Source organism: Amblyomma americanum, chromosome 1, assembly GCF_052857255.1.
Source record: "Amblyomma americanum isolate KBUSLIRL-KWMA chromosome 1, ASM5285725v1, whole genome shotgun sequence".
NCBI lineage: Eukaryota > Metazoa > Arthropoda > Arachnida > Ixodida > Ixodidae > Amblyomma > Amblyomma americanum.
In genome coordinates, this window is record NC_135497.1 from 268,336,931 (window position 1) to 268,479,739 (window position 142,809).

Consider the following 142,809-nt stretch of genomic DNA (forward strand, 5'->3'; position numbering starts at 1 on the left):
GCGCGATGTCAGTACACGTTAAAGAACCCCAGGTGGTCGAAGTCATCCGGAGCCCTTCACTACGGCGTCCCTCATATCCTTAGTCGCTTTGGGACGTTAAACCCCCATGAAACATAAACAAACCATAAACTTTTGCTAATACCGTTTAGATCTGATCAGCGTCGCGGTATGGCTACATGGGCGGTTCATTAAAAGGTTAATGCTAGATGACGAGTGAACGTGCGTAAATGTAATATGCTTCGAGTTTTGGGGGAAAAAAACTGCATTATCAGCAATCTCTTTCGATACTAAAGATTTGGCAGTGAATCGTAATTTTTCCAGATGGTACGTGCTGAGCAGTTTTGCCAAAGCTAAACTTAAAACCAGCTTAGTGTCATCATCATCAGCCTGACTACACCCACTGCAAGGCAAAGGCCTCGCCCATGTCTCTCCAATTAACCCTGTCCTTTGTCAGCTGCGCCCATCCTATGCCTGCAAACCTCCTAATCTCATCCGCCCACCTAACCTTCTGCCGCCCCTGCTACGCTTGCCTTTTCTTGGAATCCACTCCGTTACCCTTAAAAACCATGCGGCGGTAATCTTGCCTTCGCAGTACATGCCCTGCCCAAGCCCACTTCTTCCTCTTGATTTCGACTAGGATGTCATTAACACGCGTTTGTTCCCTCACCTACTCTGCCCGCTTGCGGTCTCTTAACGTTAAACATCAATTTCCTTTCCATGGCTCGCTGTGTTGTCCTTAACTTAAGCTGAACCCTTTTCGTTAGCCTCCACGTGTCTGCCCCGTAGCCGTAGGTGAGTATCGGTAAGATACAGATGTCGTAGACTTTTCTCTTGAGGGATATTGGCAACCTGCCATTCATGATCTGAGAGAATCTGCCATATACGCTCCACCCTATTCTTATCCTTCTAGTTATCTCCCTCTCATGATCCGGATCAGCTGTCACTACCTGACCAGCTTAGTGTGAGGAAGCTTATTTCGAGGGAAGCCACGACGCAGATTCCGAAGTGCCATCTCAAGCCAACATTCAAATTTATGCGCACAGTTCGAACCCAGTTTTAATGCTGGCGCTAAAAACAAAATGCATTTTATGCTCAAAACTGAAATGAATAGTAGTGATGTTTGTCCTTACGTTCGTTTCATGAGCTACGTCTGCGTATCTGTAGTGGCTGCGCTACCCTGGAGGTCCGGCTCCGTTGGCTTCATACGTTGGCGAATCGAAGCTCTATATAGGGTGCTTGCTTTCAAGTAACTGTTGCTTCGCGGGATGTGCACTGCGTGAAAAACATGCAGAGAGAGAGAGAGAGGAAATAACTTTATTGATAGCGCAATAATTGCGCTTGTATCCGTCTTCACCCAGCCAGCAGTCCTGGTGAGACCGTTGAAACAGGCGTCCAGCATTTACAACTGAATTCGTGTGAGCACGTTTCTCATCATCAACAGCATAACTACGTCCACTGCACTGAAATCACTGTACATTGAAATCACTGTGTACAGTGTTAGATCTTTGCCTGTTGAGAAAAGCGGTGTTGTGCCTTCTGATCTCTGTGTTGATGGGACTATTCTATGTTTGGGAGAGCTGTATAATGGACTGAGCCCCCCCTATCGATGACTGCGTGCCGAAAGCAGTGCGTTTTGGTGCGGACAGTACATGCTGTGCTGGAAGATCCTCTTAGTTGGCTACCCTATCTAGGTGAATGTGTGTGCCTCCCATAATTTTTATGTTTGTGATGGTGGTGAATTGGGGGGGTATAACGGGCTCGTATTATGCAGCCCGGCGATTTTAGGCGCAAGTATATTCGGGTTTTTCCTGTTTTGGCAGTTTTCCCATGCAATAAAAAGAAACAGTAGCGATGGTCGAACAACAATAACGAAAAAAAGCGGCGATGGCCGAATAGTCTGAAGCAGCGGCAAACGAAGCTGATCTGTTCGCTCCGCCGCGGGTTCGAATCCCGCTGGAGGCCGAAGGTATGGGAAGTTTTCATTCTGCTCCACGCTCTGCTAGACATGCGTCGGGCGCCGGTTTCTCGTTCACATAACTGTTCTGATCCCAACGCATCAAAATTTTACTCACATAACCTGCGCACGATCACGGCGTAGTTAGCGCTTCGCTTTTTGCGCTAGTTTCCAAATGGACTGTTTTCACCTTCAGCGGTGAAATTTTCTCATCAGATTGTCACACCTACTGTTCAAAGACGAGCAGGAAAGCGGCGGCTGTTCTTCAGATGACTGCTGGCTAGGGTAAAAAAGAAAAAAAGTACATCTGCTTGCGCCATGCTGAGTACGGAGAGGTGACCGACGGAATATCATCAATTTAACGCTACTGGCCACTACGACCCCTTTTAGAACACTATTAGAACTTTTTTTTCAGTTCATTGTTTGCATGTGTGCAGTGACTCAATTTCCCTTTGTTATTGCTGTCGGGTAACTGCTGGCGGCTACAGATCAGTTTCACCACGGGGGTTGTCTGCTGAAATCGAACTGGCTTCCGCAAGCGTGCATTTAGCGATGTGGTTACCCATCCTTAAATGTGCCTTAAAGTGGTTAGTTTATGGTGGTGGGTGAGTTATATAGCAAAAAAATTATGCTACTCAAAACAGTAAGACAGCAGCTGCTAACTGATTATTGCAGAACACGTAGAGAAATGAAGCCAGCCGTCTGGCCTTTGACTCTCCTGAAAGCCAGATAGCTCTAGCCTGTGCGCGTTGGCGCCAGCTCTAGACAAGGCGGAACTTCGTCTTTATTTTTTAACATCTTCCCACGCCCGCAAGATACTGGTCGCCCTGACAACATTCACCCGAGCCCGCAAGATGCTAGTCAATCACTGGTGTTGAATGGCGTCTGCCTAGAGGATGTTGCTGGCGCCCTTGGTCTCATGCCTGCCTTGGTCGCTTGTCCACTAGGGCCAGTCGTAGATGAAAGCCCACACTGCGGGTTGGCAGAGGGCTGGCGGCAGCCCCAATTCGTAGGGGCCAACATGGCAGAATCCTCGGAGGCCCTGCTCAGTTTTTTTCCCCCCCGTTTTGACTGCTCTCTGCATCGACATCGAAAGCTGGGAGCCGACAGCTTCATGATTTCTTGGTACTCTTCGTTTCTGATTTTGCAACATTTAATCGACGTCCTGTTCGAGGCAAGGCGGAATTTCTTGAACTCTGTAGTTGGTGTTGTGAGCTCTGTCCATGTGCCCCATACCTCACGGTCTGGCGCCCTTCGCTCGGGTGTTCTGGTATGTTCGCGGGAGCAGAGGTGTGCGAACTTCTTTGTGTTCATGGAGTCGGTGGTGGTGCTGAGAACTTCAGAGCTGTGGCAAGAGGCCAGTGAGAAGTGGCATCCGTTATTCGCGATTATGAACGCACAATATTACTAAAAGACGTTTCCACTTTTGACACAAGAGTTTCAGGAGGTAAAGTCGTCGTGTTCGGTCAACGTGTTCGTAGTCCTTGTCCTGTCCTGCGGCAGTTTTTTGGCGGCCGATGTGTCGTCGAAGTTGCCAACTGTCGTACACGTTTCTTCTGGCACCAACTTGAGTGTACTTTATTGCATGACTCCTGAGAGGGAACGTGCAGGGGTCCTTGGTTCAGTCGAGTAAGACGCGCCATGCCTTGCTAGTATTTGACGGAGTGGCGTATCACTGTCGATGCTGGCATCGTCTGGAATGCACGCCAGTCTAGTACTCCTAGCGACAGCTCTCTCTAGATTTGCTGTGTCGTCGGGTCCTGAGCCGTCTTAATGCTTCTGAACTGTGGTTATGTCCTCTGCGAAGTTAAGAGGTATCTCAGCGTTCGCCAGTGATGTGTTCTCTGGCACTCCTAAGTCATCGGTCACGTTCGTATTGGTATCCAACATGTCACAAAAACCGCGAGCTTTTGACATGAACGAGGAACATACAGATAAAGAAGCTGACAGTATCAGCGATTTAGAGCTGGTGACCCTTGAAGTAACGTCCGATCAAGTAGTCGACAAATGCTGAGGTCCTGGATGCTACCTTGATGTCTTTTACATGTGGCGAAGCTGGCTTGCTCTGACTGCTTTTCTTGGGAGATATGTGCAACGTGTCCAGATGACCCACTGGAAATTCAGGCTTCAAGTTCTTTACAGACATGCAGGTTGATCTGCAGCAGCCATCTTCTCGTGATGAAGACGTTGAAGCGCCGTAGAAATGAACAGCTTGTTCGTGTACACGTCAGAGTTTATTTTTTGTCGAATCTTGTGTCGGGGAAGTTTTCTTGTTGAGTCAAGATGAAGTTTGAGCCGATTTTTTCGCCCTTGTCGACTGCCAAGCGGTCCAGGCGAACGACGTGATTCTGTTGAGTGGTCAACTTCTGGGACGCTGACAGGACAAACTCATTAAGGCTTTCGGCAGCACGTTTGTCTAGCTTGCCGGTTTTGTTGCAGTCCTTGAGTACTCGAGTAAAACGCTTTGCTGGGCTAGTTGGCACTTCATTATCTTGGGTAAAACATAGCCAAACATAAAGACGTTCAGGAGTGAGAAAAACAGGACAACGCGTGAGTACCGTCGAACTGTAGATGTGTAGGGCTATTTATGAATGGCGGTGCCCGCGTGCCTGTGTGTTGTACACAGCGCTGCTGTCGAGGCGATACGTCTGCGACTTGCTGAAATCCGTGGTAAAGCGCGGCTGCTTGTCAAAAAGAACTCCTTGCCCATTTCTGAGGTCTAAAACGAACGCTGATATCGGTGGTCTCGGTGGCCCGGCAAACTGAAGGCTTTGTGGAACTCTAGGGCTGCCCAGGGGCTGTATTTTTAAGCTCACCGAGTTCTGCGGCCAGCCCTCACCGGTAGTCGGGGATGCGGTGGCAAGGACGGCTTGTGAGACAAACTGCGTGACAAGACGAACGGGGGTCATCACAAAGTTGAGCCTGCAGTAGTGTTCAAACGCGGAGGCCATCTAGACATCGAACTCGTGGTCGTGGAAGCTCTCGAAGATGCGTTCATTTAAATTCCGTCAGGTTGCGGTGCGTCTCCAAAGCAAGGTCCAGGTACATCTGGTGGTAGGCCCGAGGCGTGGCCGTATCCTCCAGGATCGCTTCTAGAGAGGCCACCTCCTACGTGATGAGGGAACGCAGGGACCCTCAATGACGACACCTGGTTAGTCTTTGAGTGTGGATAGGAAGAGGGAGAGGGGGATACACTGAGTCCCGGGTTTCAGCACCAGTACTGTACATATATCAGAACACGGAGAGCAACGAAACCAACCGCCTGGCCTTTGCCACTCCCGTCGAACAAGCCGCCGCGGTGGCTGAGTGGTTACGGCGCTCGGCTGCCAGCCCGAAAGACGCGGGTTCGATCTCGGCCGCGGAAGTCGAATTTCGATGGAGGCGAAATTCTAGAGGCCCGTGTACTGTGCGATGTCAGTGCACGTTAAAGAACCCCAGGTGGTCGAAATTCCCGGAGCCCTTCACTACGGCGTCCCTCATAGCCTGAGTCGATTTGGGACGTTAAACCCCCATAAACCATAAACCAAACTCCCGTCCAACTGGCTCGGGTTCGAGCTAGTTGGCTTCCATAAGTCGCACCGACAATACGGCAGGTTCAGTCTCTCTACTTGCTCTGCAATACTGGTGTTTCAAATTGTCTACGGCCCTTCTTTTTCTGCCCGGTGGTGACAAAAAGGAGACTGCGTAATACAAAATTATCATACTAAAGAGCATTTTGTGATTGATACGCTGAAAACGCAGGTGATTTAAGCTTTTGTCACTTGATCCGCCGTGAACGGACATTAGCGAAAACGTACTGTAGCTAAAGTTTCTCCGAGAGTAGCATGCGAAACATTTGTTCTAAATATGCGAGAAGCGTTGCGTAGGTACACCAGTTTACTGGACGCTAATCAGGCGTTGCTATGCACTTGCAGACATTTGGAACTGTTGAGCTGTGCACCGCTAGCAATAAATCCCCCTTTTTCTGTCGGCTGTCAAAACTGTCACTGCGTTTTCAAACCACAGTCGCACGCGTACGTGTGAGTTTAACCTACCGCAATCGTCCATGCTGTTGTAGAAGAATCTTCTTCAGAGATAGTTGGTGCTAAGCATTGAAACCGACAGTCAAAAAGGAAACAACACCAATAAACGAAGGGACACACGAAACGATGTTGAATAGCAAGTGCATTTTATTTCGGTGGGCAAGAACATGTATATATAGGTATATGTTAGGGGGCGGGGGGAGAAGACTTTATCGCCACCTGTTTTAATACTGCAATGACCCAAGAGAACTAATAACATGACCGTAACATTTCCTTTAAGAACTGCCTTTAACTACGCGAAATAATAAACAACGGTCCCGGTTTACAGAGGGGCCTAGAATACGGGAAGGAGAGCGCTGAAGGCTTGTGAAAGCAGTAAGCCTCGGCGACTCCACATAGGGAAGACGACTCTTCCAGGCCATTGCCGGCCGCAGATAGGGCAGTGAAAAGAGAAGCGGGTGCATTCAAGGAAGCAAGATATTTTCTCGACAGATCTTTTCCAGGTAAATTTAAAAACACAAGCACAGAGTGAATTCATAAAAAAAAGAAAAGTAAAAATAAGCCAACAGCGAATGGTAAATATCCAGAGTACGTGGGAATGTCGGCGTTGGAGGTAAACTGCACACCACTGATGACGTGAATCACGCAGGTTTGAAGGACGCTCCGTACGCCTGTGGACGGCCGCGGATAATGTGCCGCACGCAGTCAGACCATGTTCCTCACGCGCTCCGCGGCTCGGGTTGTAGTAGTCCTTGTAATTAATTCCTCCCAAGGCGCCTTTGTGTCAGCACTCGTGCGCTTCTACCCTGTGATAATTGCTCATTCTTTTTATATTGCGCAAAAAGTTATGATTTTAGGTGCGATTGAGCCGTCCGCACCTTCAATTAAACTTTCTTTGTTGTCCGCTTTGATTTCTTTTTTTTTTTTCGTCTTCAGCGTCAATAGCGAGCGCCTTGTTCAGGGAGCTCGCAGGAGCCGTTGACTCATCAAAGGCTAGACGTGAATTACGAAGCTCACACACCGTGGCACAAAACCTTGCCCTCAAAACAAGGTGCGAGTTGGACGGGCACCCAACGGAACTTTCTTGTGCTTGCTGTATTCACGTAATACAGGTCAAGGACGTTGGATACAAGTCAGCAGTAGAGGTAATGAGGCGTTCAACCGTTCTGCATTTATTTAAAAGAGTTCACTCTCTCAACGCGAGCGCAGGCCTCACACGAAGCACAGATGCACAAGTTCGGTGTGTTCGGTGACCTGATAACCAAAAGGGCCCAGAAAAACGACACTTATTCCTGACGAAAAATGAAACGCTCGTAGCGCAAGGACTAACGAATAGAACATCACACATGTGCGGTGTCCTCTTCGTTTGGTCCTTGTGCTACGGGCGCTATACATTTGTTGTCACGAGCAACCAACTCGCCCAGAAAGTGACACTTATTCAACTACATCTGAGTTACGAACATTAACTCTAAGCCATCCTTAGGATAATTTTCTGAAACCTCAGCGTAATCGAAGGAAGCTGAACGAGCTAAGCAAGGCTTTCAAGTGCGGTTATTTTGCTAGAGAACCTTGAGGGTATTGGTGAGCGCTATCAAAATACAGAAAGGGACAAACACAAAGCACGAAGCGCCGCTTTTCGTACTTCGCTAGCGCTCACCAATACCCTCAAGGATGTATTTCCAACTAGCCTCAGTAGCAGCTCTTTGTCTTTTGATAGAGAAAAGTAAACCCCCACCCAACCCCATATCGAATTTGTGGTGCTTTCGTAGCGACTGAGTGACTAAGTTGGTAATACGTACGACTGCTAATTTAATTTTTGCCATTACACACTATCTTTTAGGTGTAATTTCGGTGATACGTCAATGTGCATTTGTGATGAAATTCTAACAATCACAGCAGTAAGCGCAGTAAATGACGTTTTGGTTCGCTTTTCTGGTGCAAATGGGAAAGAAGAACATGCGCTACCTAAACGCTGCTCGAAGCTGAAACGAAGCAGTCATTTCCTTCCTGTCCTATAGTTTCGTTCGCGGTGTTCCAGTCAGCTTCTAAATAGTCAACTCCTAACGGGGTACCTCCATACGCTCATCTAATCTTACCAAGCAGCCTGCTATGCACAGAAGTGTGTAGCAGACTGCCTAAAAACAACAGCAACTCGTGCCTGCCTTAAGGGTGGGAGAGATGCGCCACCACAGTTAGGCGAACGCCATCATTTGTAGCCAGCGCTTTCCGCGAATGTTCTGGCGAGAGATAATACCAACGAGCATGCTGTCTTCGGAATACGTCAGCTTCCTACACCCATCCCGACCTCTGGTTCCTCCATACGCTGATTATATACCCATCCCCATCACATATAGTTTTCTCGCGTCCCATTTATGGCGGTACGCCCGCTGGCTGGTGGCATGCAGCAGTAACTTTCAGCGGGAACCGTAAAATATTTTTCCGGAGTTGCTCTCCTCAGTTTCCCCGCTCTTATTTTTGCTTTATACGCAATAAAACGCTAATGAAGCCAGGTCGATGTTTAGGCATTACTTTTATTGCCTCACTGCTAGCTCGCGGGTCGCCTGCAGATCGCTAAGCCCGAAATATTCCGCGTAACTATTTGATGTTACGTCCTTCGAAGCTTCCCGTGAGGTACTGAATGCGTCTTAGGAGACCTGTGAGACTTAATTCAAGTAGCCGTGGCTTCGCGTCACAAAAGGCCGTGAGTGTATGGTAATACGACCGCTGAAGAGAGGGAGAGAGCGAAAGGTTTAAAGAGGGTGCCTGGAGATCTGCGCGCTCAAGAGACAAATCGCGGGAAAGCGGCAATTTCTACAAGAAAATTGCGCAACGCGCCGTGCCCATCGAGCTTTCACGCGTGAGGAATGGAACGGCCCCAAAGAGCTTTCTCTCATTCCCTCTTCTTTCTCTTCCCTTTAAGCACGCGAGAAGACGGGTGGGCTGTCAGCTCGAGCGTCAAAACAAAAGGTCCCGTCCGCAATGGTTCGCTGGCTTTAAACGCGGCGCCAAAGGGGCCCCATTCGCGCGCGCAGCGCCTACAAAACTTCACTGCCTCTATTATAGCGTGTATAATCGGCCTTCCCGATCTTAACGTCCTTGTCAAGCCCCACTGAATGTCATTATCCTTGGTGTCTGGTAGCACGTGGCTGGGCTCCGCAGTAATGAGGGCAATTACTCAAAAAAATCCGTAACCTGTTTTCTTTTTAGTTTCCTTTTCTCCGCAAAAGCCCCCTTCCCTCTCGGAAACAATGACAGGGTGGCTTCAGCCCGCGTTTTGTGTACTGCGCGGGGAAAACACTCCGCTCACTATAAAGAGGAACGCGGGGCGTCAGTTTTGGCAAAATGCACTAGGAAAAACATGTGCCAGCACTCAGCAGGAAAAAAAAAAGAGTGGTCACATGTCCGGATTACTTACGTTCGCTGCTGTCGCCGTTCTCGTTATTCTCTTTCCAACGAAGCTCTCAGGCAGGCGCGGTTGTGGACACGTGGAGGCATTTCGTCCCGCATTACGTTGGTCGCAGTTCGCCCTGAATACGCTTTTTTTTTCTGGGAAGCAAATAGAGAAATAAGAAGATAAGATAAGAACTTTATTCAGACGAGCAAAGGGAGTTTACAGTGTAGAGGGAGTTGGCGAAAAGGCAATGAAATGCTTGGCAAAGCGCCATCGCCTTTTCCGACCCAAAATCTTACATTTTCTCAGTGCACGCGTGCAGGAAATCACACTTGAAATGCTCGACAAGACAGAAACAACGCATTTATAGCATAGAGAGCCCAATTCGACAAGAACTTACAACACGACAACATGTCATTTCAAACAAAACATGATGCACTCTTAATTATGAGCAACGTAATGCGCACGATGAAAATGTGATCATTAATATAATATGGTAGTCCTTGGCTTTGAATCAAACATCAAGAGTTTTCTTGTAAAAAGCGGTGGTGAGAGGGGGGTGGGGGGTGAAGGATATTTTCTTCTACTAATGCCTACTAAATAGGGCAAATGCAAACCGTGGAATAATGTTACTGCCAGGTTATTTTTGCAGGCGTCGGCTCGTTGGGCTTTATTTTTTTTTTTCAGTTTATTACGCGCCACGTGAAATTCGGCAAATTCGCGAGAAAGGCAGTTTCGCCGAAACTCGGGCTATCCTCTTATCCTGTTCGATCTTCTCACCGCTATTGCCATAGTCACTTATCTGTGACTTGTTTGTAACATCAGCTGGAGACATCTGTGCAGAAGTAATACAAAACCCCTTTTAATTATTGAGAAAATCAAGAGAAAAAAACTTGAGGGGACACTTAAGCTCTGCCTTAAGGGAATGACGCGACAGCGTTAATGGGTCTCTTCAGCGGCCTGGGGTCCTCTTTGTGTATCACTTCGCAGACGCGGACACTTCTTTCTTTCACCATAACGTGACTCTTAACCTAACTACAATGCGATAGCATTAGAGATCCCCTCCGCGCAAATACTCCTTCTCTGTCACCTAGGTTCTGCCTACATGCCCTTGTATACGGAATTGGTCGTTCTCTTTTACATTCGTATACATAGATGGCGGGGACTCCTCATACCAGTACCGGCGCAGTGGCGCAGCGGTTAAGCGATGCGCCACAGTCTCGGCAGGTGGCTGTTTGAAACAGAGCCATCGGCTGGACTTGTGAGGTACAGGTTGCTCTTCCCGAGCGACCAATCATTAATTTAGCTGACAGGTGCCTCGGTGCGCAGTTTGCTCACAGTCCGGCAGGCAGGTTCCTGGTCCCGTTCAGCGGTAAGGTGGGCAGATGGTGACGATGTCACAAGGGCACGTGACCTAGGTGTCAGGTGGGCACCGCCGCCGACGTCGGGGTTGCCGTTGAAAGGCAGCCCTAAAACTGTCGCGTTAAAAAGTTGTCAACGTGATGAGAAAGCTAGCTCACACGCAAGACGACGATCTCTCATTCACACGAAACGTCAGAAAAGGGAGTCGGTTTATGCTATCCTCCACTCAAACAAGCAAGATTACAGCAGTCCGAAATAAACAATGGCCGAGTAGCTGCATTATGCGAGCCACAATCAACCGAGCCATATTTTCCTACATGTGGACAATAAAAGCAAGAAAACAATTGCGCCTAAATCTCAAGCAGGTTACTTCGTAGACAGCATGCCACTTAAGAGAGCAGGAACAATTCTGTCTACACCATGCATGGAGCTGCTCCACGCAAACGATTCCTTAAAAAAGAAAATGACGGAGCAAGCTAAGGAGGCTCGGCAGATTACTTCGCAGCTGGCGCTAGACGATAGCAGTGCGTTGCACCCACGAAGCCAGGAAACCGGTTTCAGGTTAACGAACACGCGCACGGGCAAAAATGAATGAGCCGCTACCGCAGCGTACACAAATTGCCGACGGACAGTGACGAAATGCGCTGTCTGTGGACAGCCTGCCATCGAAAGCAGCGCATCATCGGCTTCGAGGCAGTGCGCTGCCGGTTATCCTCGTAGGCAGTGGCAAAGAGGAAAATAATGGCGCAGGAAAAGAATCGTCAAGAAACATAACCCGTGGAGAGAAGAAGGGCGTACCTTAGGTACTACACTTCATTCTTTTCCTAATGTAGAACTGTACAAGGACGTTTTGACAGAAAGATGCGGTAGACCGAAGCGCACGGAGCCTGAATATATTAGTATAATGAGAACTCAACCAGAGTACCCGGGTTCGACCCTGGCCGCGGCGGTCGCGTTTCGTTGGAGGCGAAACGCAAGGCGCCCGTGCACTGTGCGATGTGATCATCATCAGCCACAGCCTGACTACACCCACTGCGGGGCAAAGGCGTCTCCCACGTCTCTCCAATTAACCCTGTCCTGTGCCAATTGCGGCCTCCCTAACCCCGCAAACTTCTTAATATCATCCGCCCACCTAACTTTCTGCCGCACCCTGCTACGCTTGCCTTTTCTTGGAATCCACTCCGTTACCCTTAAAGACCAGCGGTTATCTTGCCTTCGCAGTGCATGCGCTTCCCAAGCCCTTTTCTGCATCTTGATTTCGACTAGAATGTCATAAATCCGCGTTTGTTCCCTGACCCAATTTGCCCTCTTCCTGTCTCTTAACGTTACACCTGTCATTTTCCTTTCCATAGCTCGCTGCGTAGTCCTTAACCTAAGTTAAACCCTTTTCGTTAGCATCCACGTTTATGCTGCATAGGTGAGTACAGGTAAAATACAGCTGTTGTACTCTTTTCTCTCGAAGCATATTGGTAAACGGCCCTTCATGGTCTGATAGAACCTGCCAAATGCGCCCCACCCCATTCTTATCCTTCTAGTTACTTCACTCTCGTGATCCGGATCTATCACTACCTGCCCTACGTAGACGTATTGTCTTACCACTTCCAGCACCTCGCTACCAATTGTAAACTGCTGTCTTTGGAGGCTGTTGAACAGTACTATGGTTTCCTGCATATTATTTTTTAAACCAATTTGCTTTGCAATTCATCCACTGAATGACATAACAAGGCAAGGTCATCAGCGAATCGCAGATTACTAAAGTATTCTCCATTAATTCTTATCCCCACCTGTTCCTAATCCAGGCCTCTGAATACCTCCTGTGAACAGGCGGTGAATAAAATTGGCGAGATCGTGTCTCCCTGCTTGACACCCTTCCGTATTCGAATTTTATTGTTGACGATATATACGAAGGACTATGGCGGCTGTGCTGACGTTATAGATATCATCCAGTATTTTTACGTAAAGGTCTTCTACACCCTGATTCCGCAATGCCTGTATGACTGCTGAGGTTTCGACTGAGTCAAACGATTTCTCGTATTCAATTACAGTTATACGTATGTAGGGGTTGGTTATATTCTGCGCTTTTCTCTGTCACCTGATTGGCAATGTGAATATGGTCTATTGTCGGGTAGCCTTTACGAAGCCTGCCTCATTTGCGTTATTGAAATATAAGTTTGTCCTGACTCTATTAGCTACTACCTCTGTAAATACCTTAAAGGCAACGGGTAGTAAGCTGATCGGACTGTAATTTTCCAAGTCATTGACGTCTCCTTTCTCATGGATTAAGATGGTGTTCGCATTATTCCAAGCTTGCTGGTACGCTTGAGGTCATAAAACATTCCTTATACAGGGTGGCTAGTTTTCCAAGTACAATGCGATGTCAGTGCAGGTTAAAGATCCCCAGGTGGTCGAAATTATTCCGGAGTCCTCCATTATGGCCCTTATTTTTCTCTTCCTTCTTTCACTCCCTCCTTTATCCCTTCCCTTACGGCGCGGTTCAGGTGTCCGCCGATATGTGAGACAGTTATTGCACCTTTCATTTCCTCAAAACCAATCAATTATAGTGTAATGAGACGATTGTGCATACCGTAACGGTTGACTATTCGTTTTCTCGAGACACTATTACAGTACTTGATCTTCTTCGCGTTTGTTCTATTTTCGCTGGGATTATACGAGTCTCGTAATCTCAAATATCTCGCTGAGATCGTATCTCCTTTCCTGAATCTGCGCTGCTCCTTCAGACTCGCCGGAAACAAGTGTATTTGCTTGCACAATTACGTCTCGTGTGGACTGCATTACGTGAACTAGGCGTAACTGGGTCGTAGTGAAATCCGAAAAATCCGCGTGGTAGGCCTGGAACAAAGTGCGCGAGAGGAGAAATTAATACAGAATTTAAATAACGGAGCTTCTTCACTTTTTCAATATGGAATGATTACGTCGACAACAGCCTTTACGGAAAACTGCGGTAAATCGAAGTGTGCCACCTCCACGAATCTCGGCTCTATCTAAGGATGTTATCTGCCCTAGCGCTTTTCCACTCATTTTCTGGACACGCCAATGCAACACACGATATGGTTTCCGTGTGTTCCATCCGCGATGGGGGAATACCGGTCGCGTAATCAAAAAACACCTTGCGGAGGTCGTGTGCTCTATGCGTCCTCTCGCTCTTTCGTCACGTAGGCAGCAGCTTTATTTGTGTATGACACCACACCTCGCGTGAAGAGCGGCTTTTGCTGGAGTTTGGGAAAGCCGCGCGTCCTTTCTTTGGCCGTCACCGCGTCCCGTCCGTGCCAAGTGCGCCCGAGGGTTCCTTTTCTTCGTTGTGCCCCCGTCTCTGACGCGCTTATCGAGAAGCGCGCTGCCGGCTTGTCGTGGGCGGTTTACACTTCTCGAAACCGTTTACCCGTTCGTGCTTTCCCTGTTGTTTTCTTTGTAAAAAGGCCGGGCTTTCGCGTGCGAAGACCCGTGTCCAATTTTACGCTGCCCATTAAAGTGGTCCATTCTTTGGCCAGAAATGAAATCAGAGAAGTGTTTAAACACGGCCTTCGGTGGTCTACCAGTAGCAGGTCCTCCCTCCCTCTCTTCTTCCCTCGCAACCTCCTCTTTCACTCCTCTCCTCTCTCCATCGTCTGGCCTCGCACTAGCAAAAGTGAGGGGAAAGGGGGAGGTCTAGTGGCAAGAACAAATGGTGCGCTCAATGCAGTTGTGTGAGGGCTGCATTTCGATCGACGTCTGCTAAGCGCCCAACGAGGAAGGCGAGGGAACCGGCGAGGGTAGTCCTTGTGACCGCGATGTTGGGCCCTTTACACGACAAGATCACAGGAGGCACGCTCGCTGGGCCCCTTCGGAGGGGACGTCCATTTGTTTGTGTGAAGCCAGTTGCCAACGACGCCGCGGTTACTGCTGCCGCACATCGCCAGCGTGCTCCAGTGTGGCGCGGAAGCGGGCTTTTCGCTGAGAACATGCAGTGATGCTGTTAAGCGCCTGTGCACTGGCTAGGCCAGGAACACATTTTTCTAATTCCTCACTCGTTTCCTTGGCAAAGCGAGACTTTCGGAGAAAGCAACAGGACCGATCGCATTGAGACCCCAAGCTGTGAGTGGCATTGTAACTCCAGTGCAACTCAGGCCACAAGCGTTGAGGCATTTTCAACGCCGCCCACACTTCTAAAAATGTTTGCACATCTTCCACATGGCTTGGCATAAAGCATAAGTTTCGCTTTTTCTTCCCAAATCGGCAAGTGTTTGTGCTAGGAATGCCAGCCTTTAGTGGATGAGTATTCTTGTCACTGGGCAGCAAAAAGAAAAAAATATAACTTCGGCCAGATTAGGAGTGACATTATTCATATAAGACGCACAGAACCGTGGAAAAGCCGCGGCTCACACCTGCACGACAAGAAAATCTCACTAGACGGCATAACATCATGCATTGCAGTAAATGACAGGCCTTCGAGCCTTCTCACCCTTGTCGTACCATCTTGTATTATGTTTTGGATGAGTAGTCTTGAAAGCACGAGGAGTGAAAAGCCTGAAAAAAACAATAACACGAAGTGAAAGGAGTCAACAGCATTTCACGGGGGCATAACCTTTTAAACTATACCCACAACTAACATATCATTCACAACTTTTCGCCGCGACAACTGATCGAGCTTGACCGTATCAGCGCAGAAAAAGCGCTCTTCGAAGCATTTTTGCGCGCAGCCAGTTCCTATGGGGTGAAAGCGGGTTTGCGTCCGCTCCGCGTAGCGGATACTGCCTGGCGCCCGCTATGCTCGGAATAAACTCTCTCGACAGCCGGACGCTGTAAAACAGACTCTCCGCTAAGTCGTGAGGCCAACTAGAGCCAATTAAGCCGAGGGCGCACGCGTGCGAAAGCGGACACTTTGGAAAGGGAGGGTACACGGGAACGTGTTACCTATCCGCTCCCTGACATCCGCGTAAAGGCCAGGCCGAAAGTCATGCTCCTGTCGCGGTAATCCGCACGCGTTTGCGAGTCGACGCGTGCCGGTGGCACATCAGTCCGTGAGAGACGGCGTTCCTGGGTGGTCCACGAGAGCCCAGTTCATAGTGCACTGTCCAGTATTATCTTAGAATAGTTTCCATTTCTGCCGCAGACGCGAATGTCTTGTCCGCCTCAGGTGTAAACATGTCTTCACTGACGAAAAGGAGCACTTTTGCGGCGCTGCTGTGCACCGCTCTGGTGCTCGGAGCCGCCGCTGAGGAAAGTGCCACGAGGAGCTATGAGGCTGACCTCCGAGATATCGCTCAGGTTGTGATCAAAAAGTTTTTCCCCATCGTCTCGGAGCTAGTGACAAGCCCTGAGCTCTCCGTGGACTGTTCTACGAGCCTCCTCAAGACATTCTCGGCACTCCGGCAGCAAAAGGGATGGGCGTACAGAAGTGAGTAACGCCGACTCCCTTCTTTGGTAGTTGACTCTGCTAGGGCATGCAACTAAGATTAAGGCTGCTAGCCTGCCCCATACAGCCCACCCGCTACTTTCTCGTAAAAGGCGTGGCTCTTGAGTTTCCATGTACTTACTTGTGCTTTTTGTTTATCATGTATGTGGACCCAGAATTGTCCGCATCTTGTTGAGAAGCCTGTGGATGAAGAGGCGAAAATTCAGAGCGCGTAGGAGTAAGAACGGGCAGCCAAAGGTGTCCTTTCTCGCTCCGTGCGTCTCCTTACTTCGCACCGACACAGCAGAACTTGTCGTTGATCGATGCGTTCTGTCGAGCCAACCTATTCCGTCGAAGTTAACAAATGGCATTCGCGGACTGACCAAACCTAACAGACGCATTAGTTTGCATTGTTCTAGAGCCTACTTCCAGGCTCTTATCTTAATTGGGCTAGTTGGTTGCTATAATTGGGCATAGTGGCTAGCGCACAAGGTATACGTACACAAAAAGAATTCAGACAGGACAAACGTCTACCTTGTGCGCTAGCCACTATGTCGAACTAGAGCCTACTATGCCCGTGGCTAGTTAATGCGCGCTAATGCTGAACGTTGAGAGAACGGTACGCGCCTTTTGTGCGTAAGTTGGCATGGATAGGAGTTCAATGTCCCGAAGCTGAACATGGGCTGTAAGGGACGCCACAATAAAATGATCCGCATTAATTTCGACCACGTTGGGTTCTTTGACACGCACTCATATCGCACAGCCGAGCGGCGCTTTTGTAATTTACTGCTACCAAAATGCGGTCGCCGCTGCCAGGATTCGATCCCGCGACCTTCGGATCAGCAGCAGAACGCGGCAACCACTGAATCACCGCGGTAGGTCTTCGTACGTAAGTATTTGGACGAAGCAAGTGGCCGGGGCTCAGATGGAAACTCGCACGTTTTCTTAATTGTACACGGGTGACCACAAAGGGAAAGAAGTACTATTACTATAGCTATCGCATGTTCAGCATTGCTACTTGAAGCGGCGCGGGCGGCTGAAGTTTTACCCGTCTAAACCCTGCCGAGCAATTCCAGTTTCACGTGAACAGACCAAAACGGGCTCATTTTGCGCGCTTGAGCGTGTCCGAAAGAGGCAGTGAGAACTGCGGCTGAAGTACCGCGTGGTATACCACGCGTGACGGGTTGCGAAAGGAGCGTACAGAAAATGATGATTATGGATTTTATGGCGCAAGAGCAGCTATGGCGAAAGAGCGCCATGTCACAAGGTATTTTTTTTTTCTCAAGGTGGGGTCAGAGACCCATTTCCCAAGCATTTCACCCTAAATAAGCCGAGCACCAGACCAGGGGAAAGCTTGTACCCATTGTATCACCGGTGGGTACCCGGCGGCACTGGGGATCGAACCCCGCACCTCCCGCATACGAGGCGGATGCTCAACCACTTGGCCACCGCTGCGGTCGGAGCGTACAGAAAAGAGAGTGCTGCCCGTACGTGGCTAGCATGAAATATTTGAAGCTAAACGCCTTCATAATTATAACCTTACGTCAACAGCCTAGGTTTTCCCTTTACCACAACTATGAGCGGGGTGTGTGGATGCCTTGGGACATGGTTTTGTTCTTAGATGCCTCAAGCTGAAAAAAAAAGGGGGAGAATCCCGTAAACTGTTCAGTTTTAATTGCCAATTGCGGTGCAATAATTTTCTTTATTTTAGCTGTTTATTTATACATATTACAGGCCCTATATGAGGCTATAGCTGTAGTAGGGCAAACTAATCATCAATAAACTTAATGCATAAACAACAAACAATAAAAATGAAACCGATATGAAATACGGCAGAGCACAAGAAATGAAAATAAAATGGTAACGCAGAATATGTCAAAGTTTCAGTAGCATGAAATAAAATGATGCAATACACTGTAAACACAACAAAAACACAATAAAATCATGCGGCATTAATTTCTGACCGGAATGCATGAGCTTAATGGGAGACACCTTATTATTCCAAGGATTAAGATATATTGTTCAATTGTGCGCGAGAAATAAACTGTATTAGAAATTATCAGAACGAGCTAAGTATGGCTTAATGTTAAGGCTACGGTAAATCCGGCTTGATCGGGAGTATTTGGAAAAATATAGGGGCTATGTAAAACACGCTAAGAATTGGGCTCCCACTCAGTTAGCATTGAGCTGCACTTTGTGCAGCCGGATAAACAACGCCTGAATGTTCAGCATTGGCGGCGTGGGAGCATAGCTGCGTCAGGAGCTTTCCGTGGCCGAAAAAAATAAAGGCAGTCCACCTAGACAGCGAAAACATCTTTGAAAAGTGGAGGCTTATTCGAATGATGGCGCTGCTTTGCACAGTGCTGCAATTGTTAAATTAACGCCATGTCGGACACTTCACAGGGTTCATTAATCGGCGTCGCTTATGTCAGCGTCAGTAGAGCCATTACACCTATAGTACAGTATATATGAGTGTAGAGATTATAGCGTTTCTTTAGTCAATGCCATTTATCATGCAGATGATGGCTTAGGGCTTGCTTTATGGGGTTTAAAGTCCCAAAGCTATGCAAGCTCCGGAGGGCTCCGGATAATTTAGACCACCTGGGGTTCTTTAATGCGCACTGACATCGCACAGAACACTGGCCTCTAGCATTTCGCCTTCATTTAAATGCGACCGCAGCGGCCGGGATCGCACCCGCGTCTTTCGGGTCAGCAGCCGAGCGCCGTAACCACTGAGACACCACGGCGGCTATCATGGAGGTGAATTCATAAGGATAAATGAATTCTTGAATTAGCGTTACAACACCGGTGTTCGGTGCACTGCGACATTTCTTTTGTTTCTCTAATTGAAATTTTTAACGCGATAGCGTTAGGGGTCCAGTTCAGTGGAGAAAGCGCCGAAGCCCCTGTTGGCATGTCGAGAAAATCGGGATTGATCGAGAGCGCCATGGCGTCACAACCACACGACGTCGCGCGGGTAATTCAAACACCCCATTACGATCACACAGTACAAAAGTGATGACGTCACTACACAATTCCGCATTGGTCTACAGGGTCGTGTGGTCATTCCACCACCATTACATAGCGCGCCTGTCGAGAAATAAAAATCAATTACGCTGAAAAGAAAAAAACTGTCGATACGGGACTCGAGGCGCAGTCCCCGGGGTCGTGAGCCGGGCGAGCTAGCCCTCGAGCACCGAGGAACGTTCGTTCCACATGGTCAAAGCGAGAGCTTGTGCGCATTGTTGTAAACAATAAGATATAAAAATAAATAAACGGGAAAGGATATTTAAGCTCCGCCTTAAGGGTATGGCGTGGTAGCGTAATCGGTTAATGCCCATATATGCAGAATTGGTCATTTTCTACCTTACATTCATACATTCCTGGGAGTCCTCAATGCCCCTCCTGGCGCAGTGGGGCAGCAGTTAAGCGATGCGCCACTGCACTGCGATGGCAGGTACTCCCAGCGGTGGGCGTTGTGCGACCTAGGTTGGTCTCCCCGAGCAACCCCTCTCAACCAATCATCAATTTAACTGCCACCTGCCACGGTGGTCAGTTTGCCCGCAAGCCGGAGGGAAGGTTGTGGTGACGTCACAAGGTCACGTGACGTCACCAGGGATGTTTCTCTCACAGCACCGACGCCGACGACGCCGCAATTTTTGCAGAACGGGAGCCTTCACGATGTCGCGTTAATAAAATATGAAAAAATAACATAAAATAAGGAATAGCGTCCGTGTCTGCGCAGTGATATGCAAAGAGGGCCCTAGGCCGCTGAAGGGACCCTTAAGGTGCATTCAGCGCCTTCAGGGTACGACGCAAAAAACGCCTTAAGGGTATGACGCTGAAAAGCCATACCCTTAAGCCGGTTTTTGAGTGCCCCCAAATTCTTTTTCCTTGCTTTTCAGGTGTTTTGTTTTGCCGCTACGTTACGCTGCTCCGGTCCTGGAGTAATTAGTTGCCGCGTTCATTACTGTATCGTATTGTTTGCAAACGCGCTCAGGTTTGACATGCGGAACTTTCTATTCGTACTGTGCACACGGTAGTAGGAAGAAATACGGGCGCTACAAAACTTTAAAATGATTATCTTCAAAGACCTATTGAAAGCTCGTTATGAAAACAAGAATAGAGCTGTCCATAACAGTATTTTGGCTGAATAGAAAGGCTGCATGGGAGTCATTACTTTCTTTTGGACATAAATACATGCGATACCGCTGCAGAGAGAGCAGTGCAGCATGCATCTGTATGCCATTTCGCTTTTGCACCCGAAAGTTCTAGAAGTAATTATTAGGCCAGATCGCTCACACCGCCTTCACTTCCGGCTCTACAGAATCGGTTGCGATGCTAGCAGGCACTTCGAGCGCAGTTCATAGGATCGGTTACTCGTATATCCGGAATTTTGCCCGTTCGTAAATAATTGCTCGCACTAACTTATATTATTTGTAGCGATAGCTGCAGTACGGTAGTATTACGGTCGCTGTCACGTGGTTGGTCACGTGGGGCGGAGCAGCTGCCGGCGGCGCGGCGCCGTGGCTGATCACGTGGTTCGTCACGTGGTTGGTCACGTGACCAAGTTCCACTCGGCCAGCTGCAGCTATCGCGTCACTCCAGGTTTAACCAGAGCTAAACCACCGCCAATTTTTTTTTTAAATGCTCTCTTGCCTTGAACAGAGAAAGCCAAGGCGTATTTTCTGTTGTTGTTCAAGGGATGCCCTTAAATATCCTGAGGCGTTAGACCCCACGCTCTGCACATGCGCATGTAATTTCACAACTAAGATATTATGCTGCATTAATGCATACCTCGCAAAAGTTGATAAATTGCGTTTCTTGATATACTTACCGTCTTGAAGTGTGGTCTAACGCCGAAGATGATTCACGCATGCCGCAGCGCCAGTCCTTTGCCCTTAGGGAAATGACACTTGCTTTTCTCTAACAATGGACGGCAGAGTGGACGCGGAAGAGAGATCTCAGCCCCAGTTCACGACGCTGGAGAGGGATTCCGCGCTCTTACGAGATTACAGAAAAGAAACCTCGCATTACAAGCATCCAAGCGTGCTTCAGGCACGTAGTCATTAGCACTGCACACCGAGCACAAAAGCTCAACTTGAATTAATTACGCGCCATTAATGGCGTGCGTCTCTCGGGCGCACATACATTGCAGGGCATTAACCATTAAAGTTAGTTTGAAGAAGCCCTCGTCACATTTCAGCGCCTTATAACCACGTCGTTATTTGACAAGGCTCTAGTTATACAACATGCATTAATTTGCTGTTTTGTTTATTGCGTCTTTATTTGCGTGTTCACTCGCTGCCTTTCTGTGTTAGGTCGTCTTTACTCCACAGCGAGCCAAAAATGGTTCTGGGTGCTGAGCTAAGCTATGTATCTACTTTGTTTACCAGCGTAAGGCTGGGGGCCAAGTAATTACGCCCATCTTTGCGTGATTCGTTCATTCATTTTTGCAGTCGGCGGTTATTCGAAGAACCAACCGCTAAACTGATAGCAAATGGTTTACAGCAACCAGGGCCTGGAACTGATGCCACGACGTGTCTGCTAGTGTTGGCGTTATCGAGTTTTCCTCGAGAATGCCACAGTTCGTCGTCAACTTTCAACAACGAATATCGCCAACGGAGCGAATGTGCCCTCCAACCAGGCAGCCAAAATTAGGTTCAGGGAAGAAGACATCATTACCGTCGATAACCAATTTCAGGTTCATTAATCCAGCAGCGATTTCAACTAGTATGATGTGGCTCTTTGCCGTGAGGCCCATGAGCTTGAAGTAGCAACGTGGCGGCCTCTTAGAGCATATATCCGGTTCCCCAATGTGTTATGAGTGTGTCAAGGGGATAACTTTCCTTCACACGACGCCTACTGCAAACAAAAAGCTCCGGGTTTCCAACGAGCAAAGCGCCCTTTTAGAATAAACTACGCCATTTAAGTAGCCGCTTTTTTTTTTTCGGATCTTAATCTGTACAGCAACGTAGCGACGCAAGCCTTAGATTCTTGGCATCTAAAACTACTCACAAAGATGGGAACAAAATGAAGACAACTATAAAGACGGCACCACCGAGGTACCGTTTCTTCGTGTCTCTTTTCTGTCCCGTCTTACTACGCAGTTTTACCTTCCTCATGACATGAACCAACTAGCCTACAAGCGCGTTTTACTTATATCACTTTTTTTTTTACTGTGTGGAAAGCCGGTGCGCAAGGGCTGGACAGAACGTACATAGAAAACCATGAAAAGGACTCATGAGGATTGAGCACCTAGCGGATCGAGCCACAATGTGGTTTATGGTTTATGGAGGTTTAACGTCCCAAAGCGACTCAGGCTATGAGAGACGCCGTAGTGAAGGGCTCCGGAAATTTCGACCACCTGGGGTTCTTTAACGTGCGCTGACATCGCACAGTACACGGGCCTTTAGAATTTCGCCTACATCGAAATTCTACCGCCGCGGCGGGAATCAAACCCGCGTCTTTCGGGCCGGCAGCCGAGCGCCGTAACCACTCAGCCACCGCGGCGGCTCCGAGCCACATTAGAGAAACTTTGTTCCACTGAGTCGAGAAAGAGTGAATAAATATAAATTCGAAAGACGGCACGTGGCCAGAACAAACAGTTCTCTGTGGTCATAATCGTTGTGTTTTCTGCCAGCCACAGTTTGCGCTCTGTAAGGCGATTCACGGTCTAAAACCGGTTTCATGGAAATTTTTCGGATGCCTGCGTATATACTTTACACGAGTACGGCTACATGCCGAACGGCGCGCCAGAAATTGGAAGACAACTTTTTACGTTCGAGGGATCACCCTACGAAGGTAATTATTTTGAACTCATCAAGTTGTTTTCATGAAGAAATTATTTCTCATAGATACATAGGTATGAACATCACCAGCGCAGGTCATTAGCGTTTCTGTTTGCATTCTATGGCAGCAAAAAGAGTAATAGCGTTTAATAATAACAGTAAGGCGACTTGCCTCAAAAACTTAAATTCTATTCTTTTCAACGGAATGTCTGCTTACCAGCTCCACGATCGCGTGTCCACGTGTATTCTTCGCCCTCCATTGTTATACTGTATGAATAGCTGTACCTAAAGTGGGCCCAAAAGTTGTTGCATTTTTAAAGGACCCGCCAATTAGAAGACGCGCAAAAGGCGATGGACGCGTGCCAAAACTGGAAACGACGTTCCTGGTTCGGCGCGCACACCCATCTGCCAGGGGGCGCATGACACAATCTCGAAAAGAGCGCTACGGCATAGGGTGAAAAACAAGTGGTGCGTCACGACATCCATTTGACTTAATATGCAGACTGCTTCATTAATGCGTTTGTACACCAAGAAGATGCCCGAACGATCGGACTTCGTTAGTAAGGATCGTTAAGGCGCAGCTGCGTTAGGAAAAGTGTTGTTCCAGGTGTGGCCGTGGAGAAAAGATATTGCATGACTGCGCGATAGCTAAATGTTTGTCTTCGCCACAAAACAACAAAGTAATGCCGCTTCGAGAGACAGAAACCAAATGGACTTCTCGAAGCGAAAATTTGCGTGTTAAGCAACGCCTGATAGGGAAGAAGGAAAACGCGGCGATGAATAATAGATTTAAAACCTTGCTTAAAACGTAGCCTTACTGGCAAAAACAGCGTCTAATTCCTGGTATAACAAAAAAAGCAGCATTTGACGAAAGAAAGGCGAGCAGATCGAGATCGAGCGATGCGAGTATTTATGACAGCCACTGATAAGGCATTAAATATAGATATTTACCTGGGGTCCCAGAATCCCGCCTGGCTCGTTTCGCTGCCATGAAGAACAGCCATAACAAAAAATGAAAGCGCGCTCGTGAGAAAAATAATGTGACCCTCCATCTGTTAAAGCAACCCAATTTGCGCCCCATCTAGTAAGAGTTCTGCTGTTGCAATTTGTTACTTATGGTAAAAAAAAACGTTAGGTACGCTTACATAAATAACAAAATAGCGATGCAGCGTTGTCATGTCGCGCACAAATTCAGCCTAAGATTGAGCAGTGGGAGGGGGCGCCATTATTTTTGGTCACCGCTGCGCATGTTTTCAAGCGTATTTCCATGACGCAAGGTTGCTATCATCGTTCATACACTGGCTGAAGTTGGTCAGTTGATGGCTTGGGTGGTCCCGGTGTCATAATTTTGAGGAAGACGTCGTTAGTTGTCCTTGTGGATTTTTGTGTTCATTTTTACAGCGATAAGAGGGCCCCTCAGTAGCTCATGAAAGGTGCATAAAATGGGTCGGCCGTGCGTGGTCTTTCAGTTGACTTGAACAAACAGCGCGAACAAAGACGAGCACAAAAGACAAGAAAGCGAACGACACAGCGCCGTGTCGTTCGCTTTCTTGTCTTTTGTGCTCGTCTTTGTTCGCGCTGTTTGTTCAAGATGCTTAACCAACTAGCCCGCCAAAACGTGTTTTCAGTTGACTTTTTATCTCAGTATACCTAATGTGTTGTTTGGTTTTTTCCTTGCAGAAAGGACAAAAAAACTATTAGCTTTTAAATAAATGTGACTGCCGAAACTACTGGCTCATCATGCCTACTCTTCCAAAAGACAAGACAACAAAATACATTACATTTCGAAAACGCGCTCACGCGCGTAAACTGAGAGATACTTCTGTAAAAACAACAGGTATTGTTGAGTTGAACCATACTCAAAGTGAGGAAATAATACTGCTGAGCAACAATCATAATGCATCTTGAACGCCGCTCACGAACACGTTTTCCTTTATGCCGTTTTTCTCAAACACATAAGTACCTGTATATACATCAACACTTTTCCCATTTTTCGACTCTAAAGTTTTGAACGCAAAATTTAAGAGAAAGAGAGATATCTGTATGAAAGAACAGGCAGAGAGGTTTGCCTGAAGTGAATCGCTATAGCCTGCTACTGTATGTGAAAAGCTGGGGAAGGAAGAAAGGAAGGTCATGTTGGGCGGCGATGAAGCGAGGCAGAAGGTGGGCACAGGTGGCGAGTATGTAGCAGGGGCTGAATGTTCGTGGGCCCTTTCGCAACTGACTCGACAAGTCATTCGCTGCGTCGTAAGCCCAGTAAAGACTGGGTGGCTCGGAGAGACAGACAGACAGACAGACAGACAGACAGACAGACAGACAGACAGACAGACAGACAGACAGACAGACAGACAGACAGACAGACAGACAGACAGACAGACAGACAGACAGACAGACAGACAGACAGACAGACAGACAGACAGACAGACAGACAGACAGACAGACAGACAGACAGACAGACAGACAGACAGACAGACAGACAGACAGACAGACAGACAGACAGACAGACAGACAGACAGACAGACAGACAGACAGACAGACAGACAGACAGACAGACAGACAGACAGACAGACAGACAGACAGACAGACAGACAGACAGACAGACAGACAGACAGACAGACAGACAGACAGACAGACAGACAGACAGACAGACAGACAGACAGACAGACAGACAGACAGACAGACAGACAGACAGACAGACAGACAGACAGACAGACAGACAGACAGACAGACAGACAGACAGACAGACAGACAGACAGACAGACAGACAGACAGACAGACAGACAGACAGACAGACAGACAGACAGACAGACAGACAGACAGACAGACAGACAGACAGACAGACCCAGCTGGGTCCCTGGGCCACTGCGCGGTCCCGCACTGCATCAAGTAGGTCATGCCGGGACATGACGTCGGCAGCCCGAGTCACCGCAGCAAGCTGCGATGTCGGGTCTGCAGACATGAGCAGGACCTCCCAGTCCTCCCAGCTCGAGATGGCGTGCTGTCCCCGCGGGGGAGGGTCAGCAGGGCAGCCGAAAAGGATATGGGAGAGTGTGGCGTGGGGGTCACCACATAGGGAGCATGCAGTGGATGTATGGCTCGGAAAGTATATTCAGAGTTCACTCTATGGCCCAGTGTGACGACCCAGTTCAGCAGTCGATCGCCCAGAAAGGACAGAGCAGTAGCAAGCATACCCTGTTTCGCGTTCGCATTGAACGCAAACTATATAATAGTCTACCGTTTCGGGGAGCTGGCTCAAATCGCAGTGCGGAGAGTGCGCACGTCGGAGGAGGCCACGTGACTCCAGAAATGTGCCACGCCCAGTCGTGATCTGTGTTTAATACTGCTATGGTGTCGCTGCAGTACAAGCGGCCGTCCAAACGACGTGTTGGGAGCAAGCCTGGAGAAGCGGCTATGCCAGTAGTTTGGTTCTGCCCACCATGGCGCAGCGTATAACTTCGCAAAGGCGTGAGTTAACATCTGGTATCGAGAATGGAATGAACACCTGTACAGGGTCATTCGGGCCAATTAGTCTTCTGCGTCGGCAAGATCATTTCCACTCAAGGACGCGACCCATTTTTTTTTTCTGGCTTCGTACAGTCGGTAGAACGAAGCCCTTCCGCGAAAAGAAAAAAAAATGCTTTATCAATGTCTATGATGCATATTTACATCCGGCCATGAAATGCCAACCCTCCCAAAGGATTTATACTGCAGACTAACTCTGCGCCTACGCATTTGAAAGTGCAAGCTTTACTTTCCAGTGCAGGCTTGGTAGCCACACAAATGGAAAGCTTTTTATAAACCTTGTCCGGTGTTAATTTGGTTTCCCACGATGCTTTACTGCCGTCTTTTCCGGTCTTCGCATTAAATAAACATCGTGGGAGCTAGATACCCTCTCACCTGTATCACAAGTCGAACGCTTGCAGCAGCTCATATTAGTTTTTAACCTTCTGCGAGAAGCCTGCTGTGGTCTTCTAAATCCTTTGTGGAGGACAGGAATCCGCACAGATATTTTTTTTTGCAGCCTCGAGAGCAGAATTTGAAGTGAATCAATGTTGCATTTGGCTTTATTAGCAAATCAACAATTTTTATTAGTTTCTGAAACTGCGAGTTTTTTCAGGCTGCTACAGGGAAGAATACATAGAGCCGTAAACAGAATTGAGGAAATTCTCGGGAATTAATCAAGAGGTGGAAAAGAATTGCAAGCGCTTAGGATTCATCTACCACCTTGAGGGTACAAGACGCAAAATATACAAATTTAGTCCCCATATACATCGCGAGCCCAGTGACTTAAGTTTTTTTCTGCGAATTACACGATGCCAACATGAATTTGACGCCAGAATTATTAGTGATTAAGCTCTTAACCGTTTAGTCTGCACTTTTCTGGGCGGCCTGGCAACATTTCAACACGAAACACCTTCCAAATTCGGTCCACGTCGGAAAAGGAGAGAACATGACGTACACAACCATTTATGCATACACACCCACGCAAACAAAGGCTAACTACAATTTTTCCTTCACTGCTTTCGGCTGCGAGTGATGTCCCTTACTTTAGCACGCAGAGCCTTCCTTCCCTTTGTTTTTCACAAAAGAGAAAAAGTTAACATCACGAAAGCTACACAAGAGTTTGTGACGTCGCAGGGATCTCAAGCATTCCCGCATGTATGCACGCTCTCTCATTAACGCCTAATCTAGAAGCTAGAGGTACATGTGGCATTCGGAGTTCCCATTTCAGGTTATGCTTTCCGACCGTTCATTCTTTATCCTTGACTTATGTAATGAATTCACACAGGCTAATGGTTATAATCTCCCGAGAAGGGCATCAGAAAAGCGATGGAAGGAAGGACTAAATTTACGGGCATCCTGTACGGCAACGTAAAAAGTATTCATTCAGAAGACCTGAGTCCGTTGCGCTGGCTTCGTTGTATCAGGAACGCTCGATATCGTTACAAGAAAGATTAAACGAAATTTGGTCGGCACATTGTCAGCGCAGAAGGCAGCAGAGGCTGACTTCTAATTCGTACGTCTTAAGTCCAATGCGACCACTGTGACAACGTAGCACAAGTTCCCCCGTGTGTCTGCGAATAGGGCTTTTCGTTTTTTTTTTTTCGGTAACTAATCATACTTATCCCTAACCTATCCAAATAATCTCCACATCTTTATTTTCATACGCTTTCATCGAAAGCATAAAGACTGCGTTACAAGCTGGGTAATCGCGCGGTGCTGCGTACGAAAAAAGACCCTTTGTGTGTGTCAGAATCCTGGCTGCGTGCGCGATACGTAACGGCTATACGACCCCGTCAATGTGCAATAGGGTAGACCGAGTGACGTGCATTCGTCCATCTAGTACTCGTGTCTGTCATTGCGCTTGTTGTCCGTAGTACTCTTAAAAAGTGCTCGGCGTAAGCTAAAATGCACGTCACTATTGAAGGCAACAGGTGAAAGCGATTTAGCTGCTTTTGCACAAAACATTTCAGACTTACCTGATACACTTTCGCATTGATGTGTCAATGTGAATGGCTAATTCTGAATTCTGTGGCTGTATGTACTCTCTGGAAGTAATATGTGGCTCTTATTTTTACACCGCCGCACCCTGTAATATAATTTAGATAACTTTCTCCTGCAAGCCCCGCATACATCTCTCTTCCCTTAGTGCCTACTTTGTCGCTCTACTAAACTACCACTCATTCTCCACTCATAAAACATCGTGACCAAGCTAGCTTCTTGCTTTCATTTTACTATACCGACATCAATTCGCGTTTGACGTCATTTTATATACGACTATTTCAATTTGCGTTACGATGTAAGGAAATTCGCGAATGAAAATGTAGACGCACTTGGCGCGGGATAAGATCAGGCTGGGAGCATCAGAAGAACAATACGAAAAGAAAGCTCCTGGAAATGGCCCGGTACCTAAATAGGTACTGGTTTCAACATAAATATGCTTGACATAAATGAGCCCCCTAGACTATAAGTGACGTCACCTTTAGTTGTCGCCGCCTCACCATATAATTATACACCACAAGGGGATCACAAAGCACGGGAAACTGCAGTTCGCGCATAATCTCCAAGAGACAACGAATGCTTCCGAGAGAAATAAAAATGGGCACTCACGTTAAGTGCAGCTTTAAGGAGTCTGCGAATGCGCGACGATCCTAATTCAAGATTAGGCTGACGTGGAATATACGGCAAACGCTAAGCTTCACGCTGAGGTGACGTTCGGCCTCAGCTTTTATTTGTCTCCTCTTTTTTTTCTCTCCTACGGGGGCAGTCGGTACAGACACTTCCAGCTAAAGATAATTGCAAAGGAAGCGACTTGAGCGTGCTCATTGTTTCAAGCTCTGCCATAATTCGTTCCACTGGAGGAAACAAAGCACGATGCGGAAATCTCGCGTTCCATCTGACGATGGCGGCCTTCGCGCGCTGGGAGAATGGCGCACGCAAATCGGAGAAGCCAATTCCGGCCTCAGCTTAGCCGCCTGCCTCAACGAGGCGCCGCGAGTGCCACGAAAGGCATCGCAGCTCGTTACGCCGTGAAGGGGCGTCATTTTTCACGGACCTCATTCGTGCCGCCGTGAGGGCGAACTAAGCTGTCCTCCAAGGGCGCCTGCGAGAGTGCTAGCAGCACGGAATCGCTGGCCTCATGACTTTTTACGTCTTCCTCGCTCTCTCCTCCAGGGTGAAGCAGCCGGGATGGGTTTAGACAACTCAAGGACGCGAGCGATGCGAATTTCAAGCGCTGAATGGTTTGAATTTTCTTGCAGCAAGCGCTGAATTCGCCGTTTTAAACAACGTGAAGGCGACTAACTTTTGGAAACGAAGTGAAATCACTGTCACCGCAAGTCAAGATGTTTGTGGACGTGAGTGGATTTGACGAAGCTCATACAGATCTGAAGAATGTTGTGAAAATATCTGCACCATGTTACAACATCAGAATAATAATTTGAACCGCAATTCCGCCTCGTCAATATCATCCGCTGTTCCTCCGTTATGAATTTTATTCTTTTTATTATGTTTTTGACGAAGTGAACAAACAGATAATGCTTTATTCACATGTTGTCAGAACAGCTTCTGTGATTTTTGAAGTTGCTAGATCGATTGAAGAATGCAGTGGCACTATTTCTGTTGACAAGAATGCTTTTGTTTTGTTTTTTTAGACAAGTGTAAGCTGGCAGGAAAACACGAATTAATGCAGGTCAATTTAAACCCCCACTGACCAGGCGAAGCTGTTCATAAGTTGTGTCCCACTGCAAATTTTCAACTCTGGGGTACATAATCTTATGTCGAAGTACAGAGCAGCGCTTTTAAACAGGCAGTGTCTTCCTCTTAGTTCACCCATAGCTGAACTCTATTCTTTTCGTGAACCAAGAGCAAGGTAAAAATCGCCGCCTACTAGTAGCAAGTTAATCTCGTTCTGTACCTTGCTCCGGGCCGCAAGGCAATTAAGTCATGATGACGCTCTTGCCAAATTCGTAGATCCATTTCCAAGGGACTTGGAGAAGCTGCCGGACTGGAAGTTCATCATTTCCCACAATAGATATCGCTAGCGAGCATTCGTTTTGATGTTCAAGCTTAGCCTACCTGTCCAAGAAGAGCTACAGCGCTTACTCGTCGCTACATGGCAGGTGATAAAGCTTGAATATTGCAGTATGCAAAGGTTCGCTTAACAAAATTGCGCAAGAGAGATTGTTATTAACATGCGATATGTTTTTCCGAAGATTGCAAGATTTTTCACACAAATTCTGCAAATTCTTTCGGTGAGTATGTAACTATACACTAAAATATAGTCTAGTCTAGCGGCGCAGACTCTACACGCCAGATCGATGTGGTGATACATAGAGTGATGAACTCATTTCAGACAACCACTTGTTTCTCCTTTTTTCTTTCAGCGTGAACAAAGTGCGAACCGACAAGGTTACACGCGCGGATGCAAACTCGTGTTGATACCGCTGCGTGCCTAATTCAGCCGCGTCTAGACAGGAAACGCTGAGTTTACAGCGTGAAAGTGAGACTTCCGTAGAAGTTTTTCCACTCTCTACAAAAAGACCGGCTTATTCTTTCAGGTCGTTTGGTTGCCGAAATTACCTCAGCTTGAACTTTCTCTGTTGTCATACGAGGCGGGGTAATCTCGCAAATAAATAGCTCATGTCACGTTGACAACAAAGGTAAGCGGCACATGAATGACCTCTAGCTGTTCTTTTATTCGTCGCAACAACGTACCATGAACTTTTGTAGGATCGCTTGCAAGATTTGTCGTGAACTTACTCCAAAGAACCCCAGAGACGCAACCAAAAGAAAAATAAAGCCAATCGCCGTGTGAACACCAGGATTGTTACAAAAGTAAAAGCTACAGAAATAATTTTGTTTCCGAAACCAAGGTTTCGCATTGCGGTTTTCTATAACATGTATTCGTAACAACTTGTAAAAGAGAACTGATTGCACGAAACAATTTTCTGGAGTTCCCAACAGAGTGTAGGAATTTTTTTCATAGTAGAACAACCACATGGGCATATTATTGATTAAATTTCGAATTTATCCTTATCGTCGTTTCTCGTTTTGCGATGCTATGGCAGCTTTTTGTTTGTTTTTTCAGACTGGCACTCAGCTTGGTGAGCCGTGTTCGAAAAAACAAGCATAAGCATCCTCCTGTGTACTAAAAGGAGAATTTATTTGCAAGCTGAGCGATGCCTTAAACCAAATAAATGTGCTTCGTGGTATCCAACACACGTGCGTATAAAATAAAATACGCATAAGTCATGCAGGCAGAAGCGCTGACCACCAACTTTGTTATGTTCGTGTTAGCGTGCCTGCTTTCACGACAAGTGTTCATGAGCATTTCAAGCACGTAACATGCGTTACAGGCTTGCAATGTTCACAGCCGGCTCACCTTACAGATTATTTCCACTGGCGCCCTTACAACTCCATCACTATAAATATTCGGATGTCTAATGATGGACTTGAGCAGACTATTCGCTTTAACATTGCTCAATCTCGAAAATGAAAGGGTTTTCTTGTATCAAGTATCGTTAAAACACACGCAAGCTTAATAATAAAATATTGGGATCAATCAAGATGCCTCTGAGCAGCTTTCTTCCCCCCCCCCCCCCCCCTAAGTTTTGTGCCCCTTGTTTGTGGAAATAAATAAATCAAATCAAACCAAATCACATAGAGGCAGCTGAACGGTAGAGCGAGCAGTCGAATGAATGGAATAGAAGTTCGCGGCACAAAAGGATCAACTACGCACGATCGACCCTATTCTGTACTAGCCGCTGGTTTCCTTTATGTCCTATCGTAGCAACACCAGCACAGAATCGCTGGGAGAGGATCAAATTAGCGGACGAGTTGGTCGACCGTCGTTCTGCCTTGACCGCCTATTGCGCGCTCAGTGACTATCAGAAACCGTGCTACGCGGAAGGCGGTGACGACAAATGGATTACGGTATGCATCGGTGATTTCTAGCACTACGCCCCCAGAGCTCACAGGGTGCGCAGCTTGAACCCACGGATCTATAATCTGCTTCTCAGGATCGTAAAAAGAAGGTAGAAATAATCAAGCGAAGAGAGACGTGATTTCCAACCTTGCCCTGAACGTCGTCAAAGTAATCGCTCTGGGCCCTAAACTAGCCTGCGCCTGCTCAATAGACTCTTTTAATCAGCGCCTCAAGCCAGTTATCACGAGTGCGTTCGGTCTTTAGCGGTCACGCTTCGATTCCCGCTGTCCTCCTTCGCTATACGGCCAGGTAGAGAGAGAGAGAACGACGTGTAGCTCACGCTACCAGCTGCTAGAAAGCGAACAAAACGTTGGCGGTGGCGCCCGCGGCGAGACCAATGCTGGCGAGGCACGGGACTGCGCGAACCGCTTATGGCTGGCCTGTTCTTTGCCGCCCGACAAGGTTCCGGGTGCTGCGACTTTATGATAGGGTACACGGAGCTGGTTGGTCTCCAAGGGCACGCAGCATATTTTCGTGGTTGCAATTTCCACATCGAAGACCGCTGCGGCAGCGCGCAGCATTCTGTGTCACGCAGCCGTTCCTCAGGGTCAGAGCAGACGTCAGTGGGATTACAACAAATAGGAAAAACATTGAGGCCTTCAAGTGTAAGACGAGTCCGCACGATCACGGAATAATCAATGCTCCAATGCTGCAAACAAGCTGCTCAACGCGACGCTACTTTGCATAAAATCAGCTCAGACGCGCGTCCGTCGGGGGGGGGGGGGGGGGGGGGGAACCCCCCGCGAGCGCTTTCCGCGGACGGGCGTTTGCCAAGTGGTTGATTGTAGAATGCAGGAGCGCACAAGACGCTGCCGTTGTGAGGCTAAGTTTCACAACCATGCACTGTGAACTAGTTCAAAAAAAGAACGCACTTTTTTTCTGCTGTGTTGATAAAATATCAACAGCAACAACCGCATTTTAACGAAAAATAAACCTATACGGCTTACGGAATGCGAGAAACAGACCGCATTTGCTTATTTTTACTTAAAATAAAACTGTGGAAGAACAACGAGAAGTGCCCAGTGTGTTCCAATGTGAGTTCCAAAAGACCCAATGTGATCCTGCCTTTGGATCGGCGATCTGTTCATTACATTCGTGTCTCTCCTTTAAATGGTCACAGAATTAATAGATGAGGGCGTGCGTGCTGCGTGCGTGCGTGCGTGCGTAAGCGCGCGCGCTGAAACCCAGTGATATGCTCGCAATCACCACCTGGTCGGTCTCTGAGTAAAAAGCTCTTTGAATTTATTTTGGTTTATGGTTTATGGGGGGTTTAACGTCCCAAAGTGACTCAGGCTATGAGAGACGCCGTAGTGAAGGGCTCCGGAAATTTCGACCACCTGGGGTTCTTTAACGTGCACTAACATCGCACAGTACACGGGCCTCTAGAATTTCGCCTCCATCGAAATTCGACCGCCGCGGCCGGAATCGAACCCGCGTTTTTCGGGTCAGCAGCCGAGCGCCGTAACCACTCGGCCACCGCGGCGGCTCTCTTTGAATTTAGTATTTTCGTTTACGGATCGCTGTCTGTCTTAGTGGTCCCAGCTTCCTCTGTGGAACATATTGAAGGTGTTCGCCGGTTTATATAGTTTTATTAAGCGTTTTATACAGCCATGATCTCATTCAAACGTGACCAGCTCATTGTCACGGCGCATCAGTGTGAATGACAGGCTCTCATTTTTTGGCGCAGTGGTCATGTCCAACGCCATGTTCTCCAGCAATGCCCTGGAAGGCACGTACGTGGCTATGGGTGGCTACGACCAGTGTCTTCGCGCGCGGGCATACCTGGCCGACGGCGAGCTGGACTTCAAAGGCCAATACTGCTCGCTGTTCTACAAGCTGCCGAAAGCCTACTTCGAGACCTTCATCAAACGCTTCCACGAGATTGGGGAGCTTACGGTGAGCACTAGGTGCATTCAAATGCCTCAACTACTTACGTACAGTCTTTGTCAGGACATTCGGATCCAGTGCAATAATTGTTGCGTATATTTGCGTTACTTTACATAGTTTTATACGAGTGATGCCTCATCACCAGAGAAGGCTGTAGGTCGCTAAATTAGACCATGACCTCAATGCCAGTGTTCACACACGTGGCCAAAGCAAGTAAAGTCGAAGACGTATGGATCCTCTAGTGTAAGGGTCGGATTCTAAGTGCACCATTTATTTGGCTTGCCCTCAGCGTTGCATTATGTACTATGCTTGACTTAATGGTTCGTGATAGAAGCCACAGGGGCACGTTCAGCGATCCAGGAGATGACATCGTGCCATGTACAAAATCGACTTTCACTAACTCTATATAGGGTGGGCAGCCAATTTAGAATAGCATCTCTGCCTATAAAACCGCGCAGGCCTCGTTAAGTGGGCTCATATATTGGCAAAGAAAATTGACTTCGCTTGACGGAAATGATTTTAAGGTTTCTTTGATTTGGAAACCGCTAGGCCGGCAACACACCTGCACCTAGATTCATTAAAAAACAATGTCCTCCCTCTAAATCATCGTAGTACGAATTTAGACACCCATTCACACATAATAACGGCTTGTTGACAACTTTAGCCTCATCCATTTCCTCCTTTCTGAAAGGCGGCGCAAATTGAGCGGGGAGCCGGTCAATCACAAACATTTACGTTCTAACCATTTTGTTAAACCGCAAGTGAGGGCCATGCAATTCTCAAATCAACGCTTTTCGTGCGGTTTCGTCAGCTGCAGGTCTGAAAGCGCCAATTTTACGTAAACTGAGGGCGTATGCGAAAGGAGGATACGACTTACCACCGTCTGTGCATGAAGCCTTATTATCATCGTAAGGCGGTGCTTGACATGTCATGGTCCTTAAACACTACGGGCTTCTTGCAGTCATTGGGTCCATAAATCACCTTCTTACAATCTATCGTGTGCAGCCAGCGAAAGTTACCAATTCTGAAACGTACGGAAAGGCACCATGCTTCAAGCAGCGATTTTAATTCCCTCTTTTTGCATCATCGCATCCAAGTTTTCAGAACATTTGCGCAATGTGGTAAAGGATGACGTCAGACGGGAAGAGCTTGCACGTATCGCTCGTTACTGTTTCGAATGAGGATCAGGCTTACTACAATTCAGCAATGAATTGGCCGACTTCATACAGCTGCAATATTAAACCGCTGAAAAATAACGAAGCGAATTAATCAGAAGAAATTAATACTGGCACACTACAAGCGATGCCGGCTCCTGGACAATGTTTATGCAGCAGCTCTTATCGCTTTCCCTAAAGATTCACAATACAAGAAAACTGTTTATAAAATGACAGATCGCGAAAGCGTCCTTGAATATTAGGATCCCGATTAGTCATCAAATGCTCAGGGATGTATACGACGAAACTTGAACGTGCCCGTGGATCAACTTCGTTCATTAACATACATAGTTTGCTACACATCTTCCACTTTTCCTCATATCATATGTAGGCACCGAAGAGCTTGGAGCAAGCAGGCTTTGGTGCTCACCCATACATTCGTTGTTAAGCAGATGTACACGGGCGCTTAGTTACGTGTTCTGCTTTGCAGCAGTGCGACACGCAATAACATGCAACGTCAAAACAGGTGCGAACGCTATGGGGAACCTGCGCTGCCAAGGTGGCTCTGCAATTGTTCCATTTGGTGACTCAAAACTGCTTTTGTCAGCCGCTTGGGCCGCTGCAAACGCGAGAACACATTCTGCGCGATGAGATACCCGCGTTTGGCCGACAACATTCATTGCCTAGCTTCTTTCGGCGTAGCCCAGATAGCTGACGCACGGCACGTGCGCCTTCGACAGAGCGCGGAGGCTCACGCCAATAAGCGCCTGAAGGTGGCGCGGAAAAGTACTAAGAGTACTACCCAAAACTGCTTGCTCTTCTCGCTGGGCAGTGTTATAGCGCTGCAATCGGCACCGCAAACTTCAGCGCAAGTTCCCCATACATAGCAAGGCGCACCCCGTCTCTCCGCCGCCAGGTGGGCATGCACTGCCATGCGAGTTGGGCTCTGTGCTTTTTCATACGCGCATCGTCTGCGTTGCAGGTCATACTGAGCACAACTGTACGCACGTACCTGCCCTCAGATATGTGTATGTGTAGATTCATTCCCGCGTGTGTCGTACTTTGCCCTTGATGCTGTGAAGGCGAGAAGAAACATAAAACTTACTCGGATTCTTAAGCCCTGGTCCGGCAGTCCAAAGTTACCGCGTTTTACTTGACATGCGCGGTACAGGTTTCTTTAATTTCTTATCGCCGAGGGCGAGGAATCTTCAGTGCGGGATTCGAGCGAAATATTTTGAAAGGTTGATCCCAAATTTGCATGGGCTGCACATGTGTCTCTTCAAGAAAATTTCAATGGCTCGGGCTACGTTCGCCGCTTGAACATGGCAGGTGCTTACGCCAGTACAACTCAAATGCGCTTAGCTACAAGGTCCTGCCTCCGTCATCCGCAATTCCCAAAAGTGCACTCCTTCGGCGTTGCATCTGAATACTAAACATCTTGATATTTAAGCATTCCATGCTTAAACAGCAGGTCACAAGAACTTGTTGCTCCGGCTAGTGTGAGAACAGCGTTCGCGCTTTGTGACGGTCTCGCTTCGTCGTTCGGGTTTTTACACAAGTAATCAACGGCGCAATCACAGCCCCTCCGTAGCTGTGATCTCAGCAAGCAACACGTGCTGTTTGCTCGCTCACCGCGCACATGCGATATTCTGGGAATGCCAAGACGGGGCGAAATGGCCGCTGGCATTCTTTTGTAGATCAGCATAAGTGGGAGCATTCACGTTGTTGACGAAGGGCGGCCACCGCTTGGCAAGGTAGGCCACTTACTACGCACCAAGGAAGTCGCCTCCCCTTCTGTCCAGGAGAATCCCCTCAAAGTTGTGTGTCCGTACTTGGCGGTATTTAATTCAGCTAAGGTCTACCTAAACAATGTCCCTGCTCCCGACTTAATTCCTTTGAGAGGACGCTACAGATCGAGGTAGAACTAGACCGTATGTTTTATATTCGGACGCTCTGAAATAACTAAACGCTAGTCTGCTACATTTCCTACACAAACTTTATACAGTATAGCAACAGTACCTCCTATTGGAAGCTGTACAGTTTTCAGTTACGCAGGCTAGGTCCATCGAATCGACTTTGTTTTACTTGAAACAAAACTCAGCAATTCACTCTGCTCTTCCAGTAATGACGTGGAGATTGTCCTCGAGTCTCAGTGCGGCAGTAGGTAGTATTGGCTGCCGTCAATAACCTCGTTGCGTCACAGACACAGCTTCAGTGACAAGAAATACTATTTCACCGTCCCCACCCGTCATTCAGTTACTACACAATCTTACGACACGCTGCGTACAGCCGCGAGTAAAAAATATTAGCACTAGTGACGTGCCACCGCAGCAGAAGATAGCAACGCCCGGCGCTGCGGTCACGAACACGCCGATCACAAGTGTGTAGGTGTGTTCGCAAAGCACGGCGCCGCGCCAGTCGTCATGCGGTGCGATTTTCGTCCCTCCAGTGACGTCATTGTGCGAATATTTTTTACTCGCGACTGTACCTTGCACAGTGATCACGTGAATAAAAAAAAATCATGCACGTTGAACATGAGAGCCATCCGTTTAGCACAAAAGCTTGGAGTAAAAAACTACTAGCTTGAACTGAGCTTCTTTTCAAATAATGAGAGCAGCAGGATTACTTTAATGGTGTCTTCGACTCGTCGCTCCCGCGATCCGGTTAAATTAGAATCTGGCAGAGTGGGAGCCGCTCTTGCTCTGAGCGCATAGCGAGACTAGTCAAGCCGAGTGGTCAGCGAGTTTTTAGAGCGGAAGCGCAGGAGGCAGAAGGGGGACGTAACTTATGGAACAACGGCGCGGCCCCGCTGCTGATGTCAACAGTAGCCGCACGTAAGGTCCCTTGATTACCTTTAGCCGCACGTGGTAGCACACAGTTTGCATCGCGGTCACCGCTTAGCCTGTATCGATCGCTACCCCGGCTTTCCATCCCACGGGACGCTCATTTTTCGAACATCGCCTTGTGGATAGCACTGTCGTCCTCGTCTGAGCTGCTGCTGGAATCGCTGTTGTCATGCGACAGCAACACAGACCGCTTTCCTAGCGCATGCTTATCCGGCGTTTCTTGAACATTTTGCCTCACACAGCGCGGCACCCGCAAAACACAACGCAGCAAGCGTGACTGCGTCAAAAGCCTACACTTGCTTCTGCCTACGCGTAGGGGAAGCCGAGGCCTCGCACCGCTTTTGCGAAATGGTGGAAGTGGCTCTGTCACGCGAACTATCTCGGAGCCGCTCCGACTTTTTTCTCAGAGCGCGTCAGAGCGCTCTGAGCTGGAGGCGAGTGCACAGAAAGAACCAGCCGAATGTAGCCAGAGCGGTCGCCTCTCAGAGCGCTCTAGAGAGATCTAAAGCGACCAGTCGAAGACACCGTAAGTTCCGTCACAAACGCGTAAAAAACCGGTATCCTTATGCAGCTGTTGTTTCTGGAAATTCATTCACCATGGTGTACACCACTGATGTGGTGCTATGAGACATGTCTAGAACGCACTACATACACGGGCAGTGTGCTCACGTATGTGGTCAGGTTCAAGTGAGATGTATATAGCTTTCTTGAACTTCAGTACATAGCTGTTTTGTTGCTGCGCTCAAACCAGTTGAGAGCTTCACACGCGATATCTGCCGCCAGTCATGTGTTAGTTTTGTTTCAATCTTTAGCCTTCTAACCAATCAGTTAAAATCAAAGAAATAATAGAAGTGACAGCTTTAACCTCCTCACTGTGCATGCCATTGATTTCCACTTCATTCCGACTGCCTCCTACACCAAACAAAAAAATAAAAAGGCTTAAAAAAGATTCTGTCTGCTCGGGAGCAAGCATGCTGTCAGCACTTTCTAATTAATCGCAATTGGACGCACGCATAGCCGTGAAAACTTCCTTACGTGGCTCTCGGTACTCCGTTTACAATATGTTCTAATCCACGGTTGACGCAGCAGCACGCTCAAGGTGGCGGTGCTATTCGCGACCATGTATGAGCACGTACGATAGACAAGGTCACTGAAATAATTTTTTTTTTCCGTACCCCACACCTAAGGGAAACGTAAACGCTCTCCGGCCAGCAAAGCTAACGAATCGTCTCCTCGCCAGTGCGCTCATAACACTCTGCTTACACCTGTCTCTCTCGTTGCCGTTCAAGGGCCGCAAGAATCCGCTGACAGCGACGTCATCCCATGAGTTCCAGAGCATCGATACGAGGGGCGCTCTGTGTACGCCCTCGTCATGCACGGCGGAAGACATGACCTTCATGATCCGCTCAAGTAAGGCGCTCACCGTGGCGAGTTCAGCGACCTGCGCTGCCGCTTCCGTGCGCAGTGTTCTGCGACGCTCCTACAGCTAAGACGTTTACACTGCGCAGACTTCCTCGTAAATAAGTTAGGCAAAATGCGAAACGTGTTTTTTTTTTTCAAATTGTCCGCAGTCTGGTGAAATATCTCGATTCAGCACGCAGTAACGCCGAGATTTTCCTTAGCCGGCAACCGCCTGGCAGAAACAGCGAACACGAATCGATAATTCTAATTACAGTTACCTGCTGCCGAAGTGAGAATTTATGACAAAACCACCGTGCCAATCGCATCAATAACTGCAGAGTTTAATACGAAAGGTTCCACGTCACCGCACCAATGTCTTCTGCTTCTACTAAGGAAGCGTCAGTTTGGTCCCTTTTGTGAAAGATGGTTTATTGTTTGTTTACGCAAACATATCCTTGCTAGCATCGCTCACCCATCCACTAATTAGATCGAAGGTGAAAACATCGACGACGCACTTTGAGTACGCAGTTTGTTTGTTTTTTTGTATGCGCTGGTTAGAAGAAAGTTATCAGGAATTCGGGACAGCACCGAGAGAGCGCAACTAAGCCTAGTGGCCAACGGCGTTTAAGTTTCGAGAAGTCATGTTTTTTTGCAATGACTAATCGTAGAGACAACGGTCTGGCTTTGCCGACATATTTTAGTTTCTAAGTAACTTTCCTCACACGTCAAAGTCAGTGGCGTCCTGATGCCTCTTCGAGAACTTGCTTCCAAAAGCATTCGAACATTTAACGTTGAAAGTCTATGAAAATGGCCAAAATTAAGAGCCATTTTTGCAGACAAAAACACGATTCCTGAAATATCTACGGACACAATTTCGTTTTTCCTGTGGCTACGAATAGAGCAGGGCCTCAGCTTTCCATTGGTCAAGGCCGCGTTTGCCGGGGAAAAAAAAGAAAAAAACTGTCTAAAATTGACCTCTTATGAACACTCTCATCTTGCACAGTAGGCATCTAAGCCAGTGCGCTACCACGCGCGTATACCTTGCGCCTTAGCTGAGTGGTCAAACGCTATAGCTATACTCGATCTGCACAGATGAAGAGGCTGAAACCTTCCCTGCCGTTGTGTTTTTATTTTCGAACCGAACTACTGCCCTAAGTTTGTTGTCAAGCGCCACGTGGCGGAAAAACAAGGGAACTAGGTCGCTGTACCGAATGCCTGTTAACGCATATTGGGAACGGGCATTCAACCAGTGCTGTGGTGAAACAGGGAGATGTCGAACTCCTATAGTCGGATACAGCTTAAGTCTGCACTGCCCGCAGACTGAACTCTTCTGTGAAGAAAAAAAAAAGTCTGTTGTAAATCTTTTCTTGTTACATAAACAACAAGCTAATCGCCATACAAAAGTATAAGTTCAAGAAATTTGATGCCTTCTTCTTGTTTGGTCTAGTCAAACATTAAAAAGATTTCGTTTGCTGCTGCAAACGGTCAGCGGAAAAATGCAGGACGCCGCGGACTGTAGTCCATCGTTACAAAGTGCTGTCTTTTTTTTTTAAGTTGCATCTTGCTGTAGCCAGGTGTACAGATTCAAACGCCAGGAGTGCGTGGTGGTGCATTAACGACCTGTTATTAAGCCGTGACTTGACACGCCTGAGAAACCTTAGTTATCAGATCATGTAGCGACGATGAAAACGGAGAAACACTGTCATTTCTCTTGAGCGGAGCCAAGTGTTTGTTTCATTGCTACCTCAGCGATGACTCAGATTTTACGTTCTAATTCTGCAACTCAAACGTTAATTTTTTTTTTTGTTTAAAAGATGAGGAGCGTCAGGAGGAAGCACAAAAATAGAGGCTTTGAAATAATGCCTTCCTCGTGACAGCGACCCGAAATGTAGAAGTGGGCAGCATCCATGTGCTGAGAGCAACTGCGCCTGCGCGCAATTGAGCACGCCATTGAGAAATCAGCACGACGTCTGCGCGTGACATCCATTCCAAAAGTCGCGGGTTATCAAGGTTTCTCATGACCTCTCCTGCTCCACTATGTGATTTCAGCAAATTTTGAATGGAACTAACATACGGTTACGAGTGCATTTCGGCGGCCTGTAAAAAAAATTTAGAGGGCACTGTTGACCTAAAGTGCAGTGAGGCGAAAGCCTTTAGTGCGGTTTTGCTGCTTGTGTCTCTGATGTGTGCTGATGTTGATTAAATTCCTAGCAGCATCTCGCTCTCTTTCACTGGCAAGGCGTTGCTCTCTCTGTTCAGGCGTTTCTTCAGCACGTCGTTGTCGTCTGTTCAGGTTGTAGAGTTTCATACTGCTCATCGAACGTGTAGATGCAGTCTCGTCGCCATTTAAAGCATCCCTAAGGCTTGCTGTCGAACGGTCAGGTGTCGCCAAAGTCGCGTCAGCATTGAGAGCATGCATGATACTTGTAGATGTACCCAGATCAAGGGATGTTGAACGCATTCGCCTGGCTGCACAATATGCACGCCGTTTAGCTAAACGTTGTTCCCGCTCTTCATCCGTTTTTTCCGCACGCCGCCGCTTCTTAGCTGCAGCACATCGTTGCAGCTTCACCTTATACACATCATCCGACATACCGTGGAGGATTCGCTGGGACGACTGCGACGAGCCGAGTTGGGGGGCCGCTTTTCCACAGCTGGCATGACGTCACGTAGAGCGAGCGCCTCCCCCACGGCAGCGGCGCGTGGAGGATTCGCTGGGACGATCGCGACGAGCCGAGTTGGGGGGCCGCTTTTCCACAGCTGGCATGACGTCACGTAGAGCGAGCGCCTCCCCCACGGCAGCGGCACGCAGCTGCAGCATGGAGGATTCGCTGGGACCATCGCGACGAGCCGAGTTGGGGCCCCGCTTTTCTACAGGTGGTATGACGTCACAAATAGGTCACGCTAAAGGTCAATGGTGGATTCTCCGGGACGACGGCCAAGAGTAGAAATCGCGAGCAGTATTGCTTTCGCAACAAAAAAGCCCCGATCGTAACTATCGTACGGAGGAGGTAAAACAGCGAGAAACTGAACCTGCCGGCGGTGACTGCTTAGCGGAGTGTAGATCTACCAGCCCTCACACTAAGCTCTCATCACTCCTTCTTACTAATCATGCAAGTTTTAAGCAAGCGCTCTGGTTACTTTTTGAGCTTTCCCCTACTGTGGGGTGCCTCCCGGCAAGGATTGATACCCTTGAGAACTTCTAGCAGGGTAGCTTCCTCAACAAGCCGTGCTAGCACAAGGTTGGCAAGCGAGACCCACTTATTACTACGAAAGCACTACTGGCTATGTCGACAAGGTCGTGTCTGCAAAATGTGTCCGCAAAACGTGTCCGCGGCAGTTGTGAGAAACTTAGAAGAGGTAGCGCCAAACGAATTGTTGTAATCGAAAGTGGATGATGTGAGGTTGATGTCGAAAAAAATTATGCTGACAAGTTGATTACTTAATTAATTAGATCCAAAAATGTTCAAACAGTGGGTGAAGCCAGGTCAACTTGTGACGCATTCGAAAACGAAGTGTGGCGCCAAGTTTGAATACTCAGAATGGGCAATTGATGGAACTTGATTAAGTAAGACAATTAATTGTGGTAATTGGGAAATAAGATGGATTTACATCGGTGGTTATGTGAATAGAAGGGACAAGTAAAGCAAAGAGTGGTGACGAGTGAAGCAAAGAGAGGGCAAAGAGAAACGAGGAAGCGTCAATGCTTTCCTCCAATGCGGGTTACCGCAGTGACCTCAAAGTTTTTTCAAGTAGGGACCAAATGTTTCCCACGAACCAGGCCAATGAGCGACCATGGAATAAAAAAAAAACTCCGTCCGCGACAGGACTCGAACCTGCAATCTTCTGATCCGGAATCAGACGCCTTATCCATTAGGCCACGCGGACACAGCGCAGTAGCGTTAGCAAGGCGCTTATCAATGGCAAGAACATTTCTGTGCCTTGAGATTATGGCGGCGAAGCAAAGAGAGGGCAAAGAGAGAGAGTAAACTTTATTGCTCCAATTGAGAGGTTTGGTTGCGTGCCCGGAGACTGCCGATGTCTTCCAGGCTGAGAGTGGTTGGCGCCCCTAGTCCAAGGCACCACTGTCCCTGGCCATCCGGCATGCGTGGCTCACTAGGTCCCTTTGGACCTTAAGCTGGCTGCTGGTTAGCCGGTCCTCCCACTGCTCCGCATTTGGGTATTTATTATTTCGGAACGCTACATTGTGTGTACATTCCCATGTGATATGATATAACATGGGGGTTGCCCCGCACCACGGACATGTATCCCTATACTGCTCTGGATACATCTTATGCAGGACATGAAGGTTGTAGAAGGTCCCTGTTTGGAGTCTTCTCCAGCATGTCGCCTCGTATTGTGTTAGCTGAGGGTGTGGCTGGGGGTATTTGCGCCTTCTGCCTTTAATGAGGTTGAGGATAGCTGCGTACGTGAGCTCCACCGTCATCACTGGGCCGTCCGAGGCATTTGACGCACCAGCTCGGGTAGTGAGCTCGCGAGCTAGCTTGTCTGCCTTCAGATTGCCTTTGATTCCGGCGTGTCCTGGTACCCAGTAGATCCTATGTTGGATATTTTCATTGGTTCGCTTCGTTTTCAAGAGTATCTTTAGTGCTTTCTTATTGATTCTTCCTGCCATGTAGCGTCTGCACGCTTCCTGGGAGTCAGTTAAGATTGTGAGAGATTTGTTGTTGCGATAGCCCTCGGCTGCCGCTAGGGCTACGGCTATCTCCTCCGCCTCAGCTAGCGTTCCATCTCTCGTGGATGCACCGCTGATGAGGTCACCTTCCTTCGTTGTTACAACCGAAACTGTTTTCTTGATGCTTTGGCTGCGATTCCATGGATACAGTGTGGCGTCAGTGTACACTACTCGATCTTGTGTGGCTATCTTCGTTTCTACATATTTAGCCCTTGCCTGTCTTCTTGCTGCGTGGAGGTTTGGATCCATATTCCTGGGTATGGGACTAACATGGAAGGTTCGACGTATTTCATCTGGGATGTTTTCCGACCTGTCCTCGATGTCCAAGGCTTCTTTATAGTTCAGCCTTCTTAAGAGGGCCCTTCCTGTTGTCGAGTTCCTTAGCCTTTGTATTTGCGACATGAATTGTGCCTTACTAAGCTCATCAAAAGTGTTGTGCAGCCCCAGTTCTGCCAGCTTGTCGTTTGACGTGTTTCTTGGTAAGTTCAGAGCTGTTTTGTAGGCTGCTTTGATTAGAACCTCCGTCTGATTTTCCTCGCTTTTGAGCATGTTGTGGTATGGTAGTGAGTAGATTATTCTGCTGATGACTAGGCTGTTCACTAGTTTCAGCGTGTCGCACTCCTTCATGCCGTATCTTCTGGATGATACTCTGGTTATCATGCGGCAAACTTGTTCCGTTGATTTTTTAAGGAGGTTTATCGTGTGGTTGCATTTGCCGTTGCTCTGTAGCCACATGCCTAAAATTCGAATAGTCTCCTTTTCCGGGATGGTATTGTCCTCGAGCTTTATTTCTAGTCTTGCATCCGTTGGTTTCTTTCCTATCCTAAGGATTTCCGATTTTTCGGTTGAGCAGGTTAAACCCCTCGTTTTGGTGTATTGCTCGATGCAGGTTGCTGCCTCTTGCAGTTGCTGTTCCTTCTGCCCCAGTGATCCCTGGTTCGACCATATAGTTATATCGTCCGCATATATGGCGTGCCCTATGCCCGGGATGTTTTCAAGTTTCCTTGCCAGACCGATCATGCTTAGGTTAAAAAGGACTGGCGATATAACCGATCCCTGCGGTGTGCCTCTATTTGGTGTCTCTATGGTACCGCTTCTTATATCTCCTAATCCTACTGTGGCCGTTCTTTCTGTCAGGAAAGATCTTACATAGTCGTGCATTCTCCTTCCGCAGTTGGTATTGTTGATGCCTTCCATTATAGCCGCGTGGCTAACGTTGTCGAAGGCCCCTTTGATGTCAATTGCCATAATTATGTTTTCTCCTTGCTGCGGGGAATTGGCAATTACCTCATGTTTGAGTTGTAGCAGGATGTCTTGCGTTGACAGGTTTGCCCTGAACCCAAACATGCTATGGGGATACAACTCATTGTCCTCTAGGTAGTTTTGAATTCTTTTGGTTACAATTCTTTCATAGAGCTTGCCGAGGCAAGATGTGAGTGAAATGGGCCTCAGGTTTTCTATGTGTAGTTTCTTTCCGGGTTTGGGGATCATTACAACCATAGAGTGCTTCCATTCCTTGGGCACCAGTCCTGCCTCCCATTGTTTGTTTAGGTAGGTAGTGAGCTGTTCGACAGCCTCGTCACCCAGGTTGCGGATTAGGGAATTCCTAATTTTGTCTTCTCCAGCTGCTGTGTTTCTTTTGATGGACCTAGTTGCAGCGTAGACCTCATCTCTGAAGATCGGTTTGTCTTGCTCCGGGTTTTCTCTGCCTTTGTAGTTTTCTTGATAGGCCGTGGGTTTGTCCTGGCCGTAGCATTTGATGCTGACTGCTTTAAGTAGCTCCTCATCGGTTCCTTCATGCTGGTGGACAAGGCGGTGGATGGTCTTGTTGCATTCCGTCTTTGTTTTGGTAGGATCCATTAGACTCTAAAATCCTCCATGTTTTAGTCGTGCTCAGCGGGCCGTTAAGTGAGTTGCTGAACTGTTCCCAGTTTTGCCTTGCTAACTGCATCGCGTATTCCTCCGCCGTTGCCGTAATTTCGGCGATTCTTTTCTTTAACTTTTTGTTCCACTTTTGCTTTTTTCATCTTTTCACGAGGCCTCGTCTTGCCTCCTACATCCTGATTAGTCTCGAGTCTGTCTCTGGTGTAGTCTCAGTTCTATCTATTTCCTTTGTATACAGCTCTTGTGCTTGACTTAGCTGCTGGGTCCACTCCACGATTGAGGAGATATCCCCTTTTATCAGTTTACATTTCCTGCGGAAGTTATCCCAATCCGTAATTGTGGCCGCAACTATTTTTCTTTTGACGTATTTGGTCTCTATCGTGGTTCTGATTATGTAGTGGTCGCTTCCTAGGTTCTCTAATAGATTTGTCCACTCTGCCTGTGCTCCTTTTACGAAGGTTAGGTCTGGGCATGTATCTACGCTGACGCTATTGCCAATGCGGGTGGGTTGAAAAACGAGGAAGCGTCAATGCTTTCCTCCAATGCGGGTTACCGTAGTGACCTCAAAGTTTTTTCAAGTAGGGACCAAATGTTTTCCACGAACCAGGCCAATGAGCGACCATGGAATAAAAAAAAAATCCGTCCGCGACAGGACTCGAACCTGCAATCTTCTGATCCGGAATCAGACGCCTTATCCATTAGGCCACGCGGACACAGAGCAGTAGCGTTAGCAAGACGCTTATGAGTGGCAAGAACATTTCTGTGCCTTGAGATTATGGCGGCGAAGCAAAGAGAGGGCAAAGAAAAACGAGGTGGTGGTAGTGGTAAGCATCTATTATTTACAAAGAGGTGTTTGGGCCCAGGCCCTATGGCCCAGGTCCTCTCAAATCTAGGTGGAGATCCTATTTCGGAGCCCCAATGGCGTCTAGCGCCGCTCGTGCCCTGGCGACTAAGGTCCGTTGGGACTGCAGGTCATGGCAGTTGAGCACCGCCGCCTCCCAGGCCTCCCTAGAAGAGTGGGAGATGAGGGATTGGTAAGGGTGGAGATTGGAAGGGCAGGCCCAGACCATATGTAAAACGTCCGAAAACGTCGCTCCGCACAGCCTGCAGCCACCATCAAATTCTGAATTGAAGTGTTTCAATACTGCCGGGCAGAGCATTGTATTTGTAAAAATTTTGAGAAGAAGCCGTTCGTCTGCTCTCCGGAGACCCTTACAGGGTTCCGGAAAGCGACGATGACTGTCCTTATAATATGTAGTGATGTCTTTGTAATTAGATATTGGGTAGGCTCGTAGTAGGCTTCCTGAGCAAGTGTTAGTGCCCGGGGAGAGAGCGCGCGGGCCGCCTGATCGGCTAACTCATTGCCCTGGAGTCCCTGGTGGCCGGGAACGCAGATAAGGTTACAGTTTGGAGGGTCGCTGGACCGACAGCAATTTTGTAGGATGCGCCAGGCGAGAGGAGGTATCCAACCCAGCTCATATTTCCGACAGGCCCCCTTCGAGTCGGTAATAATGTGTTTCACTTGTGGAAGGGAGTGTGCGAGCGCAATCGCGATTTCCTCCGCGTGTGTTGCGCTGTAGGCGAGGAAAGATAGTCCTGCCACTGTGGTGTTGTCGTGGACCACTGCTGCGGTGAACCACCCCCCACGGTGGGGACCGGCAATGTCCACGTAATACACGTGTTGTTGCCGACCATAATGTCGCTCCAGTGCTTCCGCACGCGCCTGGCGACGGCCATTGTCGTCAAAGTGTGACATGTTGCGGGGAATGGGTCGGACCCTGAGGGCGCGTCTCCAGGGTTCTGGCGCTCGTACCCGTTCCTCAAAGGTGATGGTGTGTTGGATGTGGAGTCGGTCAAGAATGCGGCGACCGGATGGCGTTTGTGATAGGCGCGTATATTGGTTGACGAGATGGGCGTCTCGGAGTTCCCGATAGGTGTTGACCACCCCCAGGTCCAACAAACGCTGGTTGGATGTGGTAATGGGAAGGTCAAGAGCCCGTTTGATGACTTTGCGGTGCATGACCTCGAGTTGGTCCTCGTCGTGTTTGCGCATGTGAAGGTAGGGGGTTGAGTAGAGAATTCTACTCGTTACAAAGGCATGTGCCAGCCGCAAGGCATCTTTGCTTCGTAACCCCCCACGCTTGTTGGAGACTCGGCGTACCATACGGCCCACCTGATCGCCATACATGCGGAGTTTTGCGAGTGTTGTGTCCGGTCTGCGTTGTTGGTGAATAAAGAGACCGAGGATGCGGATCTCCTTGGCCTCTCTAATCGGACCCGAAGGGAGTGTGAGGTGAATTTAAGTGTCGTCCCCAGGAGAGGATCGAATATGGACAAATTCAGATTTGGTGGGACCACACTGGAGACCACAGTATGCAGCGTAAGTGTCCACTGCCTCCGCTGCCTCTTGTAGGCAGGTCTCCACGTGCCCGAGATTGCCTTCTGTTGCCCAGATAGAGATATCATCCGCATATAGGGCATATCGGATGCCAGGCATAGAGCTTAATTTTGCGGGAAGGTCTTTCATTGCGAGGTTGAAGAGGAGGGGAGATAAAACCGCACCCTGTGGTGTTCCCCGGGATCCGATGGTATAGGGTCCGTGTTCCTTCTCTTGAATTCGAATGTAGGCCTGTCGATTCGTGAGAAATTGCCAGATGTATCGGTATGTATTCTGACCACAGTTGGTATCTTGGAGGTGGCTAAGTATTACTTAATGTTTTACATTATCAAAGGCTCCTTTCAAATCCAAGGCTACGACTACTTTGTCATTGTGAGGGAGCTCTTTGGGCTCTAATATGTCATATTCCTGCAATGCGGGTTACCGCAGTGACCTCAAAGTTTTTTTCAAGTAGGGACCAAATGTTTACCACGAACCAGGCCAATGAGCGACCATGGAATAAAAAAAATAAACTCCGTCCGCGACAGGACTCGAACCTGCAATCTTCTGATCCGGAATCAGACGCCTTATCCATTAGGCCACGCGGACACAGCGCAGTAGCGTTAGCAAGACGCTTATCAATGGCGAGAACATTTCTGTGCCTTGAGATTATGGCGGCGAAGCAAAGAGGGGGCAAAGAAAAACGAGGAAGCGTCAATGCTTTCCGCATTCCTGCAATGCGGGTTACCGCAGTGACCTCAAAGTTTTGTTCATCATCATCACCATCATCATCATCAGCCTTACTACACCCACTGCAGGGCAAAGGCCTCTCCCATGTGTCTCCAATTAACCCTATCCTTTGCCAGTTGCATCCACCTTTTGCCTGCAAACTTCTTGATCTCATCTGCCCCCCTAACCTTCTGCCACCCCCTGCTATGCTTACTTTCTCTTGGAATCCACTCCGTTACCCTAAGGACCAGCGGTTATCTTGCCTTCGCATTACATGCCCTGCCCAAGTCCATTTCTTTCTCTTGATTTCGACTGGGATGTCAGTAACCCGTGTTTGTTCCCTCACCCACTCTGCCCGCTTCCGATCTCTTAACGTTACACCTATCATTTTTCTTTCCATGGCTCGCTGCGTTGTCCTTAACTTAAGCTGAACTCTTTTCGTTAGCCTCCACGTTTCTGCCCCGTAGGTGAGTACCGGTAAGATTATGCTGTCGTACACTTTCCTTTTGAGGGAAATTGGTAAACTGCCACTCATGATCTGCGAGAATTTGCCATATGCGCTCCACCCCATTCTTATTCTTCTAGTTATCTCCCTCTCATGATCCGGATCAGCTGTCACTACCTGCCCTAAGTAGACGTATTCCGTCACAATTTCTAGGCTCTCACTGCCAATTGTGAACTGTTGTTCCCTTGCTAGGCTGTTGAACATTACCTTGGTTTTCTGCATGTTAATTTTTAGACCCATCGATCTGCTCTGCCTGTCTAACTCATTGATCATGATTTGCAGTTCACCTCCTGAGTGACTCAGCAAGGCAATGTCATCAGCAAATCGCAGATTATTTAGGTATTCTCCATTTATTCTTATTCCCAACTGTTCCCAATTCAGGCTTCGAAATACCTCCTGTAAATATGCGGTGAACAGCATTGGCGAGATCGTGTCTCCTTGCCTGACGCCCTTCCTTATTGGAATTTTATTTCTGACTTTATGGAGGACTATAGTAGCTGTGCAGTTGCTATATATATCTTCCAGTATTTTGACATAAGGCTCTTCTACCCCCTGATTACACAATGCCTGTATGACTGCTGAGGTTTCCACTGAGTCGAATGCTTTCTCGTAATCAATGAAAGCTATATATAGAGGTTGGTTATATTCTGCGCATTTCTCTATCACCTGATTGATAGCGTGAATATGATCTGTTGTGGAATATCCTTTACGAAAGCCTGCCTGATCATTTGGTTGATTAAAGTCTAACGTTGCCCTGACTCTATTAGCGATTACCTTAGTAAATACTTTGTAGGCAACGGATAGTAAGCTGATCGGCCTGTAATTTTTCAAGTCCTTGGCGTCTCCCTTCTTATGAATTAAGATAATGTTTGCATTCTTCCAAGCTTCTGGTACAGTCGAGGTCATAAGGCATTGCGTATACAGCGTGGCTAGTTTTTCTAGCACGATGTCCCCTCCAACCTTCAACAGATCTGCTGTTACCTGATCCTCCCCAGCTGCTTTTCCCCTTTTCATTGCTTCTAAGGCTTTCTTTACTTCATCTTTCGTTACTCGCGGGATGACGCATTGCTGTGCACTGCTGTCTTCCTCATTAACGCTCTGATTACATTGGCTACTGTACAGGTCTGTGTAGAACTCTTCGGCTACGTTAACTATCTTATCCATATTGCTAATGACATTGCCCTGCTTGTCTCTTAATGCATACATCTGGTTTTTACCTATGCCTAGTTTCCTCTTCACTGTTTTTAGGCTACCTCTGTCCTTTATAGCATGCTCGATTCTCTCCATATTAAACTTCCTTATGTCGGCTACCTTGCGCTTATTTATTAACTTTGATAGCTCCGTTAGTTCTATTCTATCGGTAGGGTTAGATGCCCTCATGTTTTGGCGCTTCTTAATCAGATCTTTCGTCACCTGAGATAGGTTCCCGGTATCTTTTCGAACTGTCCTACCGCCTACTTCTACTGCGCACTCCGTAATTATTGATGTCAGATTATCGTGCATTGAATGAACATCAAGATCATCTTCTTCAGTTAAAGCCGAATATCTGTTTTGCAGCGCTATCCTAAACTTTTGTGCTTTCCCTCTTACGGCTAACTCGTTAACGGACAGGCCGCCATTGGAATCTGAACCTGGCAACGTTTAACGCTAGAACTTTAGCTAGTGAGGCTAGCCTAGCAGTGCTGTTTGAGGAACTAGCGGGAATTAAATGGGATGTGATAGGGCTTAGCGAAGTTAGGAGGACAGGTGAGGCGTATACAGTACTAAAGGACGGACACATACAGTGCTATCGCGGGTTAGAGGATAGACGAGAACTAGGTGTGTGATTCCTCATTAATAAGGATATAGCTGGCAACGTAGAGGAGTTCTACAGTATTAACGAGAGGGTAGCAGCTATAGTAATTAGGCTGAATAGGAGGTACAAGCTGAAAGTGGTGCAGGCCTACGCACCCACATCCAGCCATGATGACCAGACCGTTGAAAGTTTCTATGAGGACGTAGAATCGGCAATGAATAAAGTAAAATCGCAGTACACTGTACTGATGGGCGACTTCAATGCGAAGGTGGGCAAGAAGCAGGCTGACGACCACGCGGTAGGTGACTATGGGATAGGTTCTAGAAATAACAGGGGAGAATTATTAGTCGAATTCGCGGATAGAAATAATTTACGGATCATGAATACCTTCTTCCGCAAACGAGAAAACAGGAAGTGGACCTGTAAGAGCCCCAATGGTGAGATTAAAAATGAAATCAAATTCATACTATGCGCTAAACCTGGCATCATTCAGGATGTGGCCGTCCTCGGAAAGGTGCGTTGTAGCGACCACAGAATGGTAAGGTCTAGAATTAGCTTATACTTGAAGAGGGAACGGAAGAAGCTAGTGAAGTTTTTTTTCAAGTAGGGACCAAATGTTTACCACGAACCAGGCCAATGAGCGACCATGGAATAAAAAAAATAACTCCGTCCGCGACAGGACTCGAACCTGCAATCTTCTGATCCGGAATCAGACGCCTTATCCATTAGGCCACCGGACACAGCGCAGTAGCGTTAGCAAGACGCTTATCAATGGCGAGAACATTTCTGTGCCTTGAGATTATGGCGGCGAAGCAAAGAAGGGGGCAAATAAAAACGAGGAAGCGTCAATGCTTTCGCATTTCTGCAATGCGGGTTACCGCAGTGACCTCAAAGTTTTTTCAAGTAGGAACCAAATGTTTACCACGAACCAGGCCAATGAGCGACCATGGAATAAAAAAGAAATAAACTCCGTCCGCGACAGGACTCGAACCTGCAATCTTCTGATCCGGAATCAGACGCCTTATCCATTAGGCCACGCGGACACAGTGCAGTAGCGTTAGTAAGACGCTTATCAATAGCGAGAACATTTCTGTGCCTTGAGATTATGGCGGCGAAGCAAAGAGAGGGCAAAGAAAAACGAGGAAGCGTCAATGCTTTCGCATTTCTGCAATGCGGGTTACCGCAGTGACCTCAAAGTTTTTTTTCAAGTAGGGACCAAATGTTTACCACGAACCAGGCCAATGAGCGACCATGGAATAAAAAAGAAATAAACTCCGTCCGCGACAGGACTCGAACCTGCAATCTTCTGATCCGGAATCAGACGCCTTATCCATTAGGCCACGCGGACACAGTGCAGTAGCGTTAGTAAGACGCTTATCAATGGCGAGAACATTTCTGTGCCTTGAGATTATGGCGGCGAAGCAAAGAGGGGGCAAATAAAAACGAGGAAGCGTCAATGCTTTCGCATTTCTGCAATGCGGGTTACCGCAGTGACCTCAAAGTTTTTTTTCAAGTAGGGACCAAATGTTTACCACGAACCAGGCCAATGAGCGACCATGGAATAGAAAAGAAATAAACTCCGTCCGCGACAGGACTCGAACCTGCAAACTTCTGATCCGGAATCAGACGCCTTATCCATTAGGCCACGCGGACACACCGCAGTAGCGTTAGCAAGACGCTTATCAATGGCGAGAACATTTCTGTGCCTTGAGATTATGGCGGCGAAGCAAAGAGGGGGCAAATAAAAACGAGGAAGCGTCAATGCTTTCGCATTTCTGCAATGCTGGTTACCGCAGTGACCTCAAAGTTTTTTCAAGTAGGAACCAAATGTTTACCACGAACCAGGCCAATGAGCGACCATGGAATAAAAAAGAAATAAACTCCGTCCGCGACAGGACTCGAACCTGCAATCTTCTGATCCGGAATCAGACGCCTTATCCATTAGGCCACGCGGACACAGCGCATTAGCGTTAGCAAGACGCTTATCAATAGCGAGAACATTTTTGTGCCTTGAGATTATGGCGGCGAAGCAAAGAGAGGGCAAAGAAAAACGAGGTGGTGGTAGTGGTAAGCATTTATTATTTACAAAGAGGTGTTTGGGCCCAGGCCCTATGGCCCAGGTCCTCACAAATCTAGGTGGAGCCCCTATTCCGGAGCCCCAATGGCGTCTAGCGCCGCTCGTGCCCTGGCGACCAAGGTCCGTTGGGGCTGCAGGTCATGGCAGTTGAGCAGCGCCGCCTCCCAGGCCTCCCTAGAAGGGTGGGAGATGAAGGATTGGTAAGGCTGGAGATTGGAAGGGCAGGCCCAGACCATATGTAAAACGTCCGAAAACGTCGCTCCGCACAGCCTGCAGCCACCATCATATTCTGAATTGAAGTGTTTCAATACTGCCGGGCACAGCATTGTATTTGTAAAAATTTTGAGAAGAAGCCGTTCCTCTGCTCACCGGAGACCCTTACAGGGCTCCGGAAAGCGACGATGACTGTCCTTATAATATGTAGTGATGTCTTTGAATGTAATTAGATATTGGGTAGGCTCGTAATAGGCTTCCTGAGCAAGTGTGAGTGCCCGGGGAGAGAGCGCGCGGGCCGCCTGATCGGCTAACTCATTGCCCTGGAGTCCCTGGTGGCCGGGAGCCCAGATGAGGTTACAGTTTGAAGGGTCGCTGGACCGACAGCAATTTTGTAGGATGCGCCAGGCGAGAGGAGATATCCAACCCAGCTCATAGTTCCGACAGGCCCCCTTCGAGTCGGTAATGATGTGTTTCACTTGTGGGAGGGAGAGTGCGAGCGCAATCGCGATTTCCTCCGCGTGTGTTGCGCTGTAGGCGCGGAAAGTGAGTCCTGCCATGTGGTGTTGTCGTGGACCACTGCTGCGTTGAACCACCCCACACGGTGGGGACCGGCAATGTCCACGTAATACACGTGTTGTTGTCGACCATAATGTCGCTCCAGTGCTTCCGCACACGCCTGGCGACGGCCATTGTCGTCAGAGTGTGACATGTTGCGGGGAATGGGTCGGACCCTGAGGGCGCGTCTCCAGGGTTCTGGCGCTCGTACCCGTTCCTCAAAGGTGATGGTGTGTTGGATGTGGAGTCGGTCAAGAATGCGGCGACCGGATGGCGTTTGTGATAGGCGCTTATATTGGTTGACGAGATGGGCGTCTCGGAGTTCCCGATAGGTGTTGACCACCCCCAGGTCCAACAAACGCTGGTTGGATGTGGTAATGGGAAGGTCAAGAACCCGTTTGATGACTTTGCGGTGCATGACCTCGAGTTGGTCCTCGTCGTGTTTGCGCATGTGAAGGTAGGGGGTTGAGTAGAGAATTCTACTCGTTACAAAGGAGACCACAGTATGCAGCGTAAGTGTCCACTGCCTCCGCTGCCTGTTGTAGGCAGGTCTCCATGTGCCCGATATTGCCTTCTGTTGCCCAGATAGAGATATCATCCGCATATAGGGCATATCGGATGCCAGGCATAGAGCTTAATTTTGCGGGAAGGTCTTTCATTGCGAGGTTGAAGAGGAGAGGAGATAAAACCGCACCCTGTGGTGTTCCCCGGGATCCGATGGTATTGACCGTGTTCCTTGTCTTGAATTCGAATGTAGGACTGTCGATTCGTGAGAAATTGCCAGATGTATCGGTATGTATTCTGACCACAGTTGGTATCTTGGAGGTGTTTAAGTATTACTTCATGTTTTACATTATCAAAGGCTCCTTTCAAATCCAAGGCCAGGACTACTTTGTCATTGTGAGGGAGTTCTTTGGGCTCTAATATGTCATATTCCTGCAATGCGGGTTACCGCAGCGACCTCAAAGTTTTTTCAAGTAGGTACCAAATGTTTACCCCGAACCAGGCCAATGAGCGACCATGGAATAAAAAAAAATAAACTCCGTCCGCGACAGGACTCGAACCTGCAATCTTCTGATCCGGAATCAGACGCCTTATCCATTAGGCCACGCGGACACCGCGCAGTAGCGTTAGTAAGACGCTTATCAATGGCGAGAACATTTCTGTGCCTTGAGATTATGGCGGCGAAGCAATGAGGGGGCAAAGAAAAACGAGGAAGCATCAATGCTTTCGCATTTCTGCAATGCGGGTTACCGCAGTGACCTGAAAGTTTTTTCAAGTAGGAACAAAATGTTTACCAAGAACCAGGCCAATGAGCGACCATGGAATAAAAAAGAAATAAACTCCGTCCGCGACAGGACTCGAACCTGCAATCTTCTGATCCGGAATCAGACGCCTTATCCATTAGGCCACGCGGACACAGCGCATTAGCGTTAGCAAGACGCTTATCAATAGCGAGAACATTTCTGTGCCTTGAGATTATGGCGCCGAAGCAAAGAGAGGGCAAAAAAAAACGAGGTGGTGGTGGTGGTAAGCATTTATTATTTACAAAGAGGTGTTTGGGCCCAGGCCCTATGGCCCAGGTCCTCACAAATCTAGGTGGAGCCCCTATTCCGGAGCCCCAATGGCGTCTAGCGCCGCTCGTGCCCTGGCGACCAAGGTCCGTTGGGACTGCAGGTCATGGCAGTTGAGCAGCGCCGCCTCCCAGGCCTCCCTAGAAGGGTGGGAGATGAAGGATTGGTAAGGCTGGAGATTGGAAGGGCAGGCCCAGACCATATGTAAAACGTCCGAAAACGTCGCTCCGCACAGCCTGCAGCCACCATCATAATCTGAATTGAAGGGTTTCAATACTGCCGGGCACAGCATTGTATTTGCAAAAATTTTGAGAAGAAGCCGTTCCTCTGCTCACAGGAGACCCTTACAGGGCTCCGGAAAGCGACGATGACTGTCCTTATAATATGTAGTGATGTCTTTGAATGTAATTAGATATTGGGTAGGCTCGTAGTAGGCTTCCTGAGCAAGTGTGAGTGCCCGGGGAGAGAGCGCGCGGGCCGCCTGATCGGCTAACTCATTGCCCTGGAGTCCCTGGTGGCCGGGAGCCCAGATGAGGTTACAGTTTGGAGGGTCGCTGGACCGACAGCAATTTTGTAGGATGCGCCAGGCGAGAGGAGGTATCCAACCCAGCTCATAGTTCCGACAGGCCCCCTTCGAGTCGGTAATGATGTGTTTCACTTGTGGGAGGGAGAGTGCGAGCGCAATCGCGATTTCCTCCGCGTGTGTTGCGCTGTAGGCGCGGAAAGTGAGTCCTGCCACTGTGGTGTTGTCGTGGACCACTGCTGCGTTGAACCACCCCACACGGTGGGGACCGGCAATGTCCACGTAATACACGTGTTGTTGTCGACCATAATGTCGCTCCAGTGCTTCCGCACGCGCCTGGCGACGGCCATTGTCGTCAAAGTGTGACATGTTGCGGGGAATGGGTCGGACCCTGAGGGCGCGTCTCCAGGGTTCTGGCGCTCGTACCCGTTCCTCAAAGGTGATGGTGTGTTGGATGTGGAGTCGGTCAAGAATGCGGCGACCGGATGGCGTTTGTGATAGGCGCGTATATTGGTTGACGAGATGGGCGTCTCGGAGTTCCCGATAGGGGTTGACCACCCCCAGGTCCAACAAACGCTGGTTGGATGTGGTAATGGGAAGGTCAAGAGCCCGTTTGATGACTTTGCGGTGCATGACCTCGAGTTGGTCCTCGTCGTGTTTGCGCATGTGAAGGTAGGGGGTTGAGTAGAGAATTCTACTCGTTACAAAGGAGACCACACTGGAGACCACAGTATGCAGCGTAAGTGTCCACTGCCTCCGCTGCCTGTTGTAGGCAGGTCTCCATGTGCCCGATATTGCCTTCTGTTGCCCAGATAGAGATATCATCCGCATATAAGGCATATCGGATGCCAGGCATAGAGCTTAATTTTGCGGGAAGGTCTTTCATTGCGAGGTTGAAGAGGAGAGGAGATAAAGCCGCACCCTGTGGTGTTCCCCGGGATCCGATGGTATAGGGTCCGTGTTCCTTGTCTTGAATTCGAATGTAGGCCTGTCGATTCGTGAGAAATTGCCAGATGTATCGGTATGTATTCTGACCACAGTTGGTATCTTGGAGGTGGTTAAGTATTACTTCATGTTTTACATTATCAAAGGCTCCTTTCAAATCCAAGGCCAGGACTACTTTGTCATTGTGAGGGAGTTCTTTGGGCTCTAATATGTCATATTCCTGCAATGCGGGTTACCGCAGTGACCTCAAAGTTTTTTCAAGTAGGAACCAAATGTTTACCACGAACCAGGCCAATGAGCGACCATGGAATAAAAAAGAAATAAACTCCGTCCGCGACAGGACTCGAACCTGCAATCTTCTGATCCGGAATCAGACGCCTTATCCATTAGGCCACGCGGACACAGTGCGGTAGCGTTAGTAAGACGCTTATCAATGGCGAGAACATTTCTGTGCCTTGAGATTATGGCGGCGAAGCAAAGAGAGGGCAAAGAAAAACGAGGAAGCGTCAATACTTTCGCATTTCTGCAATGCTAGTTACCGCAGTGACCTCAAAGTTTTTTCAAATAGGAACCAAATGTTTACCACGAACCAGGCCCATGAGCGACCATGGAATAAAAAAGAAATAAACTCCGTCCGCGACAGGACTCGAACCTGCAATCTTCTGATCCGGAATCAGACGCCTTATCCATTAGGCCACGCGGACACAGCGCAGTCGCGTTAGTAAGACGCTTATCAATGGCGAGAACATTTCTGTGCCTTGAGATTATGGCGGCGAAGTAAAGAGAGGGCAAAGAAAATCGAGGAAGCGTCAATGCTTTCGCATTTCTGCAATGGTAGTTACCGCAGTGACCTCAAGGTTTTTTCAAGTAGGAACCAAATGTTTACCACGAACCAGGCCAATGAGCGACCATGGAATAGAAAAGAAATAAACTCCGTCCGCGACAGGACTCGAACCTGCAATCTTCTGATCCGGAATCAGACGCCTTATCCACTAGGCCACGCGGACACAGTGCGGTAGCGTTAGTAAGACGCTTATCAATGGCGAGAACATTTCTGTGCCTTGAGATTATGGCGGCGAAGCAAAGAGAGGGCAAAGAAAAACGAGGAAGCGTCAATACTTTCGCATTTCTGCAATGCTGGTTACCGCAGTGACCTCAAAGTTTTTTCAAATAGGAACCAAATGTTTACCACGAACCAGGCCCATGAGCGACCATGGAATAAAAAAGAAATAAACTCCGTCCGCGACAGGACTCGAACCTGCAATCTTCTGATCCGGAATCAGACGCCTTATCTATTAGGCCACGCGGACACAGCGCAGTCGCGTTAGTAAGACGCTTATCAATGGCGAGAACATTTCTGTGCCTTGAGATTATGGCGGCGAAGTAAAGAGAGGGCAAAGAAAATCGAGGAAGCGTCAATGCTTTCGCATTTCTGCAATGGTAGTTACCGCAGTGACCTCAAGGTTTTTTCAAGTAGGAACCAAATGTTTACCACGAACCAGGCCAATGAGCGACCATGGAATAGAAAAGAAATAAACTCCGTCCGCGACAGGACTCGAACCTGCAATCTTCTGATCCGGAATAAGACGCCTTATCCATTAGGCCACGCGGACACAGTGCAGTAGCGTTAGTAAGACGCTTATCAATGGCGAGAACATTTCTGTGCCTTGAGATTATGGTGGCGAAACAAAGAGAGGGCAAAGAAAAACGAGGAAGCGTCAATGCTTTCGCATTTCTGCAATGCGGGTTACCGCAGTGACCTCAAAGTTTTTTCAAATAGGAACCAAATGTTTACCACAAACCAGGCCAATGAGCGACCATGGAATAAAAAAGAAATAAACTCCGTCCGCGACAGGACTCGAACCTGCAATCTTCTGATCCGGAATCAGACGCCTAATCCATTAGGCCACGCGGACACAGTGCAGTAGCGTTAGTAAGACGCTTATCAATGGCGAGAACATTTCTGTGCCTTGAGATTATGGTGGCGAAACAAAGAGAGGGCAAAGAAAAACGAGGAAGCGTCAATGCTTTCGCATTTCTGCAATGCGGGTTACCGCAGTGACCTCAAAGTTTTTTCAAATAGGAACCAAATGTTTACCACGAACCAGGCCAATGAGCGACCATGGAATAAAAAAGAAATAAACTACGTCCGCGACAGGACTCGAGCCTGCAATCTTCTGATCCGGAATAAGACGCCTTATCCATTAGGCCACGCGGACACAGTGCAGTAGCGTTAGTAAGACGCTTATCAATGGCGAGAACATTTCTGTGCCTTGAGATTATGGCGGCGAAGCAAAGAGAGGGCAAAGAATAACGAGGAAGCGTCAATGCTTTCGCATTTCTGCAATGCGGGTTACCGCAGTGACCTCAAAGTTTTTTCAAATAGGAACCAAATGTTTACCACGAACCAGGCCAATGAGCGACCATGGAATAAAAAAGAAATAAACTCCATCCGCGACAGGACTCGAACCTGCAATCTTCTGATCCGGAATCAGACGCCTTATCCATTAGGCCACGCGGACTTTTTTTTTATCCATTAGGCCACGCGGACACAGTGCAGTAGCGTTAGTAAGACGCTTATCAATGGCGAGAACATTTCTGTGCCTTGAGATTATGGCGGCGAAGCAAAGAGAGGGCAAAGAAAAACGAGGAAGCGTCAATGCTTTCGCATTTCTGGTTACCAAAGTGACCTAAAGGTTTTTTCAAGTAGGAACCAAATGTTTACCACGAACCAGGCCAATGAGTGACCATGGAATAAAAATGAAATAAACTCCGTCCGCGACAGGACTCGAACCTGCAATCTTCTGATCCGGAATCAGACGCCTTATCCATTAGGCCACGCGGACACAGTGCAGTAGCGTTAGTAAGACGCTTATCAATCGCGAGAACATTTCTGTGCCTTGAGATTATGGTGGCGAAACAAAGAGAGGGCAAAGAAAACGAGGAAGCGTCAATGCTTTCGCATTTCTGCAATGCGGGTTACCGCAGTGACCTCAAAGTTTTTTCAAGTAGGGACCAAATGTTTACCACGAACCAGGCCAATGAGCGACCATGGAATAAAAAAAAATAAACTCCGTCCGCGAACCTGCAATCTTCTGCTCCCGAATCAGACGCCTTATCCATTAGGCCACGCGGACACAGAGCAATAGTGTTAGCAAGACGCTTATCAATCGCGAGAACATTTCTGTGCCTTGAGATTATGGTGGCGAAACAAAGAGAGGGCAAAGAAAACGAGGAAGCGTCAATGCTTTCGCATTTCTGCAATGCGGGTTACCGCAGTGACCTCAAAGTTTTTTCAAGTAGGGACCAAATGTTTACCACGAACCAGGCCAATGAGCGACCATGGAATAAAAAAAAATAAACTCCGTCCGCGAACCTGCAATCTTCTGCTCCCGAATCAGACGCCTTATCCATTAGGCCACGCGGACACAGAGCAATAGTGTTAGCAAGACGCTTATCAATGGCGAACACATTTCGGTTCCTTGAGATTATGGCGGCGCTGGAAAAGCTCAAGTGGCAATTCTGCTTTATTCGAGCAGAATTTGAGAGCTGCAGACACCTTCGACGCATGATTGAAAGGCGCACGCTGAGAAGGCTTCACCGCGAAAATCGCATGCCTTTGCAACGTGGACAGAAGATATTCAAAATTCCTCATGTGCGCTTTTGCTCATAGCAATGTTGCCCAAGACAAGGCGGCTGACCATGTGTTTCTAGCTGGAACACAGGAAGAAGGACTAGTTCATTGTTTTGTTCATCCAAAATACGTTTCTTACATTCTATCCACACCCTTAGCACCTGTCCTGTAGCCCCTGCAGTTTCTTTATAGAGAAGTCGGCCATCTTGCCTTTGGCAACACGGTTATGTGGAAAAACGCACTTGCGGAATTTTGAATATCCGCTATTGCCTCACCTATACTAGAAGCAAAAACACTCTGAATGTAACATCGGTATCAGAGACAGGCATAACTAGTGCACCAACCGAAGGCACCGGCTCATTTCCGCCCAAATTTCACCATGACATTGTCACGTACGGGCCGTCGGTTTGCGGGGCAACACACCACTTGCTCACGACAGCCATTTGAATCATCCGAAATAAATGAATGGCGTGTCCAAATTCGCAAGCTTTTCTTGTAAGAGAAATTTGATCGTCCCGATTGTCGCGGCTCCATCTGACGGTAGAGGATTAAAATGTGCAGCGTAGGCAAAGAGCTTAAGAGGGTAGACAATAGTCCGTACCCCAATAGGTAACGCCAATACAACTTCTTCAGAAGGTTTTACCGTGTGCTGTAAGACTCGCGGCAGATGGCACTGCATTTTTACTTATTGTAGGAAAACAACAAACGTGCAATCATCTACAGCGCAACGATGGCGCTTTTTTCCCAACCCACAGTGCAGGTGAATAAGACGACAGCTGGCCATGAACAGCACGAAGGTAAAACACAAGAAGTCCGTCAGAGTATCCAGCATCTGCCCAACAGCCTTTGACATGACGTATGTCCGTCTCATTGGTACGCCGTCAGTTCAGACAGCACGACACTAGCGGCCCTTCCATGCCATAGTATTGGATAAGTCGCGTCACTAAATGTCAACATGGTGGGAAATTTGAAGGGAAATGAATGAAAAGTTAGTGTATAACTTATTCTGAATAATTATATATGCCTGTGTCCGGAAGCGATGTCACGTTTGATGCAGATGTTGAAATCCAGGAACGGAGTATGCCACGCTGTAGAGGGTAATCTCACGGAATGTTTCCTAGAAGGAGGCACAACAACACGCTGCAATGAGCAGAAAATAACAATTATGTTTTCTTTTCTTCCTGCGGTTACTTCTGGGACACCCTGCAGATGCCTCTGAATGACCTCTCAGTGCACAACTAGCATTAAAAACAACTCAAGCTTTGAGGCCTCAGTTCGCTGCTACAACATAGTCACAGCGAGTCTATAAGATCCATTGTTGAGCGCTTTTGTTAACAGTTAAGCTCTTTATGTCTTCCTTCCCTTTTTTTCTTCAGTATTTAGCATGTACGGAGGAAACGCCACCGTGACTTCATGCAGGACAGACGATCCAAAGCCACTGACCAAAGTCCACGTTATTTGCTTGTAAGTATCGCCTTGCGTAGGACTTTTACTCCTACACTTCGCATTGAATACATACATGTAACAGACATCGGAATGGCTGTACTGACCGCACTGCCAGGGGGCATTATTTGTCATAAATATGCGGGTCATAGCGTTTGCTACTGGGCCACTCAGAGGGGCTCTTGCAGCAGCCCTGGCACACCATGGGTCAAGGTCAATTCCTCTCTCCCTCGATAAATTTGAAGCACCGTTGCCGCAAAAGGAGTCACACTGGATGTCCTGGGAGCAAAGCCACTTTCCTGTTTATTTATGATAATAAGGATACATTTAACGCGCTAAACGCAGGGTTGTCAGGCAAGATTTAAATCTGACCTGTCTTTACTGTTCTTTTTTTTTCAGCAAAAAGAAATTCATCTCAACTGATTTTTTCCCCGCTTTTCAGGGCCATCCTAGGCTCTCTGCTCTTGCTCGTATTAGTCGGCACAGCGACTGAATACGTGATTATGAAAAGATACCCCAAGAAGAAAGTTAACGCAAGTAAGTGCTGCCGTCCCTCTGTGCGATGGGCTTGTGGAGCTAGAGTGATACCAGTCTTGTTCTAGTTTGACTGACTGTTTTAAAACAGCATCACGTAACAAATATAAAAATGTATACAAATACCGCTCTTCTAAAGACATATTTTGTGTTCACAGAAAGCTGCTTTTATCTATGAGTAAAGGTGGTCCTCCAAATCTCAGAAGCAGCTTAAAGAGGGAGAACTGAGGCTGGCTAATAGGCAGGCTGGTTCATGACTTCGAATGTACACAAAAAGAAAGAGTGCTGAGCATAAAATCAATTTTTATTTTTAAAAGTCGCAATATATTTTGTAAATTTTTGTTTTTCACTTTCGCTGGAATAAATTACTCTCAGATGACAGAGACTGGGATAATCTGCCATTCATTTTTGTTTCCTCAGAGCGGCTATTTCCGAGTGAAGTGAAGCTCTGCTCTCTGCTTCTCTCTTTTTCTGGCTTTTATGTTCTTGTCCTTCCGATGCGATAGCATTAGGACGGCCATGAAGGTGAAAACTGTCCGGAGGCGTCTGCGTGAAGCCTCCACCTGCCACATGGCGTTTAGGGGGATTTGCCTCTCTGCACCTGCCACCGGTCAACCGTCCCCATCTCCCCCTCTCCTTCTCCATTTGTAGGGAAGAGGCGGGAGATGCCGGAAAAAGAATGACTCGGCAAAAATAAAAGTGACTAAGCAGAAAATTACTTGGACAACAGAAGGCCTACAGCCTCCCGAAGAACAAACTGTGCAAAAATGAGGCTTGCGGGAGCTATTCCTTCTCCAACTGCTCAGGAAGAGTAACCTGGGTCTCACAGGCCCCACTGGTAGCTGTGTTTGAAACAGCCACTTGCCACTGCAGTGGCGCGTCGCTTAACCATTGCGTCACTGCGCCGGTAGTGGTATGGAAACGCGCCGCGATCTAACAAAGTGACATATTTTGCGTAGTTGCGTAGTGAAAAGTGGGGTCAAATCAGAATTGGAATGAAATGGTGAATGAAAGATAGTGGCTCAGAACTGGAATAGATATGCGAGTGAAAAAAGAAGGCCAGCGCATTTACGCCGTATCAATCGAATTGATCGGCCACTATTTTTTTTCTTTTTTGTTTGTCCTGCACGCAGTGACTAAACAAGGTGTCTCAAGCCACATGCGCAAATGATCTGAAAGAAAGGCTGGTGCATCTCCCAAGAGTGAACATGAAGCAACGCTGTTAGCTGTCACCCAGTGCAAGCTGCTCTACACTGTAAACATAAATGAGCCGTTTTAGGAGTATAAATGGCTACCGTCCGCTTTTAAACTCCTTATCGAAAATAGCGTGACCGGCTCTAAGGGGAGGAAATTCCCCTTTTTTACTGCTGTCACGAAATCAAGGACTAAAATAAAGCATTCACATGATTTTACTACTTTTAAAAACAGGGGTACGTCGGCTTCAATACTCCTTCGGGCCTTTTAAACACTCCTTAGCGTCTGCCCGTCCCCTGGTGGCCGCTTCCTGTTCACTGCACTTGCAGGTGACGACGCCGGTTCGCTCGTCGCTGCTTGCTTGCTTCTCGCCTCTGCTCTTGCTGCTTCGTGCACGTTTGTCATGCTACTAGATACCGGATTGCCACCGCCCTGCGCAGCAATGTGCTGCACAGACTCTGCCTCTGAAGCCTCCAGCGTGTTTGCGGAATGCTTGGTGTTGCATCGCCAGCGACGGCAGTCCGCGAGAGGCTTAGCCAGCCTAGCTCAGTCCAGCCAACATGGCGGTGTGTGACGCGTCGACCTCCCCGCAGCCGCGAGCTTACCGCTCGCTCCTTTGCGCGCGCTTGCGTGACAAGAGACTGGACATCATCGACCATGGCAGCAAAATGCTGCATTAAACACCTCACTCAAGCCGGCAATACGCGCAGAAGCAACGACTGGTCGTTCCTTGTCCACGCAGCATACAAATGTTGGCGGCTGCCGTTTCGCCGCGTCGACATGGCTGTGTGTGTGTGAAGCATCAGTTTTCTCGACACCGACGGACCCTGGTTCGTTCGCTTTTACAGGGATACAAAAGACCCGATTAACATCGTCGTGTATAGGGGTAAGCAGTTTTGAACTCTCCTTTCATGCCACAGACGCGCATGCACTTAACGCCACTCCCTCTTCAGTGTGCGAAGACTTGCTGTGAACGCCGGGTTCACAGAGACGAAAGGCTTCATCATCGCCCCAAGGAGCCAACTCACACAGCGGTCACTAAGTAAGTATCTGAGAAATTTGTTGCATATGGGTGAAAAAGAAGTCTGGCTAAAAGTGAGTGTGGCAGTACAGTTGTGGCTCTTTACATTAATATGTACAAATTGAAGTATGATCAGTTTCCTTAGGGACCAAATTCTCTCCATGTATTTCCGCGCCCTGAGTATGGAAAAGCTGTACAGGCAATGAGCAGGGTGAAAATGCAGGGCCGTTGGGTTCCGTGAATTTTTGTCACGTTATTGCAGCAATGAGAACAAAACCTCGCATGCCCTGATCGGTCGCTTCGTTTTCTGTTTTAAGCGACGCCTATGATGGAAACAAATGAAGGAATTTTATTCTTCGTTATCATAGCACAGGTTATGGCGGTGCCCTATAGCACCCACGGAGATTGCCTAAATTGTTACGTTTTCCGCGTTGGTGGCGTCTTAACGTAGCAGCGATTTTCGGCAGTGGACATGGGGTCTTGAGACCTCCAGTTCGAAAATGTAGTATCGTAAGCTCTTCCAATTTGAAAAATGTGGAAAGAAACTTTCTCTTCGCATCCAGTTTCCAAACACCTTCCGTTTATGTGAAATTCGTGGAGGCAAGCGTTTTGGTTCAAACTGCCGATCCCGGTGAGGCAGCGAAAGAAAAATAATAAAGCATACACAAGTATACAAGATCCTGTGGTCGAGATGCTTCGCAACGTACAGCGGCGAAACCAAGCATATCGCCGAAGGAATGAGGCAGCATAAAGCGGGTGTCGAATAACAGAAGGGAGCGCGGGTTGACAGGACTGACCTCATTGAGCAGACGTATTGTGCTGGTCACTGAGCCGCGCCCGCTCAGAAGACCCTTACTTGAGTCATGGAATTTTCAGCAGACGCGGGGCAATGTTAACCATTCCCCAGAAACCCTCTCCCCCACCCCCACCCCTACCCCATATTCACGGTCTGTGTCCAGTGCCCGGGCGGATGAATAACCTACGGCTTAAAAAAAGGCTAGCTGCAACTCGCCCAAAGTTACACATGATGAAGGAACCGAGTAGTTTCCGCAACACTGTTTTTTTTTTTCATTTTTTTTAGTTGGCGTTCTTTCTGACTTAAATTCCTGTCCCAACCAGGCAGACTTGTGCCAAATGTTTACTTTTGAACTCTGGCCAGGATTGTGAGGGCAAGACAGGTTGGGGTGGAAAGGAGCTGTCTTACGGTAGGGTTCTATTCCTAACAGTGCCAAAGAAATTACAACAAAGTTTCGCTCTTTCTGCTGCATTAGTCACCCTTGCCATGCCTTTGACTTGTACACAGAATGACGACGCCCTCAAAATGCGCGGCTGCGGATTCTACCTGCAAGGAAATTGCATGCAAGCTTCCACTGCATGTGTGCAAAGCGGAACGCATGAGGAACCTTCTGTGAAGTGAATATATCACAATGCCCCTTCCAGAGCAGGAAAGCAGCCAAAGGCAATGGGAGTGCGCAAGTGCCTCAGTAAGAAATTTTATTTCTTTCAGGTGTATGATTTATAGTGAAAAGGTTCCCGATCGACGCTACTTTCCGTTCGCAGTATTGCCTTAACGGCTACGAATGCGGCTCTCTGCAACTCGTGATACCCTGGTCACCGCGTTCAGCCGCTGTCATCCGACAGGGTACAGATATGTACTAGCTACTAGATTGGCTACCATGTCCTACTAGCTGATCTTTGCCATGAAAAACGTTTAAACATCAACAATACCTAGCTTATTGAAAAGTGTACTGAATTGCTCGTGTGAGCTTGACTTAAACTACACTTGAAGCACCTCATACTTCAAGCTTAAAGGTGTACTTGCTTTCATGCGCTTATTTTTTCTTCTAATCTTTCAGAAGAAGCCTCCTTTGACATCGTGCATTTTGACCAGAGAAAGCATGACATTCCTGCATGTTGACAGCAAAGCATTTCAACGTGCTCTACTTGCTTGCAAGTGTGGCATCTCAATTTTCATTCGTTTTGGGTATTTCAAATTGAATACCCAAAGAGAGCGTGGGTCAAGACACTTCTCTTATTCTCTGCAGGGGCCATGGCGTTGGTTCTCTATAAACATCGAAAGCAAGCTCCGGGACATTTGGCTCGAATGTTTTGTACTAATAAAAATATTGTTTGAAATTAGTCACAGCAATTTCGTTGCCGAATTTATTGTGCAACACAAAGCTATAAAACAAGGCTTCCATAGGAGTACTCCATTTGAAATGGGCTTCCTCATCAAAAGAAATATACTCGTCTGAGCACCAAAGATACCCCTCTGTACGTGAGTGCAAAGCAGGTGCTAAAAGGAGCATTCATACTCCTTTATTATCAAAACATTTACTCCAAAACGAACCCCTGTCCTAAGCGGAGTAAAATTTGTACTCCTTTTGAACACCAAAGATACCTCTCTGTATGTGAGAGTAAAGCAGGTACTAAACGGAGCATTAATACTCCTTGATGGTCAGAACATTTACTCCAAAAAGAACCCCCATCCTGAAAGGAGTAAAGGTTTTACTCCTCAGGGAACACCAAAACTACTACTCCGTACGGGAGAGTATAGCAAATACTCCTGTCTTGAAATGAAATGAAACACCTTTTCGGGAGTGCGCTAGGCGGCGAGCCATTTACTCCTTTCTGGGTTTTTTTTTTCGTTTGCGGTGTACGCGGTGGTAACGCACGCGACTTTGGGCCTTAACGGTGAAATCGAAGTTGGAACACAAACGAAAGAAGACGACGACAACGCATTCTAATAATCCCCCTTCGTGGGTACGTGCCATGTCTGAAAAGACGAACAGCAACAACAACGTTCGACCTGTCACTACAACGACAACGAAGTACCGAACAATGGCTGGTGAGCGCAGTATGAAATATATTCTTCTGGAGCATCACAGCGGCAGCAGGAGTGCGCCTGACCCTTCTTCAAGGCCCGTAAAGGTGCACCGAGCGCAAGCAACAGCTCAAGACTCAGAGGACATAGTCCAGGCGAGCCAAATGCAGAGAAGGGTCTCAACCACTACCTGATATGCGGTCAAGAGCTCCAACGAAGCCTGGCCATTCTGCCTAGTGCCGCTCTGGCCTCACCAGGGATCGTCACCAGCCTCCGTGTTGCAAGATCTAGCAATCCTATGCACACAGTATGGCGCCGCCATTAACGCCCTGTATATCCGCGCAAGGAAATGCAATGCTAGCTCCAAGCTTTCCGGTCGCACAGAATACTTTCGCCGATCGAGCTTTAAAACGATAACACGTGCGACGCTAGTGTCCGCCCATGTGCGTTTTGTTGCGTATATTTTACAAAGTGCAACACTCGCCCAGTTGGCCACTGAGTTGTTCGGGTTGTAAGAAAATTAAAAACTATCAGTAGCTTCTTTCTCATACCCCCTTGCACGCGCAGAGCGTGCAAAGCACTGGACGCCTGCAGCTGGCTTTATTTTGTTATTACCACGGATAAGAGTAATTATTGAGGGCAGAAACCACTGGAGGTGCGTGCTAAGCTTCGATATAGAAAATGGCAGTCCAGTGGAAATAATGACGGAAACTGGCGCAGTTCCTGAAAGGACAGCAGAATTTGCCATCCACGTCTTTTCGACAATCCGACCGAAGCATGTTAAACTCGCTCACATATAGCGACTGCGGCAGGGAACGCTTTCGACTCGCAACGGTAATTATGTAAACCGTCAGGCGAAAGCCTGTTGGCGCTTTTGCCGTGAATTTTTTAGGCTTCCTGCGCAGCGGAGAAACTGTCGTATTATGGCGACGTGTCTTAAAACTGTGTCATTTGGAGCTTTATGCTAGTTTTCATGCCCTGAAGAGGGTGTTTGAGGTTGTCTATAATACGCTTGGATTATGTAAAGTACATGCCACCGAGCCTTCATGCCGTCTACAGGACCTCAAGACCGAACCGATCATTTACAATATATTTTTAAAAATTCGCGCCTCCACGCCTCGGGGTGACCTGCGGTGCCGGGCTTTCGCCCGAATCCGCGCGCAACGCGTCATGTAGCACTCGTTACGTCAGCAGCGAAGGGCTGTCATTGGTTCGCCGTGACGTCTCTTTCTGACGTCACGCAGCTGCCATGGCCGCGGCCGGAAGCTCCGCCTCATCCGGCGTACGTCCGAAGCCGGAGGAGGAGCGCCGAAATTTAAGCGTGTAAAGGGAAGATAGGAGAGAGAAAGGCGCGAAGATGCGTAAATTCAAATTTTGACTACAGATGACTCAGATTCCTCAAAACGCACTAAAAAAATTCTTGCTGGAAGATATTTGGCGTCCTTTAACATCCTAGGCATACCGCCACTTTATTCGGAGCGCCTTTCAGAACCCCTTTAATGGCTTTCTCGCTGAACAGTTCTGCGTACTTATAACAGCTGGAGTTAATAATTACTAACTGAATAGTAGGTAATTACTGAATAAAAAAATTACCTCTTTCGCGGCACAAGACAATCGACAACACTTATTGGGCATCATTCTGCCAATCTGTCCCAGGTTTTTTTTTTAAACTCTTGGTTCATTTTGCATGCAACACCCTTCATACTGCTGCCTTCAACAGTAAACATGTGGCTGATTGCGTTGTTTTCGACAGTTTATTGCAGTGTAAGGTGTGTTGCGATGAAGCTTCTACGACCTTCAAATGTCACTTAACATATTTCTTATATTTTCTTGAATGCTCCCAACAGGTGCGCCACTGCGGGCACTCCTGGCCTTCTCGGCTATCACAAACACATGGTATCTCCTGCGGACGAAAGTGAAGCCAGAGCGCAAGTCACTTCAATTCATGGCTGGCCTTAAAGTTATTATGGCATTTTGGGTTGTGTTCGGCCACTCCTACATACTTGTGGACACTGGATTCTTCCGTGAGTGAAACTTCAGTAGTATTTGTTTCAAATCTGGAAAAGAAATTTACTACCAATATACTCATCCTGTAATGCTACGCCTGTTTTCCAGCAGCCCATCGGTTGTGGCCATGGCGGTCCTTTTCGCACGTTTAGCACACTTCCATGAGAAAAGCAACAGCAGCTATACGAATACAGTTGTTGTCGCTACAATCTGGCTTCACAGAAAGAAATTCGCAGAAATAAGCGCAATAATTTTTTAAAACGCAGGAATTGTTTGCTCGATTGTTAGATGTAACTTTTGCTGCAAACTGAAGCACAACTGTGTTCTGGGACTAACTCATTCTCTGAAAACATATCAAGCAACTGCATGTTACGTATGTCGTCAGAAGTGGCGCTCAGTCTACCTAATTCATGCTCACTCCTGTTGAATTTGCAGATGCGGTTTACACCATGGAGTTTATGACGTGGAACGTCATGTTTCAGTTTATCCTCAACGCTTTCCTCAGCGTCACTACTTTCTTCTTCATTAGGTAAGAAATAGGGCTTTTCTTATTTGCAATATAGACAAAGCACTACCATATACGCAACAATTTACCTGTTTCTGTTTTCTGCACTTTCCTTTTCAGTGGCTTTCTTCTCTCGTATCTGGTGATAGAATCACGCTCAGCTGTCCTAAAGAACAACTTGCTGCTGGTGTATATTAGCAGAGGACTACGTCGTTACTTGAGGTAAAGTCGGCGTCTCCTCCCTATTGAAGCGAAAGCTTCACTACGCTAGGTAAAGCCCATTTCGCCGTGCGTTGCCGGTTCACCTTGAAGTGAGCCAGAGGTCAAGTGTGGCTATATGCTTTACCATATGTGGTCCACCATGGTGTCGCACCCCTTGACCTTTGACTCTTTCGATTCGCCGGTAGAGGGCGGTAGAATAGGCCGCAGCGTTCATTGGGTGGCCAACCTCTCGCAATGAGCCACTAATTTAACTGCCACCTGCCAGGGTGGCAGGGTGTGCGCGCTGCCTATCCAGTGTACGGAACGCACTCAACGTTACAGATGCCAAGCCGCGTCTACTTGTGCCCGATACACCGCAGCTTTACCAGATTCAGCAGTAGTTAAATCGCGGCTAATTTTTTATTGTTAAGGTGGATGTCATTTTTTATCTTGTAAGTGCTTCGTAATCTTTAATGCATGATTAATTAGCTTCAGGAAAGCTTTGTTTATACGCCGGGCTATGTAATTTCTTCGTTAAATAACTCTTGAAAGTGCTATTTTAGGATGAATTTGCTCGTTCTTGGTTTTTCTTCTGGCGCGTAACATAGAAACATTCAGTCGAGTTCTTGTTATAGCCAACTATTGCGAGTCTAGTGGAAGAAGGAAACGGCTAATCTGGTTCTAGAGATGAGGACGAACTGCAGTCATTCTGCGTCACAACCAAACACCCTCAAAACATCAAAGTACAACTTCAGACTCCGGTATTGTTCTTATTTCAGTTATCATGAACAACATATCGCCCACAAATGCATGGCTGTTTACGTTTTGCAAAACTGACGCACTGTTCCAGGAGACAGAGTTTTAATTTACCAGGAGCCGTTTTTTCTTAACCAGCTATTTCTTCTTGTTTCGCTTGAAAACGTTCTGGAGGCAAATTTCCCTAAACGCGATAAGTGTTATCATTTATGTGTATTGTGGTTTTCGTATATTTATCGATTTTCTCATACTGGCCATACAAGCAGCTCGAAAGCAACCTCCAAGCACATCTTGATAGTTTACTTGAACAGCATGCACACAACTCTCTGAAGAGGTGGAAGCGCCAGGCAGCCTTTCGAGTCAGGTGAAAAAGAAAACTCAAATTATGCACACGACTAGACGACTGCTAGATCACTGCCTGACTCCCTCCGCCTAATGCAAGCTGTCCGCGCATATGTGAGCCACATGCAAATGAACGAGGCTCCTTGCGTTCCAAATGAAGACAAAAGATGGAAGGGAGGGAAAAAAAGTTTTGGAAGACATGTTCCGAGGCGAGCAGTGCTGCTTCTAGCGGGCACAAGAATATCACGGCGAGAGGCGATACGGCAGAATGTGGTAAGGCAGAGAAGTCGGATGGGTGTGAAGCCACAGCATTTGGCCAGATATTACGAGCTAAAACTTTTATAGGTCGACCCATCCCTCCTTTGCAATTGTCATAGGGCTGCTCGATCTTCGTGTACTCACACAGTTCGGCCGTCCTCATGACGCATGGGCACTAAGCCGAACTTTTTGCCTGGCACCTTTGCTCCTAGAGTACGGCTGTGGGCCAACTCTGGCACTGTCCCCTCGCAGGTTGACAATCCCAACTCTGGTGGTGCTGGTAGCGGGGCTGCTGCTGCCCCTCATGGGATCTGGGCCCGCCGACGAAGACGCCTTCAACCAGCACATCAGAGGCTGCTACAGCGGGTGGTGGAAGACGATCGTCCTAGCAGAGAACTTTGTGAAAGAGGGAGAACTGGTATGCGGTGGCCGAGCTGGCCGTTACTGCCCTCTTTTTGCTGGGTGTTTGTCATCTGGTGGTGAGAAAAAAAAGAATCGCGTGTTTACTTCAGATAACAAAACAAGCTTGCGTAGGCCTTGAGATGCTCGACGTAATTATTGACTGCCCGAACGTACGTGTCGTTACCTTGAAGGCTTCAAGTCCGATTGAAACACTCGCTTGAATCCACTTCACAGTTACAGAATGAGCACTTACGAGCTCACCTGTAAAACAATACCGCTATGCACAAGATGTGCGAAACTATAGCAGTAGCAAATTTATGGGCAACTCTTGGAGGGATCAGCTGGGCGAAGGAATATACAAAGTATTTCTTGAACCACCTTCACTGAAAAAAAAAAATGGAGGCCAGTCTGGTTTTCCCATAGAAAATTTCTCGGTCCGTCCCCTACACTTTCTGAACTGCTAATACATTGTCACTAAAAGCTGAAAGTCAATAAGAAGACCATAAAAATCACTAACTAGTCAGTATGGGTTAGTTTTTGCTGAAATAGTGTCGTCTATGCCTCACTTATCTTCGAGCTGATTGTGGTGGTGGTGTATGCGTGTAAGCAGCGTTACACTTGCAGAGTGGCGTCGCTATTGCTCCGATTATACGTCTTGTTTAATCTTTGAGAGCCAGAGCGTCAAAAAAGCCGTAGTGCCATCAGGACCGCATCTTCTATAAACTGGAGTAGCAAGCACAACACATCTTCCCTCATAGGTTTTTAATCGCACGGAACAATTGTATGTTACACTTCCGCGCGGTATTGCCGCTGAAAGATAATTGATTACAGAGCAGAAGAAAAAACAACCACGGTCCACCAGCGGGATCCGAACTCACGACTTCCGAATTTTGCGTCCGGTGCTCTACCAACTAAGATACGGCGCCGGCTGTCCAATCTTCTGCTTTCGTGGTTATTTATGCTTGCGTGTAAGCCAACATTGAGAGTCTTCACCAGCGCAAAGCCTGTCTATAACGGTGAACGTAGCCTTGTCTGCGCTCAATAGATTAACAAGGGCTTTAGGTTTTTGCAGTTTTGAGGCCATAGGCCGCATAAGAGGGTTGCCACACAGCTTCCACCCTCCCCGTTCGATCACGTCCCGCGTGACGCTCGCGGTTATACGGGACGTACTGTTGTGAGGTTCGAAACTAACAGCTCAAACTGAGGCCTCCTTCTCGCGGCCTAACAGACCCTCACAGAGGTAGGTGGGGCAGCGCACTCAACCTGTCTCAGTTGTGCGGAAGGGTCCAGGTTTAATCCCATGCACTACCCTGTTTCCCAAAAGGCCTTGGGACGGGGGTGTCAAATTTGCCAGACAACAGAACTGTCTCGACCGTGTTCCCCGCGACGCGATGCGACCGCCACGTTGTTGAGCGGCATGACTGATTGCATTATTGGCGCGCCTCGAAGTTGACGTCACATGAATAGGGCCTATACACTTGAGTAACGCAGTTACTCTTCGCCTGTTGTTGGTGAGCGTTGAGATGAGCCTGAGAGGCTGTGGCATCAGTAGTTGGACGATTTGTCTTCTTGTTGTCTTGTCCACCTTTCTTGCGAATGTCTCGCATTTTGCGCTAACGTTTGTACATAGAACTATGCACCGACTAGCCCCAGCAACAAGTGTTACTTGAGTAGGCTTAGCCTCCCGCCCGCTTTCCTGGAGGAAAATTATTTGGACCCTTATGTGACGCACACAAAACAATCATATATCTGCGTTACCCTAATAGAATTAAACTTACTCGAGTTCGGTTATATTTTACAATAAAGCAATATTAAAGTGCGATTTCAGTGTTGACTCTCGTCACTGGTGTTGAATTGCGTTTTTTCTTCTTCTTTCAGTGCTTCCGGCATCTTTGGTATGTGAGCACCGACCTGCAGATATTCATGCTGATTGCTTTCCCGCTGACTCTGCTCCTCCTCAAGTGAGTGAAAACCCCTCGGCTACTTCGTTGATTTTTTTTCGATGCTGGCGTAAAACTGCACAGGAGCATGCAGCGCATAAACCGAACAAGTGCTTTTCAACACTTTTACAACACGGTATAAGCGAAAGAGTAACATAAAAAAGTTTTGCACACCTCTGCGCCTTTGAAAGAAGCCACATTCTCGTAGCCATTTCGGGTAACTGCATGTCGTAGGCCAAGTAGTGCAGTAAATCTTCCCCAATAAAGCATACAGGGGGTCAGTAGGCAGAAGAACTTCGCTGGAGTTAAGTTTCGAAACCACTAAGAACTGAGCTTTAAGTTCAGATTCTCCTGCCAGTTGTTAAGAGACTGTTACATTTCTGTTACAATGTTACGAGATCGTCACAATCGCCTTTCACGTGCATTTTAATTGTCTCTACAGGACCCAGGCTGTTTTCGCTTAAAGAATGAGTGTTTAAATAGTTCAACAGAGCATAAAACTAGACATCAACAAAAATGTAATCCTTGAGCACCCACGTCCTGGCGTGTATTTTTCTTTATCATCCGTATCCTCAAAATGAATTAATCTTGTTCAAGCAGAAAAAAAAGAGCGCCTATGGACCATTGATCCCATAATATGCGGAAATTATCTCTGTGCAAAATGTACAGGTTGTGTACAGAGTTCCTAGGCCATATGGTCTGTTTTTCAACAGTACATACTGGCACTGAAGGCGCCTATAAGACTACCAAGATTTTCAGAGGTAATAACGATAATTCTCCTGCCCCCTACAGAGATTTTTGAGGTTCGGGGGCGAAGTAAATGCCCCACTAAACGGCTCAGAAGCAGACCCTGTGGCATGGGAACTTTTGACGCACCCTGTACGTTAGCGCTACCAGTGTTTGGCCAGCTGACATTGACCCGACAGCTGACATTGTCAGTACCCAGCAAACACAAGAAACTCGCCACCGTGGAGCGTAACCTGCATCCGTTCTCAAACCAAATTCTGACATATTGGTTTGGTTTATGGGTGTTTAACGTCGCAAAGCGACTCAGGCTATGAGGGACGCCGTAGTGAAGGGCTCCGGAGATTTCCACCACCTGGGGTTCTTTAACGTGCACTGACATCGCACAGCACACGGGCCTCTAGCATTTCGCCTCCATCGAAATTCGACCGCCACGGCCGGGATCGAACCAGCGTCATTCGGGTCAGCAGCCACCGCGGCCGAAAATTCTAATATATTTCTGCCGAGTTGTGATAATGGTGGGGCCCGAACGAAAAGAAAGACCGACAAGTGGTAAGATTGCAACGCAAAGTAAATACCTGTAACCACTGTGTGATATCCCTACCATAGCTGCACAGCGCACGACACCTAATAAGCAGAGCAGTAAAAACGAAAACGAAACGAAGACGCGTCAGTGGCGCGTTGTAAGCCACATAAAAGTTTTCCGCCATCGATGGATAGATGGCGTGGTTGATGCTGAGTTGCTGGGTGCTATCGCGATATAGTCTGCGCATCGACTGGGCACTCCTGATGTCTCGTCGCATAGTCACGTATTGAACCTTCCGCGGATTACCACATGCCGTAATCAATACGTTTCGTTTTACTCAGGCGACACAACTACATCGAACACTTGTACACACTAAAGAGAAAGGAGTAAAAAGGGAATAAGCTCGCCTCTAGCGCACTCTCTTTTATAAAAGGGAGTGCATGCGGTAGAGGACAGATTACTTAGTTTTTTACTCCCATATAGGCGTGTTCGTGTTTAGACTGTGCCCTCAATATTTTCCGCGTTATTACTAGACGACAACACCACGGTCACGACATCGAATCCCGGTCTCGTCGTTCGCGTTTGCATGGAGGCGAAGCGCAAAAACGGCCGTGAGCTGTGCGTTGTCAGCGCACGTTTAAGAACCCCGGGTGGCCTAAATTAATTCGGAGCTCTTCACTGCGGAGTCCTCCATAGCACATGTGTCGCTCCGGGACGTTAAACCCCAGATATCACACCCATACCATTAGAGAAAAATACAGTCCCGTCCTACCCCTGTACATAAAAGTTCGGGATACGTGCGTGCAATTCAAAGAAGCTGCACGCGCTGCGTAAATATTACGTATACGTGCGTATTACGAGAGAGGGTAATGTAGCGGGGAAAGTTACGTTCCGTGAACACCCCGCTGGAGGCGCAGATCATTAAGCAAGCACCGCGTGACCCGCATACGAATGAAGGGGCAAAGTGGACGGTACAGAACGAGCGGCAGCGTTGGCCGCCATTTGGATAATTGCGTACAGCTTCCATTACTGCCACTGGAGCGCTTCCCTTTCCTGCGTTGTTGAGACCCAACCTCTATGGCCGTGCGCGAAAAGGCAAACGACACCACGCTGTGTGCGTTAGACCAATTAAAAAATATAGCTGCTCGTAAAATGGCTTAAACGACATCTCTAAAGTATCCTTCATTCCTTATTTATTTCATAATAAGAGGGCATTCAATATTTCGCAACATTTAATGCTCTTAAATTTCTGATATGCACTGTGTCCTGGTCGGCTTAAAAAAAATTAACCACCGATTTACTTCGTTAAACTATAAATGCGATGTAGGTGCGCTAGCACTATATGTATGGGTCTTTCGCATAGGCTCTACTTATTATGGTTTTACAGACAATATTAGATGCAGCTGGCGCGACGCGGTTTCTGGTTTTCCACTTGGCTGCAGCTGCCGCGGAACTGGTTTTCCTCCTTCACCAGGACACCACCAGGCTTCACCAGGACACATGACGGCTTTTTCGCTATAGTGACCCGCCTAGTGCTAGTGCACGAAAAGGAAAGGAAATGTCCCTATCTTCACTCTGCCACCCGCAAACCGTCACCTGACATCCTCTCTTCGTCTCCCTCTCCCACTTGCTTTTCAATCTCATCTGAAAGTGGAGAGGGCGATTTCACTCTATTTTGCCACCTGCCGCCATGGCAGGTGGCCGCTGGCAGGTGGGGCTTCAACCACAGACAGGGCGTCTTTTTCGCTAGCGAGGCATGCAGTGTTATCGTACCGTAACTTTTTCTTCGCCCCCGTTTTTATCCCATTTAGCCCTTTTTTCCACATGGTGTTTCCTGCAAGGAAGCTTGTTTATTGTGCTGTCGAAAACAACACAGTGGACAACAATACTTGTTGCAGTGTACGCGGCCACAATAATACGAAGCACGTTTCAGCGATAAAACTCTTCTCAAGTCGTACCTTGCGAACATTTGGTGGCAAGTAATGCGTACGCTCGCAAATGCCTCTGGACCACCCGCGCGTGAAACTTCCTAGCCCATCTACGTAACGAGCGAGAAGAGTTGGACCGCCGAAGCGTGCTCTGTATTATGTTGGCCGCGAATGTACACTGCTTCATGTTGCCAACGTGTTCTAGGTTTTTTTTATTGTTCTTCGCCTTAACACGTTATCACGTGCGAGTTCTGAAACTTAAAAATTTCTTTCAAAATTGCAGATTTAGTGCACAAACCCGTTTTAAACGTTTCCTGATTCAAGAAACTCGCCACGATTCGGATCTTGCAGCAAGTTAAACAGCATTCGTATTCAAAAATGTTTCCGACGTTGTGAATGTCCTACATCAATCTTACGGTTTTGCAGTCACTTCAAAGGGAAATAATATTCTTTCGTGACAACTGTGAAAGCGCGCGTTAGAGCGGTACAGTTGACGACGACAAGAAAAAGGAATTTGTGAGATGCGGCATAAATAGGTAATATCTCACCATATAAAATTAGACAAACAATGGCAGCCTATATGCGCAGTTAGGCCAGATGCGAATATGCGCGCTAGCAAGGTATGTTTAGCAATTTTTGCCGCATTAAACGTTGGTACGACAAAGTGGTTGCCGTGATGCGTCGTCTTGCTTTATAAAGCAGGCGGCTCACCTTTTACAAAGACGACGCATCACGGCAACCACTTTGTCGTACCAACGTTTAATGCGGCAAAAATTGCTAAACATACCTTGCTAGCGCGCATATTCGCATCTGGCCTAACTGCGCATATAGCCACCTGCTTTATAAAGCAGGCGGCTCGCCTGTCACCTAGATCACGTGACCTTTCAACGTCATCACAATCTGCCAAGTGTATGTATATATTATATACACCTGGGCAGGTTTCCACCTGCCAGAAGTAGGTTTCAGACAAACACACAACGGCTAAATGCGGGGAATGGCCACTATAACTGCTGGGGCACTAAAACTGGAAGCTCGTTTTAATTTTTTGGTGCGGAATGTTTTTCCTTGTCATTTTAGTCGTATTGTTGTTCCGATAGTTGTTCCCGTCGCGCGAAAAAGGATCGCAATGGGCGAGCGCTAAACTATAGATCATGCGCTTGTTCGTCTAATCATGAAAAAAGAAACGAAAAACATAAGATGACAAGACGATAAGAAGCGCCCTCATTACATTTCATTGCTCCTTATACCGAGTTATTCCTCCACTCGCAAACTCGAACTCTCCTAGGACAGGACCCAGTCGAAGCGAAGAAACGGCACCATTTCTAGACACCAGGCATTGAGGTTACCACACTGGCTCGCCCTTATCAAGCAACACAAACTGTTCGAGAACTCTCGATCTAGATTTTCGAAAAGGGTTATCGAGAAAGTAAAGTTACGCTTAAGTCCATTCAGGTGTAGGAATTTCCAAGCGTTGTGGCCCGCACAATTGTTACAAGATCATGAATACCACCTCCGTACAGCTAACGTCCAGCACGCACATGTGCGGCCGAGCTCAGAACGTGTTTCAGACTTACCTTATATTCGTCGTCTTCTCTGAGCCTGTCACAACCTCCGCCTTCACTGTATCATGTAATGGGGGTCTTCTTTCACTCCTTTGTGCCCGGGTGGTTCGCTCACAACGTTGGAGTGGCAGGCTAGTCATTAAGCGTCATTCATCTCACTTTAATGACTGCTTCTCGGTTGTGGTGAGGGATTTGGCAGTAAAATAAAGGCGCTGTTATCACAAAGTAAAAATGGTGCTGCGGAAAGACAGAAGGAGCTAAGTTAATGGCCACTTCTTAAATAGGGCAATAAACTTTGAGAAGTGTCATGGCCATGTGCAGCCAGGGCGGGAGCACTTTCCTCTTAATTCGCAGCGTTTTCCGGCACCTTTCGAGAGGTGACGTAGCGGGTATGCTAACCCGCTATGTGTACTAAAGATATCATTAAAGAACGATGCGCAGTGCAAAATGAGGGCTGTTTATAATAACATATTGGTAATTACATACGCCAAGCAACGTCCGCTTTGTTAAACTGAGCACTCGGAACACAGATGCAGTAGCTTTCTTAGCTACTGCAATTACTCACTGATAACGCATTTTCTTCAGCTTCTCGCATTTTATAAATTTAGGTGACAAAATTAAGGAAGCCCTGCAACTTGAATATTGAACGTTAACGTAAGTCATGACTCGCTTTCAGCCTAACACAGCCGCAGCAGAAAGTTTCGTATGACGGCCCAAAACATTAAAATGTTTTCTCAACTTTGGCTTTTCGACCGCTATCTTGTCATGAAAAAAAAGTTCATCTGAACAATTATTTCACCTAAGCAACTGCAAAAACGATTTCCAACTATGCGTTACTCTAAAACTTAATGAGAACATACAGTAATGGAATTTGTACGGGAGCCTTGTGCAAGCCTTACGGTGAGTATACATACGACGAATGCTACACCCTGCACGTCAAATTGTGACGCAATTAGGGATACGTCGAGTTAGAAAAGAAAATGTGTACCGCGGAAGAGTAAAACAGGCGAACAAACACTCCTTGACAATGTCGATTTGTCATTTATAGCTTTAGTACTGCTAATGAACTGATTCAGTTTCTCAGCTAACTTCCGTACTATGGAAAAGAGGCGCAGTTATGTCCGAAGCGCGTATACGGCTTTGCGTTGCTAACGACCGTGATCAACAACAGCGCACCTGCACAGTTGATGCGATAGCTTGTCACATTTAATTGTTCGGGCGGCTTCTTGTATTCATTTTAATCATTTCCAGGTAATCAAATGTCGTTTGCGCGCCGTAATTAAATAAGCCGATGCGCAAGTGTGATATCCATCGGCGATGAGTCACGCCCAAACATTCAAACACAACATGCGAGAAAAACTCATTCAAGCCCGTCGCTATTTTTTCTCTCTTGGCAATTAAATGGACCTTTTTCCTCCCCTGTGTGAACCAGATATCCGAAGACGTCTCACGTGATCGGCGCCATCGTGGCCGTGGCGTTCTGCGTCTTCACATGCATCCAAATCCACACGTGGGACCTCTTCTATGCGTTCACTGGAGGAACAAATGATATGAGGTAAGCACTAACATCTGCCTAAGTTGTGTTTTGACGAGCGCAAAGATTTTAGGTATTCGCTTAATTAACCCGGCCTTGTTCGTGAATGCTAAAAAAAAACAGCTGATAGGCTACAGTGAAACTGAGCCGCAGTCATCAGGCATACTGCAAAACAACTGCAAGGCGCACAGTTATGAATACCAGCTCACATTGTTCTTCTGGGCCTTGAGTTGATTACCGATTTCTATGCAGTACGCTAGCTGCATCGGCGTCGTTCTTTTGAACAGTGTGATTATGTGTAGGTAAATTAGCACGGTGATTACGTCCATTTGGGTATGGCCCGATAAATAATCAACCGACAATCGCCTTGCTCTCCCGTCAAAGCGCAGTAGTATTTCAGAGGCGCTTCACAAAGAAAAAAAAATTTACACGCGAGAAAGCAAATTTCTGTTTGGGAAACTTACAAATCACTGCCGACTTACAACCCGCCGACCCTCTTGCGTTGCTCGTGAACATTTCCGTCACATTAGAGATCGGATTGAAGACACGTGTCCACTAAGTGCCGATTATCTTCCGATTATCTGAAGATTTAAAAACCCCGCTAATATTTCAGTCTAATGTTCATGAGTGCAATAGCAAAAGATACTTCTATATCGGGGGACCATGACACAACGTGTTCATTCGACTTCGTCTAAACTGAAGCATTGTGCCTAATACGTGAGAAACATCTTTAACACGTGTAAAATAACCGCTAGCTACTCCCCAGAATAACTAGATCTGCTCAATAATATGTGTGGTGACGCTACGCTGTTGGCTTGTTATTTAAAATGCCGCTCTCTTACTTGGCTCATGTTCGCCATATCATAGGAGTGTGCATTTTACCGAATTGTTATGACCTGTGAAACTGAAGTATACGGTGTCATAGTTTTTCAGAGACTTTTGAGTTTTCAAGTTTGTATGCAAGGCTTACGCCCAGGTAGCGCTCCTTGCTGTGTTCCGCTCTAAACGAGAGCCGTTTTCCATTTCTTAGGAGAATTGAGAAGACACTTTTTTACGTCTACGTTCGACCGTTTACCCACGTGGCCACTTACGTCGTTGGAGTTCTCTGCGGCTACGTGGCGAGTCAACATAAAAACAAGCACATTCACTTGGTACGTAACCGGTTCAGCTGCTCTCGATTCCACGCAGCACTGCTGTGAAAATAAGTCGTCGCGGCATCGTCGAAAACAAGACAAATGCTGTCGATCTCCTTACTCATGACCCGCAATCTTAAAGCATCCGGGTGCTCATGCCGCCTACTCACAAACTTATTAAAACAGTAAGTTCAGTTGAACACATTATGCATGCGAAATTCTGGAAGCAGGCTTCTCCACAGAGTATAACACCAGCAATAAAAGACGGAGCCCGTGGTTGACATCAACGCAAGAAGCATGTTTTTGCTTGCGCATTTCTAGATGCTAGAACTGTAAAGTAACAGTTGACACGTATCGTACTGTGTTAAAGGCTGCGTTCTGTTATACTGCTGGCAACGCTTTAAACGTATGGGGAAGCCTGCCTGCAGAATTCGAAAAAAATACATATTAAAAAAAAGAAAGACAACTTCGTTTTTTGCGTATAAGCTCGTGCGACGTGCTCGTGCGGCTTGATACGTAATTATGAACCACCAGTTCGCCCAAGCGTGCAGCCTGCCAATTCTACTGGAAGATAGGCTAGCGTGTGCGCTAACTAACAGTACGTGCTCCTGGTTGTCAGGCCGGTCCCAAGACGGCGAAAGATCCAAGTTTTTCGAAGCGCTGTATCGTCTCAAACGCAGTCGACAAAACCGTTCCAAGTTCCAATGCTACTATAGCTGTTCAATTCGTTGTGCGCTCAAGTTTCCCAGGTCGCTTTTCGCTGCGTTTTTACAGCGCTGGTGGCTGGTCACAGCGCTGGCGGTCACAGTGGTGGCTATTTAGTGCTGCGTGTAGCATGGTGAAAGGCTGCAAGCATCTGTAATCAACTTATCGCCACCGCTGAAGCTGCGCGCTGCACCACAAGATGGCGCGCGTGGCGTCACATGAATACCTCGGATAGAGCCGGTCCGCCGAATGGACGACAGTAGTCCGTCCCTCCTCGGAGCGACCAAGAGAAAACCTGCCATCTGCAGGCGGGATTCGAACCACCACCGGCACAAACAGCAGCTTTGTTTTCCGATGCCTTCGGCAATTCGTGCATGCACACATGCTCTCACCGTCCAACATACGAGAAAGCTGCTTCGGTGAAAGGGAAAGAGTGAAAACCTATCATTTGTAAAGCCTTAAGCTCATTCTTGGCAAATTATTGAGTGCGCGTTAGATAAGTGGCACGGGTTTAACGTAGTTCGACGGAGTAGACGTGCGAAAGCGGGAGTTCATTCTTCAATTGGAGGGGACACTTTAACTCCGCCTTAAGGGTATAACCCAACAGCATTAGTGGTTAGTGCCCACGTGAGCAGAATTGGTCATTCCCTACTTACCATTCATAGATGGCACCACTACAACCGCAGTGGCACAGCGGTTAAGCGATGCGCCACTGCACTGGCAGGTGGCTGTTTCTATCACAGCCACCGGTAGGGATTGTGCGGCCCATGTCGCCCTCCCCGAGCAGCCCCTCGCGACTAATCATTAATTTAACTGCCACCTGCCTAGCGAGCTATGTAAGGAAGATGATAGGCGTAACGTTAAGAGACCGGAAGCCGGCAGAGTGAGTGAAGGAACAAACGCGGCTTAATGATTTCCTAGTCGAAATCAAGAGGAATAAATGGGCTTGGGCAGGACATGCGATGCGAAAGCAAGATAATCGATGATCCCTAAGAGTAACGGACTGAATTCCAAGGGAAGGCAAACGTAGCAGAGGGCGGCAGAAGGTTAGGTGGGCGGTTGAGATTAAGAAACTTGTGGGGGTAGGGTGGTTGCAGCTGGCACAGGACCGGCTTAATTGGAGAGATATAAGAGTGGCCTTTGCCCTGCAGTGGGCGAAGTCAGACTGATTATGATGATTATGATGATGATGATGATTATGATGATGATGATGATGATTATGATGATGATGATGCCACCTGCCTCCCATTGGCTACAGCTTGCGCGACGCTCCTCTGAACTAATCCGAGCTTGCCCGAAACTCGGATTCACAGCACGGGACAAGAGAAGAGTCTTGCTCGAGGTTGGCACATCTGGAGCAGTGCTTTCGCACTAGTAATAATGCACGAACGCTGCGTGCGCAGGAATTATTCGTTTTTAAACATGAGTTCTCCAGTCACTGGATGCACGGCAGTAGTGGAAACCGAAACTTAGTCTAGCCTCCTACCCCTGGCCGTGCGCGAAAGTGTGAGTGGTGACAATACCCAGCCGTGCGTGAAGCCCAGCGCGAACGTTGTATATAATTCGTGTCCAAACCGAGCACCACGGCGTCAGCTTGTCCCTCTGAATTATTCGTGTCAAGGCTAACTACCGCACTTTTTTTTTTCCTTTCAACCTCTACTTTTCGGCGTTTAGGCGCACAGTGTGCGACAGCTTCTGCCGTTTCTGTTGATCGAGCGTAATACAGGAAACTTTACTATTTCTCCTTTTACACGAAAGATAAAACCAAAGTTGACCACGCTCGGATTTTAAACAACCGCATTGAAGAACCATCGAAATGAACCTATAGATATCGAGGCGGCGGCATGGCTTTTATCAAGTACCGTGATTGCAATGCACTTGCATGTTTGTTTATTTTTTCTCAAAAATGTCCCCGTTCTTGTTCCGCCGCGTAACCAGATGTTGCAGGCCCTCTTGTGGTGTCTGTCGCTGTTTCTGGTCTGCCTGGTGATGTTCATCACCGTGCCCTGGAACCAGGGCCAGCTGCCCGACGACGTGACTAACTCCATCTACGGCGGCTTCCACCGAGTCGCCTGGGCTCTCGGCTTCTTCTGGCCCACGTACGCCTGCGCCACCGGAAGAGGGGGTAAGCGACGTGAACAGCTGTGCACTCGACCGGTGGAAAGACGAAAACACATGCGCGCAATGTGGCTTTCGGATAGTGTCCAGTGCAATTAAAGGTTATCTCCTCACTGCCTAGAGCGCCACAAGTACAAGGAGCCGATCATGGGTCATGCACACTGGGAACTTTCGAAGAACACTGCGCTTGACAGCAATACACCTCTCCGATTTCGATCATGCCAGCAATAGGGCACGGTGACAAAAAAAATTAAAAAGAAAGTCGAGTCACTAGGAGCCGCGTACCGGAGCTGCTGGAGAATCCGGGTAGAAAACTGGCGATAATAACGTGACTGTACTCAGAATGCTAAACACGCGTAAACAACTATCTAATGATGTTCTAGTAATAAGTAACTTGTCGATGACTTTGCGCACCACCACTGCGCTCCTTAGATTTTTTCCATAGCCTACTCGTGATTAAGCAACCTTATGCGCCTCGCGGTTTCCGGGTTTCATCTACAACCTTTGTCCGTAAAGTTTCGAGGCTGATTTATTTTCTTCTCTGGAAATGATTCCCCAAAACAAATGTTGGTGCGTATATGTAGCGCCATCTTTTCGGCCTAACCTGAGCTATTTATGTTAATTGCTGTGGCAGCCGCTACACGGCACTACATGTAGAAAAAAAAAAACGTCACTAGTCATCTGCGCATTCTACTGTGAGTGAATGTGGAGAGATGGACGTTCACCTCGAACAGCGTGTAAGCATAAAATTCTGTGTGAAGCTTGGAAAGACAGCCACACAGACGTATGTGCTGCTTCGTGACGCTTACGTCGATGAGACATTATCGCGGCCGCGGGTTTTCGATTGGCACAAGGCGTTCGTTTCGGGGAGAACGTCGGTGGAAGACGACACAAAGCAGGGGCGCCCTTCAACCTCACAGAATGAAAACAACGGGGCTCGGATCAAGGAAATCGAACAGCAAGACCGCACCATTACAGTTCGCATGCTATCAGATGCTCTCGACATTAGTAAGACAACATGCCGCCAAATTTTGCCTGAGAACTTGGGGAAGCGAAAGCTAATGCCAGACATGTGCCGCACTCCCTGACCAGGACACGCGGGCATCAGTGACGGCTGATTGGCTCCCCGAAGAAGAGAAGGATGCTGCATTCGTCGACAGCATCATTGCTGAAGACGAAACATGGTGTTTTCAATGAGATCCTCAAAAAAAAAAAAGAGGAAGAGCGCCGAATGGCGGTGCACAAGCGATCCGGCGTCGAGAAAGGTGCGGCGACAGAAGACCAAAACAAAGATGATGCTGATAGTTTTTTCGATGCCGGAGGTGGCATACACCACGAATTCGTCCCACAAGGGCAGACGGTGAATTGGGAGTTTTATGTCCGCGTGCTCCAACACATCCGTGATGCACTGCGAAGCCGTTGCCCTGACTCATGGGCATCTGGACAATGGAGACTTCTCCACGATAACGCAAGGCCGCACATTGCTCTCAGCGTGACAAAATTTCTCGCCAAGTGCAGCAAGTACAGTGTACTTCCCCATCCGCATACTCGCCTGACCTCTCCCCATACGATTTTTTTCCTGTTTGCTCGTGTGAAGAGAGGCCTAAAAGGTCGCTGGATGGGGAGCTTGGAAGCCATTCAAGACGCCACGAAAAAGAAGCTGACAGCCCTGCCAAAAGAAACATTTTCCAACTGTTTCCTAGGCCTCCAGAAGTGTTGGAAGCTGTGTATAGACTGCAAGGGAGACTATTTCTAAGGGGTGCTGCACAAATTATTTCTATGTTAAACGCATTTTTTTTTATGAACTCAGTCTCGGAACTTTACGGACAAATGTTGTACGTTTATGAAAAGAGACATCGTATGATGCGCTGTGCGGGGCAACCGCTATCGTTAAATATTCACTGTCGAGGGAAGCACGGTCGGTTAGCAAAACACTTTATACTGGTGGAACACTCCGTCAATATCTTCAATCGTCTAATAAAGACGCTGTCTTTCGTCACCTGTGCGGACGCACAGGCTTCCTTCAAGCATCTTTTCGCTACTTTCTTAACGGTGCTTCGACACGGCTGTATCGTTCTCTCGCGAAACGTAGGCAGTTCTTCAGATGATACGGCGATTTCATGATTTCATGCAAGGCCGATATAGCCATTGCCGGCAGGACTGCGCATGATACTTGAAAAAGTATCTCCGATACTGATGCCCGATACCCTCAAAAATTGTATTTCCAATATCGATTCAAGATCCCGAACTAAATTTTTTTCTGATACAGACACTCGATACTGAATCGTCGATACTTCGACACACCACTAAAAGCATCACTATTAATAAAGCTTGTAATAATTGATAAATTAAGAAATTCCTCTATCGTTACTGGAACTTGTAGTGTATTTGATACAGCACACTGTGTTTGAAAGGGCTTAAATGAATCCGGCCGCACGAATTTCTGCAATTTCTTTATAGTCCACTGTTCACGCAGCTTGTTTCGTTAAAATTTTAGTAGTGGAATGAAGCCATGGCAACGTTGAGACAATCACTTCCATAAGCAGCCCCGCAAAACCTTTTTAAACTAATGTTCTTCATGCGAACCGATATATGAGCACTTGAGTAATGCAAATAAACTTGAGACTGTTTCTGATGCTCTTCGTTTACTACTCCAATATTTACCGTTTGCCTCTGTCTTTGCCTTGTGCTAAAAAGTGCAAGATTCATGCCCTTGGGACAGCCGAACAGTTATCTCCCTAGCACTATGTATAACAGACGTTTGAAGTACGTTCTTTGTTAAAGGCTAGAAGGAAAACAATAATGAATAAAAGGGCTAAAAGTTCATATTGGGCAAAGCATATCTTGCTGATATGTTGTTTCGACGTGTTTTTACCTAACGTCAATAAGTAACGGCATTTCCTCAAACCGTCGGTCTGAAAGAGCCTCGCGATGCCGCCGTGCTTAATTTAAGCGAAGCAAATGAAAAAAGCCCCTGTATATAGGTGCACACGAGCACGTTGCCGTCTAGTATTTTATGAAGGTGGCTTATAACGCTACAGCGTTAAGGATCCCGTTCAGAGGAGAAAGCACCGTTATTGGCGTTGGCGTGTCGATTAAATCGGGACTGGTTGAGAGGGTCGTGACGTCACATCCACATGACCTCGCGCGGGTAATTAAAACACCCCACAGTGATCACACAGAACAACAATGATGACATCACTAAAGAATTTCTCATCGGTCTACAGGGTCATGAAGTCATTTCGCCACCATTACGCAGTCACTCTGAGCCGGGACTCGAACCACTGTCCTTTGATTCGTTAGCCAGGTGCGCTGCCCCTCGACCCCTGAAGAATTTTTTTCGTTCTTCAAAGGCGTGGGAATAAAATGCAATACAAGTCAGGCGGTTATTTACAAAACTGCAGCACTCATAGTCGTTAGTGAACATTCCAACTTGTTCAGTTGTGTTAGATTTCGAAACAGCAATACAATTTCATCACCGCAGTCACAGTCCTTCATCAGATCGTGGACTTTTCAACGTTAGTTCGACTTGATTAAAAGGAGGCCTTGTGAAAAATAAAAATCTAGAAATTACAAAATAAACAAACGAATAAAATAAAGAACAGTGTCCGTGTCTGCGAAGTGATGTCCAAAGAGGACCCCAGGCCGCTGAAGGGACCCAGTGACGCTTACACGTCATACCCTTAAGGCGCAGCTTAAGTGTACCCCCAATTTTTGTCAACGAATAAGAGTGAAGCATAATCACGTCGACTCGAGGATCCTCGAGGTATGGTTAAGAAACTCAAGTTTCACTTGCTCCTCTTGAGAACTACAGCTCGTTGTAGCATCACTCCTCCAAATGAAAGGGATGCGTCAGCTGATGCATTTAACGCTGCCGGCGCTGGTGACCTCATTGACCCGTACCCTTTATCGTACTCGGAAAGTAAACAACCAATGTTCTGTAAGCTCCTGAGCATGAAGGAAAAGTCTTCAATTTCCACCGCAACTCGAAAATGCCGAGAAGGTGTGCTGTTTCTGTCATAGCGGTGAGCCTGTCTCCTTCTCCCTTCTGCCACTGAGTGTGCAGAAGCGCAACATATTCAGTAGTGAACAAAAAAGATATGATATTTTCACTTTTTTCGCATAAATTCAAATTATCACGGATATAGGAAATCTATTTGCTGTTTCTGAATATATTGTGCTGTAATAATGCTCTCTCTTCTTGCGTATGGAGTTTTGGGGGGCGTAACTGTTTACATTCAGTCCGTTTTTGTTTTTTATTCTTTCATGGGCTCGTCTCACTGCGTTCATTTTCCATCTGTTCTAAATTATTATTAACTTGATGTCACTCAGGTGACATATTCAGCGGTTGCATGTATTACAGCATATTTTTATAAGCGGTGGGCGGAGTGTGACGTTAACATGACACCATCAGGACCCCTCGAATAGCTGTTATCTGCGGCAACAACTATGTGACGAAACACCAACAGATTTCACTGGATTTCAGAGTAGCGCAATCCACGCCTTCACAAGTTTTGAAGATATATAGGTTCAGAGGAGGTTTGGTTTCTCGGTCTTCGCAGGAGACACGCCGGAGCGATCCACCAAGTTGTCGAGGAAAACATTGTTCGCGCGAGCCTAAAAAAAAACTCTAGACTGGCAGTTATCGACATTTCAGAAGATTTTACCCTGTTATCATGCCCTACAGTAACTCCGTCGACTGTGAGACGTCGCGTGCAATGTGCTGAACTAAACTTCAGGAGCCCCGCTCAAACGCCGCACATCTGTGAAAAAAAAAATGGGTTTCCAGGATGTTTTAGGTAAAAAAACACCCGGTGTGGATAGGTGACGAATGAAAAGCAGTGATTTAGTTAGATGAATCGAAGTTATTGTCGTGCACGAAGGATGGGATTCCGGTTGCATACGTCGCCTCAAACATAATTTATATATACCTCGTTATCAGCTTACCACGTTAACACACAGAGATGGGAACGTAATGGCACGGGGCTGTTTCTCGACTCATGGAGTTTGTCTCCTTGAGTGTGTTCAAGGTACCATGAGCGAAGAGGTTGTTTAGGGCATTCTTGAAAAGGTTATGCTTCCATATGCACGCAAGAATCTGGGACGTCAACCTGTTTTTCAATAGAATTACAACCTGAAGCACTTTTCTACGCTTGTGAAAGGTTGGATGAAGAAGACAGTGGACCTTATGGAGTGGACAAGGCATCCTACCGAGGTTATTTCAATTGAATATATTTTAATAAGCGTCGTGCGTCGTCTGAGTGAGAAATATAGCCAGCAGTGCCTAGCATAAAGTCGAAAAGCTGCTGTAAGAGTGGGGACCCTGGGCTAGACGTTCACTTACAGCTTCCTGGACTCCATGCTTCGGCGAGATAAAGCAGTGATCGCCGGAAAAGACTTGCGTGTGAAGCATTGATGCATTAGATTATTGTAAAAAGGCATTCTTGAAATTGTTGCCTCATTTTGTAATAATGAAAAAACTTATACTCGCCGATGCCTTCACGCAGCGCAGAAAGCAGTTGTTCAATAAATTTGCCGTGGGAACAAACTGGCGCTTAATATGATGATAAACGTTGGTTACTATTGTGTAAAAAGTCTGATTTTGTCAGCCCATGAACCTCGTGCGCAAATTTTAGTGCACTAGAGAAAATTAAATTCGAAAAATTGAAATATCGTATCTTTTTGTTCACCACTGTATGTCATCTGTCTGCCAAACAACGAACGTAGGAAGAAAGACGACTGGCAGGGCTAACGGCATTGACATCGTCTCTTCCTAATCCTTTCCTTTTTTCAGTGCGCTACCGGCTGAGTGAGCACCGCCGGGCCAAAGTCTGACTCGCAGCGGCCTAAAAATCTGCAGCACACTTTTTTTTAGTACCGAGTATCATTAAAATACACGATACACTAAAAATGTAATTTCGATGCCGATACTCCGATACATACATTTTTGGCAAGTGAAACCTAATACCGATACGCAAAATGTATCGAAAGATAGTATCCAAGATGCATGCATCTTAGGTACTGTCCATGCCTGCCTGATTTCCGAACGCTTTTTACCTCTCCCTGTTTGCTTGCTAGTTCATTACAATGCTTATCTTTGCTCTCTTCCTCTCTTCCCCATGCAGGCTGGTTGAACAAGATGTTTTCGTGGAAATTCTTCCTGCCGTTGTCCAGGCTAACGTTCTGCATCTACCTCGTCCACGTGCTCATCTACATTGTGCGCATGATTCGTCTGAGGACATACATCAACACGGATGAGCTTTTCCAGGTACGAAACGAAAGGAAATGCACCTCAACAAAGCGATGACAAATGACACATTTTTTTGTTAACTACGTGCATCACAACATTTGTTTGTTTTTTTAATCCCACACTGAAACTTGCATAAACTACGCATTAACATAAACTCCGCCCACCCTCTCTCTTTTACAGCTCAACACCGCACTAGGCGTCTTTGCTCTGAGCATCGTGTTCGGCTACGCGCTTCACATACTCATCGAAGCCCCCGTATTTCAACTAGAGAAGATCATATTCGAGCGCAAAGCGGAGCAACCTCTGCCATCGGCCGGAATGAACGGCGTCGCGAACGGCGTCGACCACGCGAACTCCAAGGATGAACTCAAGAGCAGCATTCTATAGACGCCTTCATGGTCAACGCGTCAAGACAACGCGACACCAGAAAACAATCACTTCTTCTCGCCAAAGCGTCAGCCCTGTGCGACTACGCAGCCGAAAATTTAATCGTGATCCAGTTTGAACGACTGCACTAAATCATCTGGCTGACAGCCGGAAGCGCTGACTGTTGGACGAGTTGGTGTTGCTTGCTGGGATACGTGACAGTGCATTTAGACATATGACAGAGATACGCAGGGACACTACAGCTGCGGTATTCTCACTTGGCCTTGAAGTGTGGCGCCCCTACAGTCGTCTGGAGGACGGGTCAGAACGCAGCGGCTGTGGTGTCTTCGCTTGCCTCCAGGGACTCCGGAACAATTTTTTTTGTGGAAGGAAGGGGGGGACAAGACTTCGAGTTTGTCTTGTTACTAGTTTATTCGTTGTTTTTAAATGCTTCTTCAATTTTTTTTTTGCTTTTTTGTATTCTTCTTAGCCTGCACTGCTTAGGTGCCTTAGTTTAATGCATATAAAACTTAAAATATACAGCTTTACAAAGATGTACCATCAGTGTCAAATGAAAGGCGAACAGGATAACTGAAACGTGAACGCAAGAGCACAAAAATATTACGTTCTGCAGACGGAATACAGGCTGGGTTCATTGAAACTTGCACGCCAAGGTCTTCGCATCATCCCAATGAAAATTAGGTGGAGTAGTACTCATTCTCCTTCAGATGAAATCTTCTTGATTTGTGGTTACCACTTTCACTGTCTTGTTCACATTTGATTTGGCGCTGACTGTCCATACACGCCAGAAGCGATCGATTTCAATTAAGAAAGCTTCCGCATAGACTGTTTCAATTCTGCTAATCATGCCCGTAAACACGGGTAAGTTAGTCAACGAATTCTGTTGGGACGTAATTGGTTTACGCTACTCAACGGAGCTTTAAGACTGGCTCCAGAGCCAACTAGGTCAGCCACACCGTGCTTTACAAAAATAACGTCTTAGAATTAGAGTTTTCCAGAAATGTGATCGGTGCGCAAACAGTTGGAGACTTAGTGATGGAGGGTGCTGCCTCTCTAAATATTGGGGGGGGGGGGGGGAGCAACCGCCCCCGCCCTTCCCTCTGTTCCGGAGTCCTTGCTTGTCTCTTACTTTGTCTACTTGCGTTGTCATATAACACGTAGTGATGGAATACAAGATAAAGCGACCATGGCGGCAGAAATAACGCGTTGCTGTCACTGTAAATAAGAGTCCATAATTTTCCTTTCAGGCAAACACAGTGAGAACGTTCTCAAACATCGTTATTGTGCTGCCTGCCCTGATGGGTATTAACTGCACATGCGTCCTGCGGTATACGGCAGTCGCACGTGTCGTCATAGCCTAGAAAAGCCGGCAACTGCAGCAGTAAGGCGACTGCACTGCGTTAAACCGTGCACATAAATGTAACGACGTGCTGAGTGAGCTGGATTCACTATTCTATTTCTCAGCCGCTGTTTGAACCAGCGGGATGACGGTACCAATGTATAGATATATCTAAGCACTTTTTTATCCTCGGGAATACTGTATCGCATGCCATTTCCTTTTTTTCTTCATACCTCTCAACTCCGAATGTGATAATAAAGTGAGTTGTGTGCTGTGATGCGTGCTTCTTCGCAATCATATCTTTCCCCAGCCAATCAGAGGCCGGATTTTGCAATAGCTCTTTCCTGATCTATTCCTTTGCTGCTTTATCCTCGGTAGTTGCCGCCTCTGACGTCAAATCAGATAGCTGGCAAGCAAAGCAAGTCACCGGTTCTGGTACGAATGGGGGGGGGGGGGGGGTAGCCAATTTAAAAAAAAAAGCAATGTAGTGGATTTGGAGAAGAATCGCTAGAAAATACCGCCCCGGGGCTTCTCAGAAGAAAAGGTGATGTTTTTTTTTTTTTGTCTACCGCGCTTCCGTCCGCAGAAACCAATTATGGTGACGTCCAAATTCTGAAGTAGCAGGCTTTCCTTCGACTAACGACTAGATCTTCGACTAACGATTAGATCTACGACTAACAATTAGACTAACGACTAGACTAACGATTAGAACTACCGATTAGACGAACGACCTTCGACTAACGATTAGATCAGTCCATAAGCCCAGAAATCTCGGATAATTCGAAATGCGGTGCGCCGAATTCATTCTGCACCTGGCTGATACTTCGTCGATTTCTTGGTGAAACAATGTGGCGGAAAAGTAGCTGTGTGATGGATGTCGAATATAGCACGAAGGAGGCACTGTGCGGCGCGAAAATATATGAGCCGTTTATACCTGAAGCGATATATGACTGCAAAATACCGATAGGTTTATCGACGTGCGCAAGCAATTTCTTCAGTCATTCATTACTGAGGAAATTTTTTTCTATCATGAAGAAACGGTAAAACATTTCTCGTAATAACCAGATATATCAAGTGATTTGGAAAGCACGCTACTTAGGAAATACTACCAGTGGCCGTCTGCTCTGAGCCTGGGCGTCGTCGCGGACGGCTGATGCTAGCGCTGACCGGTAGCCGCCATCGTTGTGGGTGTACTGCATTTTTAGATGATATAGGGGGCCAAATAGTCGAGGGTTGAATCGAAGAGGACAATAACAAGTGTTCTTAATTTTGTATAGCTCAAATTATGTTGTAGTCAATCTTATTGGGCGAATGCCCGCAGGAGCCTCGTTTCGACGCGCGCCGTGCCCTGTGGTCCCCGTTATCGGCAGGCAGTTGCATTTCAATAGAGGTAACACGAAAAAAAAAAAACGCCCATGTACTTCGATTTTGGAGCAAGGTGAAAAAATCCCCGGTGGTCTAAATTAATCCGGAGCCGTGCGCGAGGACTCGCCTCGAAACTTGCAGTGTTGCTTCAGCGCGTGGACATTTATTGTTTAATCAATCAATCGATTGATATAAAAGCAAAACATAACGGTCATTCTCTTTACTATACAGTCGGCTGGAAGTATGTTGGTCAAAAATATAGCTCTTGGTGATTGATTTCTTTCCCCGCAAGCCCTGGCCCGTGAACGTTCACGGTAGACTATACGTAACCTCTTCCATGGATAAAAAAAAAATGGATATCAAAGCAAGCGGACCTTCACCTGAAATTAACGATTCCAGACAATGCACAGAAATCGGCCAGCTTAGAGCAGGCGTGGTTGTCGATCGTGTACTGGAAAACGCGTCCAGCAGGCGGCCAGAACGGAATGTTGCGTGAGTACAGGTGAAGTAAGTAACTTTATTTATTTTCAAGAAGTAATACAATTAATCCCTGCGGGTGGCGTAAGGCTAAAGGCTCGGAAGCCTGACGAGGCCTTAGCCCCCAATTGTGTACAGTCTGCAGCAGCAGAATCACATTTTGTTTACATAAAACACTTACCCTGTTACAATAGCACAAACATATTCCCGCACTGTCAAATACAACACGAGTGCAGCAGTTAAACAATGCAATAGAGCAATACAACACAAGTACACTTAGGGGATTTTGTTAAGGAAAAAGGGTACAGATACATTCATGTACAGCCGAAAGTAGCAGTTGTCAGAAATCGAGGAAATAAAAAAAGTATATTAGTGAGAGTTTCTAATAATACCATCCGGTAGAATTGAGCCTTATATTGTGTAGTGCAAAAACAGAATACTCCCATGTGCGAGCCACATCTTACAGGGGTTAATAAATGTGACAAGAATTTCGGGACACACATTTAAGTTGGCCACCTCCTATACTGTCGGCAATAAAGCTCTGTACGACACACGCAACGACGGTAATACAGAAGCAGCATCCGACTTAGCTCAAAAAGCTGCGGCGGCCTCTTACTAACTCCGTTTTAGAGCACAGCTCTTAGGCGCTCGTTCCCGTGTTCCGCGTCGTAGTCGTCGGCGTTGTCGGCGTAACGCCCCACATGACAGGTAGCAGGTCACCCTGCCACCTGTCAGGTGACAGGTGGCAGGCCTACCCATCTCTAGTTCGGGCATCATTGGAATATTGTTCAGTAGTATGGCATCCCCGTGCACCAAGAAAACTTATCCAGCTCAATAGAATCAGTGCAAAATAAGGCAGCACGCTTTATTCTACGGTCGTACTCTCCATACCAGAGCGTTACTGCAATAAAACAATCTCTAAAACTTCCGAACCTCAACATAGGACGAAAAGTGTTTCGCCTATCGTTGTTCCACCTCCTCTACTACAACCATTCATCTTTCGCACGCAGGCACATCCCAACTGCACATCACATATCATCTCGTACCGACCATGCGCATAAAATTCAAACAATTTTTGCTCGCACAAATAAATATCAGAATTCCCCGTTAGTCTTGGCTATAGGGGAGTGGAATGATTTTCGTGCTAGCATTGTGGCTAGTAACGAATCATCGTCTTTCCGTTCATCGTTACTAACATTTCTCGTATCAGGCGCAGCATTGTCGTCTGTTTGAACTTGCCGCCTTGTACCTTTGCTTTGACTTGTACGTGTACATATTATTTTTGTTTATTGCACACTGCACCATGCCCACGATGTATAAGACCGACCCAATTTCATAATTACCCCTTGGTTCTTTCATTCTTTTCTTCTCTGTATTATGTATGAAGTGAATCCTTGAGTATTTTTGTTATTTGCTGTCCCCCCCCCCCCTATGCAATGCCCAGCCGGGCCCTTAGGGTACTTAAATAAATAAATAGCGAAACACCACCTGTCGGGGCGAGAGCGGAGGTCGGTTACCAAGCAAGCGCACAGAAAGCACAAGCGCGCACGTGTAAATGCGCGCGTATCATAAACGTAGCATGAGCACGCGCGCTGAGTTTCAACCACAATGAGGAGAGGCCTCGGGCCTTTATCACGCAGTCTGTGCATGTAGCAAGGCAAACTCAGGTACTAAGGAAAACAGGATGAGCCTCGAGCAGTGGGAGGCGGTACTGGCCAGCAACCAACCTTGGACTCCCGGACCTGGAAGAACCATCCCCGTAAAATGTTTAATCCGATATCATTTAGGTTGTCTCACAAAAAATTTACAACTTCTCTCTCACAACTTCCTTGAGTGGTCGAGAGACATCGCGCAACCTCGTGACTTCATCACAACTTGCCCCGATGGGCCACCCTAAATTGTGTAGAGAGGTCACGTGAACTTGCGACGTCATAAAAACGTGCCCACCATGGCAGGTGGCAACCTGCCCACCGACTTGTGAGCAGCCTGCCCACCGTACCAGACGGCCATCGTGGCAACCTGCCACAATATCAAAAATTCCGAAAAATTCCAAAGGACCCCTAAAATTTCGGAAGTAGGCTCACCCCAGAAAATGAATTGAGGTGGATTAGTGGGTTGAATTAGTATAATTTCCTATGATAATCCAATGGAAGTTATTCTAACATTGTAAAATATGATGACTCATACATACCATATAAGGGCAATGGAACCGTTTCCAACCGGAGTTTTGGCGGAAAAATCTCAAGAACATTAAACACTCACTGTGAACAAACCTAAAGCTCTGGCACTTTATTTTTTAATAATTTGTTAAGAAGGCCCCAAACAAATTCACTGCTTCTATACGTCCCCTTACTTCTTACCGTCCTGTTCTGCGCAGATTCTACCTACGCGAAAAGTAGGTTCTACCCCCTCACCATGCATGACAGAAAAAAGCACACGCAGAAGGCAATGAAATAGTGGCGCTAGAAGGAGCGCCGGCAATAGGCATAAGGTCGGTTAGCTGTATCAGCGCCTCCGCTGACTGTATACCTGCACCACAATTTCTTGACTTCCTTTACCACCATTACGCTGAGCCAGGTCGCACCATGTTAACAATTCGATCGATATAACTACTGATCTATATTCCCGATCCAAAAAACAACCGCACACCTCGACAATTCGTAGCGGCGAAGCCAAATTAAAGCAATAAAAAGGAAAGACGTTCTCGAAACACAGTACTTTCGAGATCGACGCCAACGTAGACGCGCAGATTCCACTTGTCGTTAGACCACGAAAGACAGCAAAGCTCGAGGCTTACAACCAATAGACGTAAGCCATAACTCATTCATTACTTAATTTTATTTGGACAGCGTGGCGTGTGGCCATGTCACAGAGCGCGAGTGCCTTGTTGTCTAATGTGCCCTGCTCGGCAGGAAACGTGCGCGCAGAAAAGCGATATCGCGGGATGCGCTGGAGAGGCGGCGATTGTGTAGACACGAATAAAACAGCGCGTGAGGTGCGACAGAAGGCGGGCTTCTAGCCACCGAAACCGAGAGTAAATGCCACGGAATTCCCACATCTTACTTGAAAGGGGAGAAAAGAAAGCCCCAAAGGACATCGTTAAGTTGAATTCTTTCCGTTCAGCGATTTCCTCCGTTCTTGAATAAAACTACCGGAAACGAAACTACGGCTCCATTTTCTTTCGTGCCCATTGTCCGAGTCTCTTTTCACTTTCAAACAGGCGGGAAGAGGGGTGCCGTGGCAGGGGGGGAGGGGGGGGTGCTCTGTGTCTCTGCAGCATCTCGTTCGTGCAACCTCTCAGACCAGCCGGAGCCACAGAGCGATCCGCTCGCGGTTGTTTGCGGCGTGTCGCGTTACGAACCGCAGCTGTCGAGTGCGACGCCTCCCTTCCTTGGGGCGTCAGCTCAGAGACGAGAGCACGCGCGCGGGACTCAGCAGGGACATCTCCAGTCGTGCTTCGTCCGGTTCGACGTGGCCAGCGTTCGGCAAGCCATGGGTCAGCGCCCGTTCACACCTTCGCTGCTGTTCGCCGCAATGTTCTCCGCGCTGGCCCTGCTCGGAGCCAGGGTCGGGTGGGCACAGGGCGCCGCCGAGTCGGCCACGCGCAGTTACGAGGACGACCTGAGCGAAGTGCTCAAGGTGGCTGTGCAAAAGCTCCTGCCGCTCATCTCGGACACGGTGACGAGGCCCGAAGTATCGATCGACTGTTCGACCAGCATGATCAAGACGTTTCTGGCTCTGCGTCAACAGAAAGCCTGGGCGGTCAGGAGTGAGTATGGCCGCTTTGACGGCGAACCCGCTGTGTTTTTTCTGCTGCGCTTCGATGCACTGAGCGACGGTCTGCGCTTTTATAAGCGAGAAAGAAATGAAAGGAACCAGTCTGACGCTTCCGACATGGGAAAGCTTTCGTTGTACGCTCCCAAAAGTCTGACCAGAGGCCAGAACGAAAGACGTCCTATGCTGCAAGCGTCGATTTTAATCCACCATTCATTTCTTTCAGAACTCTTGAAAAGGCACTTTAAACTGTTCAAAAGATCGTGGAGATTTTTAAAGCATGAAATTACTTCAGCTTCAATTTTCATCAAATTCAGGCGAACATCGTCCGCAAACCGCAGCAAACCTGAGGACGAAGTTATATGAAAACTTCCGAATTTTTAGCTCAGAGTGATAGCCAGCAGAAAAAAAAAAGGAATGTTTTATAGCCCCGAGCGTGATTCGAGCCATCGCCAGCGCAAACAAGCAGCTTTGTTTTCCGATGCCTTATACCACGCAGTCAGCACCCCAGATTTTTTTCTTAGACGCGGTATTTATTACAGTTATATAAAGTTACATCTACAGGAACTATTTAAATAGCCTCCAGCAAGTGGTGTCAAAATCGTCGAAAAACAAAACAAAACAGCGCGGCAGAGCACGTCACCAAATAGGAGCGGAGCGCCACTCTGGTTCGAAGCCCGTCTGGTCGCGCACTTCCTGCAGATGAACAATCATTTGATCTGAAATGGAGTTTCGCTAAAACAACAGATTCGTAATGCCGGTCCATCACGCTAGTTTTTCATAGGCTGTGCAGTCCAGTTAGAAAGAACATGTCTAGGGGTTCATAACATATTGACGAGCAGTAACGCACAGTACAATATGAGAAGTATAATTCGTTTCTTCAAGGTCCGCTGTAGTACACCCCAAAACAATATTGTGTCTTTGCAATTAATGAAGCAATGCTCATTTGTTTCTGGAACGTCAGACAGACCGCGATGAACCGCCGACGCAAACATTTTCCTGTTCTGAAGCGACGTCTTCGCGGCCAAGGTCTCAGTGTGCAGTTTGCAAAAGAAAGTCTTGGTACATAGTGAAAATGAAATTTTACTCACCTGCGCAAATAAATCATGTCCTGCCAATTCAAAATACACTGAACAGTAAATGGGCGGAGGGAATAACATTGAAACCAAGCCTTTGTTCAATCGATTCCGCAAGACTGAAAATAAAAATTCAGTTGGAAAACAAGCTGCTAGAAAGTGTACAGCAAAATACACCGCATGCATCTATTCCCATAAACAACGAAGGACACAAAAAAGAGAAGAAACAATAGAGAAGGTAAATCGTTTGCTAGATTTGTCTGCAAGAACGCACGAACTATCGGGTGGGAAACGTCTGGGGAAAAGATAAAGCGGGAAAAAATCTGCTACGCATGAAGATCGACAAAACCAAGGGCACCAGCTCTACAGGTCCGAACAGATATTCACTTGTCGTGTGCTCGAAGGACGAATCCCACTCAAAAGTGACTATTTACGAAAATGGTTATTATAAAGCCTCGCGCAATAAATAACCAGCAAAACATAATAGCTTTTGTTGCTAGAAGCATGCTAAAGGCGCTAGCCCTGCCGATTATTGATAGACCATGTGGGAAGAAGGTCTGAGCATGGCGCTGTAGAGCAGATACGCGAAATTTTTAATAGCTTGCACTATGCTTGTACGCGATTAATGAGACGCCAAGGTACTTGGCCGGCCCATACGGTCGTGCCACACCGGCATATTCAGTCCGGCGCAGACCCACATAATTCAAATTACAGACCGCAAATCTGGACGGTTCATCTGAGATCCAAAGACTGGGCCAAACTGCTCAGTCAGGTGAATATCTTCATACACGCTGGATTTTCATGCGCAGAAAAACGCGAGATATTCTGCATATGCCAGCATCCTGAGCTTGTTATCCAGGGTACGAAAACTTCAGACGGCACTACACTGCAGAATGCTTACACACAGCCGCTCTATGTAAACTGCGAAGAGAAGCGAGAATAGTGCACAGCGCTGTTTGACAGAAGAAAATATGGATACAGATTGTGAAATACAACCATTTACAATCAAGAGCGTACAGCAGCTAATGTATAGAAGGCGTATCCCATTGTAGACACTGCAAATTCTGAACCGACATTGACGCGTTCAAAAAGAGAGAAGAAAAAAATGGGACGGACACGATGAAAGGCCTTCTCAAGGTCAATATGGAGAATCGCCAGTTGCTCCTGAGAGTTGCAGCAAAACTGTAAGACTGCACAGCAAAAACATAGGTTCGTTTGTATGGAACAGCACCTAAAGGCACATGTCTGATGATGTCCAATGAGAGTAGGAGGCAGTGCAATACAGGGCCGACCCGTGCCAGAGTGCTTCAAGCCGAACACTCCGCCATATTCCAAAAATAAGTTTAATATCTTGAATGCAAGGGCCCGCAGCAGATATTAAATCAGGTATCAGGTATCATGGTAGACCAGCCGTGATGGCTCAGTGGTTAGGGCGCTCGGCTACTGATCCGGAGTTCCCGGGTTCAAACCCGACCGCGGCGGCCGCGTTTCGATGGAGGCGAAACGCAAAGTGTTCCGTGTGCTGTGTGATGTCAGTGCTCGTTAAAGATCCCCAGCTGGTCTAAATTATTCCGGAGCCCTCCACTACGGCACCTCTCTTCCTTCCTTCTTTCACTCCCTCCTTTATTCCTTCCCTTACGGCGCGGTTCACGTGTCCAACGATATATGAGACAGGTACTGCGCCATTGCCTTACCCCCAAAAACCAATTATTATTGTTATTATTATCATTGTAGCTTGTTCGGCGTGTGTTTCATACGGCCTTGAAAAATTATTATTATTACTATTATTATTATTGTTGTTGTTGTTATTATTACCGGGGTAGCTTGTTCGGCGTGTGTTTCATACAACCGTGATGTGGTAGCAGCATTCCCGAATACATTCACCAAAATTTTGAGCAACCGTTCGTCCTACCTTTTCAGTCAAGTTGGAGGCTAGCTTGCGACAGGGACTCGGACCAATGACATATGCACCTTCAATTGCATGTTTTATGAGACTTGCGACGGGGGTTCGGACCGATGACATATGCACTTTCACTTGCATGCTTTAAATCGCGGTTGAGTTGTCCACCGAGATGTCGAGATCTGCGAGCTACTGCGTCCTTACCTTGCCTCAAAAACCATTCCTTTCCTCAAAACACATGTTTTCGCATTCCTCCAATTAAGCAGACATGTCCTCAGATTTTTTTTAACATTCTAAGAACCATAGATATTAAGGTCATCTGCGGTAAAATGAACTTGACAGAAACAGAAAAGTGCAACAGTTCCTCATTAGGTGCGACATCACATTTCATCTCGCGCCTTACGGCTAAACGCTACTATATATATCTGATGAAAACCTCGGGGAGGTATGAAAGCTTTGTTTACCGCGATCAAATATGCAGCGGATATTCAGAGATCGGTGGCTACACAGACTTACGGTCAGCATGGTCAACGGAGGGGCAACATCGCCCTGCTTTAATTGACGTACGACACTCTCCTCGGATTGGCGTGGAAGTGACAACGTTTTCGCGGTTGTCGGAATGCGTCTGTAAGAACGTGTCACTAAAATGTTTGACCGTCTTGCTCACGAGTAAACGCGTACAGTTTAATAGGTTCATGCAGATATAACGTGTTTTGTCATGTAACTGAGCAGTTAACAATTGGACCAGTTTTGGCTAAACGGCGGATTATGTTTGCAAACAACAGTTCGAATTGCACAGCATTTTATGCAAGTTTGACTTGAAGCAGTCAGAATAATCCTGTATACAAGAGCCGGAATGATCTGACGCCGCGCTCTCAACCAAATGAGCGTACTTTAAGAGACCCGCTTCTACGATCTTATTTCTATTGTTCATGTCACAACTTACTTATCATCGTCCATATTGCTAACCAGAACTCGAGTTCCCCAATCCGTGTGCTCTGCAAGAGACCCTCTGCATAAGAGTGGCGATCTGACTTAAACTTCTCTCCTCTCTCTTATGGCCACCGCGGTGGCTCACTCGTGACGGTGCTCAGCTGCTGATAAAAAAAAGGCGCGGGTTTGATCCCGGCCATGGCGGTCGCATTTCGATGGAGGCGAAATGATACAGACCCTAGAAACTGTGCGATGACGGTGCACATTAAAGAGCCGTAGGTGGCCTAAATTACACGGAGCCCTTTACGGTATTCCTCATAGCCTGATCGCTTTTGGACGTTAAACCCCATAAACCAGCCAAACCATAAATCAAAGGGCTCCCAGCTGTCTCATTCGCCATCCTCCCTACGTTAACTGCTATCCATAAAGTTTTCATCAATCAATCAACCTTTTCGCTTACGAAGCGATTATAGAATTCGGCGAGTTTTAATGGGTTGAAGGTGTGCAGTTTGCGGACAAATCATGTGAAATCTTTATGTGCTAGCATTTCAAATGTTGACGTAACCGCCAAATAAAATGGAGGTGGTGTTCATACTTCCCCGCAGCGCACAGCGCCAGGTAGGAGGCCGCGTGATGACGTCAGTAACGGTGGCGGTAGATTTCCAGCGCAGTAATGGTTACCCGAAGGAATAAAACAAACGCCACCAAAGGCAAAGCCATCGGAACGTTGTTTGAAGACCTTCGGCGGAACATGGCAGGTCGAGGGCGCAAGCACCATTGATGACGTCATCACTGAGCTTCGCCGCGCTTCTCCGACGCTGCGAGGAAAAGCCTCAACATCGTCGTGGTTTTAATCGGCGATTATGTAACTTTTTTTAGTGCTAGCGCAAAAACACTTGACATGTTCTACCTTCAAGCTTCATACACTGGCGAATCCTTGAATCTCCCCACACAGTCAAAAAACACTTCAGGTTCTCTTTAGCTTCCACCCCAAGAAAATGTCATATAGCCACGACGAAACAAACCATGAACCTCAGAGAAATTCTTTAGCGTAATTGCAAGCTAACAGAGCTTAATAATTACATCATTCGAAAGCAAATTATCCTGCAGTTTTCATTTAAGGTTATAGAGGTCAGAGTAAAGCACAAGGGCTGACTTAACCGAGGAAAATTTCACCATTTGTGCCGCCGTTTCTTTTTTCTCTTTTTTTTAATTTCCAAGGCCATGGCTGATTGCCTTAGTCTATTAGACGAGAGAGAACACAAAAGGTGTTCAGTTACATACGTTACAACATACGTTACAACATGTCGTATACGACAAACCCTGTACTCTGTCACATTGGCGCAGCCGGGGCCACCAAATCACAAGCCCGCCTTGAAACGGTCCCTGATTGGCCTCGCAGGGATATCACGATGGCCGCAAGTCACGGTTGCAAGCCAGTAACAGACCGCCCTTAGGCAAGAGATTTTTCGGACATTCTATTCTTTATTCGATGTTTCAAAAACCCTGATTTTCTGCTACCAGCGGTGCTAACCACACAGTGTGATACCCACAATAAATTGCTTAATATTATCAAGTTTTAGTGAGATACGAGATAAAAATTTCTGCCGCGCTTATTTTTTGGTGCTTTATACTTTTTGGTGTTGGATACTTGGTTGCATCGACATTGAAAAACTAGCGCAAAAAAAATTACGGAAGTATGACAAAACTGCGCAAATAAGCGGTCGGAAGAGACAGCAGTTGGCAGAGTTTGTACTGTGTGCTCGGGTGCAGCGGTAAGAGTATGTAGGAAATACCTGCCTAGGCACGTGCAAAACGTATATGACAAATATTTGCATTTGGTACATTTCTCTGCGTGCGCTTTCGTGAACCAGTTACACTGCACGGTACTTACATTTGGCCTTCCCCAGCGGTCTTTGCGGCAAAAAACATCTGCTGCGATTATGGCTGAGATCGAGCCATTTTCCCCCGCCAGAATGATTTGAAATGCTCTGTGGCCACCGAGGTCACCAGATATGTACGCACGGTAAACGATTTGCAGGAGAGCAGCCGGAGTTACAGTCCAGGTGCTACATCCTCAGGTTCTCGCTGGCGCCCCACCCCTAAGGTTTAAACAGTTGCACTAACGCAATGGCGGCCACCATGCTCGTGTCCAGCAGGGCGGCGAAAAGGCGTGCTTTTATCAGATGCGCATATCGCAACAGGCTCCGGCGTCAACCGTGGAATCTACGAGTGGGCAACCATCGTGACTCCAGTGACATCATGCGCAAAACATTTATAAGGCGCGTCAATCTCGTAGACACCTGGGAATACCACTTTCATCAGGTATTACCATGTTATTAGACGCCCCCTATTCGTCAGACACACAGCTAGGTCATATCCATTGTTCTGTTTACTCAAACCGACTTCCTGTTTTGAACACAGGCTCCAAAGCTACTGTTGAAATGGAACTTGTTAGCCGCACCGGGCATTACCTCTTTACCTTGAGACAAGTGGCCGCCGGACGTGTCGCCTCCCCGCAAGACGACCTCGGAGGGGATTGTACGCCCTTTCCGGAAAGTGGAGTCTTCCCCCTCGCAGAGGAAGGAGAAATGGAAGGTCCGGGACGGCCATGGAGGCGGCTGGGAGACGGGGCTAGTGTTGAGTTGTTGACTTGCCGTGGTTGGTGATGTAGCCTGTCGCCTTTTTTCCCCCATGGAATAAAAATTAATGTGGATTAGCTCAGCTAATATAGGATTTACAAAGCGAAATATGTCGTCGTTCACTGTGTTCATTGGCGTTGGCGTTGAAAATGCCCTAGACGGCGATGGCTTTGAGCAAAGGAAGGGCGCATAACTGGCTCCGTGGATATGTGGACGCCTCATTTGTGCTTTGATACATGTGGCGGTGGTGAGAGAGAGATTTGGCTTGAAGGCATTAGCGCTGACAGCGTTGTGGCTGCCTTGCGGCACTGCAGCAATAGCTAGGCCGCAGCGGTCATTTGGTGATCAATCTCTCGCGATAAACCATTAACTGCATGCTACCTCCCGGGGTGGCAGGGAGGGCGCGCTGCTTATCCAGTGTGCGGAACGCAATCAAAGCAGGCCTTTGCAGTTGGACACCAACGCCACGTACATGAAAGCGAGACAGAGGTCTCCGCTGACCCGCGGAGCCGGTTGTGCGCCTTTCGTTTCGTGAATATGAACGGCCTTTGCAAAGTTGTCAACGCCAATGAACTCTATGAACGCCGTAGGCTCACTTGTTTGGTTTGGTTTTTGAGGAAACGAAATGGCACAGTAACCGTCTCACATATCTCAGTGGACGCCCGAACCACACCGTAAAGGAAGGGATAAAGGAGAGATGGAAAGAACGAGAAAACTGAAAATTGAAAGTTGGATTTTGAGGAAATGCTCGGCGCTGCGCAGCGGCAGAACACCTGTGGCTCTCGGTGCTACTAGCGACGCATGTGCAGTAGTGACTAGGGAGCGAGAGCGAGAGAGAAATACCCGCGGCGCGGCGCGCATTGTGACGTCATGTGCCTCCTCGAAGCACCGCAGCGGCGAAATCGCAAGTTCGCGGCCAATAAAGCTTTCGCTTTAAAACGGTGGTTGTTGTGTTACAGAAAAGGAATGTGTGTGGTAGTGAGTGATCAATAACGTCGATCGGATCACTCCGTTACTGCATTAATTTCTGGTGCCGAAACCCGGGAGCGATTCTGCAACACCACCGGACCACCAAGATCGACTCCTGACAGACATGGACAGGAAGGGCCTGCGAACTCAAGCGACGCGTCTGGTTGGTGACACGGCAGCCTTGCTGAAGTTAACCGCACTGAACGCCGAGGACCTGGAGGTTATTATCGAGCGTCTGTAATTGACTCAACGTCAACTGATCGGTGTAGACGCCGCGATCAAGCCTCTGATCCCTGAACAGGAAGCCGACATAAAGTTTGCAGTCATCATCGAATATGACAACAAGATTGTCACTTCTGTAACCAAGCTGAAGTCTGCAGCGAAGCGTAGCACACACGGGACGAACGTGGACAGCACTAACTCCAGCGAAGGTCGAACCATAACGATAGGAACGACGGTCACGATAAAACTGCCCAAATTGGAACTCCTGATGTTCAACGGCGAAAGGAGAAATTGGCAGCCTTTTTGTGAGCTATTCGAAACGGGATCCACGGGAATTCGGACCTATCACCAGCAGAAAAATTCCAATATTTGCGATCTGCACTGACAGGAGACGGAGCATCTGCCATCGAGGGGTTGCAGCCGACGGCGGAGTGCTACAGCCACGCTATTGCCATCCTAAAGCACCGATTCGCTAATCAAGCCATCCTCATCTATGATCATACCGAGGGTCTCATGGCTGCCGCACAGGTATCATCGGCAGACAGCGCCCACGCTCTTCGGCGCTGGTATGACGCTCTTCAGGCTCACATGCGAGGCCTTAAGGCGTTGGGTGTGGGCGAAGAATCGTACTGCGCAGTGCTCAACCCTCTTGTGCTCCGGGCTCTTCTGAACGACCTGACCCTGCCGTACAACAGGATGATGGCTTGGAAGGACGCAGAGGGCTCCAGCAACGAAAACGCCTCGGCCACCTTCACCAGCTCCGAGACAGGAACAGAGTCGGTGCATAAGGAAGAGCTGCGCGCACTTCTGGAATTCCTTCAGATCGAAGTTGGGAGCCGAGAAAGGGCCGCCAGGGAGCAACACAACGATGCAACCGGTAAGTTCATGTCCCGTAATCAGGCGCATGAACTGGAGAAGAGTGCAGCGCATTCTGGAAAGCCTCGACACTCGTTAGAGGCATCCTTGCATGGCACAATGAAAGATGTGGAATGCTTGCTGTGAAAGTCAAATGAGCATGCAACGGAGAATTGCACCGCTGCAAGGTATCTGTCCTAGAAGAAAAGCATGTTACGGAAACACGGCCTATGTTCCCGATGTACAAGGCCGAAACCTACTGAGAAGATGTGCAAGAGCATGCTATCTTGCAGCAAGTGTCACGAGCTTGCTGGGCTGGAAAAAATTGAAGTCCCAAGGTTCTGCGGCAACGGATTGCGCGAAAGTGCTACCCACCGACAACTGCATATTTTCGCCTATGCCAGCACGGCAGCCTACGGAGCCATGCTTTATCTATGCATGACCGATGACCAGGGAGTGACGACCACAACCTTGCTGCTCGCCGAAAATCTCGTTGCCCTTCTGAAGGCGGTCACTCTGGCAGGATTAAAACTAATGATATGCCTGATCGCCTCGCGACTGTGCAAGTACGACCAAACTTCCCTCGAGATCGAGCTTCACGAAGTTCATTTTTGGAATGATTTTATGATCGCTTTGCACTGGATCAGAGAAAAACTATGCCGATGGAAGACGCCGATCAAGAATCGAGTGGACAGAATTGCAGAATGCGCGAGTGTTGTTGAAACGGAATTACCCCGGGCATTACCCCTTTACCTTGAGACAAGTGGGAGCCGGACGCGCCGCCTCCCCGCACGACGACCTCGGAGGGGATTGTATGCCCTTTCCGGAAAGTGGAGTCTTCCCCCTCGCAGAGGAAGGAGAAAGAAGGAGAAAGGGAAGGCCCGGGACGGTCGTGGAGGGGCTGGGAGACGGGGTTAGTATAGTTAGTGTGTTTTGTTGACTTGTCGTGGTCGGTGATCTAGCGTGCCGCCTTTTCTCCCCCATGGAATGAATGGTGGTTGCTGTGTTGCAGGAAAAGAATGTGTGTGGTGGTGAGTGATTAATAACCTCGATTGCATCACTCCGTTACTACAGCTACTTTCTAATTAGGTACCCTGCATAAATGCTATTGTCATTACAGATTACTTTCGCGTAACTAAATTATAACGTGAACACAAAATCAATATCACTAACCCTTCTCCGTCGCTCTGACCTTTGTATCCCAGTGGCCATGTCCAACGCCATGTACGCCCCCAACGCCCTCGAAGGAACATACGTGGCCATGGGCGGCTTTGACCAGTGTCTGCGCACCCGGGTACGCTTGTCCGATGGCGAGCTGTACTTCAAAGGGCAGTACTGCTCCGTGCTCTTCTCCCTGCCCGAGGACTACCACAGGCGCTTCATCGAGTCGTTCCACCAGATCGGAGAACTTCAGGTAAGCTAAACTGTCACGCATAGACGACTCATAGACGGTAATGTAGACAGAACTCCAAGGAGTGCGAAGGGGCCGGCAACCCATCGTAAATTAAAGTTCAGCGAATTAGGCATGAATCTAGCAATCCAGTCTGGAGAATTAAGTCTGAAACGACATCCTATAAGCACTTTAAAGATATGTGAAGAAAAGGAGCCAAGGACATCGACCCTGCGGGCCGCTGAGTGGCTGGTATTCTGCACGTACGCGCGAGGTTTGGACTGCTTAACTGCTTACCTAGTAATATGCGGCCTTCCGCTGACTAGACAGTGCCTCCGTCATTGTCATGAGAAACTCAGTATGCCAATGGCAACAGGCATCGTATCTAAGGTTGCTGCGTGTTCCTTCGGCTGCTCGTTGCGTACGTTGGTAGCTCTTCGCGTGCAGCTTGCCTTGCGGTTGCGCTCCTGTGGTGTATATATTACTATAGTGAATAAGTAGACCACGATGGAATCGGTGGAATACTAATCGCCTAACCCTCTATTTGAGCTTTGAAAATACACCACTCACAAGAAGGATTTAGCAATGCTTTTTAAGGCAATCCTGATATTAAAAAAATTTTGCTTACAGAAAAAACTGCAAATGAGTTTTACAGAGAAAGTGTAATTATTTCACCCCGTAGGCGGTGGCCTACGTAGAAGTGCATCATTGCTCGCTTTTCGTCTTAAAATCATTGTCACAATGCCTTGTAACTTTGCAGGTTTGGTGGTGATAGGTAGTTTCCATTGTGTCCTGCAGAACGACACATTTCTGTGCGAGGTCGCTCTCCTGTTTTGCTCTTCGCGATCACAAGTGAGAATCGCAGAAAGTTCACTGAAATATTTCGGCCGTACAGGCACAAGTTCTATAAAAGTCCCACAGCCCTTCAATGGACCACAAAATCTTTCGAAAGCGCGAAGATTCCGCCGCTCACCTTCCCAGGCTGATTTTATTTCCATTTGTTGGTTATTTGCGCAGTTACGGGTAGGTTCTGAAAAAAAAAAAATGAAACGCTTATATACGCAAGTCAGACCTAATAGTTGGCTTCGTGACGTTAGGTGAGCTACAACTTGCAGCAAAAACTTGATCTGGGCAGCGCAAAGGATATGCTGGTCTGCTGGTCTGTGCCTTGTTTGCGATGCGCCTGCTCGCCTGCTGACACGTGGTTCACTCGGTGCTTATACATGCCGAGTGTTGGCTTGTCCCAATAGTTGAAAGTTAACGCCCGTCCTGCCACTTGTGTTTCTTCGTCCGTGTTCTTCCGCGCTGCTTTTAGCCATGTACAACGTTGTACCACACCAAGTTCTGCTGATTACCAAATAATGCCCCGAAAGCTGATATGAATATAACGCCAAGTAATGATATTGCGTAGTTGACAGAGCACCGATTAGGGTGTCCTTCTGCGTCACGTTGAACAGCACCGTACACGTGCTCAGATCCTCGTTCTTTTTTCGAGCAGCTACAGATTGGAACGGTCTACCCTATGACATCGTCGCCATCGCTTCACCATCTGCTTTTAAAGTTTGTGTAACTGATCATCTTCAGTGGTAAATAATCATTGCCATTTGTTTTTCTATACTTTACTGTAGACCCTCCCCTTATGTAACACCCCTTGAATGGGGCCTTTAAGGAATAAAATTGAACTGAATTGAGGATGCGGTTCGCTTCGCAGGGTCGCTTGAATCCACTGACGGCCTCATCGCCGGAGCGGGAGGGCATCGACACCATCGGAGGCCTGTGCTCGCCCTCACTCTGCACCAAGGAGGACCTCACCTTCATAACCCGCTCACGTGAGAACGTGCACCCAGGGCGTGTGCACTCGTGAAAACTCTCACCCGATAACTGTTTTTTTATACCTGCACAACGTGTCTTGAGAGCAACAGTACCACTACTGTCGGGTTCTGTCGAAACGCTTGTCGTTCGCACAGACGAAGCGGAGTCATGTTCCGTCACATGCGTTCCACAGAACGGGTTGTACAAAATATTTGCTTTACCTGCGTTTGTAAAAGCTAATTTTGACAGTGATAGTCTCAGCAGTAAGCATCCTTACTCACTATTTCAATGACATCTGTCAAAGACAGCATTGCTTCATAGTAACTTTACCCAGGAAAGTTTCAACTGACAGAGGTGACGGACTGGTCGATAAGGCAGGTTAGCAGACATGAAAAGCGACAGAGGACACGTGTTCTTTCATTTCTTTCTTCCGAGAGGGTTTGTACATGGGCGCTAGCTTCTTAGAGGCCCCACTCCAGGGTTGAATCCACGCTGATGTTTCTTTGTAATGCATTCTGTAATACTATATCCGGTGAGCAACATAAGCAGGAGACGCGCAGGGAAGCGTAGGCGTAGGTATCCAGTGAGGAGGACAGGCGCCGGTGACATGTGAAGAAGCAATCAACGTAAAAACAGCAGGGGGAGAACGCGGTGGACTGACATTGAAGCTAAGGCATGTCATGCTGTTTGAACGATCACGCCACTTTTTGAAACCCCGGAGGAGCTCCGGGGACCTGGGAACCGCAATCAGTGCGCCCAGTCCGCTGTAGTGCTGATCAAGTGACTACGAGGACTGCATTTTGCAACGATTCGTGTCCCGATTCCTTCTCTTGCTGTCTTACCGTTGGCAGCTGACGGATAAGCAAGAAAGCAATTTTCGCTGTCTGATGTCAACACCAAAAGAGGGGCTGCCTGACCGCAAAGAACAAAAAAAAAATTAATCGAGAAAAGGATAAGTACCTGAATACAATTCCATGAGACGCATTTTGTAAACATGCTTTTATCGATCCATCGCTTTGCCCATTTATCATCGGGAGCATCTGCTTGCGACGTAAAGGCTAATTAAGACTGGGCCAGCAATGTCAGTATCGACTTTGGTGTCATAGCTGAGCTCTTGTCAATGGCACAAAGAAGGGGAAAAACGAATTGGGAGAAGAATCATTACCCGATACAGGGAGTAGAGGGTCGAGTAAGGGAGCTTTGGCTGCATCTTCGCTACTGTGACTATTTCTTTCCTTCCTCTCTCTTCATTCCCCTCCCTAAGGCATGGTTCAAGTGTCCACTTTGAGTGGGGCAGACACTGCGCCTTTGTTTTCCTGATAACCACCTTACTCTCCTCCTACAGAAAAAAAACCTACTCTGCCACCGAGAGAGAGAGAGAGTGTGTGTGGGCAGCTAAGTTTGTGGGGTTTAACGTCCCAAAGAGACTCAGGCTATGAGGGACGCCGTAGTAGAGGGCTCCGGATAATTTAGACCACCTGCGGTTCCTTAACGTGAACTGGCTTCGCACAGAACAGAGGTCTCTAGCATTTCCCCTCTACCGAAATGCGACCGCCGCGGCCAAGATCTAACCCGCATCTTTCAGGTCAGCAGCCGAGTGCCATAACCATTGAGCCACCGCGGCGGCTTAGAGTGTGCGGAGAGAGAAAGAGTCGTTGACGTGGGTTGAGACACCTCTATATCTATCATTATGATCATCATCATCATCAGCTTATCATGGAATTAGTATACATCAGTAATGTTGAACTATTAAACCAAGTTTATTTTGTTCTTGCCGACAGATGGGGCAGCTTCATGTTTGTAGGTTCGAACTGTATAGGCGTGCAAAATGCGAAGAGCACTGCGCCTAGAGATTCTACAAAATTTGCTTTATCGGAACAGTCCGTGGCCGCATATGTTTTTGGTTGAGACGATCAGCAGAAACTTCTTCAGTGATTGATTTGTTCCGATATACGCCCACCCACTTCTACTGACTATCTAGAATGGTACCGTCTGATATGGTATGGTTAGCCTTCATCGAAATGCAGCCGTCGCTTAACGGTATATCCTTGGGCTCAAGAGCCAAATGTCATAGCCACTGAGCCATCGCGGCAGGTACTGATTATTCGTATGACGCATTTGTTATGAACTAGCGCTAATTAGATGTTTGCAATGCCATCATGAAACTGATGTATGTCTCTCTCTCTCTCTCTCTCTCTCTCTCTCTCTCTCTCTCTCTGCCTTTTTTTTTCTTTTTCTAATCTCATGGCTCCTCCGTTTCAGTGGCAAACGTTTACGGCGGTAACGCCACAGTGACGTCCTGCAGCACCGACAATGCGAAGGAAATCGCGCCTGTCCAAGCGTTTTCTATGTAAGTGACACAAATCGTAGCAGCGCCTGGCACTTGCCTATAGTCAAACTGCTTTCTAAACAGGACATGCTAAGACACTTTTCGTACGCGTCACAGAGCAGTGCTCTGTATTTTAGGTCTGCTCGTAGGTGTGGGAACCACACTTGAATGGTTGCCTCAAGCAGATCTCCAAGCTTCAAGGCTGAAACCAGGTAAGCAAGTGTCACCTTTCTCGACCTGCATTCCCTTTTGCATAATTGTAGGAAGTAAAAATGGTGTTCATGTTTTTCAAGAATTACAACAGTTGGTCTGACAAGTCATTACCGAAATGTAGGGGGTGTGCGAATAGTGCTTTTTCCAAACTGAATCGGATATGAATAGTGTAGCTAAAAACCGAAGCGAATACGAATCAAATAGTGATAGGACTGAATCGAACAAGAATCGAATATTAGTACTAATGTTCGCACAAGTAGCGAATATTAGTACTAATATTCGATTCGCGTTCGATTCAGTCCTATCACTATTTGACTCGTGCTAATATTCGTACAAAACGAGCAATCGTGCGAAACACTGAAGCGCCAGTGGTGGCACTGATGTACGGTGCCGAAAGTTAAAAACTTGTAAAGTCTGAGCTATAGCCGCTAAAAAACGCAACTCCACTAACGGGTCGCAACACGAAGTCACAATATATATTAACTCTACGACCATCAAGTCATAAATGCAAAAAATTACTATTTGCTTGTTTTGGTCAAATACGCCTTTTCCAAGCATTTCGCCCCAGAAGAGCCGAGCACCAGGCCGGAGGAAACCTTGTACACAGTAGAAGACCGGTGGGTACCTGGCGGCATTGGAACCCTAACGCAGGAAGTGAGACTGGTGGCACTTACTTATGAGCCATGGCATCTGAGATCGAGCATCAAGGAAGGAATTTTGCTTAATTTTCCTGAGCCCTGCCGCGTCGTCCAGTCTTAGAGGCCATGTACAAGCATTATAAACGCCACCATTCAAATGGACCGCGTCGTGGCGCTGAACACTTCATCTCCGTCGTACTTTTCGCGGAAGGATGGTGGGCGGCGTCGGTGTGGAGTTCGCTGACCTTTCCGCGAACTGGTTGGTCTTGTGTTCGCAAGGAAGGCCGCTCCAGTGGGGTCGGAAGTCGCCAACAAAGGGACCCGTCTCGGCCTTCCCTGCTTGCGGCGGACGTCCTTGTTTACTCCGCGCCGTCACGGGCATAGCCCGCCTTAAGAAGCCTAACCATGTACAGCTGTTGACATATGTTCGTTGTTAAAGGGTTGACGAGGTTTCAGGGGCGCACGAGATACGGCTGAGTATTAGCCGAGTGACCGGAAACCCACTGATCCCGTAACGACTGTGTTCGTCTCTTGCGGTGTGTTATGTAAACACTTCAGGGATCGTTTCGTCGGCTTATGTTTGTCGTGTGTGCGACAGAGAGAGGAAAGTGGTAACGGCTGGGCCGTGGGTGCCGTGGGAGAGGGCGGTCGCGTTCGTGCTGTTTGTGTATTTGATTTCAACCTCTCCTTTCCCAAATGTTTAATCAGTACTCTTTCCCAAATTGTGATTAGTTGGCGAAAACCTTATTTTCCTTTCCCTGACCACTGATTGGTGAGTCGAGTCGCTTGTAATCTTATAGGTTGCTGTCCCCGCTAAGGGCGGAGACAGAGGGTTTAAAAACAAGCGGTCTGGGTTGAACGGGGGCTGAATTCGTCTGATCAACGGTTTAGTCATGTAAATAGTTTTCTATTTGCTTTGTTTCTTCTGGTTTTATTTATGTTGTAAATAAATAGTTAACCTTCTCCTTTCCTCGAGTAACGTGAATGTTTGCGAGTTAGAACCACCGGGTCATCAAGAAACCCCGATTTCATCATCCACAAGGTGTTTCCTCTCATCGCCACCTGAAGGGGTAAACTCAGCTGTCGATGTGAGCCGTTTACGAAACGTTCGTCGAAGAAGAATACGGCGGGCGTTATTCGAACCTCCTGCCATTATACGAAAAATATTCGAAAAGTTAACAACATATTCGATTCGTATCGAATATTTTTTGAAAATACACTATTTGATTCGTTAGAATAATCGAATAGAAGGATATTCGATTCGCTATTCAAAAGTTTCGAATATTCGCACACCCCTAGCGAAATGACGAGCATATTAATTCCGGACTAGTGAAGTCCAAAAGCTTGGTGCAAAATGCTGGCTTTTCAGAAGAGTTTTGTCACTGAGTACGTGGAAAATAATGGCAGCCAACAGTATATTAGCTTTCTTTTTTTTCAGCACAGTGCTAGGTGTATTCAAGTTCTGGCTACATTTATGCTGAGTACCTGATAAAAATAACAAGAAAGAACAGCAAATTTTGCTTCTGTTTTAGTAAGCTGGATAGTCCTAATAGGCTTCAGCTCCGCTTATAATTGTCCAGGCGCTTCTTGTCTATAAATGAACTGCCGAAATTTGCTCCACTCAAGTCGCATTAACATGACATAAACTTTCCTACTACTAATCAAAAGTAGAGGCTTTTTTTTTTTTTTACTGCCAAGAATATGTTTTAATGACGTATTTCGCTACACACTGTTTATCAGAGAACGTTATACCGACTGTCTTGAGCGCGATTTTAGCCGTCATGTGAAAATGGGCACCATTGAAAACTTACCATTTTTCAACACTTTTTCTTTTTTGTCGGCCTTTTCTCCTGCACCTTTTAGGGGTCCTGATGCGTTTTCTGCTGGTCTTCTCGGCAATAACGAACACGAAGTTCCTCTTGCGGACGAAAGTAAAAAAACAAAACGAGGCTCTGAAATTCGTATGCGGTTTGAAAGTAATAATGATGTTCTGGGTAGTGCTTGGACATGCCTACATCGTTTTGCCGGTGGGATATTTCCGTGAGTTTCTCGCTCGCCAGTTCTTCTTGCATGTTGGATACTGTGTCTTCATATGTTGTATTATAACTCCCCTATGATGGATGACGCTGGGGTCAGCACAAGGGGCAACCTGCGTAAGATTACAAGCAGATCACGCAATTATATTCTCCGGATCATTCATGTAAACATACACTCTAACGGTAATGGGAAGCGTCGTCATTTTTTGTTCTCACTTCTTTGTCTACTGCCTCAGCTGCTTTTATAACCTTCACGTTTTGCGGCGCTTGAACTCAAAACGAAGCACAATGTTTCATTTAAAAAAAAAAACGCTGGGTAACGTCCAAGTAATGAATTCTTGTCTTTTTTCGTAGTTGTAGAGGATAAACTACATAAAATTAAAGCGCCTGAAACACTTAGCAAGAAACTGGATGCGTTACTGGAACTCTACGCCGAGCAAAAATCACGGTCGCTTTATATCCCCTTAAAGCATCAAGCCCGCCTCCAAGGTTGCCCTGTCACTTCACTGATGTAAGCACTGCAGTTAAAACAGAATAAAAATGAACAGTTGCCCTTCATAACGCCCTTTAATAAGTTGACAAAATATGTATAATGAGTACAATTATCTGTGGAGCCGAAAAAGTGCCTCTGATATTTTCCTTGCTGGCGCTAACTATTCTACGCTTGAAACTTTGTCACGACACAGCCTGAAGACGCGAGGGGTTCTAGTTATTCGAACCTTCATATAAACTCTTTATTTGTTCGTTTTTTTTTCTTTTACCTGATTCCTTTTTCTTTCCTTCAGACGCCGTGTTCGCAATGGCTCATATGACGGAGCACATTACTTTCCAATTCATCACCAATGCCTTCCTCAGCGTCACGATTTTCTTCTTCCTAAGGTATATTCTCCAACTCCGCATAATGAACTAATTTTCATAGGCTTTAATACCGGCTATTTCTTTCGTTACAGTGGCTTTGTTCTGGCCTTTTCCGGAGTGTCATCTCAAGAGGCTGTTGCAAAGAAAAGCATATTTGTCGTCTATTTTGTGCGCTCGCTACGACGATATACGAGGTGCGTATGGCTCTGCTGGGGTCACCCTGCTGTGACACAATTATTTAGAGAAAAACACAGGGTGCTTACAAATAATGAGAGAGAGGCTTCAGAGGTGTTTCTTGCCTTCTTTTTTTTTAACGCGATAGCGTTAAGGCTTTCGTTCTGCAGAAAATCCGGCGCAGTCGGTGTCGTCGCCATCGGCGTTGTGAGCGGAAGATTCGGTGCCCCACGTCCCACCTAGGTCACATGATCTTGTAACGTCATCACAAGCTGCCCCCGGATTGTGAGCAAACTGCGCAACCAAACAGCAACCTGGGTCTCACAAGCCCCACTGGCGGCTGTGTTTGAAACTGTCACCTGCCGGGGCAGTGGCGCATCGCTTAACCGCTGCACCACTGCGCCAGGAGTGGTATGAGGACTCCCGGGAATCTATGAATGTTAAGTAGAGAATGACCAATTCCGCATATATGGGCATGTAGGCCAAACCTAGGCGACAGAGAAGCAGTCTCTCCTTCTCTGTCGGGAAGGATATCTCGCATTGTGGTACTCTTAAGGGTAGGTTAAGCGTTATGTGAGGGTGAAAGAAGGGGCAGTATCCTTGTCTGCGAAGTATACGCGAACACGACCCCAGGCCGCTGAATTCGGGAATTCATTAACGCTGTCGCGTCATACCCTTTAGGCAGACCTTAAATGTCCCCTCAAGTTTTCTTTTTTTTTTCACTCTTTAGTCCTCTGTTCTGCCACCAGCCCGAGTACATGACCCCCATTACTACCCAGGTTGGTAATTCCCGCCGTCATACTTATCCTCGTGGCTTTCCTGCTGCCCCTGTTTGGACAAGGCCCGGCGGCAGACGATGCGTTCAAGCAGTACATCCTCGGCTGCTACGACAAGTGGTGGACAGTGGTGTTGCAGGCGAACAACTTCGACGACTCCGAGCACGTGGTATTTCAATGTTGAGCATTTTATCGTGCCTGACCTGCGTTTCGGCTGTACATGTTGTACTTCAAGCCCTTAATTTGCGATCGCCCCGTGCATTCTATAGCTCCCCATTTACAAAACATTTAAGTGTCTTTCCAGTGCTTGCAGCATCTCTGGTACATCAGTGCAGACCTACAGATATTCCTGGTCGTCGCGTTTCCTCTGGCGCTGCTGTTTTTGAAGTAAGTGCGCTTGTCTTGTCGCCTCGATACTCGAGCAATAATTTTTACAACTCAGACTCGGATGGCAATCAACAGAAAATTATAACGTAACAAAGTTACAAGACTACAGCGCACAGAAATATTTTACGGTTTTATGGTTTTTGCTTCTGCTGGTGCTATTACCATCATGGCCTTTGTATTCTTCAAGCGAATTATATTTTCCCGACAAAGTGTACAAGACAGTGAAATGACTAGCAATACTTGTGGAAGTGTTTCTGTTGCAATATCAAACATGTTTTGCAAACAACGGCAGCAGACCTGCCGTGGTGGCTTTACGCGTTTGCGTTCTGCTGCTGAACGTGAATGACTTAGCTACTTTGATTCCGGACCTCGCCGGTCGAATATCTATAAGAAGTAGTAGAAAAACGCCCGCCTTCATAATGCATATACTTTCATTTGATTACTGTCGTTCTTGTAATTCTCTCCTCCAACAATTTCATCGCGCAAGCAAGAGTGCTCTATTTATCTGTGTCGTTCTCTGTTCATGTTAATGTGCGTGGCACTTGACCCACTTCAGACAACCTAGAGCGGCAGCCATCGTTGGAGCCCTAACAGCTGCTGTCTTCTGCCTCATGACGTGCGTCCAAATCTACTCGTGGGACTTGTTCTACGCTTTCACCGGCGGCACCAATGATATGAGGTTAGCGCTTTATGTTTTCTCTCTGAGTGCGTGCGTGCGAATCTGCTTGCTTACATATGTGTTTGCAGCGTTTGCGTGACACCTGCTGCGCCCGCTGTCGTGATTCATTGTGAGGAAGGGAAAAATATGAATTCTCATTCACCAAAATCAGAGATGAGTTTCTTATTGAACACCAAAAATGCGAGAGCGAACTTTCGTACCACGATCAAGCCTTCCTTTTGTTTTTCGTTCTCAATTGAAATTTATTACACGATAAAACCCTCTTCTGTGCTGCATAGTTCACTTGTGCGAAGGGTTTGTCACTTCGTTTTATAAACTTCAAACTAAATTTTCTTTCCCTCTTTCATTTCGCGTGGTGCATGCATTCCACCTAGCATGCTCTCTCCTCCTTTGCTGCTGTTTGAAAGAAAATAACTAGCACTCTCTAAGGCATAGCACAAAGGTATTCTAGATGTTCAAAATTTATAGGGCTTCCTGGAGCGGCACCTGCAACTATAGGATGGTCATTAGCATACGCGATAGAAGCATAGTGAGCATAGATATATGAGGACATACATATTTTTCCCGCTGCTGGCTTCAGTCCGCATTGGCCGCACTGTCATCCTGTGTCTTGTAATATTACTCCGGGGCACCGGGGGATCGTACTGACCGATTCTTCTTTTTCGCCTTCGTGCAATGACATCAGCAAGTTCTTACTCTTCTCTTCTGACCGCGCAGGAAAGTGAAGGACACCCTGGAGCTGATCTACTTCCGACCTTTCACTCACGCTGCCGCATATATCGCCGGAGTCATGTGCGGCTACGTGTCTGCGCAGTACAAAAACGTCACCATGGGCCCGGTAAGCTCCACGGCAGCCTCTCGGGACGAGCAAAACGCGGCGGTACAATGACAAGTTCACGGCCTCGAAAACAGCACTTGGCCGAAACTCGGCGAAACTCTGTCGCCACAGAAGGCGGAAGGTTGGCCGCAGTTCTTGGAAGCATCAAAATGACAGAAATAATACGTTGCATTTCATATATAGCACCGCTGTTGCGTAGGCAGCGCGAAACAGCGTTGTCGTCCAACAAATGACAAGAATAAAGGTCCATTCACGAGCAGCAAAACATGGATGCAGCCGAACTTTAATTTTCCCGCATAAGCCTCCTAGTGCGACCTGAAATAAAACGTACAGCCTGTTAAACAATGAAGGAACTCGGGAGCAGTGCTATGAGCTGGGTGAAAAAGTATCCGGTGCACTTGTGCATTTATCTGCGACTCAGTCATGAGCAACCCATGTACAGTCCCTCTAAAACGGCTGTATGATGCCATGGAAGTGGGGCTGTTTCCGGTCCCGATAAAATGATAACTGCCCAGAGATACAGCATGACTGTCGCATTTGTGATGTTAGTGCGAGACCTATAGCGGCTAACCTGCGAAAGTTTCTTTGTATACAATTCCTCTTTGGATCCATAGGATGTGCACAAGACACTTGCAACATACCAAATGGGTGAGAGCTCTGCAGGCCAGCCTAGCAGTGGCAACATTAATAGCCATGAACTATGATTGCCTCTACGGAAGAAATTAATGCCCTTGGCTGCCCAGCTAGCTTATCGTGGATCAGCGCTTTATCCGTGCAAGAAACAAAAAAAAAAGAACGCTGAAACGTATATTCGAGAATTACAGTAGGACAAAAGATGACTTGCCAGAGCACTTATACGAACCGACGCGCTACCGGTACGATTTCAGAACGTCGAGATGGGCCTGTGGATCGTGTCCTCGGCGCTGGCCTGCGGCGTCTTGTTCGCTTCATTTCCCTGGAACCGGGGCCACCTGCCTGACGAAGTGACCGGTGCCCTCTACGGCGGATTCCACCGGCTTCTCTGGGCCCTGGCTTTCTTCTGGCCGTCGTACGCCTGTGCCACAAGTCGAGGAGGTCAGGACAAGCGCCCTGGTCCCCACAGTTCTGTAATATCCTGTGAGGTGTCTCGTTTCAAATACGTGCTCAAGTGTCAGCACTCTACAGAGGCGCCGCTCAGTTCTAGCCGAGGTGATTTCGACACGTCAACTTGAGGCGAAATGTCCGCGCCCGCGTCTTACAGTTCTTGCCGCCATCACTACCACTGCTGCCGGAAGTGCTCAGAGATTTGCTTTCGAGGGAAGCTGCCAGATACCAGGCCCGTGATCAAGGACTGGGTGGGAGCGAAATGGCGAGCGTGTCGCCGCCGTCATTCTGTCTGCTCATGACTGGCACCCTCCCTAGCTTGCTCCCTGCGTACAGTCAACGCTCAGCTAATAGTTTCTATTTTCTGCCTGCTACTTACATTGCTGTTCATAGGCATAGCGATCCCACAAAAAAATCCTGCATTTGGGTCGTGAAGAGTTTGTTCAATGTTCAATTATATGGCTGCTGGTTGATGAGCAAGGCCTTCAGATGTGTTGCGCCAGGACAAACAGGTTTACCGCCGCTGTGTATGCATAGCAGCAAACATCCGTAAAGATAAAATTTAGCCCTCTAGCTTTTATATTATGATAACATCCGTATTCACAAAAGCAGAAAACACGCTTGTTAGGAAATCAATCACGCTCCGCAGAGCAGTATAGCTCTTAAAGAAAATATTGGTGAAGCTTTCACTGCTGGACTGAGGACCTCTGATGAGGACCTTGTGCGATTAAAATGAAGCAAAAGCCGTTCCCTTTGGTAACGTATACTAAGTAGACACTAAAATTAACATTTATATTCAGTGTATGTTCTGCGCTTTGGAGTGTTCGCTTCTTTAACAAATCGCCGATATTAAGAAGGCCCCTGACGACGAATATGACCCATATTCTGTTGTGTACGTACTGGCACCATACATGTTTATCCGAGAAGACAAAAAAAGCAAAAAAAGCAAGCTTATGCGTGTTGCTTCCTCCCTGCACAGGTCTACTCAACAAGATTCTTTCGTGGAGTTTCTTTGTGCCGCTATCGAGGCTGACGTACGGGATCTACCTGCTGCACGTGTTGCTCTACATGACACGGATGCTTCGTTTGAGGACATACATCAACACGGACGAGTACTTTCAGGTAAGACGAAAGCAGCTGGGCTTCCTTTTCGGAAAGAAACCCAACTTGAATTTTGCAGCCAGAGCTGTGTCTGCGACGTCCTCCGTCCTTCTCCAAAACACACGCGAAAAGTCTGTCCGCAATCACGTGACCACCCCCTGTACGCGCCTAGCGCTATACTTTTGTCGTCTTCGAGCGGAAGATGGGAGGGGCGGAGGAGGGCACAAGCCCACCCGTGACCACGTGCCCACTCCTATAGCACCGCGCCTGGTTGCTTCGCGCAACCTTTTGCGTCACTGGGCGGAACGCGTGGTCGTAAGACATTGCGAAAAGCTTCAAAACGGCTCTCGGACGCTGGTTTACGCCACGCTGCGCAGTGCGGAAAACTCACAAATAGCAATACCCACTGTCCGCGTTGGTGGCGCGTCACACTTGATCCACAGCATAGCTCGAGACACGAGCGTCGTCCTCGCTTTGCCGAAGCCGCAAAGAGTGCGCATCAGCGTAAGGGTTGATTAACAGTGGCCATAAGGAAAGGCGTGGTAGTAGTCTCACACTGGGCAGAAACCTGGACCGTACCGTGAAGAATGGTAGTAAAGAATGGGTGGGAGAGGGAAAGATTAAAAAACTGAGTGTTCACGCGGGCTGTCGCTGAATTTCGCGATTTGTGCGTTAAGCGTAAACGTGGTACTGTTTTCGTCCCCAAACAAATGAATAACCAGGGACTCCGGAAGTTTAGTTTGACAGGGGGGGGGGGGGGTCCCTTAAAAGAAAGCTTTCTCTCCGGATACCCCCCCCCCCCCCTTCCGACTCTCGAACTGTCACGTGGTGGTGATGGCAGTAGGGCAGGACCGAAGGCAGCGGAGGGCTTCCAAAATGGCTTCTAAAAGAACTTCCGATCCCCGGACAAGGACGAATTTCTCTTCATCTCCGAAGTTTCTGAGAAAGCCGAGTAGCTCTCCTTCGTATCCGTGTGGCTGCACTAGGGTGGGTGGACAAATTTTCTCCACCTTGGGGGATTCCCCTAAACTCACTGGACTAAATGGTCCAATTAAATGATCGCGTCGAGAGCCGCTCCCGCTGTGGCGGATAATGCTTTCTAAAATAGTTCAAACCAGTAAAGCATTCACTGTCCAAAAAAAATTATTATTCCAGTACGGTCGATGCTGTAGATTCATAACCTGCTGCATACGATGCCAGCATTTGTCTTGCCTGAGCGCGCAACTCAACGTCGCTGATCTGTGACGACCACATTTGAGTGTTCCTGCAAAAAAAAAAAAGGATACACATCTCTGCCTGATGGTGTTTGCCACGATTTTTAACTATAGGGTGCGTCGATGCGCGCGCCCCCTCGTAGGGAGTAGCCCATTCTTTTAAGGGGTCAACGCCGCCTCCATACCGGCGGCGGCCATTGCGCTCCCCACGCTTCATCGCTGCAGGTTGGGAGAGACGCGCTCGTAACGCTTTTGGGGCAAAATGCCTATGCGTTAAGTTCTCAAGTGCTGGCTACAGACAGCTACTCTGGCAGGTAAAAATCGATCGAGACAAGCGGCAGCCCACGATCGGGTCGTGTGTGTGTGTGTGTGTGTGTGTGTGTGTGTGTGTGTGTGTGTGTGTGCGTGTGTGTGTGTGTGTGTGTGTGTGTGTGTGTGCGTGTGTGTGTGTGTGTGTGTGTGTGTGTGTGTGTGTGTGTGTGTGTGTGTGTGTGTGTGTGTGTGTGTGTGTGTGTGTGTGTGTGTGTGTGTGTGTGTGTGTGTGTGTGTGTGTGTGTGTGTGTGTGTGTGTGTGTGTGTGTGTGTGTGTGTGTGTGTGTGTGTGTGTGTGTGTGTGTGTGTGTGTGTGTGTGTGTGTGTGTGTGTGTGTGTGTGTGTGTGTGTGGTGCAAGTAATACCATTTCCACGTAAGTCAACTTCGCGGTTGATTGGCGTGTACTATTGCCACTGATTTATCCTTTACGTAATCTTGACATTTTGTGTATATGTGGGAGTGTGTAACTTTGGTTTCTTTCTGGATAACGCAATGATTTTCTCTTAATCGCTTGTTGGATACCGGCTAGCGTGTGCATAAGGATAAACGATGCACCGCCCTTGACACCCTCTTTCACACGTTTTGTTTTTGTTTTTGCTTGCGCTTTAAAAAAAACGTGCACGACGCTGCGGTGCTATGTACAGGGAACTCTAAGCCTGATTTTCTCTTCCGGTCAATGTACTGTGATTTTACAGAACTTCTATGGGCTTTGTCCTAAGTGGTAAGCGATGAATGTTGAGTGCCTATGAATTGACGCTTACTTGGCCGTTGAAGAGTAGAACTTTATGAGAGGCCATAGCGGGTTAGACAGAATAGAAAAGTTGCGTTTGCAGGCTTAGAGCGCTTTGCGTACCACACGAGGCTAAGAAAAAATGTTTGTGAAAGAAAGTAGAGGCGACCGTTGTTATATTCCCACATATGGTGTAACAGAGTGGCACTTGCAATTTTAAAATGAGTGCGCAGTCCACTGCCCACGCTTCAACTGTCAACCTAGCCTAGATTAGAGTTTATCCACTGAGTCGCACCTGCTGCAAAAGCCATGGGCCGTAGCCAGGTGAAAAGTTTTGTATTTCATTATGCAAGCGCGCACCTAGATTTCACGGTGTTGAACATTTCCAGAATTTGTGGAAGCAGTCATTTTTTAAAGATTATGTGTAGAAATAAAGGAATAAATTCACAGTGACAAGAAAAACACTCCGCTGTCAAAAATATGACGTCAGAAATATGACACAATATAACGTGAGCTGAACAGTAATGACCACACATCGTTTATACAAGTGCTAAAAATAAGAGTAAGGCAAAGACAGATTTTATAATGAGTAATATATGAGTGAATACAAATCACACGCAAAAAGGGAAGCGATATTAATCGCTACAAAAACGCAATAAGCTTACACGGTGCGTGTAAGAACTTAATAAAATAATCACAAAGAATGGTCATGAAATACACGCTGATTATTAGTATAAATACAAAATATTATACATTTCACTACTCTACCAGTGAAGAGTTGCATAGATGGTAGCGAGAAGCAACCTGAAGGCAAAATAAGGAGTCAGGTGTGCCAGTCTCTCTGATCTGAAACCAGCCGTAAAATCCACCTTAATTTTGCCGCACTTAAAAAGCTGTTAGCACTACACAAAGACTGCAGTGTAACTTCACAGGAAAAAGGAGTTACTTTCGCTGCAGCTCAGGCGCCAGCTAAAATAGCTATTTCAAATAGGTGCATGTGCCTTAAGTGTTCAGCCGTAAGCAGAGCGAAGACTTTAACATCACCAGCATTTATTTGTACCCGGCGCAGCATCATATAGCATGTGGTTAGATAGCTGGTGGCTGGAGAACGTTAGGAAACAGCATCTGCTGCGTGGCCACCGCTTGTGCTGAGTGTGTGCGCGCTATTTTCTAATCAAGCTAATCATACAACCAGCAGCCAAGCGCCTTTGAGGCAGCTACCAAAGACGATGGTTTACAGCTGCGAATAAATAGCTTTAGCACCGTCGTGCAAAAAATACGTTAAAAGGCATCAGAAAGGGGCTCTCAATAAAGTTGCGTCATATCTGGGATGTTAAAGGACACTGATTCAAAAATATCCGCCAGCAAGTTTTTAGTCAAATTTTTAACTTCCTCGTCTTCGCTCCTTTCGCTCTCCTCTCGTCAATTTTCGCGCGCCAAAACGTCGGCGGCTCCCCCCCCCCAACCTCAGCCGCCTGCGGCGTGCGCGGAGTGCCGCAGCCGTAGTAGCGCGTGACGTCTGAAAGAATTTGGCACTGTGAACCAATGATAACCCCCGGCTGCTGACGTCACTTGCATGACGTGACGTCGTATAACATGTTTCGCGCAAAGGCCCAGAGGTGCGAAAGCGAGAATTTTTTAAAATGTAAATTTCCCAGTCACTTTTGAGGTTTCATATGCGGCATGGACGCTCGGTGGCCTATACTCTACATAATGCAAGCATTTTAAAGCCAAGCTCAAGCACTCTTTTCTGTGGCCCTTTAATTACGGCAACTACGACCGCACGACTAATGCGGCCATCGAGGTTCCAAGTTGGAAATTTTTCGCCGCGACGCGAAGCTCGCTAGCCCAATTCGCTCAGTCGCTTGCATGCATGTGAATCAGCCTTTGCCTAAACCATTGGCTGTACAGCTGCCTGGCAGTGCTAAAAATCCATAATAAAGGAAGTCGCCAAATTCACATTGAAAATAAAATTATATAATGTCAAACTGACGACCTTATATCTGCCGGTGCTTAATTTTGTGATCTCATTTTCCCGACCCGGCACACTTTTTTTCGCAATGGACTCCACATGTAGCGGCGCGGCGCCTGTTGGCTGCCTACGGAGTGGGCATGAAAACGGCAGACGCCATAGTACACGACGCGGTTGGCTCCACGCTGCACGGTGGCGCGAGGAGCGCGCGCATCGAGGTAAATTGAGGCACCCTAATTTTAGCCGGCTTGCAGCGCCGCTAGGTGCCCTAACGGCCAACAGTAGGTGTTAAATTGAATAAAGCGCCGGGCACTTTTATGTTCTTGGCACAGCAGTAACACTGTAACGGCAGCGGAAAAACGTGCGAGTTGTTTTGCTTCAGGAGCACAGGTCCCCGGCTCCAGAATATGCGACGCAAATCGTATTTTTCCGCTCGTGTGGCAGGCACGAGCCGCCGCAGAGCACGAGAACCAGGGGGCACGCAGCACCAGCGGTAGCACAGCTCCGCCGCCGGGCGCCATTGGCATACCTTCCAAAATCCAAGTCCCTTAACAGGGCCCTCCCAAAATTCTGCTGTCCTGAGGGTATGGTCGGGCGCTGGCCAGCATAGCCATGAGTGGCAGCGACTACTACAGTCTGCTCGAGGTGCCGCGCAACGCGTCGCCGGAGGACATCCGGCGCGCCTACCGGCGCTTGGCACTGAAGTGGCATCCCGACAAGAACCCGGACAACAAGGCCGAAGCGGAAGCTCGCTTCAAGCAAATCTCCGAGGCATACGAAGTGCTGTCAGACGAATCCAAGAGGCGGCAGTACGACCTGTACGGTGTTGGCGGCTTCGAGGCTGGCCGCCACAACGACTGCGCTGGCTCCCGGGGCGCTGGAGGATACAATGGTGGTACTGCGTTTGCGTTCACCTTTCGTGACCCCGAGGAGCTGTTCCGTGAGTTCTTCGGTTCGTCGGACCCATTTCGAGACCTCTTCCGCAACATTCATGTGGGCGGCGGGCCGCGCGGAGCTACCGTGCTCACAGGAGGCTTCCCGTTTTACCAGCAGAACTTCGGCAGCATTTTCCGATCGGGCTTACTCATCGACCTGGACGACCTGCTATTCGGGCAGCAAGGAGCCAATGGTGGCATGGGCAGTGGATCAGGTTACGCAGGCATGCCGACGCAGGAGGTTACCTCGGTACGCTACGTGAATGGTAGACGCATCGAGACCCGTACTATCATCCAGGATGGAATGAAGACTGTACTCTGCTACGAGGACGGACAGCTCGTGTCACGCACTGTCGAAGGCGCCACGCAAGACGGGTACGAAGCCGAAGAACCGCCGCCTGTGTACCCCAGAGAGAGACAGCAGCAGCAGCAGCAGCAGCAGCAGCAGCAGCAGCAGCAGCAGCAGCAGCAGCCGCAGCAGCAGCAGCACCAACAACAGCAGCGAAGAGACGAATGCACATCCTCGCCTTACGGCGCAGCGCAGCCGTCTTCGGCTTCAAAGTACCCTTCGCATTCCAGGAACAACATGCCCGGAGGTAGCAGTTCCAGGATGAGCGGCAAAGCCAACATGGCCTACAGCGTTCCCGCTCCTTGCAGCGCTCCCTCGGGAATCTCAAGTAAAAATGGCAAAAGCAAGAGCCGTTCCAGCAAGGCCCTCAGGGTGGAAAAAGAGGCAAGGAAGTCAAAGACATCGAAGAAGGAAACTACAGAGAGCACGAGCTGTACGACCTCAGGAAATTCTCGACGCGAAAAGTCAAGGCACAGAAAAACTACCTAATCATTCCAGTGAAATTCCTCGCACAAGTGCCTCCAGCATGAGCAAAAGGACTTACCAGCAACAAATGACTCTTCTGTGAGTTGTGAAAATATGTGGATGCTGAGAAAAGAACATGCTATGTCCACCATGTCTGTGGAAGCCAGTTCTTTCCCTTGGCCAATGCTAGTCTGACATGCAACTTGTAAAACTAAACGTCATGTCTTGCCAGTTACCTACCCCCCTAAAATGGATAACGGATCATGCAGAATATTGGCACAATAAGATTCTTTTGTGTATGGAAATTCTCAGTGACCTGTTTCAGTAAGTCACTCTATCAAGCTGCAGAACAGGGGGAACACCATGAAGTCATCCTGTTGACCATGTTCAGAAGCAAAATCACAGGCTCCATTTGAGCAAACAGAAGCCGTTAGAAGCCCCAAATTTGTTCTAACCTACCAGAAGCATCAGACAAACACTTCTTATGGCTCTGGATCGTATTTCTGCCTTTTTTTCTTGGCAAAAAGGCAACAATGCAGCTTTGCGCAGTAAATGGGAACAATATTCTCAATGTTTAGTTTATGGTGGTTAACATCCCAAAGCGGCTCAGGCTATGAGGAATGCCATAGTGAAGGGCTGTGGAAATTTCGACAACCTGGGGTTCTTTAACATGCACCGACATCGCACAGTGCATGGGCCTCTTAAAATTTCACCTCCATCGAAATTCGACTGCCGCGGCCAGGATCGAACCTGCGTCTTTTGGCTCAGCAGCCAAGCGCCATAACCGGTGAGTCACTGTGGTGACATTCTCAATGAACAGCTGCCTCTGGTGATGGGGCTTTACTGGACCAGCATGTTCTTGCAGCATAGTTTGATTTGGTTCAGTGGAAGTGCCTCCATTGACTTCTCTCTAGTAGGGCAAAGCTGGCATCTGGTCTTCTTTTGTCTACTTCAGTGTAGTTGAACCAGGTTATGAATGAGTGCTGCCATAATCCAATAGCTAATCTGGGAAACATGTATCCATGTTTACTGCCATGATTTTACTCAAGCAGAGTGGCAGGCCATTATAAGAGCAGCTTCTGCAAAATTTTTCATTAACCGCAAGCAAAGTGATCACATTGGATAATAATCTTAAAAGCTGTAGCAACTCTGGTGCAGAGACATAGGTTTGTGCATCATGAGCAGCACTTCCTTGTTTGCACTTGCTACTGAGACTTATGTGGGTTCATGCCTTCACAATGGTGAGGTAGCACAAGAACATTCTTTTTTTTGGTCTAGGTATTAACATCCTCTGCCGTCAGGCTGGCTATGTCCAGTGCAAGTCTAACACCTCTCCCATTGATCTCCAGTTAGCTACATGCTGCACCAGCGGCAACCACCCTTTCCTCGCAAATTCCCTAATCTCACTGCCCACCTGACACTCAACTGCCTCCTTCTGCATTTATCACCTCTTGGAATCCACTTTGTCACCCTAAATGACCACCAGTTCTCTGTCAACTCGCTACATCACATACCCCACCCATGTCCACCTCCTCTTCTTGATCTAAGCTCGGATATCATTAACGTTCATTTATTCCTTAATGCAACCTTTTCCTGTCTTAATGTTACCCCTATCATTTTCTTTTCCATTGCTGCTGACCAGTCCTCATTAATTTCCAGTCTTTTCATTTACCTTCAAGTTTTCACCACATAACTGGCAAGATAAAAAAACTATTACATACTTTCCTCCTGAGGGATATTGGTAGCTACATTTCATGACCCGAGATTACCTGTGAAATGCACCCCACCCAATACTTACTTTTCTAGTTATTTCACTCTCATGATCAATATCAGCACTAGCTGCTTGCCGTAGATATTGCGTGACCACTTCCAATACCTCGCTGCCTACCGTAAACTGTTGTACGCTTCCCAGACCTTCGCGACAATTTTGGTCCCACAGTTCTGCTTTGCATGTTTAGGCACTCAATCATGCGCTGCGATTACTCCTAGCTACTTAGCAAAGCAATTTCATCAGTAAACGGGAGGTTACTGAGGTGCTCTCCATCAACAGTCAACCCCAGCATTTCTGTAATGTTTATACCGAGCGTCCCAGGTAAAAGTAACCAAGATTTTAAAAACTGGGGAGGGCCGTAGGCAACTGAAATCAAATGAGGGCTGTTAAGAGAGTCACATGGTCTAGTCAGCAAGATTTTTTTCATTCTGGGAACTTAATAAAAACTAACTGGCTAACTTTCTGAACACTGGTGTCAGGATGAAGGTTAATGCAAAGTTGTCAATCACCTTGCCAAATAGCTGGAATCTTTGCATCAAGGTACCATTTACATAGTTGCTTTCTTTCCCGGCTCGAAAAGAAAGCCTGCAAAATACAACACTGCCACATGACAGCAGTGTTACTTCAGCATCCCAAGACATGTCTCTGAGAGCAAAATCCACTTTTCTCCATTGCACTGTTCTCGACGGCTTTACATGTGCAATGGCGAGAGATACGCACCAGCAGCTACCACGTGGTAGCTTATTTCAGCCAGCTGTTTTTCAAGATTATAACTTCTGAACTAACAATCTGTTACTGAAGCCAATTTTTAAAAAGTCAGTTGATTAGTGTTTATTAATTAGCATTGTAGAATGAAAAAATTATCAGACTACGCCATGTGACTCTCAAGAGCGCTCTGTTAGTTTCACTTTGCTGGGGCATTCTACCTTAATTAAAATCTGTTGCATTTAGCTGCAGTACCCAATATGACTGGATAAACATCCAACAAAGTGTTAGGGCAGCACCAGCAAACTGCAACAAGTTAGAAGCCTTTCAAAAATAAGATGAGAACACTGTGAATTAGGCAGAGCCACTACCAATATGGTGCTGGATTCACAGCACACCAAATCACACTAGGCAGGCATGCCTCACATGACCATGGCTCAAGCAGTAAAGCGAGTGCATCCATTTTATGGCACTATCTAAATCATAGTGCGTTCCTGTTTGTCCAAAAGGTTTAAAAAATTTCGTGTTGCTTCAACAGCAGCCCTCAATTATAAGTTGTACTGTGCTTTTTCCAAATGCCGTTTGGCTACAGTACTGAATCGTTGAAACCTAACTGAGAAAGAAGCATTTGCGTAACTCACATTTGCAGCCTCAAGATAAACTGATTTGCCTCATGACAGCAGACCATCAGAGTAAGGTTCTGTTAACCCTTTATGTACAAAAAATGCAAATGTACATCTTGTCTTAATGAAAGCCAGCAGTAATGATTCTGCCATAATGATGCTTAACTATGCATCACAAATGTCACAAAAATAATGAATACGTGAAAAACAAAATGAGTTAACAACAGTGCTCATGAATGGTAAGAATTATGAGAAGTTTGCCTAGGAGTTTGACTATTTGATGAACAAAAGCAAGAAAAATATTGCCTTCCTCCAGAGTAACTTTCCTGGTCACAGACATTCACAACTTCATTTCCAGAAAGGAAAGAGACAGGTGACAACACTAATTTCAAGCCTGTGTGCACACGTACCCAGGCTACTAATGTGTTGCAGGGCATAGCTGCTTTCACCTCAGTTAAATTTTGTTTTCAGCCTCATGTCAATGTTCGCAGGTTGTAGGGCTGCTGACCTTATCTTGCCCTTTAAAGCGTGTAGCCTGTCAACAAACAATAAGTAGCACTACTTTCTGTGCCAAGCTATTCAAATGTAAATGTAATGCTGTGCTTACTGGTATACTTTCAAAGAAGTTGCAATTAGGCTACTTGTGTGTGCTGGTACCATGAAAGAGTAAACACAAAGGCAAGACACAATAGGAAGACTAAGCAGGTTTAGTGACGCTTGAGAATGAATGCAGAGGCACATGCACAGCATGCAAACAGGAAATTTCAGTAGCACTGAAACTGATAGATTTTTCATGATGAAGCTATGAATCATATTGTACCAGAGGGCTCCATGTATTAATTGTGACCAGTTGAAGTTCTCTGACATGCACCAGACTCAGTATTTTGTATTCACCTACGGTGTGTATCTAAAAAAACATTTCAGCCGTGCATAAGACAGTCATCACTGATACATTTGGAGCCAAGCTTCAGGATATAGGAAGTACGATTCAGCCTCACTAGCCATCACTTGCTGTTCCTGTACAGAAACAGAATCCTTAAATCAGAGCTTTTGGTGGCATTCACTAATGTGTTTATAAATGCATAAAGACCGTTTTCTCTTTTTTTTTGGGTACTAATTCCCCACTGGAGGTTCATGTCTCATAAAAGCACTCCAGTGAAATATTATGTGAGAGTCACTCAATTTGTGTTTCCCAGGTGTGGTGTATTTGTTTAAGTTTGCTTTTACAGAAAATGAGCGGACACATATCCAATGAACACACTTGACCAGACAGAAAACAGCAAAAGGGTGCCATGTAAGCCCACTATCTTTTTGAAGCTATTGGTGACAATGTAAATATGACATCACTTCAGACAGCAATGTTTGATGTTGAATGGGTTTCTATTTTCTTTGTTTCTGCCCATGTTTAACTTTTTGCAAGAGATTTTGATGGGTGCCATGAAAAATGAAAGAAGAGAAACCTGCTGACAATGGTCTAAAGAAATGATATTTAAAGCTGGTTGCATTTAATGTGACAAGAGGATTTAGCAGCCTGAATTCTAGGCAAAGAGCAGCAACGTACCTTCACATTTGCATTAACTGTGGAAGCCGGCAAGGTTTCAGTACAAAAAACATGGCACATGTTCCACTTGAATAATTTATAAGATTCCACTTTTTTATGGACATACTACATAGAATAGGCTGGATAAAGGAGCATGCACAATGGCAGTGTGAGCGTGAGCTGCAGTTTAATGCAGCAGAGATTCTGTGCAGAAGGAAGAAAACAAGAAAAACTTTGGAAGCACTTTGAATTCAGAAGTTTAATTCAGCACATATTAGGAAGAGGATGAGGAGGGGGTGGGGGTGCATCCCTGTACATAAGTATGCGGCTGAAATAGATTTTTCAGATGTGCACCTGTAAAGTAATGCGAGGTGCACTGCTAGTGTTGCTTTTACTCTGCATGATACACATGGCCCCTGCTGACACTATGCCAAGGTACGCTGGGTTTAACATCCTAAAGATGCAAAGGGCATAAAAGCAGCTTTAGTGCAGAGCAACGGACTAAGCCCACCTGCAATTCTTTAACATGCACTGCTATATACTGTGCATGCTTTAGCATGGCATGGCTTCGACATTAATTCATGCTTTATACTAATTTATAAACCTTCTGATGACTCACTTTTTCTGCTCTTTGTTTGATTTAGTAATTGCAAAAGTAGGTGCTAATGTGTTCATACATTTGCACAGTTACTGAGCTAAGGGAGGTAGAGGTTGTTGTTACTGGCGACAGGTGTGGTTAGCCTTGCATTAAATAAGCCGGCAATTGCTCCACTGTTCAGCTATGAGAAGCGTTTTCCGACCTTACTATCTCGGTGATTCTTTGTTTAAAATTTTCAATTTCTAACAGACCTAACAAAACTATTTCCAAATTAAACACCCACAAAGTAGTCCTCTACAGCCACTATAAGAAATTGCTGATGAAAGGGTTACAGCAGTTAAGACAGAAAAAAAGATCCTGTTTCCAATAGTGGCAACTCTTTCCAAGTTTGTGCACACCTGCATTAATGCTGGAATTTATTTCCAACTGCCACTCATCTTGCTTAGATACACTATCGAGAAAATATGAGAGGCTCAGTAATAGCAACAAATCAAAATTAGTCTCAAAATTTTATAGAAGAGCAAGGGCATGCACAAACACATTTTGTGGAAGCTGACCGTAAATCAGCTTCTAGTCTTCCAAATAATAGCTGCAAGTCTAAGAGAAGACTGGCACGAGCAGCAGCATGTATTCCAATTGTGTACTATGTTTTTCCTATCTGTTCAGATTTGTTGGCATTGCTTGTTTTGTTTTTTGTTACCACTCATGTATAGCTCTTTAATAGGGCTGTGAGTATTAAGAAACAAATAAACTATCTGTTGCCACGTGGAATGAAGCAGCTGATTTAGAGCTTTATAGAAACTGTAGCATAAACAAAACAAATCAGAAGTAAGAAGACAGGAATAAATATCGTTGTCAGCACGATTGCAGGACGAAGTGGCGTAAAGCAACAATAATATTGTATTTCTGCACAGAATAAAGATGAAGATGAAGTGGAAGAACACTAGAAAAGAGCTGCGTTCCTCCACTCTACCTTGGTCTTTCGCACTCTTTGGTTCCAAGCTATTACCACCACCTCGCCCATCTTGTCATCACACACCATTTCCACTCTACTTTCACTCTATTTTTATATTTTTAAAACCTCATTGGCTTCAGCAACACCATGCCCAAGAGGAGGTACTCATTTTGTAAATAGCTTGCACATAGTGTTGTGGATTTATGATGCAGCACCACTAATAGCTTGGCAGTAATAGTGGTCCTGGGTGGATTAGATTAATTAAGCTACTGTTGTTCAAACATGAAGGCCATGATCAGCAGTGCAAGCCCCCTATACTAAAGCACACAAGTGAAAACCTACAAAAAGGGTGACAACGCAAGTAAAGAAAGCTAAAGTGAAAATTCTATGCTACACAGAACAGCAAAACAGAAGAGACATAGCCACGGCCAATTTTATTTGTTAAAATACTTCTGAAAACCCATGTGAATAAGCAATTCAGCTTGTTTAAAAATTTTCAGTGTTCGCATACAGCTTACATGTTGCTAGTCGTGATACGACTAATGGGACCTACTCCTAACAGTTCGTTAAATAGCCCCTGTTCAGTACAAGAGTTAGTGCATTTGCCATGTTTTCCCAATATTAATGTGGCCACAGGTCAAGGGAATCAAATATCTTCAACAACACATGCTGCAATAGCCACAAAGCACATCGCAGACATGAATACTTGAAAAACATCTTGGCAGACTTTCCATAGCATGAACAGATCAGATTTTTTATTCAATTCCTTTGACATGCAAGGGGACTAAATGACAACTCCAGATCATTCCTCACCACCCAGCGGCTGGCGAGAAAAACTGACGGCAGTTCAGGACCAGCATATATCGAGTGTCGCATCACTCAGAGAAAATAAAAATTTTCTCGGCTGAACCCCTGGCTTGTTTGCCCTCAATTTTTGCACACAGGTGGCATTTACACTACAGCTGGGTGGAGGTATTTGCCTGAATTAGTGACAATTAATCCAAAATCTGCATCATATACATGACTATGCTGGACCAAAGAACATGGTTTCACAACTGCTGTACTGGCAGCACGAGCTCTTGTGGGCGGCAGAATGAAAAGCAGATGAATGTGATACGTAAAAAGAAAAGTGCTCCCAAACCTTTCAAGGACGAGAGGTGGTGCTGCCAGTACAGATGTTGCGAAACCATCTTCTTTGGCCTGGCATATCTTCTCATATACAATGAGGACTTTCGGTTAATCCTCACAGAGACAGGCAAGTACCTAACCAAAACTTAGTATAGAACAAAAATTACCAATAAATTAACAATGCCTCCTCTGTGCAAAATTTGAGCGTGAACAAATCAGCTATTTAGGAAAATTTTTCACTGATTCTCTCTGAGCCGCACAACACTCAGTACAGCACGCGCACTAGGTTTCTGTTACTCATGCGCTGTAAAACAGCATATCTGCTCTCGATTCATCCTGTCGCCTCAGTGTGAAGAGCAAAAAATCAAAAAGCGAATGTAGAAAGTTTGTGTTCCATTTTGCATGCATTCTTGCTGGAAAGTCTGCACAGTGTCATTCTATCGCTTCCCAAGGAAATCTGATGACATACTTCAGAGCACATTTATTTATTTATTTATTACAACCTCAAAGGCCCCATTAAAGGGATATTACATTAGAGTGGAGTTCAGGGCACATAGTTGATCTGATGGATTGTTTGAATGATGTTGGGTCGGAATGAAGTACGACGGCATTGGGCAAGTCATTCCAGTCCTTTGCAGTACGGACAAAAAATGATGACAGATGAGCACTAGTCTGGACAGGGGGAGGTTAAACGGCTTTCTGGTGGTTCGTGCGGCTGGAGATGTGGTGGGCAGGGCGGATAATAGACTTGATCAAGGGGTGATAGTAAAATTTATGAAAAACAGCAGTTTTGCAATAGTACGGCGGTCTGCTAAGTTTGTAAGATGAGCATTACGTTTTAGTTCAGCGACACTTACATTACAGGAATAGGCAGAGTGGATGAATCTTACTGCGCAGTTTTGTGTTGCTTCCAGTAAGTTAGAAACGTTACTTTGATAGGGGTCCCAAACCGCACATGCGTATTCCAGTTTGGGACGAATGAATGTTAAATAAGCTAATAACTTTACTGATGGAGCAGCTAGGCGAAGGGTTCGGTGAAAATAACCGAGAACATGATTATCATCGTTAATAATCTGCGTTATGTCATGTGACCAATTAGATCGCAGGTTAAATGAACACCCAAGTATTTATATTCCATTAGAGCAGTGATTTCAGAATCGGAGATTGAGCAGTTTGAAGTAGGTTGGGAGCGACGTCGATGAAAGGATAGGAGAGATGTTTTCTTCGTGTTTAAAGACATTAGCCATTTGTCGCACCAGGTTCTTACGCCTTCAATGTCAGATTGTAGGAGTTGAATGTCACTACTATTGGTTATTGGGCGGTAAATAACGCAGTCATCTGCATGCCCATATATACAGAATTGGTCATTCTCTACTTTATATTCGAAGGTCACTGGAAATCCGCACACCACTCCTGGTGCAGTGGTACAGCGGTTAACAAAGGCATGCACAGGTCTCTCCATAAGGGGGGGAGGCTAAAGTTCACGGTCACACCCATTCATGTCTTCTGGGTAGCAGGGAACAATATGGTACAAAATTTGTGCCCCCTTCCTTATGATTATTTTTTGGGGGGCGAGGGGGCACTCCCCCTTTGCCATTCCCCGACACACGCCTATGGCATTTAAATGATGCTCCACTGCCCCGGTAAGTGGATTCTTCAAACACAGCCACCGGTTGGGCTTGTGAGACCCAGGTTACTCTTCCCAAGCAATATCTCGTGACCAATCATTAATTTAACTGCCACCTGCCACGGCCAGCACTCTGCTCACCATACAGTGCACAGGTTGTGATGACGTCACAAGGTCACTTGACCTTGGTAGCAGGTGGGCCACCTGCTTCTGTGAGAATTTTGCATTCATGCCGCCACCACCGACGACACAGGGTTTTCTGCTGTACCAGAGCCTTGACACTATCATGTTAAAAGTGACCGTGACCACGCACCATTTGTTCGAAGCATTTAACCCCGGACTTCTGCCTTCCCGCAAGGTGTAAACTTGCCTTGTAATTCAATTTAATGTTGCACGATCATGCTGTGGTAGAGGTTCCGGTATTATCTCCAGCTCTGTTTACGTTGCTATAATTGATGCTTGGCCTCGATGAGTAAGCCATAAGGATAACATTTCAGTAGGCTTGAGCAGCTCACGATGCCTCATTCTGCATGTCCGTACACCAAAGCAGCGGTGCAGCCTGAGACGGTGTGCCGTAGAATTCTTCTCACTGCTAAACCGGTGAATTGTTTGAGCTCCAATTTCACACACAAATAGAATTTGGTCAGCAGTATTGTTTTATAACACATTTGTTCGAGGTAATTGCCTGATTTGATCAGAAGAAATCGGTTATTCGCATCATCTGTGGCGACGGAGAAGCAAAATAAGCCACTGTTCCAGCAATGGCAACGGGGGCGCCATCTCGTTTTGTTTGTAGCAACTCTGCCACGAAGATTTGCCAAAGAAAGGAATGGGGGGAGAAATGACGCCACTGCTGTAAATGCAAATAACTGACTTCTGATTCGTCTAATTGAATCAGGCAAGTATGCCAAACAAATGTCATATCCTTGTCAGATCCCGCATACAGTATAATGGACACTAGCCTTTTACAGATTTCTTAAAAAGCGCATCACTTCTGCAGCCTAAGTGCCATTGGAAGACAGGCAGTATTAAATTTGCTCCCATGTAGTCAACTTTTCAACAAGGTAAACTGATGGGGACACTCGAGCAGCCTGCCAAGTTGGTTGATTTGCCAAAAACAAATTTCTGCTCCCAGTGGACAAACAGCTTACGAGACTCTCGTGCTTTTCTATGAGATTTCTTGTAATTCTGATTTAAATGCGCATTCTGTCGTGCATGTACATATCTAAACAAAGGCCATAAATTATTGCATGTTTGTGTAGGCCCAGAGGCCCCCAGCAGAAAGCATGAAGAAAACTCATCCGAAAAGAACTGTTGAACCTACATCTGCCAGGTTTTGTGTGTACATTCACGGGACTGTCAAGGCTTCAGATATGTATTCAGATTAGTGCTGGCAGGCCAAACTTTTACGGGCCTGACGAGGATATAACAATACTGCTGACAAAATGCGATTTATGTGCGAAATTTCAGCTTGAACAATTGATCGGTTTGACTGAGAGAAGCATTCTATGGTACGCGTAAAATTGCAGAACTCGCTTTAGTGCACCGCTACAGTCGGATACAACTGAGGAACAAATTAGGAGACGCCCCTCAAAGGAGGTCCTCTAGCTAACCGAGTCGACCGGATCTCATGATGTTGCGGCTAATCCTTTGATCCTTGGTTGCCCTGTCACACTACCAGATGCAAGGGGATTAGCCACGACATCATGAAAACTAGTAGACACCATTGCCTGAAGGGCTTCCTTCAAGAGGCATGTGCTGCTTCTTTCTTGTGTTGAACCCAACTAAGGTGACGCTGCAGGGTTTTAACTGTCTTATTTTTTCAAAAGCCTCCCATCAACTGCTGCTAACTTCCCTTTACATCCATTTGGCACTTAATGTGAAGGTTTCAAACAGCTCACGCGTCATGTTTCAACGGCACAGTCTATCAAAAGTATACAGACAAGGGGTCTGCTTCTAAGCCCTGCAACGCGGCTCCTCTTGCATACTCAGGGACCCTAATCTCACGAAGGCGGGAGGAACTTGCACCCTCAACATTCCCAAGCTTAGGACTGTCAAATGTGCTAAAAGAGTTCGCTACACGGCTTGGAAGCGAACTGCTTGGGCTGTATATTTGTGACGAAGACTGTCCTGCCCTTATCTAGCTCGCCACACTCACACAAGACGCAACTGTCAGCCATCGGTTACAGACGACGAATCGGTCTGCAAAGGCAGATTGGTCCGTGTAAATCGGTACGAGCGCAAAAACGGTCTTACTGTATTTTGCTCTATCGTGCATGGCATTACTTTTGTAAAAGAACCATACGAGAACCGCTAGGTACCCACAGAAGGCGTCAAAGCGTCGTTGGCGTCGTTTCGCATTTCGTTTGAACTGCTGAACTGCAGCGTTACGACAGGCGCTGCCACTTCATCGTTTCTGAAGCCATTATATTCATGCTGCTCTAACGAGGCAGTCGCAGCCGGCTGCATAGAAACGCGACGTTTCACCAATCATGCTGTAGAGAATAATAATAATAATAATTGGTTTTGGGGGGAAAGGAAATTGCGCAGTATCTGTCTCATATATCGTTGGACACCTGAACCGCGCCGTAAGGGAAGGGATAAAGGAGGGAATGAAAGAAGAAAGGAAGAGAGAGGTGCCGTAGTGGAGGGCTCCGGAATAATTTCGACCACCTGGGGATCTTTAACGTGCACTGACATCGAACCCGACCGCGGCGGCTGCGTTTTTATGGAGGAAAAACGCTAAGGCGCCCGTGTGCTGTGGGATGTCAGTGCACGTTAAAGATCCCCAGGTGGTCGAAATTATTCCGGAGCCCTCCACTACGGCACCTCTCTCTTCCTTTCTTCTTTCACTCCCTCCTTTACCCTTCCCTTACGGCGCGGTTCAGGTGTCCAGCGATATATGAGACAGATACTGCGCCATTTCCTTTCCCCCCAAAACCAATTATCAATTATCAGTAAAGCTTTCACTTTAAAATCTGTACTGCAGCGCTGCGACGGCAGCGCGTACAGAGATTGCCATCTTTTTGTCGTGCAGTGTTGCCAGACACCCAACGACGTATAACTTTTTCCGGAGCTCCGATAACTGCATAAGGTTGGTTAGTTGCGATGAAAGGAAAAGTTGTTTTGAGGAAAGGACAGACGCAGTAACTGTCTCACTCAGTGCGAACACCTCCACAGCACTGGAAAAGGAAGGGGTGGTAGGGGGGGGGGGGGATGAAGGGATGGAGGAGGAAGTGAAAGAAGCATGAAAGAAGGAAGAGGGAAAAAGAAGTCGCTGTGGTGGAGGGTTGCGGAATAATTTCGACCACCTGGGTATATTAACGTGCACTGTTATCGCACAGCGGGAGCGTCTTGCGCTCCGACTCCACAGAAACGCTACCGCCGCGGCCGGGAGGTTGGGTCAGTTGGATGTTGTTGTTTTTTTGACGAAAGGAAATGGCGGAGTAACTGTCTCACGTATATCAGTGGACACCCGAACCCCGCCGTAAGGGAATGGTGAATGGAAAAACTTTATTTTCCTCAGAACGCAGGTGCGGACGATTACGGGCCAGATGGCCATCAACCCATGGCTCACGGCGACCTGAGTGGAGGTCTCCGGAAAAAATTTCGACCACCTGGGGCTCTCGAATGTGCACTGACATCGCACAGCTCACGGACGCTTTTTGCGTTTCGTTTGCACAGAAACGCGGCCGCCGGAGTCGGGTTCGAACCCGGAAACTCCGGCTCAGTACACGAACGCCTTAACGACTGAGCCACCGCAGCGGGTATTCTTCGGGTAATTTTTTTTCAAGGTCAAGCTGAATGTCACGTGTGCTTAGCAGTAGCAGTTATTCGTTGATGCAGCAACATATATATCAACTGATTAATTACTCTAATTAGTCCGTCTAATTAGTGTTACCTAATTAGGCTAAACTTCCTCTTTCCTATTATGTATTGCATGTGGACGTTCTTATGTTTACTACTAATTATACTCATTACTATACTATGACGACATCATGGTTACCCACACTAAACAGTACACGCCTATATACTATCTTAGTCTAGCGATCCAGCGGAGCTATGCCGCGGCGAAGCGCGGAGCTGGAAGCAGCGACCACCAGTCTCTAGATACCAATACGGTTGACATGGACGCCGCTGCTAACCGCCTGTTACTCCGCTCGAGGCTCCGGCAGCACGCAGCGAAACTAGGATTCGAAATAGCGTAATAGAGCTTTCGCTCTAAAACGACTCGCCATAGTGGAGGCCGAATAATTTCTATCACCCGCGGTTCTTTAATGCACCCTGCACAACGCACGCCAGCATTTTAACATTTTGCCTCCACCGAGACGCGGCTGCTGCGGCCTGTATTCGATACCGTGGGCATAGCGCTGTATGAGCGAATGGTAGCAAACACGCTTCCCAAGAATGTTTCGTTGCGGACAAGCACAGTGCGTCAGGGCGTTCAAGGAAGCCTTCCATTTCAATGTATTGTCTACTGCAGAACAAGGACATTTTAAGTTACTTGAAATCTCCCCTGTCTTGCGCCAGCTGCAGACAAGAGCACTAAATTTCCAAAGCTGATAATTTCCTCTGCTCCCTTTGGTTGCGTTTATTTTTGCAATGTAATTGATCACCAGCTATATCTCCTGCACATTAACGTTGCAACCATGACTGTTTTCCCTATTATACTATTACTCCAACAAAAGAGTTTGATGTTTGGACATTGTAATATTTCCTTCCTTTTACAGCGACAGCAAATAAGCGTTTCCCGGTTCTGCGGCGTTGCTGGTGCAACACGAAGCAGGAACAAGGAGCAGGGGAGGGGGGGTGCCGCTTTGTGCACCAACTGCAGGATGCACATATAGCATAGCAACATAGCCTATGCGCTATTTATGTGCAACTGATTTGGTTTATGGTTTATGAGGGTCTAACGTCCCAAAGCGACTCAGGCTATGAGAGACGCCGTAGTGAAGGGCTCCGGAAATTTCGACCACCTGGGGTTCTTTAACATGCACTGACATCGCACAGTACACGGGCCTCTAGAATTTAGCCTCCATCGAAATTCGACCGCTGAGGCCAGGATCGAACCCGCGTCTTTCGGTCCAGCAGCCGAGCGCCATAACCACTCAGCCACCGCGGCGGCGCTACTGATTTGTGGCGTTCTCTATACGCAGCGGTGTAAACTAGTGCTTGCACCGTTCGCGCGTGTTTATGCGCGTAGAGAGCGCTCGCCACTGCCCCAATTCAAAGAGGATGCATCTATGTGAAAAAAAGGCATCAGCACTGAGCTTTGCTTAAACTTTGCGTTACACAGGCGTAGCAACCGGCGGTCAGTTTGTTTTTTTTTCTTATGGTGCGTTACGCTATTGCTACGCTAAGTCGTCATCGTTGGATTAGCTTGCAACGTGCACTGGCGGCACAAACATTGGTTCAGTGAATGGCTCACTTGCTTTGGGCCACCATTTGTTGCCACCGCTGCGTGCATGACGCAGTGAGCTACCTGTTTGGCAACTGCGATAAAGAGCGGCAGGTGAGTCACGGGACGAAGTCCTTCTGGATTAAAAGCCAACAGTAAAAGGGCATGTTGCGTTGGTGCTCTGCCTGTAAGGACGTTGTAGCACTGGTAGTACCTTCGTTGCCTTCGTTCATTCCTTCGTTGACGGAGCCGCCTGGTGGCCTGGAAATACACAAGCATTAGGATCATTTGGCCCGAGGCAACCTTCTATGTGGCCTACTCCGTCTTTATATCTAAGGAAAAACCGAATTAGTATATTCTGTATGCTTTTCAGTAGTGCCTACCATAGGTAGGCAGACTCACCCATGAGAACTCACTCGGGCTCACCCTGGCTCACATTCAGATCATGATCTAAGTCGTGAATGAGTCCGGACTCACGTTAGGTCATGATCCGAGTCGTGAGTCTCGCCTCAGGATCAGATCATGACCTATGTTTTCTTTACGAAGGTGTGCGCTTAAGAGTTTTTTTTCCTCGTTTACTGACAGCGGAGGGGAGTAAATTTCACTGCTGCGAAAAATTGGTCGCTTGTGAGCGAGGCGGCTTCTCGATGTCTGTGGGCGACCGAAGAAGATTCTATGGAAACGAGGAAGATGGCGTTTTGTCCCTTTAGTTTGTGCGGGCGCGGTAGTGATCCGCATGGGGTTGTGTCGAAACCCAAACAACACCAAACGTTTTGAGTACGTCCTCAAATTATCAGAACGTCCTCATCATGAACAGGGCATTCTGAATACCTTCAGAAAATGTCCTCAGTTTGTACTTTGCTGGACGGCTCGAGGATGAAAATTCCTGAAATGCCTTACAATCCTCCAATCGCAGGGATAGTACTGTGGAACCGAACTGAGATAACGCTAGATTTATCTCTCGCACTCGGCTCTCGTTAATTAAAAACTGCAGCTTTATTAAACGATATGTGCGTACAATAGTTATATAATCAATGAAACCGTTGTGGTCCAAAAAAATTAGATGCCCTGAGAAGATGCCTTAAATACTTTTATTTTTACGCCTCTTC

General features: G+C 47.2%; 2 protein-coding genes, 1 long non-coding RNA gene, 17 other non-coding genes and 1 pseudogene across 21 annotated transcripts in view; 4 read left to right on the forward strand and 17 right to left on the reverse strand.

Annotated features, from left to right (window-relative positions):
- The first annotated feature begins 15,566 nt into the window (after positions 1-15,566).
- Positions 15,567-93,142, forward strand: LOC144115051 (nose resistant to fluoxetine protein 6-like). The gene is made up of 15 exons (XM_077649181.1): positions 15,567-16,124; positions 34,087-34,295; positions 39,576-39,696; positions 62,574-62,661; positions 63,083-63,177; positions 70,061-70,237; positions 70,656-70,749; positions 70,846-70,947; positions 72,535-72,700; positions 74,563-74,645; positions 80,817-80,939; positions 81,949-82,069; positions 84,695-84,881; positions 91,000-91,142; positions 91,305-93,142. The coding sequence occupies exons 1-15, from the start codon at positions 15,872-15,874 to the stop codon at positions 91,509-91,511; spliced, it is 2,169 nt and encodes a 722-aa protein (XP_077505307.1). The 5' UTR covers positions 15,567-15,871; the 3' UTR covers positions 91,512-93,142.
- Positions 43,503-43,575, reverse strand: TRNAR-CCG (transfer RNA arginine (anticodon CCG)). Its single transcript has one exon. It is a non-coding gene; the product is annotated as a tRNA-Arg (tRNA).
- Positions 46,908-46,980, reverse strand: TRNAR-CCG (transfer RNA arginine (anticodon CCG)). Its single transcript has one exon. It is a non-coding gene; the product is annotated as a tRNA-Arg (tRNA).
- Positions 49,181-49,253, reverse strand: TRNAR-CCG (transfer RNA arginine (anticodon CCG)). The gene has a single exon. It is a non-coding gene; the product is annotated as a tRNA-Arg (tRNA).
- On the reverse strand, positions 52,644-52,716 carry TRNAR-CCG (transfer RNA arginine (anticodon CCG)). The gene has a single exon. It is a non-coding gene; the product is annotated as a tRNA-Arg (tRNA).
- On the reverse strand, positions 52,949-53,021 carry TRNAR-CCG (transfer RNA arginine (anticodon CCG)). The gene has a single exon. It is a non-coding gene; the product is annotated as a tRNA-Arg (tRNA).
- TRNAR-CCG (transfer RNA arginine (anticodon CCG)) lies at positions 53,254-53,326 on the reverse strand. Its single transcript has one exon. It is a non-coding gene; the product is annotated as a tRNA-Arg (tRNA).
- On the reverse strand, positions 53,557-53,629 carry TRNAR-CCG (transfer RNA arginine (anticodon CCG)). The gene has a single exon. It is a non-coding gene; the product is annotated as a tRNA-Arg (tRNA).
- Positions 55,565-55,637, reverse strand: TRNAR-CCG (transfer RNA arginine (anticodon CCG)). The gene has a single exon. It is a non-coding gene; the product is annotated as a tRNA-Arg (tRNA).
- Positions 55,868-55,940, reverse strand: TRNAR-CCG (transfer RNA arginine (anticodon CCG)). The gene has a single exon. It is a non-coding gene; the product is annotated as a tRNA-Arg (tRNA).
- TRNAR-CCG (transfer RNA arginine (anticodon CCG)) lies at positions 57,892-57,964 on the reverse strand. Its single transcript has one exon. It is a non-coding gene; the product is annotated as a tRNA-Arg (tRNA).
- On the reverse strand, positions 58,195-58,267 carry TRNAR-CCG (transfer RNA arginine (anticodon CCG)). Its single transcript has one exon. It is a non-coding gene; the product is annotated as a tRNA-Arg (tRNA).
- On the reverse strand, positions 58,498-58,570 carry TRNAR-CCG (transfer RNA arginine (anticodon CCG)). The gene has a single exon. It is a non-coding gene; the product is annotated as a tRNA-Arg (tRNA).
- On the reverse strand, positions 58,801-58,873 carry TRNAR-CCG (transfer RNA arginine (anticodon CCG)). Its single transcript has one exon. It is a non-coding gene; the product is annotated as a tRNA-Arg (tRNA).
- On the reverse strand, positions 59,104-59,176 carry TRNAR-CCG (transfer RNA arginine (anticodon CCG)). The gene has a single exon. It is a non-coding gene; the product is annotated as a tRNA-Arg (tRNA).
- On the reverse strand, positions 59,407-59,479 carry TRNAR-CCG (transfer RNA arginine (anticodon CCG)). The gene has a single exon. It is a non-coding gene; the product is annotated as a tRNA-Arg (tRNA).
- Positions 60,013-60,085, reverse strand: TRNAR-CCG (transfer RNA arginine (anticodon CCG)). The gene has a single exon. It is a non-coding gene; the product is annotated as a tRNA-Arg (tRNA).
- Positions 60,337-60,409, reverse strand: TRNAR-CCG (transfer RNA arginine (anticodon CCG)). Its single transcript has one exon. It is a non-coding gene; the product is annotated as a tRNA-Arg (tRNA).
- Positions 63,189-68,993, forward strand: LOC144115052 (uncharacterized). Its single transcript, XR_013311222.1, has 3 exons — positions 63,189-65,410; positions 66,693-66,873; positions 67,246-68,993. It is a non-coding gene; the product is annotated as an uncharacterized LOC144115052 (long non-coding RNA).
- A 4,870-nt stretch (positions 93,143-98,012) lies between the features above and the next one.
- LOC144115050 (nose resistant to fluoxetine protein 6-like) overlaps positions 98,013-142,809 on the forward strand; it is a 53,418-nt gene continuing 8,621 nt past the window's right edge. Inside the window, exons 1-14 of the mRNA XM_077649180.1 lie at positions 98,013-98,461; positions 108,269-108,477; positions 110,165-110,282; positions 112,528-112,615; positions 112,712-112,806; positions 115,309-115,485; positions 116,267-116,360; positions 116,432-116,533; positions 117,293-117,458; positions 117,594-117,676; positions 118,233-118,355; positions 119,073-119,193; positions 120,081-120,267; positions 121,256-121,398. Of these exons, the coding sequence (XP_077505306.1) occupies positions 98,185-98,461; positions 108,269-108,477; positions 110,165-110,282; positions 112,528-112,615; positions 112,712-112,806; positions 115,309-115,485; positions 116,267-116,360; positions 116,432-116,533; positions 117,293-117,458; positions 117,594-117,676; positions 118,233-118,355; positions 119,073-119,193; positions 120,081-120,267; positions 121,256-121,398 (1,983 nt within the window). The 5' untranslated portion in view covers positions 98,013-98,184. The remainder of the gene's footprint in view (positions 98,462-108,268; positions 108,478-110,164; positions 110,283-112,527; positions 112,616-112,711; positions 112,807-115,308; positions 115,486-116,266; positions 116,361-116,431; positions 116,534-117,292; positions 117,459-117,593; positions 117,677-118,232; positions 118,356-119,072; positions 119,194-120,080; positions 120,268-121,255; positions 121,399-142,809) is intronic.
- LOC144097004 (dnaJ homolog subfamily B member 6 pseudogene) lies at positions 125,998-127,517 on the forward strand (annotated as a pseudogene). The gene has a single exon (XR_013306887.1). The product of XR_013306887.1 is annotated as a dnaJ homolog subfamily B member 6 pseudogene (transcript).

Excerpts from the sequence above, each read along its gene's own strand:
- LOC144115051 (XM_077649181.1), top strand. The coding sequence starts at position 15,872 with ATGTCTTCACTGACGAAAAGGAGCACTTTTGCGGCGCTGCTGTGCACC. Across the intron at positions 16,125-34,086 it reads AAAGGGATGGGCGTACAGAA|TGGTCATGTCCAACGCCATG; the intron begins GTGAGTAACGCC and ends TTTTTGGCGCAG. Across the intron at positions 74,646-80,816 it reads CTGACTCTGCTCCTCCTCAA|ATATCCGAAGACGTCTCACG; the intron begins GTGAGTGAAAAC and ends TGTGTGAACCAG.